The sequence below is a fragment of the Wolffia australiana genome, chromosome 2 (genome assembly GCF_029677425.1).
Source record: "Wolffia australiana isolate 7733 chromosome 2, ASM2967742v1".
Taxonomy (NCBI): Eukaryota; Viridiplantae; Streptophyta; class Magnoliopsida; order Alismatales; family Araceae; genus Wolffia; species Wolffia australiana.
Genome location: NC_135836.1, coordinates 19,876,529 through 20,020,707, shown reverse-complemented (window position 1 = coordinate 20,020,707; position 144,179 = coordinate 19,876,529). Strand labels below are relative to the sequence as shown.

The 144,179-nt window shown below is 40.9% G+C and overlaps 6 protein-coding genes and 1 non-coding gene across 9 annotated transcripts in view; 3 read left to right on the top strand and 4 right to left on the bottom strand.

Annotated features, from left to right (window-relative positions):
• Nucleotides 1-33,009: 33,009 nt before the first annotated feature.
• Nucleotides 33,010-95,716, top strand: LOC144700010 (WD-40 repeat family protein / beige-like protein). Its single transcript, XM_078571375.1, has 31 exons — nucleotides 33,010-35,021; nucleotides 46,796-47,580; nucleotides 51,015-51,680; nucleotides 51,855-51,989; nucleotides 55,417-55,521; nucleotides 55,598-55,711; nucleotides 68,016-68,092; nucleotides 74,783-74,864; nucleotides 75,760-76,083; nucleotides 76,186-76,802; nucleotides 80,673-80,757; nucleotides 80,967-81,161; nucleotides 82,153-82,686; nucleotides 82,758-82,901; nucleotides 88,237-88,725; nucleotides 89,235-89,377; nucleotides 89,538-89,607; nucleotides 89,689-89,772; nucleotides 89,850-89,906; nucleotides 90,018-90,086; nucleotides 90,159-90,245; nucleotides 90,326-90,442; nucleotides 90,629-90,778; nucleotides 91,030-91,114; nucleotides 91,191-91,311; nucleotides 91,412-91,508; nucleotides 91,604-91,717; nucleotides 92,024-92,390; nucleotides 93,283-94,001; nucleotides 95,026-95,148; nucleotides 95,479-95,716. Exons 1-31 carry the CDS (start codon nucleotides 33,284-33,286, stop codon nucleotides 95,551-95,553), a joined length of 8,568 nt encoding a protein of 2,855 aa, XP_078427501.1. The 5' UTR covers nucleotides 33,010-33,283; the 3' UTR covers nucleotides 95,554-95,716.
• A 2,259-nt stretch (nucleotides 95,717-97,975) lies between these two features.
• Nucleotides 97,976-103,392, bottom strand: LOC144700009 (proline dehydrogenase 1, mitochondrial-like). Its single transcript, XM_078571374.1, has 4 exons — nucleotides 102,775-103,392; nucleotides 100,519-101,158; nucleotides 98,692-98,932; nucleotides 97,976-98,366 (listed from the first exon to the last, which is right to left on the bottom strand). The coding sequence occupies exons 1-4, from the start codon at nucleotides 103,270-103,272 to the stop codon at nucleotides 98,321-98,323; spliced, it is 1,425 nt and encodes a 474-aa protein (XP_078427500.1). The 5' UTR covers nucleotides 103,273-103,392; the 3' UTR covers nucleotides 97,976-98,320.
• Nucleotides 103,393-104,858: 1,466 nt separating this feature from the next.
• On the top strand, nucleotides 104,859-107,279 carry LOC144700006 (Pentatricopeptide repeat (PPR-like) superfamily protein). Its single transcript, XM_078571370.1, has 2 exons — nucleotides 104,859-107,023; nucleotides 107,138-107,279. The coding sequence occupies exon 1, from the start codon at nucleotides 104,893-104,895 to the stop codon at nucleotides 106,978-106,980; it is 2,088 nt and encodes a 695-aa protein (XP_078427496.1). The 5' UTR covers nucleotides 104,859-104,892; the 3' UTR covers nucleotides 106,981-107,023; nucleotides 107,138-107,279.
• Nucleotides 107,280-107,454: 175 nt separating this feature from the next.
• Nucleotides 107,455-111,726, bottom strand: LOC144700007 (AT hook motif DNA-binding family protein). Of its 3 annotated transcripts, XM_078571372.1 has the most exons (7): nucleotides 111,472-111,726; nucleotides 111,202-111,377; nucleotides 110,591-111,088; nucleotides 110,283-110,350; nucleotides 108,494-108,625; nucleotides 107,955-108,116; nucleotides 107,455-107,831 (listed from the first exon to the last, which is right to left on the bottom strand). In XM_078571372.1, the coding sequence occupies exons 3-7, from the start codon at nucleotides 111,000-111,002 to the stop codon at nucleotides 107,592-107,594; spliced, it is 1,014 nt and encodes a 337-aa protein (XP_078427498.1). In that variant the 5' UTR covers nucleotides 111,003-111,088; nucleotides 111,202-111,377; nucleotides 111,472-111,726; the 3' UTR covers nucleotides 107,455-107,591. The 3 variants fall into 3 exon arrangements, with proteins under 3 accessions (XP_078427498.1, XP_078427497.1, XP_078427499.1); XM_078571371.1 differs by lacking the exon at nucleotides 111,202-111,377 and having other exon boundaries at nucleotides 111,472-111,725; XM_078571373.1 differs by lacking the exons at nucleotides 111,202-111,377; nucleotides 111,472-111,726 and having other exon boundaries at nucleotides 110,591-111,193.
• Nucleotides 111,727-113,777: 2,051 nt separating this feature from the next.
• LOC144715517 (uncharacterized) lies at nucleotides 113,778-114,493 on the bottom strand. Its single transcript, XM_078590454.1, has 3 exons — nucleotides 114,345-114,493; nucleotides 114,209-114,270; nucleotides 113,778-113,976 (listed from the first exon to the last, which is right to left on the bottom strand). The coding sequence occupies exons 1-3, from the start codon at nucleotides 114,400-114,402 to the stop codon at nucleotides 113,845-113,847; spliced, it is 252 nt and encodes an 83-aa protein (XP_078446580.1). The 5' UTR covers nucleotides 114,403-114,493; the 3' UTR covers nucleotides 113,778-113,844.
• An 8,915-nt stretch (nucleotides 114,494-123,408) lies between these two features.
• LOC144700379 (small nucleolar RNA R71) lies at nucleotides 123,409-123,514 on the top strand. The gene has a single exon (XR_013580744.1). It is a non-coding gene; the product is annotated as a small nucleolar RNA R71 (small nucleolar RNA).
• A 19,637-nt stretch (nucleotides 123,515-143,151) lies between these two features.
• The window catches only part of AAE3 (AMP-dependent synthetase and ligase family protein), a 2,833-nt gene continuing 1,805 nt past the window's right edge, over nucleotides 143,152-144,179 (bottom strand). Inside the window, exons 3-4 of the mRNA XM_078571369.1 lie at nucleotides 143,743-143,846; nucleotides 143,152-143,469 (exon numbers count right to left, since the gene is read on the bottom strand). Coding sequence (XP_078427495.1) covers nucleotides 143,251-143,469; nucleotides 143,743-143,846 — 323 coding nt within the window. The 3' untranslated portion in view covers nucleotides 143,152-143,250. The remainder of the gene's footprint in view (nucleotides 143,470-143,742; nucleotides 143,847-144,179) is intronic.

The following is a 144,179-nucleotide window of genomic DNA, read 5'->3' as shown; positions in this document are numbered from 1 at the left end:
AGTTTTAGCAAATCTAACGAAAAAAAACCTTGGACATGATGCGACAACAGCGATGGCGGAGAAGAGAAATTTTTTTTGTTAAATCAATGGCCATGATGGCACAGATGTGTCATCTGATTTATGGATTTTCGTATTTTTTGGAATATTTTGATGTCATATTCTTGTTGAATTTAGTGTTCTCAGTTGGAATATATTTTTATGTTTTGTTTTTAGACATGAAGCTCATAAATGTAAAAATTTATTTTTTTTGTTGACTTTATATTTAATGTTATGAATTGATGAAGGATTTGTAAGTTTTTATGAGTGTGGTGCCATGTGTCACCATTCAATTCGTCGAATGGCCACCAATTGGAGTTTTCTGCAATGGTTAGAGTCACCAAAATTGTAAAATATGGCAACTATGTCATCACAAATTGTGATTCCATAATGGCCAATCATTATTTAACGTCAGTTTATTTTTTTCACAGTGATGATGTGACATAAATATAAAAATTACAGATGTAAATCACAATAAATGTGATGTGAATATCGAGTGAATAAATAATTAAAATTCAATTTTTTAGAGCTTGAAAAGTCAAAGTCGTGGCGGTACAAATGGCATCTATGCATAATCCCATCATTGGTTAAAAACTAAGTTATGGCTGATGTGGCACACGAGAACATGTTGCTTCGTCATGCATACTCATTACTTACATGGAAAATTGTGTGATGTGCCATGTGGAAATTCATCGCCGTGTCACACAATCATTCGAATTCTTTTTGTCATTTCAAGTTGAAATTACATGGGTCAGCATGTCATGTAATAAAATGAAATAAATTTTGATGTGGTATGTGGCGACAGATTGCCACATCAAACAATAACTATTTAATAAAAAGCGTATTTTTTTACCTTCTTCTTCTATGCAGGAAACTTGACACTCTCAGAGCTACTGATCACAAAAGCCAAGAATATTGCACCAATAATTAAACAGAAATATAGATACGATGTTTTAAACGCCGACAAAAATGAGGAAGTGACAACACCAATGAGATAAAAAATGGACAACTTCCTTGACCTTCCGGCACTGGGCAGGCGTCAGCCCCCATACATGGTCTTACGACTTTGCGGAGACTTGTGTTTTTGGTAAACAGCCGCCCGGGCCTGGTCACTGAGACCTCCTTTGTGAGGAGGCACCCCTTCTCCCGAAGTTACGGGGCTATTTTGCCGAGTTCCTTAGAGAGAGTTGTCTCGCGCCCCTAGGTATTCTCTACTTACCTACCTGTGTCGGTTTCGGGTACAGGTACCCTCTTGTTTAAGGTCGTTCGAGCTTTTCCTGGGAGTATGGCATGGGAGCCGAGATTTATCCAACTTTAGAGGTTGATAACTAAAAATTTAAAAGTTTGATTGAGCTGTACTTTTACAAAGATCCATGAACTATGATATGTACATTGAGCCATAGATATTTCAAAAAAACTATCCATAAACTTGCTTCCTACTAGTGTATGATGCTTGAAAGAGAGCGAGAGTATATGAGATTCATCAATCTTGTTATTGGCAGCTTTGGTGTTTGAGAAGAGGAACCACAAAAGAGGGGGAGCTAACTTATACTCAAAAAATTCCATGAACTATGCTGAACATAAGGATCTATGGTAAGTGTCATTGCATTACAATAGTTATTTTCATCATTAACGTTAGTGTACATCCATTTTTTCATCATGTTACACATATCAATCATGTCCTACGCCATTCACATCACTATCTCTCATCATCTTAACGGCATCCCCCTAACACAAATCACCTCTACTGCTCCTCACTTTATTATATCACTATTGTCACTCCCTTCTCACACACTTTTTATTATAATGTCATTTTTATTAGTATGTAATATAATCATCTTAACTGTACACATAATTATCACACTCTCACATTACATTTTCTCATCTCTTAACCCCATATTTTATATGTATCTCCCTCAACTCACTGATAACTATTTAAAAATATTAAATCCTTAATTAACATTTCATGATGAGACCATTCGTACTCACCACTAATTAGATTAACTTGGGTGACTATATATTTTTCTATTTTGTATAGATTAAACTCAAAAGCAACAAATAAAATTTAAAACCCTGATTTGGGTTTATTAATGATCATTACTCATCACTAGATATAATTGTTTCAGTGAGTATAGAATTATTTCACTAGATAGGTTTATAAATGTATTGATTAAACTTAAAATTCACCAACGACAATACATTCAAAGCCCTCATTTGAGTTTATCATGTGGAGTTACACTTTTGTCAGAATTAGAGTGACTTACAAATGTTTTACCTTCGTCTTGGCACAAAAATCTCTTAAATTCATCAAAGTACCAGGGAGAATCATTCCCAACCCATAGGAAGTCTCCAAAAGTGAATAATCATGCAATCAATGATATTTGAACTCAATTTAAGCCCTATTTTTGGGTTTTGGGATGGAATTATGTTATGCTTGTTGCTTTCAATTTGAGGATAAGTCAACTTCTCAATCAGATTAGGAATTTATTGATATTTGAATTGAATTATTGTCATGCTTCAAAAAATTTTAATGATAAGTTCCTTCATGGATTTGTCCCTTGTTTCTCACCAGAGTTTTTACAGTGAGTACAGCCATTTATTTCTCTCTTGTTTCTCACCCAAATACTATGATTTTTGGGTAATAGATACATAATTGATTCCTCTTTATGTTTGTGTAATTTTCATACAATTCTGCAAAGTTTGGACCCCAAAATCTTTGTTGGACCACCACATCCTCATTTGATATGCATTTTTTGGGCACTTATTTTTTAGAGTCATATCTCGATACTCAACTCTAATTTGAATCAGTTTTATGTCTTTTTAATTATATCTTATTAGACTTCCATTCAAATCTAATTCATTTGATTCTGATACCAATTTTTTGGTCCTGTCTTTGAATTTGACCTGATTCATGATTTGAATCGTTTTTCAAGCAATGACTTTGAAATTGATAATAGTTTCATAACATCTCTAAAAATTTCTTTCTTTAAATGCTTATTATATTTTAAAATTATATTAAAAATCTCACCCTTGATTCACCTAAAATCGATGGGTAGATCAGAGTCCGTGCTTTGAATTGTCCATTGATTGTCCTCTTGTTAAAAAATATGAAAATGACCAACATTATGTTTTTCAATCCTTATATTATCCTATTTATGAAAACATATGAATTCTAAAATTCACCCTAAAAATTGAACAATTGACTTGGTCTATGCATTCACATGATTTGTATTGCTCACTGATTTTTCATTTGATTCTTATTCCTTTCTATTTAGAATTATTTCAAATATAATACTTACTAGATATAATTATAAAAATATTTTAAAATTATCATATTTTTCTTCAAACAATTTGACCTATTGTGTCCAAGTCGACCAATTTAAAAGTCAAGTATTGATCTTTATAGAGTTGACCCGTATTCACCAACATACATGAGGTAATACATTTGACTGAGATCGACATTGTCTTTTATTGACAAAAAGGTGTGATAAGATGACCACCTAATTTTATCCCATTACCTGGTAATTATAATATTACATTAAATATGCCTTTATGGTTTTATGAATAATTAGAAATGATAGTATGAAACATGTGTACATAAATTTAACAAGCAAATGATTGGAACACGAGAAAGAAATCCATGATGTGTCTTTAATAAAGCAATAGTATGATATCCAAATGAAATATTTCTTGGGTAATTTCAAAAATTAAAGGTGGGAGAGATCAAAAGAGAAATAGTGAGGAGGGATAGATATGCAACTTACTTGAGAGCTCTGGTGATGAGATGGGTGGAAATCAGTTGGACGATAGTATTTAGGGGAGAGCTTGTCATTATGGACATTTGGGAGAGTCTACAGCTTGTCAAATTATGGGGTGTACAGGGAACTTTATCTTCCATACAATGTAATATGAAATAATCTCACATCAATATATCTTGGGTTTAGTCCGGTCAGGCACTCAAAACCAAAAAAATACTGAAATTTTAGTCTGGCCTAAAAATACATACTAAAGACCTCAGTTAGACCCTCTGTGACCAAACGTTGGTGACACCATGGTGTTCCCTAATTGTGGCATCAACCTATAAGGGCAAGAAAATATATAAAGCAATAGATTGGTTTTCTATGTTTTAAATAGCTTATTATATTAATATGAATGACTAATGGAGAAACTTTTAGCTCCATTGGAATCCTGTCAAAGAGAAAAATAAATTAATAGAATCTCATAACTAGATTGGTCTACAATGAGAAAATTACATATAGGAAAAATCTTGAGAAAACAATTTATTTGATGGAAACCTTTGTGGCGGGAAACTCAATCACACATTCATTATCTTATTCTATGTTTATAAGCCAATGTATCCATTATAATACACATGTGATGCTTATGATGAAGTCATGAATACATGATCCAACTTATTGAATTATGATGAGATTATAATAATGCAAATACTTCGTCTTAAGCATGTGTTCTAAATATCCCTATTTAAACGATACTCTAGAAGGACATACTACTATCTAATTCCATTCGGATGTGTATCGCCAATACCATAGCCCTCGTTGTGGAGAAATAAGATAGTGGGATCTCTTTCACATAATGAGTTCAATGAATTTATCTGAATGAATCACTCAATGATTTTAGACCAAATTGTTCATTAGATTGATTCCTGTCATGCTAATGTAAGTTGTATTTAGATCTAACACGAAAGGCATCTTGTGGATGAATACTTGTACTTAGACTATGATATACTACTTCCTTTTCATCAAGTTCCAAACCATGTTAGGTTAGCTACAACAATGATTTCACAAATATGATTGATCATTGAAGATGCGATCATCCACCATTGGTTTAAGAGGAAATGGCTTAAGGAAGAAAATGTGATGAAGTCCTTGGCCAAGTTAGTGGAATATCAGTAAAAATTTATCTGTTGATTTCTTATCACATCAGTACTAGGATGACTGATTAGGGCTTGAAAGTTGACCATACCCAAAATTATTCTAAATATGTCAAGCAGATGGACTATAAGAACAAAATATTCAAGGACACAAAGGTGATACCACGTAAGTTATTTGATTATTTCTCGGATATTTATGTTCCTTTATGCATGAAATTTTTAAATTTGTTTATCAACCTTTAAATGATTTAACCTATTTTTAGAGTGATCTTCTGATTTTTATGCATTTTTTCATATTTTAGAGGATATTTCCAACATCATATTCTTAAGGATTTTAATTTTTTCATTCAGAATATATTTTGATGAATGTTTTGACCTTATATTAATGAAGATATGAATTTTTCAATGACAATATCTATTTTTATTATAGTTTTCTAACTTGTTATTTATTTTATAATGATTTATAAATATATTTTGTACTTGAGTATGCACCTGCCACATGTCACCATTTGATTCATCAAATGGTGACCAATCAAGAGTATCCGCAATAGTTAGTTGCACTCATCACTGCAAAAAAGAACAATTATGGCATCGCAAATGGCGATGCTATAGTGCGCCACTAATTATTTGATACTTTTTTTATTTTTCTGCCTAGGGGCAATGTGGACCAATAGAAAAAAGTGGTGATTTAAATTGGAATAACTTTGAGGCAATAATTGAGAGAAAAAAGAATAAAAAGGAAAAAGAAAAGTCAACAATTGTGGTGGTACACATAGCACACACATGTATTCCCGCAATTGATTAAAAGAAAGAAAGAAAAAGCTAAGACGGCATGCAAAAACGTGTGCCACTTCAGCCGATGCTATTGAAATATTCCCCCTTTTTAATGTGCATGACCTGCATCAGCATGTCAGTCACTATAAAATGGGGAAAATGGAGAAATCTTGTAATGTGGCTCATGGCAACGTAACACCACATCACATAATTAGCGAATAATAAATCCATTTTTTGTCTTTTCCTCTACATAGGTACACATGATGTTCTTGAAGCGTGCGATCATGCAAGACGAGGTGATCGTGCTAAAGATCAATAGCTGATGATTGGACGAGTTAATCAAAAGTAGAAAAAGAGGAAGCATAGCGCCGCTGACAAGGTGAGATGAAATATGGACAATTAGTATTTATCCAACTTCAAACCTCAATATCTGATGGTATAGAGGTCTAATTGAGCTAAAATTTTAGGGGTGCTTCGTCTTCGCCCCCTCTTTCCATCCATTCCTTAGGTCTATAAGTAGAGTGAGGATCACTGTCAAATTCATCCTTCAACTTTGTTCCTACAAATGTGGGCTGATTGAAATAGACTGAGTTTTTTAGATCCATAAAGTATGTTCTTTGTGTTTTGGGTGTGTGGGAAGAAGTAACAAATAAGAGGGGGAGCTTACCTATATTCACAAATCATCCTGATTGAGATGGAACGTAAGGATCTATGGTAAGTATCTTCCCCATACGTTGTTCTTTCTCAACATCATTAGCTTATATTAATTTACACTACCACGTCTCACCATGACATCACCTTAATACACTCTCTAAATCTTCTCTTACCACCTTCACATCATCGCCTTATCACAAACTTGATTGTCCTTTTTCGTATAGGTCTCATCATCTACCTAACTCCAGTCATTCTTCGTGTCATCACCATTTCATTCTCACATTTACTCAACCTTCTCAAATCCTAATTATCATTATCCACTAACTTATGGAAATATATGTAGCAAGCAAGCCAATCACACATTCTACATCTTGTTTCATGTTCATTAATAGAACATGCTCATTATAGTGTATGTGTGATGCTTATAATAAAGCGCATGAATACATGATCTAACTTAGTGAATTATGATGAAATCATAGTATGGAGATCACTCGTCTTTAAGTATTTGTTCCAAATATTCATATTCAAAGGATACTCGAGAAGGACATTAAAGTATCCAGATAGTATAACACTATCTAGCCTCACTCATATGATGAGTATGACTGTTCCCGTAGTCATAAGTGTGGAGACACAAAGGACAGATAGTGGGTGCTTTTCAACATAAAGATTTCATTGAATTAATCCGTATGAATCTATGAATGGAATTATACCAAACTATAAATCTAGTTAATTTATGTCATGGTTGTGTAATTGTTCCTTAAACCTAAGACACCAAAGACGTCTTATGGATGGAGAGTTGTACTTTGACTATGATGTATGAATTTCTCATCTTGGGATTTCAAATAGTCTTAGTTTGGGTGCATCAATAACTTCACAAAGTTGATTGAAAGATCAAGATGGGATCGTCAACCATCGGTATAAGAGATGACAGCTCAAGGTAGGGAGCGACCTCTCATATAACAGATATGAAACTGGCCGCTGGTAACTGAATACGAAATGTGTTTCCTTCAACATTCGTTCATTATCTGCATTATCGTAATCAATATCCAATATCCGTTCTCAGATATCGGAGTCAGATTACGAAAAAAATTCTCGACGTTATCCGTAATGGGTCCATTACCCATCTCTATTCAACGAAATAATGGTTTTCATTATTTCATTATCTGATATCGAGTACGGACATCGAATAATGGGAAAGATATTCATAATGGGCCAACAATGTTTTTATGTTTTGTTGGCCAAATATACATGCGTCCAATTTGTTTTGCTCAATAGGGCTCTGATTCTGACTTGAACTAGGGCTGTAATTTTGTTGGTGGAGCTAGAGGTGGTCAAGGAGCTGGTGGAAGAGTTGTTGGTGGAGGAACTACTAACGACGTAGGTGGACATGCTGGTGAAGAGTTACTTCTCGTAGAGCAGCTGAAGGTGAAGGTTTGTTGCTGAATACCACCTGTTAAAGACAACTCTTGGAGCTGTTGAAGACGCTGGTGCTAGATCCATACGATGACAAGGGTTCTCCTCGCCTCAGGTATGTCCTCCACCCGATAATGGTTTATCATGCATCGATCTGTACATATGTATATTTTTTCATTATTCATAATGTTGCATTAATTACCGCTGCACAGGCATCGATCTATATCACCAGTACTCACTAGCCTTGCCACTACTTTCGTGTGAGCTAGTAGAGACTCTCGTGATCTCTTGATCTTGAGGTCTCACACTCTTGGTACGATTTATATGCCAAGCAGGTGATTTATGGTGCATCCTATAAATTTTTTGTTCTTTTTCTAGATAATTATGTGAAATTTGTTCTACGTACCTACTGAATGAGATAGATGAACCGGTATACTTAATTTTTTTATGCTGCTTAGGCTATTCCTTAATGATATTCAAATGTATCCGGCCCGAGGTGATGATGAACCCTAAAGAATTTCATGTGAATGCCCCCCGGGACCAATGCATGGGAATGAGGGTAACAATGATATGCAAAAAAAATTCATAACCCTTTTTCATCCTCATCCTCCAAATTCTTCCATAGATTGATGATGTCTTTCTAATCATCTTTGACCCCTAGACAAAGATCAGCCAATTTTGGCCGAAGAGTGATCTCTTCTTCTTCTCAAACAACTTCAGCCTTCACATGAAGATATCACTGGAAATAGTAGACAGTCTATGATAATTTGTAATCTTATTTATGGCAATATTTTGTTTTTCAAATACTATTGAGTGTCCCTTTTTTTAACATCCATACATTACACACACACCTTACCTGTCACCCAAGCAGCTGCCATGTCAACGGCGGAGAGTGCTTCACCTCAAATAGATGAGGAGTCGGCATTTGAGGAATTACCATCAGAGCATACTGCTGATGTGTCAGAGCCTCGTGGATGAGAAAAACAGTCACCCATTCTAAAGTATTTCACAGTTGTTGGGGATTTGACATACGAGTGTGAAATTTATCACACGAAGAATGTGACAAAGGTGGTCCATCTAAAGTGCCTAGTAGACGGTAGTACAAGCGTCTTTTGGTATCATTTCAAATTCGTTCATCCGAAAGAACATGATGGGATAAAGGGCAGCACTAGTACGCAATGATGTATAGATGACTTAGCAGACGACGAACATCAGATCTCTTTGACAGAAGGCGACCATTGAGGGGTCAAACACTAAAAGAGACCAAGAACGTCATTAATCGATGCCGGCTATTTATGTCTTAAATATATTCATCCCTGATGGTCTGGGTATTCATACCATGAATGTTCGGCGCTATTCATGGCAGATGTGCACGATGACATCCATGAGCGATGACTACATCACAGAGCTCTCTACCAACAACATTTGATCAAGGAGATGACATCACATCCTCTCCAACATTTGTCGCACAGGCTTGCCATGGCGTTGGGTTGATACAGATGCTTCGAAGGCGACATGGTGATTTGCGACACAGAGTGAGGTACCTCACCGAGTACCCGAGTCATTAAGGCATGGACGATGAAGTTGTTTAAGAGGATGAAGGCAAAGATCATTTGCACATTACCAGATGTCGACTTTGTGGTGGTTGATAACATCAAAATAAAATCCCAATTTTATCATAATAATGGGCTTTTAACGCTTAAAGACATTAAATTTAGTGCATATTATCATGATTTTATGTTAAAAGAAGACTTTTCTTAATTTTCAGGAGAAACAATACTTTTGATAAAAATTTAGGTTAATTTAAACATTTTAAATGTTATAAAATTGAATGTTATAAGAAATTAAATGTTTTAATTTACCTATTTCTATAAATAAAAAGAAGTTAACAATAAATTTTAAAAGTTAATGAAGCATTTTTATTTGCATTAATATACAATTTTTTTTTATGAAACTTGCCCTTATTGGGCCAGTTTAAGTGCTAACACTATGTTAAGTTGCACAGCCCATACGTGGAGAGCGCTGGCGAATCAGAGATACGGTAGGCATTTTCAGTGCGTGACACGAACGTACACAACATCGTGTGTGTCGTGTCCTGTGCGAAGTCAGACGTGGACCAGTCCCGTGTGACATTACCCATTGTGTGCAACGCATTGAGTTAAGCCCGTGCAAAGCAAGACGTGGACCAATCAGCAGAGGCAGATTGCATGCTGACCAACATGCATTGTCCGTTCAAATCATACGTATGGGGCATTGTGCGTATGTGGAATGACGCGCATGCGGCACCATGTGGACTGATTGCGGCGCTCCGTTCAGCCTGCGTACAAATAAAAAAGTAAGGTGATAAATTAGTAAAAATGAAAACTTAGGTGGCGTTCAGGATCTAGAAGTAGAGGAGAAGTCGCCTAGCTCCCTCTTTGACTCAAGAATAGCTCAGAGAATGATATAGGCATGACTGCCGATATGTATGACAGTGAATCAGATGTGGAAGAGGGCAAAGAGGAAATCTCATTACATCAGCATAGCGGTTCGCTTGGGGACATAGTGACCAAAGTGAGAACAATAGTTTGAGCTATTCATCGATCAACGAAGCGACGGATATACTGTGCTGATCTATGCAGGACACATAAATTAAAGCCAAGGTTTCCCTCACTTGACTGCCCGACACGATGGAGTAGCACACACGAGATGCTAGAAGAAGCTATTATCAAAAGGGATGTGAGTTATGTAGGGGCTACATTCTTCATGACACGGGGTAACCATATGAAGATATCGCGTGATGAATAGGAGTTGCTTAAGGAGTTTGTCTCTACTAGGACATTTAGCATACACAACGGATCATGTTAGCAGATCGAAGGTATCTGTCATTGGGGATGTCCTTCTCCTCGTGCGGATATTAGCACGACATATGGACGACATCATGAAGCGGATTGCTAAGTGCACGCTGTTCACCAGCAAGAGACTGCCACAAGATCAACATGCATCATTGTTTCATGCAGTTGTCGCCATGCAAACGAAACTAGCCGAATATGAGAAATTGTTGTGGTACAACGATGCCGTCCCAGCTGCCTCATTACTTGACCCATTTCGCAAGGGGTCAATGTTTGACAAGGCATCCTATTTGAAGGCCGTATCCATTATTCGAGGAATTCTCCCTATTACACCGGCATCTTCCCATGATCGACGCGACACAACCATGCCCCCGTAGCAACAACCATCAAAGACTTGGGTCAATCAGACCCTTAGCAATGAACCATCTATAAGAACAACCTCACTAGCTTCCCCTTTGGAGGAAATGGAGACATTCCTATGTACAACACATCAAGGAGGGGGAGACTATGCACGTGCCTGGTGGAGAACTAATGGTGTTCTTGTCTATCCAGCACTATCGAAAATTGCACGTGAATTCTATCAGTGCCTGCTACAAGTGCTCCCTTAGAGTGGCTATTCTTCTCTGGTAGAGCAGTTGTCACTTATGAGAGATCACGTTTGGAGGGTGACGTATCACAAATCAGGCATGTAAATCAACATTCTTTAAGGAGTTGTGAAGTCATTTAATGAAAGTAAGTAACATTTTTATGTTAAATTCCATTTTCATGCAATTATTCAGTCATGATGTAAAATGTCCTATTTTTAATGGGTTTTTGCATTGATAAACATAGTATGAATTTTTTTGAATAAATAGAAAGAAAATAAACAAATAAATATTAATAGGAAAAAAATATTAATAATAATATACAAATTAAATATAAAAAATGGGCCCCTAAAGAGCCACTAAGGCGCAACCAAGGCTGGCGCACCATAGGCGCCACCCGCAGTAGCAGCCAAAGCCGTAACCACAGGCGGCACCCGCTGTGCAGGCGCAGTCCAACCTGAGCCTCAAATCAGCCAATAGGTTAGTACAGACAACGCCCAAGGTAAGAGGTTTATTTTGATTCATTAGGATTTGGTATTCGGCATTTATATATTGATTCATCTTCTTAAAACGAGCAACATGGGATTGCAAACTCATATCTTAAACAGGATCGGGCAGGGTTTTATTTTCTTTTATTTCAACTCTAATTTCTTTTCTTTTATTTCAGGTCGACAGCTCATCACGGCCACCGAAGTGGATGAATCAACAAAGAACACGTGGCAGCCGATGTTGTCTCGACAAGAGCTGATGGAGCAGGGGTCCACCAAAATAAAAGGGGTCCACGGTTACAATTTAATCATAGCCATTGAACCCCCCAATTGTGAGATCTAACGGTCGAGAAAGACTCAACCAAAATCTCTTCTCCCACCACCATTACCGTCACCGGCGACGTCAATCTGGTGACGAGAAGGCAGATTTCCACCGATTCATTGCCGTAGACTTCGTCGGAGTTGTCCCATACCACTCAAGAAGGTCTTCGGACCATTCCTGACCTATAAAATGGCTGTAAGTCTCCAGAAAACTATCTTTCGTCACCGAACTCAAACGCTTCTTTTGAAATAAAACTATGGGGGAAGATCCTCCTTCTTTTTCATTTTCTTCTGATTCTCTCGGTCAACGACAGTGACAGTGCCGCGACCTGAAGGGAGAACATGAAGAGAATGATAGAAGAAGAGAGAATTAAGAAAATTTACTTGGAAGGAATACTTTGACAGGTTACGGAGTCTGAAGCAAACGGCGACTCCAAGATCACGAAGAATTCCCGATCCTCCATCTTCTTCCTGTCTCTTTTCGGTCTCTTGTTCAACGGTGGTGACAGAGCTGTGACTTTAAGGGAGATTGATGAGGGAGAAGAGCGGAAGAAGGAAACATTCAAGAGAAGCTTACCTGAAGGATGATGCGGCCGGAGCAAGGTCATGAGACGATGACGACCTCCATCCACTGCTAAATCCAGTAAGTAGTTTGATTTCACTTAGTTTTAATTCATAATTCATTTAGTATAACGAAAGGATTGAGGAGTCATCCTCAATCCATTTCTCAAAATTGAAGTAATTTGATTTGGAGAAAAAGAACAAAAAACTCTTTCCAAGCATTCCCTCAAGCACTTTGTGTGCATGTTTTCTAAACGATCTTTAAACAACCACTTCAAACTTTTAAACTGATTTAAAATATCTATAAATATAATAAAATATAGGAAGATATAATTCCTATCATACATTCATCTTAAAGTAAAATATAGTGAAATTTGCTCTCGTTTCTTATAAAAAAATACACATAAAATACATTAGGCATTTTACCAAACACTTTGACTTCAATATTTAACCCTTAAAATTCTCCTACCAAACAACCTTTAAAAATTCTATAAAAATTTCCTAAAATCCCTAATTGACTTTCAATACCTATGTATAAAATTTGAGGTGAAAATTAAATCTGTAGGGAGAACTTCCTTTATATATTTGCATTAAATTCTTCCTTTTTCTCACTTAGAGATTACAACAAACACCTAGTGGTGTCTGTTGATCCTCCTACTCATTCTACTTCTAAGTGCCAATCCCTGTGAAGATGATCCTACTCAACACTACACATATCTGAGTAAGTTTACAAAATAAAATTTTATTTGATTGTAGTGAAAACAACGACGACAAAATTACACCCATTTTCGCCTTCGTCAGAGGGGATGACTTTTGAGGCACTTGTCTATGTAAAGTGTTGGTGTCGAGGAGAAAAAACTAAATGGTATGACATATGCCTTGACGATAACATTGATGTTGACCCAGATACATCAGGTATGATTCTAATTTATCTTTAGTTATATTATACATATTGATGGTAAATTGACATGGCTTTTATTTCAAATGTCGTAGTAGCTTTCGAGCGGTAGGGCGCATGTGATGATGTATTACATGGGATTTCTGATGAAGTCTGTGCAGTGTTGTGAAAACAAATCTAACCTTTTCCAAACACAAAGAAACACTTTTTTTTCAAAACTCTTTTCTTACTACAAGTACATTGTCTATAGCTTGTTTGACATATGATACTTTTTACTTTATATTTGAGTGTTATAGTGAATAGTACCTAAGCCATATAGAGCATGACAGGTTCCATGACGTCAGATGATGAACCACCAACACATCGAGACCTACCATGTCGGTGTATGTGTCTACTCGTCCAATTCCTGATGAAGAAACCAGAAGACTCAATTGTGCACGTCATCATCTCTGACTCTGAAGATGATGGCAATAGTAATGGACGGTTTGGCAAAAATAACGAAGACAAAACTATCAATTCCCCTCAATTCTTATCAGAGCAAATTTAGTTGATTGATGCCAGTACAATATGAATCCTTGCAAGCCTTCACTTCATTCTAACTAGCCCATACTAGAGCCGCACATCGCAGTGAGCCATGATCCATTTTTCTAAGCCATGGGCAAACCACACCTATTGGACCCGCTACAACTTCACTCCATCAATGATTAACTTTATCGACTTTCAGGTCACCCATAGCATCTATAAAAGGCAACATCCATCACTAAAAAGCAACAACGGGGGAAACATATGGCTTGTGGAATGAGAGCCTATGATGTTTGTTATGTTTGGTTGTTCATATTATGTGTCGGTTGTTGTCCGTTCTGCAATCCATACTCGGCTTCCATTCTTCAACATTTAGTATGTTTTTTTGTATACAACTTCGTATAATAAATATTATCAACATAAGTGAACCATGTTCGTAATTCGTTTTCTGTTCTGATATCGTAGACGACATTATATCCGTTATCCTCTTAACGATACCAATAGCCAACATCGTTATCCGTTCATTAAGTCATAATCGATATCTGATACCAATGTCGTCCGTGTTCGATATTTTTTTACGTATGGATAACGCGTTATGTGATTACGGACAATGCATACGGATATCGTTAGTTACACCCTAGCTCAAGGAAGATAATGCAATGAAGTTCTTGGCCAAGGCAGTGAAATATCATAGAATAGTTCTCCAATAATTGAACATACCCTAAGTTGTCCTAGCAACATGAAGTGGATAAAGGACTATACGTGCACAATAATCGATGACGAATAGGTTCCATGACTGAGTCAATACACACTCTTTTGTATCTTCTTTAGCAGGAGGTGTAGGTAGTACTCCACGTGTTTGAGACTCAACCTATTGATTGGGTAAATCGATCTGAATTAATTAATATATATGATTATATAAATACTTAATTTGGAAGGCCAATAAAGGTTATTGGGCAGCTGGAATTATTGATTAGACTGTTACATGTGCCTAGAGGGTAACACGCAAATTGTCTTTGGATGTCATAAGATATACTTAAGTTTCAAGGGGTTTCATAGGAAATACCCACTTAGTATAAATAGCGGAAAGCCCTGAATGAAATTCACCTAGGCCAGAATTGTTTAGGGGCCTTTCCCTTCTTCTCCCTTCTCACCACACCTACTCTACACTTTGATGCAATGGGGATGACGTAATGATGGCGTTGGAGGGTGAATGGATTTTGCAAGGGTGAAGAATGAGATTCGACATGCCAAGGATTGCGTGGATATGTCTAGAGGCTGCATACTTGAGCAGCTTGACTCATCTCACTCTAAGATACAAGAAATCACGGAGGTGATCCATGCAAAGGTTCTTCATTTCAATTTTTTGTTGATGTCGTTATGATTCTGCAATGTGTCTTCTATTACATGCAATCCTTATGTTCATCCAGATATAGGCCTCTAGAACCCAACACTAACTACTCTCCTCAACTTAATATTATTATCTTGCCCCAAAATTTCATATCACTATATTTCATAATTAGTATGTATCCCATCTCAGTAATCACTATATCAAGAATGTTAAATATTTAATCATTGTTCCTTATCGAGACGATCTGAACTCATCACTAGCTAAGATTACTCTGTGAGTACATTTTTATGTTTTTTAAAGAATCTCAAAATTTTCCAACAATGAGTTAAAACCCTTATTCCATGAATGAGTCCATACACTCCTTTATATCTTCTAGAGTGCAAGGTGTAGCTTAGCACCCCATGTAGTGGGTTCTCAAAACATTAGTTGGGTTAAATCAAGTTGCAACTAATTAAGTTCTCAAATGATATAAATAATTAATTTTTAAAGTATGGAAATTTTATTGGGCCACGTGAGTCATTAACTATACTGATACAAAGGTGTAGATGGTGTCATGCAAATAGTCATTGGGATTCAAAGATAAACTTCAATTAAAGGGAGTTTATGAAAATCTTTTACCTAGTATATATAGTTAAAGGTTTTTGAAAAAAAAAATCACCGTAGTTAAAACTATTAAGGGTCCATCCCTTCTCCCTTTTTCATTTGGCTACTCTCAACTCCTGAGGAATTAGAATGATGTAAGGATGGTGATAGAATGAGAACGAGGCTTGTCGAGTGGAGGATATTTGATGTTTTAGGGATCATGTAGATGAATCTGGAGGCTAAACATTTGAACATGTAAACTCATCTCTCTCGAGGAATGGAGATATCATAGATCTGATCTATGCACATGTGACTTCAACATCTATCAGGAGGTACCATTGGGGCTCCATTTTTCACCTTTTGATGTGTTAATCATTTTAGCTACATCTCAATCGAGTTCCTAGAAGCCAACAGTTATTTGATCATTGATGTGCAAACTTCATATCCATTGTGCCTTAATTTATTTTAGAAGGGGCATAAAAACCAAAATTAAGTGCAAAATTTATTTTTTCATTGAGCATCATGTTGTGTTCAGTGGAGTTTTTTAGTAGACTTATACAAGGGCCTAGAGGGCCAGATTTAAATGGTCTGTTTCACATTAGTAGTTATACTTAAATTTTAAAGGCTGTATAAAAAATCCCCTTAAGTATAAATAGGGGAGTCCCTAAAAGAATTCATACATGATAAAATTATTCAGCTGCACATCCTCCTTCTCCCTTATCCCCTTAGGTCCTCTCCAATCTTGACGGAATCAAAATAGTGGACCAATAACAATGGAGGAATGATCAGGATCACCGTAATGATGAAGGAGATTTGTCGTGTTGGAGATCAGATGGATATATTAAGAGGCTGGACGCACGAATAGCTAGAGACATCTCACTTGAGGGAATTGTTGATCCGTTACATGAATAGGGAATAGGTGTTATGACTATTTTATTCATCTTTCAAAACACAAATCATTTAATTTTTGTCTCAATCAAGGCCTAATAACCTAACACACATCATCTTGTGGGAACCAATTCCACACCTAAACTTCTCCCCAGAATAGTTCTCTTAAGTCATTTATATGACTAGCCTCTAGACATCCACTCGATCGATAAGATCATGGAACCTGTCTTCTTGTCTAACTAATCTTGATGATATAATAGATATCCTCATCATCATGTCTCACAATTGGAATGGAATGATAAAAAAAAATGAAAGGGATGCCCAAGTTTGTCTATCATGGGCACCCAAAATGATTGCCTCATATACTTACAAAATTTTCATAAAAAAATCATTGTAGCTTTGGTATAAACAATATCAGCCATAAATCTTATGGGTGTGATCCTCTGGGCCCATGTATCAGTTAAGTTAATAATTTTAATAGAACAATAACATTTCTTGAACAGTCTTACTATTTACTTCATATACATATAGATTTTTTAATTAAATATCAATTTAACGCAATCAATAAGTTCGAATTATAGGCCATGGCTGAGCTACACCAAGTGCTCTATTAGATATAGAGTAGCGATTTAAATATCTCATAGAACATTTACGTTCATTGGTTATTGTATAAATGAAATCTATCATCCATGCAAAACTCTTTAATGACTTAGGGCATAGTTATCTGTTAAACCTTAGTACATTGTTCAGCTTAGACTGATGTACAAAAAGGACCGTCTAAGAATAAGTTCTCTAGTATTCCTACTACCCTAGCGGGGGATTTATTGCATCTTCTTTCTGATGTATATTATGCGGTCGTCACACTTCCATGATTTTCTTAATTTTATTAAAATAAATATTTATCCATTATTATTCTCATATGAGGTTTATAATGAAGTCTAATCGAGGTGCTCATGAGGACTTAAAGTACTTTAGATAATATAATTTATTTATGAGGACTTTCTTGAGAGTTCCAAAAAACTATATACTAAGGGGGGCACACATTTAAGGTAATCATGCTAGTAAGATCTCAGCTCCCCCCTCTTTCACATCATTTTTACTCTCCACTCATTCCATAAGAGAGTCTTGATGGTGAGAATATTAACAAGATATTCAAGATGAGGTTGAGAAGAAGAAGAAGATATCCAATACTCTCTTGATTACATGGACGCATCTAGAGGTCGGGCATGTGAAAGGCTTGAGAGGACTCTCCAAAGGATGAACAACTTCCCCACAAGGTATAAAATGTTTACTTTATTTTAAATATAAATTGAGAATTTGTCTTCACATTATGTTGTATAGAATATTGCTTCACATTAAGATCAATTCAACGAATTCTTTCTGTAAAGATCACCCACCATCTTTTCTTAGTTTCTCTACACTAATGCATGGAGTATCAACCATAATTATTGCAACAGTAAGATCAGGAAGAGATATCAGTTCTTAATAGGTTGATGGTCGTATCGATTATCCATCTAATTGGAATATTTGGAACATATATTTTAGAGTTCAATGATCACTATATTATGATCTCGTCACAATTCACTATGTTATTGTACATATTCAGGGACTTCATTATAAACTTCACATAGTAATAATAATAGTTATTTCAAAGAACTTAAAATTACAAGGAAGAGTCACATGATAGAAATTAAAGATAACCTGACATAAATCATACTTTTAGTTTTTTATAATTGGGGCTCTAGTCATGACCCTCTAAGGATTCTTTGGAAGATCATTCTCCTTGTTGGAAAATGTTTATAAATAGCTTATAAGGATATAAAGAATTTGGGCAGTAATTTTCTTTTTGAAGCTTGAATTCATTGTACAAAATTCACTCTTGGTAGATGAGGGTAGTAAGATTTTCCCATACCAAATGTGAGACGTAGAATAAGTATTGGATCGCCATGCGACCTTGGAATTTCGTAGGTTTCCTGAGTAGGTTGCATGTCCGATTCACATCCAGATATAGTTCTTTATTCACCTTTACACACCAATAGATTATTCTCCTTTCAGAAATTCAATTTAAGATTTGCAGTGAGATTCCTTTCTTAACATGGAAGGCAAGATGAGCTGAAGGCAGCTGGAGGAGAGAGAAAATGAGGGTATTTTTATTTTTTCTTGCTATTTCCATCTACCGGAGGAATTTGTAAAATAATGTCAGGAAGGGGGGAATCACTTCTAACGTGCCCCAAACCTAGTTGGCCAAGAAGGACACATCAAGCTTTTTAAGTCAAAATTGTATGCACTTCTTGACTTAATCTGGTGAGTTTCTTCTTCCCCACTTGATCTTCTTCTTGTTTTTTGCCAAAACACCAAGCATGGGAGAAATATTCATGCTCTAGGAGGAGTTCTTAAGGGGAGAGCATCATCTTAGTTCAGGAGTACAAGCTAAAATCGAAAATAAATTTTATAGGTCATCTACCATTGCTAGGATCTCATTCTATTAGTGCCTACATCCTTTTTAGCACTTATACTCAGTTTCCCATCAGGATCTTGATTTCCCCAAGGGAAAATCAAGATAAATAAGGGGTAGGATCTCTTCCATCCATTTCATCACTTGGGTATTGATACTTTCAATAGGATAAAGGCCTAAACACCAAAATCATTATCATCATTCATTCAGATGATCTGAATCTTCAGGAGAAGCTTCAGATTGCTTGATCCCCCTTCTCTCATTTAGCATTCTCCTTATATTTATTTGGCATTACATTCCTTCATGCAATTTCAAGCTCCAAGAACCATAAAATAGATTCATATTTTAAGGACATTTTCCTCCCTGTGGATCAACCCCTTTCTTATTTTATACTTTCTATATTTTGAAAAGAGGAATTTTATAAATTTATTGCATAAGCTTAAATCCAAACGTCATGATTAAACTTACATTTAATCACGCCATTTTTAGGCTTATCAAACACATGTCACAGTTTTCATTGAATATCACAACTGATATAAATAATATCATCTAGTTAAAATTAGAATATTATCGGTAATTCAATGCAGAAAAACATTAGTCTTTATTGATGACCCAAGGAAATATTCCAATTCCATAAAATGGTTTATAAGAATATAAAAAAACTTTGCCAAGATTGTAGTCGTCATTTCCCAGTCTTTGCCAAGGACTATATTTTTCCTGATGTACTGAAAGATAAAAAGAATAACCCAAGATGAAACAAAAAGTCAAAAAATCTTCTTTCTGCTATATGTAATTTTGAGTGAGTACTCAAAGTATTTTAATTGTTATTTTTCATTGATTCAAAGACATTTTACTGTAATCAAATTTTAATTTTACCCCATTCATAAAAATAAAAAAATGAGTTCATCTGGAAATCAGTCTCAATTTTTACCCAATATGACTTGACTTGTGAGTTGACCTCAATGAATTCATCAAAAACATTATAATTGGCTTATGAGTCTGTTTCAATTAATATTTTAAAATATGTGTTGTAAAACTGCATAAATGTTAAAAAATGAAAGCAATATTATCCTTTTCTTTGACTTATAAATGTTTCAAAAAGAATGAAACATAAATTTTGTAAATTCATTAAGCGTCTTTAACTTAATTGAAAATTGTTAAATGATGTAATGGATATTATAGAAGTATTATGTTACATAATTATAACATCAAATACAAGTGTCCCTCTCTTTTGTGTTAGCTACAAGTTTCCCCAACTTACCAATGTGGAAGGCATGGTTCTTCTAAAGAGTCCTGAATGTTTATCTATTTAGGAACCACTAATGTTAGATGGTGATACGTCCATAAGAAAATGGACTGTCATTTTCTGAAAAGTGTGGTTGCAATCAATCTTCATCATTTCCTTGGTAGTACTAGGCTTGCCATGAGCTGGTAAAACATATCTATTTTTCCTTTTTGAAGATATTAAAAATTTTTAACTCCTTTGAGTATGTTAAACTCCATCAAATTTATCAAAAAAATATAAAACATGATCAATGAAACCATCCAGAAACTAAAACAAAATATCACAATAGTAAGGAATAATGGGAAAGCTAAGATTTGATGAAGTAATATATATTAAGCATGTAGACTAGGTCATTGTTTCTCAAATTGATTTAACTAACATGGACATGTGTAGTCGTTTCGAAATAACTAGATGTTAAAATTTATCCTTGTAATGAAATAATGACATGATGTCAAAATATATCGATTGTAGAAGACAAGACATCTCAAGGGAGAGGACAAATGAAGTATTTCAAAGAGCAAGTGAATGTTGGGTTCTAGAGGTCTTAACATGGATGAAGAAGAGGATTCCATGCAGCGGAAGACACATAACGGAATCACAATGGCATCATTAAAATTATGAAAGAAGTACCTTTGCATGGATCGCATCCGTGATTTCTTAGATCCTGGAGTGAGACGAGTCGAGCTGCACAAGTGTGCAGCCTCTAGACGTATCCATGCGATCCTTGGTATGTCGAATCTCCTCCTTCTCGTTGACGAGCCCCGTTCAATCTCCGTCAGCGTTGTTACGTCATCCCAATCACAGCGGGAATGGAGAGGGGATGTGGGGAGACGGGAAGAAAAGGGAAAAGGCCCCAGAACAATTCTGGCTCGGTGAATTCCGTTCAGGGCCTTCCCCTATTTATACTAAGTTGGTATTTTTTATAAAAAACCCCAAAACTTAAGTATATCTTTGGCGTTCAAAAGACCAATTGCATGTGACCCTCTAGGCCCATGTATCAGTTTAGTTAATGAATCTAGTGGCCCAATAACCTTTATGGGTCTTCGAAATTAATCAAATATATCATCATATAGATTAATTAATGTCGGATCAATTTAACCTAATCGATAGGTCGAGTCTCCAACACGTGGGGTGCCAAGCTACGCCTCATGTACTAGAAGATACAAAGGAGTGTGTATCGACTCACTCATGAAACTTGTTCGTCATTGGTTACCATGTACGTATAATCCCTCATCCACTTGACGCTCCCTGGATAACTTAGGGTATGTTCAATTGTCAAACCATAATCGGTCATCCGAGTTAATACTAATGCATTCAAAAATCATCGGAGAACTCTTCTCCGATATTCCACTGCCTTGGCAAAGGACTTCATCGCATCATCTTCCTTGAGCTGTCCTCTCTTATACCGAGGGTGGACGATCCCATCTTGACCACTAAATTATCTTCGTGAACTTCTTGATGTACCCGAACTAAGACCATTTAGAATCCCATGATTAGAGACTCGTTGGCCATAGCCAAAGTACAACCGTCCAACCACAAGACGTATTTGGTGTTTCAGGTCTTAGGACCACTTACACAACCGTGACGTGAATCAACCTGATTGATGGTTCTGTATAATACCATTAAGGGATTCGTACTGATTAATTCAGTGAAAATTTTCCACTAAAGAACACCCACTATCTATCATTTGTGTCTCCACACTAATGGATACAGGACCGGCCATACTCATCATATGAGTGAGGCTAGATAGTGTTATTCTACCCGATTACTTTGATCTCCTTCTCACGTATCATTTCGAATAGGAATGTTTAGAACACATGCTTAAAGACTAGTGGTATCCATATTACAATACCATCATAATTTACTAAGTCTGATCATGTATTCATGGACTTCATTATAAGCATCACACGTGCACTATAATGAATATGTTCCATTAATGAACATGACACAAGATGTGGAATGTGTGATTGGCTTACCGGCCACATACAATTCCATCAGTGAATATATTAGGGAAATATTTATACAATGATTTCCAAATGCATAATTCATAATTTGGATGAATATTAGGGTTTTATAGTAGACCATACCATATAAACTCATATTTAGTTTCTCCTTGACAATCGATTTAATCAATAGACTTGTACATGGCCTTGAATATAAAAAATATGATTAGCTAGTGATGAGAAAGGATTTTCCTTATTGGAAAAAATGACTAAGGAATTCATTACCTTTTCAGTGGTGATGAGGTGATACACCAATGTTTTTAAATGAATTAATTTTTTTAATAAGTTATCTTTATAAATTGATGACCGGTAGGATGATAAGAGTGTCGATCCACATGGAGGAAATTATCCAAAAACGATACGAACTAATTTTTTATTAAATAAAGCGAAGGAAAGTGTAAGGAAATGATTAAGAAATATTTTGAGTGATCATTTTTAGAAATGTTGATTTTATATGATTTTATAAACTATTTTGTTCATAAATATAAGAAATAACTAAATATATTTATGTTTTTAAATGTTGGAATGAAATTATATGAAAAATATTGTTGTCAGATTTAGTCTATGATTGCATGAGCATCACAGGGGACAGAACACTTGCAAACCAATAAAAGTTTGGTAACCAATTGGATGTCAAAGAGAGAAATCCTGGACTTGGCCAATATTTGGATAAGTTCAGGGATAGTTCTCAGAATGGAAGTATAGAATGTGAAATTAAAAAGGAAAATGAAAAAATCTGAAGAGATAGGCAATTGAATATACACAGAACAAAATTCTAGTCTAAAATAGAGAAAACAGAGAATTTTCTAAAGAGAAATAAAGTACATTGGCCTGAGAGATATTAATTTTGAATCAAAGAATATAAATTATGGATATTTATCAAAAATATTTTAGGCTAATTTTTACACAATTTAATAAATTTTTGAATTGAAAATAATTTTAGTTAATAATTAGGATCTACCAAGGTATGTACTTGCATCCCATCTCTTGGAAAGTTTGCAACGTTCAAGAAAGGAAAGAAATGAATAAGATATTTGGAAATTGTGACTGAAATTTTGCATGTATCTTAATCATTTTTTACTGAAAATTAAGATCTACTAAGGTTGTGTGCTTCCTGGCCAACTAAGTTCACGTAAGCTTTCAAGTTGTTTTTTAAAACCTTTTTTACTTCTCAAAATAGATACAATCATATAAATAGACTGTGGGTCAAAAGAAAAGCTACCCCTAAAATTTTGGCTGAATCGGACTTGTAGATCGCAAGATATCACAGTTTTAACACCAAAAATTCTAGAATGTTTAAAATAATTCATTTTCATCCATGTCCCCTAACCATTTTAGGGCAATTACATCCTTAAATTTATTTCCCGATATTATGATTTCCAGTTTTTAACACCAAGAAGCATCTGGTCGCCAACGCCCATGCACTATGCAAAAAAAGAATAATATTTCAAAGCATAGTTTTTTACCCTTTATGGCCCTGATTTCAGCATCAATAAGGTGCCACTTTCAAGTCTTTAATGATCCCAATTGTTCCATAAAACTCATTTTCTATTTTAAACCTAATGTGTACTTTGGCAAAAAAGATAATAGATTATTTTATTCAGCCAAGTGTCCCCGTTTTTATTTTAATTTTCATTTATTCCTAAAAATTTATGGATTTTTTTTTGTACCACATGTCCGTGTGAAGTTCAAATTATACTATGATTGCCTTCGTAGGTTAATCATGGCATTCGAAATCATTGGCTGAAAATGGGTGAAAGAAAGTACAAATTTTAATTCCTGATAATGTAATGTAGAATATTAAAAAATAATATTATATTCTCACTTTTTATTTTAAGCACCAAAGGTATGTGCATCAACAAATTTCTTTCAAAGGGAAACGTAGAGGAGAAGAGCGACCACATACAGGGATGTACTGCTTGATAGGATTAATAATTACATTTACTAATCATACCATAAATAGTATGGTTCCAACTTTAATGGTTTTGTAACACGATTAACAACCATTATTATCTTAAAAAATATGGTCAAAATAATATTTAATCAAACTCCATAGGTCAAACCTTTGAAATTCTCTGTTAATCGGCTGGTTCCTCAGCGTCCAAGTTCAAACCCTTATTACTTTTTCAAAACTCAACCTAAATTTGAGATTCCACATTTTATGGATTTTTTTAGTGTTAAAAACTAGTTACAAGTTAAACAGAATCTCAAGCTTGACCTAAAACTTATATTAAAAAAATCAAACTTATCACAAGGGTTGAGGAAGTGTGATATTTTGAGGTCAGTTTTTCCGTTGAATCTTCAATCACCCCGCACCAAAAACATGATTCTCAATCCTTTGGGCTCGGAATGATGTTAAAAAAAATTTACTCTTGCAGAAATGCTGAAATAATGCTTGAAGATAGCTTCAGGATTAGAGATATTTGAAAAGTATTAGAGCATAGGTTTACTTCATGCCATAGAAAATTCAAGTCTTAATCAGTGATCTGACTCATTCACCATACAGTTAAACTTAATAATCTTTAAATATACCTAAGAAGGCCATTTGGTCTTCACTTACAATGTTTCAAACAGTTGACTTAGGACCCAATGTGATTGATTACAAACATTATTAAGGCGTGCATTGCTTTGAACATTCATCAAAACATTTATTAAGGCAAGTTAGTAAAATTATCTTGAGGATTAATCTTCAAGTTGGATAGGGAATGACAAATGAAGGTTTTTGTCCCTACAGATAACCTACTCCCAGTAATTTGAAATTTATGAACAAGATAGAAAGAAGTAAGGAGGATGAAAATGGTGTATAAATTTCCTCACTTAACTCATTCGACACATTAATTTTTATTCGTGAACAAAGGCTAGGCCCATGGTGATGAGAAGAAGAAAAAATAGAATATCTCAAAAAAGAAACAATCCTCTTTTAAATATTTTTATTCTTCTATATATATATTTATTTTACTGCTATTTTTTTCTTTACTTTTTTTAAAGGGTTGAACCAGAAGTAGAAAAGATTCATTATTTATTGTAAAAAAAATAAAAAAGATTCATTTTTTATGGATGGTGAAAGAGAGCAATGAGACAATTTATTGAGGACATTAAAAAATATGGTTAATAAGATGAAGAGTCAAATTAAAAGGGTATAAATCTTTCTACCACACACAATAGTCTGGGAGAAAGATTTATATTATATCATTTAGTTATTTCTACCATACTACCTACACTAGTGTCGATCCAGTCCAATCATTCCATTCAAGACTTGATGACAGAAAGTTGATATCAGAATCATATTATGGAAATGGTGATAAATACCCTTTGTCAAATGGCTATCACTAAAGAGAATTTGGTTTACTGGTCGATTAAATAAGAAATTATGTACTTTTAGGACTTGGAGAGTGACTGCCCTATACCCCAGAATAAGATTCATATAGAGACAGAGTAAGACACCTAAGCAGAATCATCTAAAGAGAAGAAGTGGTGCAGTTGGAGGTCCACAATTCACTCATCTCACCATCTTTTGAGTCATATGACTTCAATCTTTTGATTATCCATTGCATACACACCCCACAGGGTAGCCTAGCCACCTGGATATTGACTCGCACATAATCTAAGATCATGGTTTGTGGAATTAAAAGATAATCATGATAATAACTAAGTGCCTAAATTCCCCCAAAAAGTACATCTAAGATAAATGGTCAAACGTGTTACCTAAGTAGGGGCAATAAGTTGTAATTATGTTAACATGACATGCATATCCCCCTACTTCGATTAAAACTTGAAATGTTCCCCTTCCCAGTAAAATATTTAGTGTCCTCAATGCCTTTGTAAATATATGTTTCAAATTAATTTCATTGGTTTGGAAATGGAAACTAAGGGTGGAAGGGCTATTAATTGGTGGAGTTAACTAATGCAAAGCTGCTACTTGTCTTTGAGTGCAGTCAAGTTCCCTGCTATATTTTCTTCATGTTTAGTGTTGAAAACTTTTTAAAAGCACAAGAAAATGTAAGAGTGGGGCTAGTAAAATATCTCCACTTCCATTAGGGAAAGTACAAAATGTGGTAAAGAACCCTACCTAAAGAAATAAAAGTTAAGAAACATTAAATACTAATGAAATAAATGGCACAGTGCAAAACATTCTTGCATTAGATATTTAAAAAATTACATGAAGATAAAGTTAGATCTTTCTGAGCTGCTATTTTTTCTCTCATCCATGCACGTGTCAGATCACAAATATGTTAGTGGAATCATGAGATTTTGCAAAAAATCTGCTCTTATCTTGCATTGATCATCAGAATTTAACACATATCAAACTACATCCTCGGATTTTCCAAAAAAGAATCATTATTTTACATTATTTAATAATTACATTCCACTATATATCAAAACACATTCAGAAATCAATATCCATTGTTAACATGATTTAAATAACTGAATTTTATCATGTTCACACATGCCACTCTTTCTATTTTATTTATTACACTTTTAATCCTCAGATTTTGTACTGCTGACTAATGTTTGCCTTTTGCATTGTGTTTGAAGGTGTCCAATATTAGAAAATATGATGTCTTACACCTTGGAAAAGAAATATGGTATGAAATGGCAGATTCAGATTGAGATTTGGTACAAGTTTAAGACATAAACCTAGCTTATTGATGTAGTAAACATATGTGGACAGCAGGACAATTCCACATTCCGCATTGCTTTCAGTAATTTATTGCCTGTATCTTTCAATTTTTTACCATTTAAGCTGTTTAACACCCATGAGAGTAGGGAAGGACACTGTCTGACCGAACTTCGGTCAGACCGGACCGAACCTGACCGTCGGTCAGCCTTTTTAGGGCTGACTGAACCCTTCCGGTCTGGGTCCGGTTCGGACATCGAACCGGACCAAAGACCGTTAGTCTATTACTCTCTCTCTCACCTGCTCTCTCTCCCTCTGTTCTCTCTCCCATTCTCTCTCCCTCTCTCCCGCTCGTTCTCTCTCTCCCGCTCATTCTCTCTTTGCCTGCGCGTTCTCTCTCCCTCTATCTCTCTCTCGTTCTCTTGCTGTCTCTCGCGCTTGTTCTTTCTCACTCTCTCCCGTTCGTTCTCTCTCCCTCTCTTTCTCTCTCTCTGTTCCGGTTGTCAAAGAATTGAATGTCAGAGAATCAAAAGACAAAGAATTGGGCTTCCAGACTCTTCCACCATTTCGTAATCATGACACGACTGTTAAAGCATCCACCTGCCAGGACATTCCGCCATCTCACGATCATGATGACCTGGCTACGAATATCAGAGTGGGGTACGGCTCGAGGCATAACGTATCAAGGAAGCTTCTAGAGAACCGTACGGACACCGCCATATGCCTTGATTGTTACCCTGCTGTGACGCAAGTCCAGAGCTCGAGGGCGGCTACCGCGACTTCCCAATGCGCTGGACACCTGCTGTCAGAGCCAGAGGTGGCCACCTGTGTCAGTCATCATGCTCGACAGCATGATGACGGACATCGCAATTTATATCTTTGTTTATTACATACCGCCTCTCATTCCCTATAAATACTGGACTACGGGTTATGGTTTGATCTATGGGATTTCCTCCTCCAATCCCGATTCCCTCTTCTTCTCAATCTCTTTCTTTTGCAACAACTCCTTCCTATACTACAAATACCGGTCTCACTCTCCCTCACGTTCGCTCTCCCTCCTTCCCTCCCTTTCGCCCTCTGTCCCGTTCTCACTCTCTCCCTCTCGTTTTCTTTCCCTCTATCCGTCTCCCTATCTCATTCTCACCCTCTCTTTCTCTCGCCCTCTTTCCCCGTCTCCTTCCTCCCTTCCTCACTCTTTCACCCGCTCTTTCTCTCTCTCTCTCTCCCTCCCTCTCCCTCTCTCTCCCTCGCTCTTCCAGTCTTACTCTATCTTGTTCCCTCTCCATCCCTCGATCCCTCTTTCCATTGCTCCCATTCTCATTCTCTTCCACTCATTTTGTTTCCCTCTATCTCTCTCTCTATCTCGTTCTCTCCCCTCTCTCTCACCTTCTCTCCCGATCGCCCTCTCCTCCGCTCTCTATCTCGTTCTCCCCTCTCTGTCTCACCCTCTCTCCCAATCTCCCTCTCCACCTCTCTCTATCTCGTTCTCTCCCTCTCTCCCTCTCTCCCTCTCTCTCACTCTCTCACCCCGCTCTCCCTCTCTCTCAAGGCCATCTCTCTCGCCCTCTCTTCCTCTCTCCCTCTCTGCCTCACCTTCTCTCCTGCTCTCCCTCTCCTCTCTCTCAAGGCAATCTCTCTCTCGCCCTCTCTCCCTCTCTCCCCTTCTCTCTCAAACTCTCTCCTGCTCTCCCTCTCCTCCTCTCTCCCTCTCTCTCAAGCCCTCTCATTCTCTCTCCCTCTCTCTGTCACCCTCTCTCCTGCTCTCTATCTCTCGCAATCTCTCCCTATTGAACTCCCTCCCTCTCGCCTGCTCCCCCTCACTTCCCTCTAAGGCTCTCCCCCTCTCGTTCCCCCCCCCTCCATCTCTCACTCTCTTCATCTTTCTCTCTTGTACTTTCCTTCTTACCTTCTCCCTCTCTCCCTCTCTCCCTCTCTCCCTCTCTCTCACTCTACACTATCTCAGTGTCACTCTCTCCCTCTCGCACTCCCACACTCTTTCACCATCCCCCTCTCACTCTCTCATTATTCAACACTGCTTCAGCACCAGAGGCTTTAGATGCAGCGAGAAGACCAAGTCAACTTAACATTGACTAGTCCACATGACCGACTGAAGACCGGACCGGACCGAGCCCAGACCGAGGTCAAAACTGGAACGAACTTCAGGTCTAGGTTTAGGTTTTGGTAAAACCGGACCGAGACCGGACTGTGTCCTTCCCTACATGAGAGTCACCATGAGTGCACCCTTTTTTTTCTTCCTTTTCCTAGGTGCTCCTTCTGTTGAGACTAGATGGAGAGGAAATCATATTTATGGCATCATTGTTTGATGGAAATAATTGGAGATACAGAGCTTGAAGTAATCTGAACAGATTGAAGATGCTTACTTGAGGAATCAATAAATCACATATTCAATCTGTGCAAAGGTGATGCTTTTGATTTTTCTATGTTTTTGGCTTCTAGACCGATCTTAAATTTGATCTTTTGTTGTGAAATTGAGATTGAACCATGAAGACTGAGGCTGAAATTCCTAGCAATTCAGACATAGTCCACTAGGGAATACGAAAAGACGATTATTCTCATGTATCTATCTGGAATATGGGTTATTTCTATAATTTAGACTACTTTATGATGCATGTAGGCTTACATCATGGATTATACCAGTTCAAAGCCTTATTTTGAACATTCATAAAAATTTAAAAATTACTCCCAATAATATATAAATGAAATGATCTTAATGTAAAATAAAATAAAATAATATCTTGAATTCAAGAATCATAGCCAACAAGAAAAATATGTGAAGAAAAAGAGATCTTAGATCCAATAAACAACAAGATATATAAAACAAATGAATTATACTATTGTAGTTATATGAACATAATGTATTTATGCATTTTTATTGAATGGGTTATATTTAAAATAAGTCAGATATTGTAAAAAATGATGTCTGCGATTGATATCTGATATCAACATCTTGACCCCCAAATGAAGGCATATACCGATATGAAAACAGATATTGTTGCTGTAGCAGCTGATATCAAATATCTTCATATGATATCATGATATCGCTAAACGGTTGGAATCAGATATCACCCTACAGATATTTTATTCGACATCTGTTTTGATATTAGCATCCATATGGGTGAATCCTACTATTGACACATGTTTATCGTGTGCCTCTCATTTATTGAAAATAATGTCCAGCCCTTGGTTCTTATTGCCACTTATCCTTGCACATTATAAAAGTAAATTCATGCCATGATTTTCCTGTTATGGCATCATGATTTGTGATGCCATAATGACCAATTTATATAATGATTAGTGCATTTAATCATTTAGGATAACCAATATTTTTTTGGATCTGAATAAATGACTTCACAACATGTGGCACAGCATAATTATTAGCAAAAAAATTCGTTTAGAACCAAATCAATGTATTACTAATTGCAAGAAAATGTGTTTGATCTAAAAAAATATTTTATTGATGACTGTGGTGTCAAAAAATTTCATAGCATACCAAAAAACAAAATATAATTCCAAATATATATTTCACCACTTTAAGCTTGATCATACACAAGCACACGCACAATCGTTTTAATGTAAATAAACATGTAAAATTCATGATATTAATCTAAAAAATTATCATTTTTTTAATACCCTCAGTTGTTTGAGGAGTGTCACATACATGAGGGACTTTGAGTAGACTATTACTTATGAACAAATGCTCCATGAAAGTGTGGATGAGTTCCTTGTTCCTTCTTGAACTTGTTTTGTAGCTTGGCATCTTAGGCGTTGGTGACTGGAATCATCGATTGATTAAATAGACCCATTGTTAATTAATAAAAATTAACAAGTAAAGAGGTTATTGACAAGTACATGGGTCGAGAGCCTCACCTGTATGAGGTTTATTAGACACCGTAAGATACATAATGAATACAAAGGTGCACCCCTTCCCCGCCCACATGAATAATGAGAAGATCATCCTCTTGTGATGAGTGCTCTTATTGAGTAGAAGACAGGTTACTTGATGGTCTGAAGACACATGGACACATCTAGAGGGTGAAGGCATGAGCGTCTTGTGAAAAATCAATTAGAGAAACCGAAATGGATAGCAGATTCAATTGAGTGCAACTGATTTGATCATAATTTTTTTTGATTTTTGTGTCAAGATTTGTTTTATTTCACCTAGAGAGCTCTTTTGGGATTGTCAATCACGACATCAAACGTAACATTAAGTATATTACACATATTTGTCACAAATTTATACGTTAGGAAAATTTTAAGAGTACTAACAAGTATGTCAATTAGTGAGAGGCTAGATAATATAAAAATATAATTGCGTTTTCTGATTAATGATGAAAAATCTCATATAAAAATAATTATTTCAATGTAGGAGGGGATTAAAATATGCCACACAAGATCTATGGATTTTGTGTGCCCTTGAATCATCAGATTGGATCTGCTTAATGTACCATGTAGTGACAAACCGAGGACTGAGGACCGGTCAGACTGGAGCAAATTGGGACCATATGTCCCCCGTTTTGGGGTAGATCGGTAGGTCGGCCAGATTGGATCGTGAAACCGGATGGGAATCAGAAGTTAATTATTAAATTTTTATTTAATATGTTTATGTAAATTTCTAAAAAATTTTAAACCCAACTCAACGGAGAGGTTTCCATTGAGCTCATCGTAGCCATGGCATATTTGACTGACTGTAGGCACCCACTTAATGAAGATGAGTTTTTTTTTGAAGTTCGACTGCAAGAAACCATCACAAGTTCTTCCTCTTTTGAATGTTTATTCCTTCTATCCACCTTGACAGAAAGAAATGTGATGAGGGAGAAAGACCCAAAGATGATGGAGATGGAGTGAGAGGGGGAAAGAATGGAGGTGCGATGATTTACTTCACGGACGGGGTCTATGGTTCAAATCCAGGATGGCCCAACGGCGCTAGGGAGAATAATAGAATATGCATCTGACTCCTTCATGCATGCTCCACTTGGTTCGGGGGGATATAGCTCAGTTGGTAGAGCTCTGCTCTTGGAATTGGGTCATTGCGATTACGAGTTGGATGTCTAATTGTTCAAAAGAGCTCCACTGTTTTGCGCTCTTGAATGTTTGTTCCTTCTATCCACCCTGACAGAAAGAGATGTGTCAGGGACACGTTTAATAATAACAGTTCTAAAGCTGGTTATCTTGATAGTCAATGCAAGGATCAACATAAAATTTCTACTTTGACTTTGACACTGACTAGTCAACCTGACTAGAACAGGACCATACCAGGACTAGACCGGGACGGAACAAGAACGGACCAGACTTCAGGTAAGGTTTAGATCTTTGCCAAGCACGGAACTATGAATCAAACTCTGGTACTGGTATGTTCATTGTAAGTGCGTGTGCCTCTAATAATAGGAACTATGAATCAAAAGCAATTAGGAAAACACCAACATGTTTATTAACCTTCGATCGGGATATTTCCTTAATAATAATTTCCGTTGTCCTAAATGTCGTGCAATAAATATATCATAAAATATTTTTAGGATGGTTAGCACGTTAACCACTTTCTAAATATTTAAATGAAGCATGACAATGATGCCTATTTGCTTACGAAAACTAAGCCATTACCATGGTATAATATATGCATTAAAGTCAAATTTTTAATAATGTTCTGTTTTTGGTAACACAGAAATGTGACCAACAACACACTTTGAATTCCTCGACTCAGGGGAAAATAATACATTCATAAACTAATTAAATCAATAGAACGGAATAAATTTCCGCGTTTCATAAAAACAAAGTATCCTGAAAAAATAGAAAAAGGTGGAAAAATCAGCCTATAATAGCTCCCCGACCTTCAAAAGGTTTACTGTTCGTCAATTTGTTCATCGTCTTCCTCTCTCGCTCTCGATCCAATTCCCTCTCAGGATCTGATTCCTCTGCAGAGATCTGCTTCCAGTTCTGGTTTTTTTAGCGTTTCGGTTACCGTAATCTCTACGACGAGTTCTTTCCATTCTATTTCTCCTTCAGATCTACACTGCAGATCGTTTTCGGCGATTAATCGAAGAAGAAAGATCTCTTTTGCGAGGTGAACAAAGTCATGTGAGTTGGCCTGCTGCCAGAAGGAGAAGTTCGGGATGATGGACGAAGATCGAGAACAAACTACCGGTTCTTCTCCGGCGGAGCCGCCTCCTTTTGTCGTTACAGCATCAGAACAGGGTATTTCGGAGACTGATATTTTCGAGCCTGTTTCGTTGGTCGACTTCGATCGGACTTCCGAATCAGAACCTAGATCGAGTTTGTCATCTGCTGCGCACTCTGAGATAAATCCTTATCTGGATTTAAGAGCTGATCGTGGCGGCAGCCCATCACCGTCTTCTATGAGTTTTAGCTCGTTCTCTTCCGTGATAGACTCGTTTGCAAAGCCGAGATCAAGACCTGCAATTCCAAATCTTTCAGGTGAACTGAATCATCTCGTGGAATCCGCGATCTCGGGCTCGGCGGAGAGCTTGGAGAAGTTGAAGGAAAAAATCGCGCATGAGGAGATCTCATTATCCTTGGTGGATGCCATTCTTTCAACTATGGGCGTGGAAATCTTTGAATTAGACAGCAATGAGCTATCTACACCTTCTGTGATGTTTAGCTCGCGGGCTGCAGTTGTGGGTGCAGAGCTCATTCCGTTTCTTCCCTCGGAAGGAGGTTTAAGAGCAAGAATGATCAGAGGATTGCTCTTAGTTTTGCGCGCTTGCACAAGAAACAGAGCGATGTGTTCTTCGTCTGGTTTGCTCAAAGTGCTATTGGGATGCGTTGAGGAGTTGTACCTTGATTCCTCCAGTGAAGCGTCTGAATTGTGCGAGTGCATACTTGTCTTGGCTCAGCATTCTACGAGTGTGTCTGATCTCTACCATTGGCTTCTTGTTACAAAGAAAACTCTGGGGACGAGTTTGGCAACTGGTATGATTTCAGCACTGGAGAAGGCTATCTCAGGTGAGGAAGGGCGGGGGCCAAGGTGTAGCTTTGAGTTCGATGGGGAAAGCTCTGGCCTGCTTGGCCCAGGAGACAGCCGGTGGCCGTTCTCCAATGGCTATGGTTTTGCCACTTGGATCTACATTGAATCATTTGCTGACACTCTGAATACTGCCACCGCTGCCGCCGCCATTGCGGCGGCAGCAGCAGCTAAATCAGGGAAATCTTCTCCCATGTCTGCTGCTGCGGCCGCTACTGCGCTGGCAGGAGAAGGAATTGCTCATATGCCCAGGCTCTTCAGCTTCTTATCATCTGATAATAACGGTATCGAAGCCTATTTTCATGGGCAGTTCTTAGTCGTTGAAGTAAGTGGTGGGAGGGGAAAGAAAGCTTCACTTCATTTCACCTATGCTTTTAAGCCTCAACGTTGGCACTTTGTTGGTCTAGAACATACATGCAAACAGGGTTTGATTGGGAAATCAGAGAGTGAGTTGAGGCTTTATGTGGATGGGAACTTGTATGAGAGTCGTCCGTTTGAGCTTCCCCGTATATCAAAACCCCTCGCTTTTTGCTGTATTGGAACGAACCCTCCTCCTACAATGGCTGGCTTGCAGCGTCGAAGGCGCCAGTGCCCACTGTTTGCTGAAATGGGACCCGTGTATATATTTAAAGAAGCCATTGGGGCAGAAAGAATGTCACAACTTGCTTTCCGAGGAAGGGATACATTGCCTAGTTTTAGTAGTGAGGTTAGATCAGTTCAGTTGGCCAAATATGAACAGATTAAGAATCTGGGCGAAGACAGTTCAACAACATTAGATCCAGAGATTGGAGGTAGTCTATATCTCTTATATCACCCAGTTTTGCTCAATGGGAGATTCTGTTCAGATGCTTCCCCTTCTGGTGCTGCAGGTTAGACCAATACCCTACGCCGTCTTCAGTTCCTATGACATTCAAAGAATGTTTAAAATATCGTCATGACTGCTGATAGTCGAATTTGAAAAAAACTGATGCCACTTTTTTAAACGTCCTTGAGGTTCTTAAAATCATTTATCACAACTAGCATTTTTTGGCTCCTCTATGGTATCTCTCTGACGTCAAACATGTAGGTTTTTGATGTTGAGGCACCATCTATACTTCCTGGTGGGAGGAAATTGTGCACTTTATTTTGCATTGATCACTAGAAATTCTTTAGACCCTCGCACCAAATGTAGCGGGAACGGATGAATGAAATATCCTCCCATGAACTTAACCACATTCGTGTTATTTTTCCAGTCCAGTAGACTGAATAGTTTTCTTTTATCTCTAAATGTTACCTCTGAGTTGTTCTTTATTTTCATATTTTATTTCCGCAGCATTTCATGTCTTCCTCTCTTATTCAGGCTGATGCGATTTGTTTGAACCTTATGCCTCCTCATTATCCTTGGGATTTTATTTGATGAAATTTACTGCTGCATGATTTTATTTCTCTATTGGAAATATTCACCAACTCAGCTAAGGGATACATTGTAAATATAAGTGATAGAGGAGAGAGAAAGGGAAACCAACAAAAGTGGGCTAAGGCCCATATAGGTCCTTGTATTCTAAGACACACCGAAAAGCTGGAGCGTGGATATCATATACGCTGAGTTACAGGCTGAGAGAGCCACAAAGGGCCTTTCAAAAGTCAAACCATGAGCTAGCTGGTCATATTAGGAAGCTGGCCTTTCAAAAGTCAAACCATCTCTCTGCATGCAAGATGCCTACTGGAATCGACCAGAGACTCGAAGGCTGTTAAGACTCCGTAAGAACTCAATGGGGTAACCTCTCAACTGGTAACTCTCGACTGTGGACTATGGAGAGAGAGACGTGAGACGGAAGTGACGGCGTCGTCGATCAAACCCAAACCGAATGTAGAAATAACAAAATGAAAGAGTAGCTCAACGAGTACACTGACGAACTACAATGAAAGATAGTTTCCCAAGGAAGGACCGGATCGGCGCCTCCCCTTGGTGGATCGTTGAGAGCTGGATCAGCCTCCCGAAGACGCGGGAATCTCCTTGCAACTGTTCCTGGCGAAAAGATGTCGCTTCCTTCTCCTGAGATCTCCCTTTATTCTGCTTTCTTGTTTCCCGCTTTCATTCTGTTGGGCGTCCACAGACCAGGTGGCCACGTGACTTGTCCTCCCTTCTTCTTCTCTTGCTCTGATAGGTCCTTGGTAAGTCTTTAACAAAGGCTTGATGAGACGCTTCCTCTGGAAAGGCACTGGTACTGACCAGAGTCGAAGGCACTGGTTGCATGGGATACCGTATTCAGGCCCACCAAACATGGCGAACTAGGAGTATTGCATATCCAAAGCATAAATACGGCATTATTAGCAAAGTGGGTGACAAGGATCATGCAACCAAGCGATGACCTTACCATACAGATTTTGAGAGACAAGTATGGTCGGGGATTGAACTGTGATAAGAAAATAGCCCCAATCAAGGGGACGTCAGCATTCTGGCAAGGCCTCAGAAAAATCTTCCCCAAGGTCCTGGAGTTCTACTCTGTCCGAATAGGCGATGGCTCTCTCTTTAAATTCTGGACAGACCCCTGGTCGTCGCGCGGCCCCTTGCGAGAAGCATTCCCTCGGCTATTTGCACTCGCGCAATGCCCCAAGGCTACAGTAGGTGAATGCCGGGACAGTGCCTGGAATCCGAGGTTTGAAGGTGCCTTGTCAGACCAACAACAGACTGATTTCTTGGGCCTGTAACAAGCTTTAAATCAGATCCGCCCCAACCTAAGGGAATCAGATGGTTGGGATTGGACAAGAGCTCCTGTCTCAGTGGGGAAAGCCTATGCACGGATCAGACAGGGCAACGAGGAAGACAAAAATATGATCCAGGCGTGTCGAGCCATCTGGCATCTTGAGGTTCTGTTTGGGTGGCTCTTGCTCTGAAAGAGACTGATGACCCGCGTCTTTCTCAAGAGGATGAATCCAGATGCCCAGACAGTATGTGTGTTGTGCACGAGAGACGACGAGGATTGCAATCATTTATTTTTTGGATGCCCTTTCGCACGGACAGTTTGGGCCACCCAAGCACAGTTAGCTGTGAACGCGTCATCAGAGGAGGCCTTTTGGGAGTCCATGCAGAGGACCGGTCCCAAACGTAGAGAAGTGGGGGCCCGAGCACTGACAGTGCGCTGGGGAATCTGGCTACAGAGAAATGAGGTGATCTTCCGAGGGGGGAAGGCCTCTACAGACGGGCTCACCCATGAGATAGAAGGTTTCATAGCATCATGGTTTTCCTCATGACGGGGATAGAGAGGGAAGAGGAAAATGTATACATGTAATAGAGCCTTAGGGCTCGAACCATGTACTTGTTAGGTGGTTACCGAATTGTTTGGGTGACCGCCTCATATGTTTTCAAAAAATAAAAAAACTAGGACGCTGACAGCGAAAAGAGATGAGTTATCAATTTTCTCAAGCACAAAATGACAATATACTTAATGGGCTATTGTTAAAAAAAATATACTTAATCGGCTTGTGGAGAAACAGATTAGAGACTACGTGGCAGGCTGCATTAATGTCACGATAACTCCATGAATAGGGAATGAGGAAAGCCCAACTTCTCAAGAAAGTCACGTTCACCTTTAGCATGAGGCATTCAAAGCTACTCAGCTTCAGCGCTACGGCGAGAGGCCAATAACTGTTCTTGGTTTTCCAAGAACTTTATTGTTGTCAAGAAACCCAGCAGTCAGAATGGAGTATTGATCAATATGGGGGCTTTCTTAGTCTACAGCACAATAATCAAATCCTATTAGATGTCCCAGATTTCAATTGTACAAGCTCCCATGCTATTTCTGCATGGCCGAAAGATTTTAGGAAACAGAAAGTGTATCGTAGAGCTACACCAATTTAATGGCTTTATCAAAATACTTAACAAGGCGGTGTTCCCCGTTCGTATTGCTGAAATACTGAATATTCATACCAGACATTAGGCTACGTTATCCGACTAGTCCTACACTTGCTAACACATAGCTTAATATGAATTTCTATCAGAAAAATATGGTCCTCAGGATTCCAAGAGGCACCCAACATTCCTAAATTCTTGCATTCCCATATGAGTCTTCTCTTGGTAACTTGAATACAATTAGCTGAAGTGCATCACTGCTTTTTTTATATGACCTGAAATGGGTCGGTTATCGTTCCTTTCTATATGGCCCCATTAAGGTGGGCCATTGTGTACCCCATTCCTTATTCCATTATATATGGATAATCGTGTTTTTTTTTCTTCTCTGTGTCTCCACCTCTCCATCAATCAGAAGTGTCTGTTAAAGGTGAGACTGTATCTTCTCCACCTATTGTTTTGACATATATCATCACATCCTTACTCCATTGTATGTCATTCTTATTCTTGAGATGACATTGCATGGTTATAAATAGGCTGCATGTGAGAGACTGGTTAAATGATCTCATTTGAAGATGAGGAAGGTGATATGTTCTTTTCAAGAAAGTCAAATGTGAGCCAAGAAAAAAGGCAGGTCCATGTCAGTATGTGAAGAGTAAATGAGGCATATGAGCCTATAGATAAGGACAGGATAAGAGGCAAAAAGCATTAATCCAGATGTTGACAGATCCCATTGACAAACCCTAGAGAGTTTGGAGGAGAAGAAGGGTCGATGGAGGTTGAGAAATGAGAGAATAGATTGACATAAGAAAGTAAGTGGCTTACATTAGGGTATTTATACCCTATGAGAGAGAGGAAATAAGAGCTCCTAAAGGGCTTATAGAATAGGGCCCAAGAGGAGGATAAGCACTTAACTAACACCCCCCCGCAAGCGAAGTATGGATGTCGTCCATATTGAGCTTGGATACAACACGTTGAAGCAGCGGCCGGGACAGTCCCTTGGTGAGGACATCCGCTGCCTGGTCAGCAGAGGAGACGTATTCGAGGTCGAAGAGGCCCTCGTCCATACGTTCCTTGAAGAAATAGCGGTTGCGCTCCATGTGCTTGATGCGCCCTTGCTGTCCGGGGTTCTTGGCCAAGGCGATAGTGGATTTGTTGTCACAGAAGAAGTGGATTGGTCCCACATACTTCACGTGAAGATCGGCGAGGATGTTGTGGATCCACTGTCCTCGGCTGCCCCATCAGCAAGAGCACGAAATTCGCCTCGGCACTGGAGCGGGACACCTTGTCCTGCTTGCTACTTTTCCAGCTGACGAGGCTGCCAAGAACGAACGCAGTACCCGTGGTAGACCGACAATCCACAACGGAGCCAGCAAAATCGGCATCGGTGTACACCTTCACCGTCTTGTCCGAGCTATGAGGAAGAGGAGTCCTTGCCCTGGCAGCCCTTGAGATACGAAAGTACCCGGTGGGCGGCTTGACTGTGGATCTCCCTCGGTGAGTGCATGAACTGACTGAGCAGGTTGACCGCGAATGCAATGTCGGGCCGAGTGTGAGTCAGGTAGAGGAGTTTGCCCACCAACTGCTGATAGCGGTGAGCATTCGTCAAAGGAGAGTCTCGCCTTGCCCAACTTGACGTTGTGGTCGATAGGAGTGTTCACTGGCGCACACCCGGTCATTCCTGTCAAAGTCAGCAAGTCGACGGCGTATTTCTGCTGTGAAACAAAGAGGCCCCGTGAGGAGTACGCCATCTCAAGGCCGAGGAAATATCGGAGAAGGCCAAGGGCCTTGATCTCAAATTCCTTGGCCAGGGCGGTGCTAAGACGAACGGCTTCAGCAGCATCTGATCCCGTGATGAGGATGTCGTCGACATACACAGCAAGGATGGAGATCCCGGTCGGACGGTGGCGGAAGAACAAAGTGGCATCTCCGTTGCTCTGAGTGTACCCTTCGGCTTTCAGAACAGCGGAGAACCGGCCGAACCACATGCGCGGAGACTGCTTTAGTCCATAAAGGGACTTCCGCAGTCGGCAGACGTGGCCAGGGGGGCCGAGAGAGTAACCCGGCGGCTGCTGCATGTACACCTCCTCCGTCAAGTCGCCATGCAAGAAGGCGTTCTTGACGTCGAACTGTCGGATAGCCCACCGGAAGTGAGCCGCGAGGGCCAGGAGGAGGCGAACGGTCTCCATCTTCGCCACAGGTGAGAACGCCTCAGTAGTCCACTCCGTGAAGACTGGGTGAACCCGCGAGCCACAAGTCGAGACTTGTAGCGCTCAAGGGTGCCATCCGCATGATGCTTCTTGGTGTGGACCCACTTGCAATCCACCGCCCGCTTGCTAAGAGGGAGGGGGATGATGTTCCAAGTGCGGTTTCGGAGTAGAGACTGCATCTCCTCGTCCATTGCCGCTTTCCAATGAGGAGAAGCGATAGCATCGGCTAAGCTGCGAGGGATGGGATCCGACTCGATGCGAGCAAGAAACAGCCGGTAGGGAGTACTCAGCCGGTCGAAGGAAAGAAAATGCGAAAGAGGATAACGGGGCGTCTGAGTGCACTGACGAACCCCTTTCCGGAGGGCAATGGGCCATCCCAACTGGTCGTCATCGTCGAGAGAGGTTGAGGATGGCTCGGCCAATGGAAGATGAGCGGAAGCAGTGGGGAGGGGGAGTCCTCGGGGAGGACGAGAAGCCTCCACGGAGAATCAGATGACGGAGCAGGGGAAGAAGACTCGTCATGGAAGGGAAGGAAAGGGTCATCAAGGGGAGGAGGCGCAACGGGAAGCGAGGAGGATGACTCGAGAGGGGACTGATCGGAGGAAGGAGGAAGAGGAGGAGCATGCCGGATGGCGGGAAGCAAAGATGGGGAGGACAGCACGCCCAAAGGCCCTCGGGGTCACCGACGGAGAAGAATCAAAGGGAGAGGGATCATGGAATGAGGAAGAAGATGCGGGAGCGGTGGGCTCCAAGAAAGGAACGGGCCCCAAGTGGGGAGCCGAGGGGGCCTCATCCAACGGGAGGCGGGATGAGGAAGAGTGGTCCCCAAAATAGGGTTCATGCTCGGCAAAGGTGACATTTGCCGAGATGAAGTATCGCCGAGACGGCGGATGGTAGCACCGATACCCTTCTGAAGAGAGGAGTACCCAACGAAGACGCACCGAACAGCACGAGCGTCAAGCTTTGTCCGGCCCGGAGACGTGTCGTGGACATATGCCGTGCAGCCGAATATCCGTGGCAAGAGACCCGTCCGCAGGCACGTGTCGGGGAAGGCCGCGCTCATCCGGTCCAGGGGGGTAGAGAACGCCAACAGCTGGGTGGGAATGCGATTGACGAGATGGGTGCTCGTCAGGACGGCATCGCCCCAATACGGCCACGGGGCCTTGGCGTCGATAAGGAGCGTCCGGGCCGTCGAGGTGACATAGCCGATGCGACGCTCGCTAGTCCGTTCTGCCCGGGTGGCAGGGCATGAAGATTCGTGGAGGATCCCCCGGTCGGCGAAGAAGGCGTCGAGGTCGTTGTTGAAGAAGTCGCGGGCATTATCCGAGCGAAACCGCTGGATACCTCGACCAAACTGCGTCGCCACCATCGCACAAAAATGACGGACATTCTGCTCAACTTCCGACTTCGCGGTGAGGAGGTAGACCCACGTATAGCGAGTTGCCTCGTCCACAAGTAGAAGGAAGTACCGATGACCTTTCAAGCTAGGTTTCGGGGCAGGTCCCCACACGTCGCTATGCACCCGGAACAGCGGGACAGATGTGTGAGCCGAGGACGGAGTGAAGGAAGAACGGCGATGCTTCGCCAACTGACAAGCGTCACACACCAAGGTCTTAAGGTCCAAGCCAGAACATAATTCAGGGGAAAGACGGTGAAGAGTCGCAAAAGGCGGGTGGCCCAGCCGCTGGTGCGTCATCAGGAGTCGTCCCCACCGCTGCTCGCCCCGTCCGAAGTGTCCGATGCACCGCAAGCACTGCGACCGCCCCCATCATCCAGCAACAGCAGCCCGTTCTCCCGCCTAATCCGTAGTCCGCCGACCTTGTCAGACAGAAACATGCCGCCAGGTTGGAGATGAAATGAGCACTGGACGGCATCAACAAGGCGTTGGGGTGACAGAAGTACAGCCCGCAGGTCGGGAACGTGGAGGACGTTGCGGACCACACCAAGGCCGTCCACATAGACTGCCCCGATTCCAGCCACGCGTAGTCGTCCACCCCCGGCCGTGAGAACAGTACGTGCACCACTATGCCGGACGTAGGAGACGAACCGAGTGTTGAGGGGGGTCATGTGCTCAGTGGCCCCCGAGTCAAGCACCCAAGTCGTGTCCGATACGACCGGCGAGTGAAACGCCGTATGGCCGCAATACCAAGTGTCGGCAGGGGAGGAAGACGCACCAAATGTGCCGAAGTAGGCAGTCGAAGAAGGCTGCATGGCTGCCACCTGATCACGGAGCCGGGCAAGCTCGCTTGATGCTGTCCAGAGCCGTGGTAGACGTGCTCGGGGCCGGGGAAGATTCAGATTGGGCCAACATGGCCTTGCTGTCCGCCTCTTTCTTCTTTCGCCAGTCGTTGAGACGTTTAGTGCACTTGTTCTTCCAGTGGCCCGGCTTCCCGCAATAGGTGCAGACGGGTGTTTTTGCAGGGCGGGCAGCGGCTGCCGGAGTCGGTAAGAGGGCCGAGGACTGCCCAGCGGCTGCAGCAGGTGCTGCCAGAAGCGCAGAGGACTCAGCCGGTCGGAGGTGGGAGTCCCATGGAGAAGGAGATGACTCTCTTCCTCCTGGAGCTCCTGAACCAACGTCTCGAGATCCGGAGGGCCATCTTTGTTGTGCAGGGCCCGACGACGAATGGCCTCATATTCCCGGTTTAGGCCGTTGAGAAACCCCATGATGCGCAGGATAAGCATGTTCTGATAGGTCTTGCACTTGGGGTCGTCCGTTGGCAGGTAGTGGTCCACTTCATCCCACGCCTTCTTGTGTGCGAGAGCATAATCGGAGATCGACAGAGAGCCCTGTTTCAGGTTGGAAGCTTGAGCAGCGAGGGCGTAGATGCGCCACCAATCATTCTCCCGCCGCAAAATTTCGTGGCTTGGTCCCAAAACCCTTTGACCGTTTTCTGATGGGGAAAGCGGTCGCGGAAATCGGGGGCCAATGTGAACGTGGACAGCCACCCAAGAATGAACTGCTCCTCGGCGTCCCAAGCCGCATAGTGAGGGTGATCGGCGGTCAAGGGATGCTCGGTGCAGTGCTTGTACAGTTGACGGGATTTGAGGGTGGTCTCGATGAAGCGAGACCACTGCAGAAGATTCGGGCCGCGGAGAAGAGTTGATTCGGGACCAGAGGCAACGGATGAGTGATCTTGTAGGAGAGCGGCTTCTCCGCAAAGTCGGCTCTGTGTAAGGCATGGTCTCTGTGTCGGTCTCGCGCGCTGACTGCGCGCTGGCTGTGCGGCTGGCTGCGCGCTGGCTGTGCGGCTGGCTGCGCGGCTGGCTGTGCGGCTGGCTGCACGGCTGGCTGTGCGGCTGGCTGCGCGCTGACTGCGCGCGGGCTGCGCGCTGGCTGTGCGGCTAACTGCGCTGCGGGCTGCGCGCTGGCTGCGCGGCTGAGCGGGCTGCGCGCGGTTTGCTGCTGTGCGGCTGGCTGGTCGCGCGCGCGCTTGCTCGCGCGCGGCTTGCTGCTGTGCGGCTGGCTGGTCGCGTGGCGGCTGGCTGCTGCGCTGCTGGCTGGTCGCGCGGCGGCTGGCTGTGCGCGGCGGCTGGTCGCGCGGCTGGCTGGTCGCGCGCTTGCTGCGCGGCTTGCTGCTGTGCGGCTGGCTGGTCGCGTGGCGGCTGGCTGCTGCGCTGCTGGCTGGTCGCGCGGCGGCTGGCTGTGCGCGGCGGCTGGTCGCGCGGCTGGCTGCTGCGCGGCTGTGCTGGCTGCGAGGAGGGAGGGAGGGTGAGATCAAGGGGATCTCAAACCCTAAAGGGTGATGTCAAACCCTAGAGAGGAGAGGGAAGATCAGGAGCCCTAGAGCTCTGATACCATGACAAACCCTAGAGAGTTTGGAGGAGAAGAAGGGTCGATGGAGGTTGAGAAATGAGAGAATAGATTGACATAAGAAAGTAAGTGGCTTACATTAGGGTATTTATACCCTATGAGAGAGAGGAAATAAGAGCTCCTAAAGGGCTTATAGAATAGGGCCCAAGAGGAGGATAAGCACTTAACTAACACCCATTCTGGAAAAGAATATCAAAGGCTGGAGAGCGGGAGCCTGCATCCAGAGAGAAGGATCTCTTGATCCTTTGGTCTTGGTATCTCTTGAGTTGGGAAAGGTCTTGTATTCATCTCTTCCTTTGACTCTGTCTCTCTCTCCTTCTGATTCAAGAACAGTATTGGTTTGATATTGAATTCTTTCAAGAAGGTCGTGCAAGGATGAATTGACTATTCTGATATCACGACGGTATCGGAAGATTAATATTCAATGTTAGTAATGGGCCCTTGTTTTAGTTATTCAATGTTAGTAATGGGCCATGTGTCACTTTTTATTTCTATTTCGATGAACTCACATGACCTTTCCCCATTTAGTGGACTGCAGACCAATATGATGTACATGGGTATTTAACCAGTTTTCATGTGAATAGTTGAGTAAGGATCTATCCCTTCAATTAGTCAAAACGGTAGTGGGGGAGCCGGCGGTGCACCGACTGCCGAACACAAAGGACAGAAATTTTTTTGATGTCATTAGCCATAACTTTGTGACTCCACCGAGGGGTGATACACATTCCGTGTATCAAGCCCATACGATGAATCTGGAATGAATTTTGAATTGCAATTCCTCATTGGCGTAGTCAATACTAAGATCCAGAACAACAGCGAAATGTGTGAATGTCACTCGAACAGAAGAAGAAAAAAAAAGATAGATGGAGAAAGATCTCCCTCCTGGTCTATCCTCCCTTCCTCCGGCTGTGGGCGTCTGCTGTTCCGGCCTCTGATCTCTCCGACCATCCCAATCTTGAAAACAACCCCTGTCCCAATCTTGAAAACAGTCTTGACTATTTTACTTGCAACAGATCTATGTCTTTTTTTTTTAATCTCGTCCTCCCCTATGGCTGTTTTTTTAATGATCTGATGCATGTTCTTTTACTCTTGTTTTTTTGCTTTTTTTTTTTTTGAAATAAAGTAGGGCAGACCACCCGGAAACCGGTGGTCCACCTGTGCCATTAAGAAATGCGAACAGTATGTACACAACATATACATGGCCACGTAAGGCCTTCCCTCTAACCACCCAACCCCCAAAAAGAGAGTAAAATCGCAACATCCGAGATGAGGTTGTCTACCGATGCTGTCCCTCCTTTGAACACTAAATCATTTCGGTGCATCCATATCGCCCAAAGTACTGCCAATATTCTCCCCCAGTCTGCTCTGCTCCGGTATCTACCCGTCGTGACTGAGGCCCAAAACTCGGCGTCGGAGGAAATATTCACCCCGGGAACCTGCTGTGATGCCCATACACCCCTGGCAAACGGACATGTGAAAAAAAGGTGTGAGCAGTCTTCCTCACCCCCGCCTCACAGAGGGCACGAGACGAGCTCCGTCGGCGCCCATTGCCTGCGGTATACCCGTGTGACCAGTCTTCGTCTCCTCAACAGCCACCCAAACAGTCGCACCTTTAGGGGGAGCTTTTGCTTCATAATAGTGTGGCATGTAGTACTGGTAAAGATGTCGTCCCTCCCTTCCCCCCAGATTTTCAAATACGCCTCTTTTACTGAGAAAGGCGGCCCCCGCCATACCCACCCATCCCGGGAAATTCCCGAGGGGCTGAGAAGTAGGATGATCTCATGCATCCCCAGCAACTCCACGAAACGATCCTCCGACAGAGTCCCAGGAAGGTTAGGGACCCACGCCCCGTCCCAACACTCGCTGACGGCGATATTGGGGTTCCTTGCCAGGGCAAAGAGTCTCGGAAACTGGATCTTCTGGGGGCCATGCTTCGTCCAATTGTCGGTCCAAAACCGGAACCTTCCCCCATCCCCCAACTGGGGGTCAAAGAACTCCCGGATGTGCGGAATGGTTTGCCTCAAACTACGCCAAAAAAGGGATTCCCCCCTCCTATGTGCCCACTCCCAATTCAACGGTGGATCATGTACGCCCCTTAATACCTTGAAGGCCAGCCCCTCCGTCGATGACACTAGCCGTTCCACCCATTTAGCGAGTAATGCCAGGTTCATGGATTCCAAGTGGAGAATACCCAGTCCTCCCTGTTTCACGGGTCTACAGACCACATCCCATGCGACCAGGGGTATCCCTCCTCTACCACCTTCTCCCTTCCCTCCCCAAAAAAAACGTCTCATTAACCCTTCGAGTGGATTGGTCACTCCTACTGGCGCCTTAAACATCGACAGGTAGAAGATAGGGATAGCGGAGAGCACCGATCTCAACAGTACTAGGCAACCCCCGCGTGAAAGTACCTTGCTTTGCCAGCCCTCCAACCGCCGCTCCACCTTATCGATCACTGGTTGCCGTTCTGCGGCTAAGATTCGTCTCCCCGTGAGAGGGAGCCCCAAATATCTCATCGGAAGCGAGCCTCGCGGTGTACCTAGTGCCCGGGCGCATAGATTCTCCTCATCGGAGGATAAGCCGAACCCCACGAACGCTGACTTATCCCGGTTGAGGCTTATTCCCGAAAAATCCGTGAACAGCTCCAACAGAGACGATACGGTGTGAGCTTCCTTTACCGAACCTTCCATAAAGAAAGTTGTGTGTCTCTCAAAAATCGGTTTTTTTGCTTATCTCTCATTAAATATTGACTTTCATAATCAAGCTTTATTAATTTATGATATATTTTTTCAGGTACACAGCGTAGACCTGCTGAGGTACTTGGCCAGGTCTATGTTGCTCTTAGAACACGTCCGGTTGACTCGCTATGGGCTTTGATCAACGGTGGCCCAATGGCTTTGCTTCCGCTTACAGTTAGTCACGTACAAAATGATACATTGGAACCAGTACCTGATGATTCTACATTTTCCCTTTCCCTTTTCTCTCTTGCTGCTCCCATATTCAGGATAATATCTTTAGCTATTGAACACATTGGGAATAGAGAAGAGTTTTTCCTATTTCATGGTCATAAGGTATTGTCAAGGATTCTGCATTATCATCTGGAAACTTTATCTTTATCTCACTGTAGAGGTCAAGGTGGATCAAATGAGGAGGAACTTGTTTCTGCAGTTGCGTTGCTTTGCCAATCCATCAAAAATCATTACCTCAAGGTTCAACTTTTTAGTTCGTTGTTGTTGGATTTGAAAATGTGGAGCAGCTGTAAATATGGATTGCAGAAGAAACTTTTGTCTCTGCTTGCAGACTTGGTATTTACAGAATCATCTGTTATGCGTGATGCCAATGCTGTGCAGATGCTGCTTGATGGTTGCAGGAAGTGCTTTTGGCTCATCCGTGAGAAGGACTCTATAGATACTTTCTCACTTGGCGACGCTCCCAGGCCAATGGTTGAGGTGAATGCGTTGGTTGATGAACTCTTGGTCGTCATTGAGCTTCTTATTGGTGCAGCTACTCCATCGTTGGCAGCTGAGGATGTTTATCACCTAATGTGTTTTCTTGCAGACTGTCAACAACCCAATCTGGTAGAGCACAAGGACAATATTAGCTAATTCAGCTCAAACATTTTGTATTTATTGCCAGATTATGTAATTATAGATCTCTTGGGTTTACTTTTTATACTAGAGCTTTGTGCTGATTATTTTTTACATACCTTCCTCCATTCTCTGCTGTGTTTAGTGTTATCAGTTTTTGTGGTGGCAGCTTTATTGTGTAAGAATTTCTGAAGCATTCAGACTGTGAGACTTTTTGGAGCATGAGAACTTGAGAATGTCTAAAGGACTTTTTAGAATAATTTGTTATGGTGTATTTGACTTTATTTTTTATTCATGTCCTTTCTTTAAGAATGTTTGTCATCTTGTAGTCAATGATCCAATTACCTTCATATCATATGAAATAGCTGGATTACTTTGGTGTCCTTCGCCTCATGATTTGTTTATCTTTCTTGTTTGATGATGAATCCTGACAGCATTCAAATCCTATAAAATCTAGTTGCCCAGTGAGTTTTTTGTTTGGCTGTTTCCTGTCTAACAATATTGTTTTCCTATAGTAGGCAGTCTCTTGATATTCTGGTGGGTAGTTAGAGTCTACTTTGAGATTTTGGCTAAGAATTTATTGTTCAGATTTTGCAAGATTTGTATCATATTTTATTTTTGGGGAGGGAGGGAGAATGTGGACACCAAGCTCACTTACGTGCCAGTACATTTAGTTGTTCTTGGGGCAATAACACAACATAATTCTTTAAAATCAAGTCCTAGAAAACTTAAATCATGCTATGTTTGTTGGAAATGAATGCGACATGTATTCTTGTAACAATGAATCAATGCTATCAAATTATTTCCTAGAAAAGTTCATATCCGCTACTAGTTCAGATCTAGAGATCCACAGACAAGACAAATCCCCAAGAATCAGATTCAAGAACAAGACACAACAACTAACAATCGAAACCCGGATGGATTCTCCCTCGTGGACAGCAAGTGCTCTCCCGTTATTCCAGCTCTCAATTGTTCTGCAACCGCCATTTTTAGGAAATTCTTGAAGAAATGTCGAATGAAGTCCATGCTTCGCGCTTTTGGTTTATTTCTATCTTCTACATGTGCCACTTTGGTGCATGTATCTGTAACTTCCTTGCGCTTTTGCCTTCTTCCGTAAGATTTTGTAGATAATGTATAAAAATGTATGCAAGGTAGCCCAACTAACATGTGGACATAAACCCAGTCTGATACAGTTCCTGATAATGATACAGTTTGTTCCTTTCCTCTTGAATGTGATTCTTGAGGACAATATGGTGCCTCTGTAGTCCTTCAATTTTCTGAGCCAACAATTGCATAGCCAATCCCTGCTCAGATTGTGCAGCCACCATCTCACTACTTCCTCTCTGAAACCACCCTCCTGCACCCAAGATTTGTACACGGGTCTACCAGATCCCTCCTGTATCTGCCATATAATGAGAGAGTGGTCTGACAAAGGTCTATGGAGCAAATGCACGTCTACCATTGTGAAGGCTCGAAAGTTCCACTGAACATAAGAATCTATCCAGCCAAAAAAGGGCAGTGGGACCCACAAACTCCTCCAGGTACATATGCCATTCATGAGCCCCATTCCTTGCAACTCCACCTCGATATGAAAGACGAAAATGTCTCTGAGCCTGGATCCTGCCCGCCTACTCTTTCGGGGCTATATCCTATCTTCCCTGACACCACCCCTACCGACTCCCCCAAGATGGCATCCCAGCATTCAAGAGGCAGTAAACCGAAACTCCTACCCACTCAAAGGCATCACTGCTCCTCAACTTCACTGCTGCTGCAAACTGTGCCGTCCATGAGTCCTCCTTGGAGAATAGCATCCCGTTCAGGCAAACAACAAACCCCTAGAGAGACTGACAGCATTCACTGCCAGAAAACCTTCCAGGAAGCCTTGCCCCACCACATTCCAGTCTGGTGCCTCACAACTCTGTAAAGTAGTCTCCTGCAAGTGCACCACCATTGTGCCCGCATTCACTCAGGTATCCTCCTAAGACTCCTCTCCTCTGCTTATCCCGAAGCGCGTGAAAGTTCTACAAAACATACTTCATGGCTTACCTGAGCCTATCCATCCCTCTGCAACTCCATTGCCTCTGCCTGACGGTTTGTGAGAGGATCCTCCTCCACCCCATGATCCTCCCCGCTACTCTCAACCCCCTTCTCAGTCACCTCCTCCTCGTTGTCCACCACTGGGTTGGCCTCCTTTTTACGGCCGTGGCACATCCCAGCATCCCAGTCAGTACCTCCATCCTCCCAGATTTGCAATCTTCTGGCCTTCCATGCAACCACCCAGGTCTTTACCTCTGTGGTGTTCCTCAAACCCAACTTTCCCCTTTTGAACATGAAGCCTGTGCAGCACAGATCCTTCTTTTCAATCAGCCTACCCACCTGAGGCCTTTGCAGTCTCCCCTGAATGTGGCCCCCCTCTGATCAACTTTTCGCCTCTTCTGTCACCATCGTGGATAGTGGTTCTCCCTGGGGGTCCATCACCGTCCTTCTGTGGCTGGCCTAGCCACAACCACCAGCAATTGAAACTAATGTTCTGACCTTGCCTGCAGATGTCCATGCTTCCCTGAGTCTGCTGTCAATTGGAGTGACACAGGAAGCATCCCTATGTCGGTGAAACCCCAAGTATCATATCCTGCTGCCCTGCCAAGATTGTCTCTTTCCCAGGGTGGCCCTTCAGCTCCCTCAATCTCATGGGAAATGATGGCACTAGCAAGGGCAGCCACAAAGATACAAAAATCTTGAAGATATCCTCTGGTACTTTAAGACTGACCACTGATGGCAGCGGGAGGTCTCCGAGTGTGAATTGTTCATTTTAGTAAATTAATACAGTAAATTATGCACACAATTATAGTAGATCACGCATTTTAGTGGATTTTGATACCATAAAGATTTAATGGTACAATGCCATAAAGGCCATGTAATGACATATCATAGATATAATAAGCATCGATAGAATTTTCCTGACTGCACAGTTGTGCTTGTGTGGTTCATACTACGAAATGAGAAGAGAAGCCATAAAATGATAGTATTGATGACGTTAAATCCAGTAATATGCAAAATCTGCCCTAAAATGTGTTTATGCTTTCATTTACTCTCCTGAATTGAAAACTATTCTTTGGTTTCTCCGTTGTAAAATGGCTCTTTAGCCAGCTACCTTTTTGCTTTCATAGTTCACTAATATATTGTGAAATTCCCTTGATCTGAAAATATTACTGATGCATATCTCTCTGTCATTTAGTCTTCTAAGGGAATCCTTGCAATTTATTGACTGTAGAAGTATAAGATTTCTTTTATAATTTTTTCTTCTTAAAGAAGGAAAAGTTCAGTTCCTTTTTTTCCTGATTTTGAATAGTTTCTTCTTTTTAAGTTGAGCTTTAAAAATGTCTTTCTTACAGGTGCTTTTTCTGATCAGTGATTTGGTTTTGCAGATTTCTAGGATATTGCACTTAGTGTACAGACTTGTTGTACAACCAAATGCTTTCAGAGCTAATGCATTTGCCGAAATGTTCATTTCCGGAGGAGGCATTGAAATACTTCTTCTTATTTTACAGCAAGAGGCAAAATCTGGTGAGCAAGATACAATTGATGTATCGAAAGCAGATATGGTTGGAACATCGTACCCAAATATTGAAAAGGTGGTGGGATGCCCCACAAGTATCTGTCCTGAACTCACCGCATCCATCAAGGAGTCGGGCATTATTGCTGAGGATGGTTCGGGATCGGAATCCTTCAGTTGTCATGGATTTAGGACTTCTACTGATGGACAACGGTTGAACTTAAGTAGTATAGGTTTCTCAATAAATGCTGGGAGTGCCAGAAATTATTTATACAATGTGGATAATGGTGACAGCATCCTAGTCAGGGTGATCAGTTTGCTAGGTGCTCTTATGACATCTGGACATATGCCGTTGGGTTCATCAATTTCTTCTCCTAAAGAATCGAACAATGAAGCAAATGTCGTGCTAACTGAAGATGGTCATACAATGTTGAATGATAAAGTCTCCTTATTGCTTTTTGCCCTTCAAAAGGCCTTTCAATCTGCCCCGCGAAGGCTGATGACTTCAAACGTCTACTCATCTCTATTGGGTGCAACTGTATTTCTCTGATTTCTTTTAAATACCTATGGATTTTTCTTCAGAGTTTTACTCCCAACATGTACCTGATAAATAGGTTTATTTTTATTGGGTTCGGAAAATTTTGGAGGCACTTATTCAGCCCTCTTGATCTTTTTTGGCTGTCATCTAATTCACATAAAGTTTTGATTTCAGATTAATGTTTTGTCAACGGATGATGGACTGAGCCTCTACGATTCCGGTCACCGTTTTGAGCATTTGGAACTTCTTCTTGTTCTCCTGCGTTCACTTCCGTATGCTTCAAGAGGATTTCAACTTAGAGCAATTCAGGTAAATTTTTCTGGATGTTTGTTAAATTATTTTTTTGTGATTCCTATCTGTTTGCAATAAGGTTTATATGTAATGTGTACTATGAATTCCCTCACCATTAAAAGGATAGGGAAACCGCCTAAAATAATTGAGTTAGGTTTTCTGTTGTCCAACTTTGCCTGACTCCCTGTGCTCTGCTCCCGCACCCTCTTTCACTCTCTCCTCATCTGCCTCTCTTTCTCTCTCACTTTTGCTTTCTACCCACCTTTGAGTGGAATCTGATACACTGCTGCTCGTTTTAAAACTTCTGACTTTGACATTTTGAGTCATAGTCCATGTTGAGTGTTGCTTCCATTTTAAACTTTTTTCGGGACGGATGATGTTTCCTCATTTCATAACTCATGGTCGTATAATAGACTTGAAAATATCTGGCGGAAGGGCAATATGGTTACTCTTTCGAGCGTTGTGTTCTCTACTTCTGATGTGTAAAAGAAAGATTACCTTCCAGCCTTGCAAGGCTAGATATTAAATAACAAAAGCTCAGATTTGGCAAACCCTCCTAAATGAAGGAATCCCTCCTAAACTGGGAAATCAATACGTTCTGAGATGTGATCATATCGTGAAAGGGGTTTGTCAGCTTCTAGCTGATCTTGTAGTTGTGGAGCTTCTCCACTTGTTCAAGCCCTAGCCGCCAGAGAGAGATAGAGGAAGGGAGAGACAGATTCAACAAACATTCCAGACCCTTAATCGTTCAAAGAGATAGCCCAGTATTTAAACTGGGTTTACAGTTATTGGGTCTTGCAGACCCAATACGATGGATCTGCCATCATAAGGGCATTTATACAATATTTAGAGTTATCAGGTTTAGTAAAGGAAAAAAGAAGAAAACAAGAAGATGAAATGAGGAAAGTGGCTACCTGCTGACAGGGTTGACCCTGGCGTAATGGACAACGCCGAGGGGATGAGGGCGGCGGAGGAGCAACAGAGTGGGCGTCACTGGAGGGAAAGGGTTTCAACGGAATGGACATCATCGAGCGAGAGTAGGGTTCGCCCATCCCGATACCGGTACCGGATGCCGGTATCGGGACGGATGCTGTATCTGGATACCGGATATCGGTATCGGATATCGGTTACTACAGTGCCGATATCCGATACCGATATCCGTCTCGATGTCGGCATCCATCTCCGTCTCAACGGAGCAGATGACGATATCGGATATCGGATGCGGATATTGAAAACCGATATCCGCATCGAATTATAATAAAAATAATTTTATTTATTAGATATCCCGCATTTCGCATAGATAACGTGGGCACGGGTGAACCGGAAGAGCTTTCTATTTGGTCATACATCTCAACTATTATATACAGTTGCGGATTTTTAATTTTTTCTATATGGGATAGAAGGATTTGGGTTTTGTGTTAAACTCGGAATCCCTCTATCCCATATGGAAAGATATAGAAATTTTTGTTTCTATCATTAATTAAATAATTTACATATATAACGCTCTTAAAATATAGCGATAATAGATATAAATATTATTTTAATATTAAATAATTTATCGGCCTCATTTAATTTATACAGAGAAAATTTTCTAATATCTTCCATGTGGGATAACGGCATTCAGAGTTTACATTAACTTTGAATCCTGTTAGCCCATATGGAAGAAAAAAAAAATTGCACACTATATATTAATGGGCATTCATCATAAATCAAAAACCATACAATGCGTTTAAAACTAACAGGTAGAATGTGAAATATAGTTTATTTTTATCGGTCGATACCGGTTCCGATATCCGGATTTCGAAAACTGATATCCAGCATCCGGTATCCGTCTCCGAAATCCGGATATCGGAAAACCAATATCCGGTATCCGATACCCTATTTGTCCTCACCCCCCGATATCCGATACCGATATCCGTCTTACCCCTTCTAGACGGATATCGACCAATATCCGATATCCGACACCGTCCCATTTTTTCCCGGATATCGGATATCGGTTGTCCGATACCGGATGACCGACTGATATCGGTTGGGCGAACCCTAAGCGAGAGAGAGGACCTACCAAGGGGAAACACTAACTTGTAACTCCTGCCCTCCAACGAGGAGGGTTACATATTTAAAGGGAATAGCAAGACAAAAAGGAAAGACAATAATGCCCCTGGTGGGCAGGGAGTAGATCGTAACAGAAATATTTCTCGTCTGCAAAATCCCCTATATCTACTGTTTTAATTTAAGCCGGTATTGGCTCCTTGTGCTTGTACTTTTTAAACTACTGTTTTAAACTGTATTTAACAATAATATATTTTTCTCATCAGGAGGGTCACCAACTTTGTGTGATCTCCCCTATCTTTCTTTCAAAAAAAAAAACCTGAAGAAACTGTGAGAAGAGGATGGAGATCAAAATAAACTGTATTTAACGATAATATATTTTTCTCATCTGGATGGTCACCAACTTTGTGTGATCTCCCCTATCTATCTTTCAAAAAAAGAAAAACTTGAAGAAACTGTGAGAAGAGGATGGAGATCAAAAAGTGTCACAAAGAGCCAATACCGGCTTACTTTAAAAGAGTAGATGTTGGGCATTTTGCAGACGAGACATATTTCCCACTTTAGGAGGAATTCCCTCATTATATTATCTCAGCTTTTGTTAGTTTGTCAAATATTTCTTTTGTATTTAAATCTGAGCTTTTGTTGTTAAATATCTACTTGTCTGAAACGAGTCCTTGATTGCAATAGCATAAATCAACGTGAAACACTGGTATTTTGCTTCTTTATTTGACCCAGGTCTACTTTCCTTAAATATAAATGATTAGTCTGCTGCAATTGATGTAGCGCAAATTTGAGTTCACTGGTTTCGTAAACAACAGCAATTGAAACTAGTGACAGTATTTATGCTATTAGATTAATGTATTCAGTGGTTTATGGAATTTGTGAACTCTCTCAAGTTTATCCATGCCAACTTCATTTTCTAGAGTATTTTTATATTATTTCATACTTTCTGTTATATTTTTTTTGAAGAAATATTCTTTCCATTATATTGATATGTTCCCTTATGGATTATCCTGTTGGAGTCTAGCATTATCATACAAAAGACACATGATCAATCAAGATGTATTGTCATTGGAATAATAAATGTTTGTCTCGTATGAAGAAACTATTTTCGTTTTCTTTGTGCTTTTTGGTCATGAAAAAAAGTACTTGCATTGTTGTTTAAACTTAGCTCGATGTTGTATCACGTTGACTGAGCTCATATTGAAGAGGAAACATATTTATGCATTTCATTGATTTGAAAAAGCCTTTCATTTTTTCTTACTGATTTGTTGTGCTTTCCGATTGAGGTATACACTGTTCTTTCAGTTCTTTATGACTTATATCAATCTATTCGTTGAGAAACTTGCAAGATTTCATTATATTTTGAAATGACAGTGCCTTTTCATTATTCAAGGATATTTTGTTTTTGGCTTGCTCTCGCCCTGAAAACAGAATCATTCTAACCTCCATGGAAGAATGGCCAGAGTGGATTTTAGAGGTTCTTATTTCGAACCATGAGGTAGGTCTGGTAAATTTGTCGTTAATTTTTTTTTTAACGCACTGTTAACCATTTCCTGTAATGGCTAATTATGTAGCTTGGTATTGCAAATGATTCGTCTGGTGCAACAATTAGGGAAGTGGAAGATCTCATACATAACTTTTTAATTATTGTGTTGGAGCATTCAATGCGGCGGAAGGATGGTTGGAAGGTTTGTTTAATTTGAAATTTTTTTTCTGTTCTTCTGGTTCTTATGATTTTCTTTACAACTTTCTAATCTCTCTTATTTTACTTATTTTCCTATTCTTCATGATTATCCATGTTATGTGTTTTCTAAACATGATAAATATGCATAGACCTTCTGTTCTATACTTCAAACATCAGTCATCGTTCATGAATATTCTTCTTGTCTCTTGAGGAATTTTTTTTTAAAGAGTCTGTACTATTTTTTTAGATTCTCTTGAGGAATTTTAGAGTCTGTATTATGTTTTTGAGTCTTAATTTCGAGAGAGAGGAAGATGGTAATGAGATTGGATGGAGCCCATCTAGCTTCAGGGTAAACAGGTTCAAGAGTCTCTCTTTCTTCGTCTGTTGGACATTGATTTCACCTAAAGCTGTTTCTATTTTCTGAACGTGTGGAAACTCTCAATTCTAGGACATCCCTCTCAGGATGGAATATATATGCAATCTATTGTCAGATTAAAAACATTATTACAGTTAAAAATTCGGGGTTGGTAAGTTGCAGGTGAAATGACTATGTATGATCATGAGGTATGAGATTTCAGTTCAAGAATGGGATGGATAAATTTTCCTGCTAAATCTTTGCTACATTCTCCAATCCGCTTAAGTTGATCCTGCATGACTGAACTTGTGATTAGCTTCAATAGGTCAATAAGCTGATGTAGATTTGAGGGATACCGATGAGTGTGCGATGTACTATCAGGGTGATATTGAACGATGCAATGGAAATGAGGATGTAATGTAACGATGTCCTCAAATTCAGGACAATGAGCCGTCCCTACAGTCTCTCACAAAGGCTTGTGGACTCCTAGCCAATGCGAATAGTCGGGGGAAAGCCTCTCGCATCAGACCTCTTGTTGACCAGTCGTCGAGCCAGTATTGAAAACACGCTCCATCCCCTAACTTGGGTACAAATAACCCTTGGCTTTGCTGGAAAATTGGGCCCAATCCCTGCCAAAAGCCGGAGGCCTCTCTGATTGGGATCGATTGCTGCTCCGAGATCAACTGTGTGCCGTATATATCTCTTAGCACTTTCATGACCATCTCCTCCGGTTTCATAATCTTGGACACCCATTTAGTTAGCAATGCCGTGTTCATGGATTGCAGATGTGGTACTCCCAGCCCGCCATTTTCAACTGGTTGACACACTACCTCCCATGATACCCTTGCTGATACATGACCACTTGTCGATCCAGGCCCGTTCCAGAAGAATCGCCTCATCAGAGTTTCCAAACCATGTTTGATCCCCTTGGGCAACTTGAAGACTGAGAGGTAAAATATTGGTATTGCTGATAGAACCAATCTCAACAATATCAGACGCCCCGCTAGTGATAACACCAGGCTCTGCCATCCCTCGAGTCGCTTCTCCACCTTCTTGACCACCGGGTTCCAATGCGTGGATGTAAGTCACCCCCTTTTCTGGGGTAACCCTAGATACCGCATTGGAAGTGTTCCAATGGGAGTTCCCAGAGCTTTTGAGCATTAGACCCCCTCTGGAGTAAGGCCCAGTCCTATAAACGCAGATTTATATCGGTTGATATGTAGGCCGGAGAAGTCCGCGAAGAGGTCTAAAAGCGTCGACAGATTTCGAGCTTCATCCACAGAGCCTTCCATGAAGAATGTAGTGTCATCTGCATACTGAAGTATCGGTATACCCGTCGGGAAGCTTGCGGTTTGGAAGCCCTTCAGCTTGCCCCGTGCGCATATCTTTACTGTACAGATGGCCAGGGCATCCACTGCTAGGACGAATAGAAGGAGGGCCAGTGGGCAACCCTGTCTAACTCCTCTTTGAGGTTGGATCCACCCTCCCTCTGGTTTACCATTCACGAGGACCGAGAACGAGTGTGATGTCACATACCTTCTCATCCATTGTATCCATTCCCTTAGGAAGTTCCTTTTTCTCATCGAAGCTGTTAGTGAGATATTACGCCTTATGGACTAATGGGCCCTATTCTATAAGCCCATTAGCCCTCTTATCATTCTCTCTCTCCTAGGGTATATATATACCCACACATGTACTCCATTGGAGTTATGTCATTATCTTCTCTCTTCCTCTCTTAACATGGTATCAGAGCTCCAGAGCTCTTCCATCTAGGGTTTGACATCACCCTCTTGCTGTTTAGCCACAGCGCGAGTTGTAGCCAGCCCGCGGAGCTTCCGGAGAACCAGCCCTAGCCGCAGCCGCAGCCGAGCGCCAGCCGCAGCCGTGCACAGCCAGCAGCCGCAACCGCAGCCCTAGCTGCAGCCGCAGCCGCGCACAGCCGCAGCCGCAGCCGCAGCCGCGTGCCAGCTGCAGCTGCAGCCGCGCGCCAGCCGCCGTGCGCCAGCCGCAGCCGCGTACAGCCGCAGCTGCAGCCGCGCGCCAGCTGCAGCCGCGCACAGCCGCAGCCGCCGCAGCCGCCGCCACAGCCGCAGCCTGCAGCCGCCGCCGCAGCCGCAGCCGCAACTTGCAGCCACAGCACGAGCTGCAGCCCCAGTTACAACAGCAGTCTCAGTTACTGCCACGGTTCCGATGTCGGAGGAACTTTACTCCACGGGTCAGACTCGTCAACCGGCCATCACAGCCGACGGCTTCACCGATGCAGATTTTCAACGAGAACCCTTGTCACACAAGGTTACTCATTCCCTGCCGGCGGTTCCCGACTCGACGTGTCTCCAGGGCCCGAATTTGCTACAGTGGCGTCACTTTGTCGAGACCACTCTCAAGGCTCGCCAATTGTTCAAGCATTGTACGCAAGCCCCTTTTCCACCGACCCATCGGCACTATGCGGCGTGGGAAGCCGAGGAACACTTCGTCCTTGGTTGGCTCTACACGACCTCCTTGGGACCCTCGTTCCGTGACCGGTTTCCTCGCTGCTCCACCGTGAAGGGCTTTTGGGACCAGGCCAACACCTTTTGCGGCCGCGAAGGGGACAACTGGCGCCTCTTTATGCTAGTGGCCAAAGCCAGAAACCTTCGCCAGGGCGCACTGTCCATCTCGGACTATGCGCTGGAACACAAGAAGCTGTGGGACGAGGTGGATTACTACTTGCCGACGGATGATCCGACGTGCAAGTCATTCCAGAACACTCTTCGCCTCCGCTTCTTGGGGTTTCTTTATGGTCTCAACAAGGAGTATGATGACACTCGGCGCCGTGCCCTACATCGCAAGGACGACCTTCCGTCCATTGACGACTTGGTGAAGGAACTCCAGGAAGAGGAGAGCCATTTCCATGTTCTTGGCACTCTCTCCCCGGAGGCAGCTCGTGACTCGACTGCCCTCCTCGCCCGGCCTCCCTCGCCCGCTCCTGCTCCCACCGCGGAGGTGGCCCCCTCCATGCTGATTTGCTCCTACTGCAGCAAGCCTGGACATCTTCGCAAGTGGTGCAAGAAGCGTCAGTACGACAACCGGAAAAAGAAGGAGACTACCGACGGGAAAGCTATGGTCGCCTCCTCCTCTTCCCCCTCTACCAGCCCGGCGACTATCGAGCAGCTCCAAGCTGACTTGGCCCGTCTCCGTGACCAAGTGGCTACCGTGCAGACTCTGACTCAGTCCACGGCACACTTTGGTGGATTTGGTGCGTTCTCTCTCTCTCAGTCTGAACAGTGGTATTGTGGTCACACGGCTCCCCACTCGCCTCTCGTATCGGATACGAGCTGGGTTCTTGATTCGGGGGCAACCGAACACATGACCCCGTTCAATGACCGGTTTGTATCCTACGAAAGGCATAGTGGGGACCGTACAGTTCTTACAGCCGGTGGTGGACGGTTGCGTGTTGCTGGAATTGGGGCAGTTTTTGTAGACGGCCTCGGAGTGGTCAGCAATGTTCTTCATGTCCCCGCCCTGCGAGCTATCCTTATGTCCTGTTTGACAGTCTGTCCTGTTCCTTTCACCTCCAGCCTGACGGGATGTTTCTGTCTGACAAGGTGGGTCGGACTACACCTATTAGGCGGGAGAACGGGTTGCTGTTGTTGGACGATGGGGGACGCTCTCGGTGCTTCCTACTTCACCGCCAAATCCGACCGGCGGATGTGCAGCGTATGGGACGTCTCCAGTTCGCTCACCAACGGCTGGGTCACCCGCCATTTTCAGTTTTACAGCTTCTTTTTCCTTCGATGTGTACTGGATTGGAACTTCAGACTATTGTGTGTGAAGCCTGTCAGTTGGCAAAGCACCGTCGTTCATCTTTTTCTCCGTCCACCTCGCACTCATCCACTCCATTATTTCGCATCCATAGTGATGTTTGGGGACCCGCCCCGCAGGCCAGCCTCAAGGGCCACCGATACTTTCAGATCTTTGTTGACGAGGCCAGCCGCTACACATGGGTTTACTTGTTGACCGCCAAATCTGAGGTTGCTCCGACGGTCCGTCACTTCTGTACCATGGTTCGTACTCAGTTTGGCCGGGGAATTCAGCGGTTCTGCTCCGATAACGCGCGGGACTTCGTCAACACCGAGCTGGCCACGTACTTTGCTGACCATGGGATTCTCCACGAGTTCTCCTGTGTGGCCACCCCTGAACAGAACGGTATGGCGGAACGTCGGATCGGGTATGTCACGTCGACCGCCCGTACCCTTCTGCTGAACTATTCTGTTCCGTGGGCGTATTGGGGTGAGGCGGTCTTAACGAGTACCCATCTCGTAAACCGTCTCCCCTCCCAGCCCCTCGGGTTTGTCACCCCACTGGCTCGTCTCATCACGGCTTTCCCCCATCTCTCGCTGCGGACTGGACTACTCCCTCGCATCTTCGGGTGCACGGCGTACGTCCACGACACGGCTCCCGCTCGCACGAAGCTTGATGCTAGAGCTCTTCGGTGCGTCTTCGTCGGGTACGCTTCTCTCCACCCTCCGTCTCGGCGCTTTTTCATCTCGGCAAATGTCACCTTTGCCGAGCATGAGTCTTATTTCGGTGACTCTACCTCGTCACGCCTTCCGCTGGATGAGGCTTCTTCGACTCCTTCCTTGGAACCCTTTCCATTTGTGGGACCCATTCCTCCACTGTCGCTGTCTCCTGCCACGTCCACTTCTCCCTTGCCCCCTACCGCCTCATCTCCCCGTGCACCGTATTCTCCTCCTAGTGCACCCCCTTCCCCCGGGGAGCTACCTTCTACTCTCGGTGCACCGTATCCTTCTCCTAGTGCACCTCCTTCCCCCGGGGAGCCTCTCTCTACCCCCGGGGAGCTAGCCTCTTCTCCCCCCTTTGCTTCCGCTCCTCCGTCGGACGATGCGTCTCCCTCGCCTACTGATAATGACGCTCAGTTGGGATGGCCCATCGCCCTTCGAAAAGGGGTTCGTCAGTGCACTCGCACACTTCTCTACCCCTTATCTCACTATCTCTCTTTTGACCGGCTAAGCCCTTCCTACCGGTCCTTTCTTTCTCACATCGAGTCGCATCCACTTCCTCGTCGCCTATCCGATGCTCTTGCTTCTCCTCATTGGAAAGCGGCGATGGATGAGGAGATGCAGTCCTTGCTCAAGAACCACACTTGGGAAGTCGCTCCTCTTCCTCCTGGCAAGAGGGCGGTGGATTGCAAGTGGATTCATGCCAAGAAGCATCATGCCGATGGTACTCTCGAGCGCCTCAAGTCTCGACTTGTGGCTCGGGGGTTTACTCAGTCGTATGGCGTGGACTACTTCAAGACATTCTCTCCTGTGGCGAAGATGGAAACAGTCCGTCTCCTCTTGGCGCTTGCGGCTCACTCCTACTGGCCGATACGACAGTTTGATGTGAAGAATGCATTTCTCCACGGTGACTTGACGGAGGAGGTGTACATGCAGCCACCTCCCGGGTATACCCTTGGTCCTCCGGGCACCGTCTGCCGGCTGCGGAAGTCTCTCTATGGACTGAAACAGTCGCCGCGGATGTGGTTCGGTCGGTTCTCTTCGGTCATGAAGACCGAGGGTTACACTCAAAGCAATGGGGATGCCTCCCTATTCTTCCGTCACAGTCCCGTGGGTGTCTCCATCTTGGCCGTGTACGTCGACGACATCCTCATCACGGGGTCTGATTCTGCAGAGGCCGGCCGCCTCAGCTCTGCGTTGGCCAAGGAGTTCGAGATCAAGGCCCTCGGGCCTCTTCGCTACTTCCTCGGCCTTGAGGTGGCCTACTCCCCCCGGGGGATCTTTGTGTCACAGCAGAAGTATGCCGTCGACCTACTGGCCTTGACAGGCATGATCGACTGTGCGCCGGTTAGTACTCCCATCGACCCTAACGTCAAGTTGGGTAAGGGGGAGAACTCAGCACCGGTGAACGCATATCAGTACCAGCAGGTGGTGGGGAAACTCCTGTACTTGACCCACACCCGCCCCGACATCAGTTTCGCCGTCAACCTCCTCAGTCAGTTCATGCACTCTCCGCGGGAGATCCATCGTCAGGCGGCCAACCGGGTACTAGCGTACCTAAAGGGCTGCCCCGGGAAGGGCTTGTTCCTCGGAGTATTGAGCGGACCGTGAAGGTGTACACTTATGCGGACTTTGCCGGCTCAGTTGTGGACTGTCGTTCCACCACGGGGTACTGCACTTTTGTCTTCGGCAGTCTTGTCAGTTGGAAGAGCAGCAAGCAGGACAAAGTGTCCCGCTCCAGTGCTGAAGCCGAATACCGGGCACTTGCCGATGGGGCCTCTGAAGGCCAGTGGATATACGGGATCCTCCATGACCTTCGTGTGGAGTATTCAGGCCCGATCCACTTCTACTGCGACAACAAGTCGGCAATCGCTTTGGCAAAGAACCCTGGCCAACAGGGACGAATCAAGCATATGGAACTCCACCGCTACTTCTTCAAGGAGCGCGTGGACGAGGGCATCTTTGACTTGGAGTTTGTTCCATCCGCTGATCAAGCTGCTGATGTCCTCACCAAAGGACTATCTCGCCCTCTCCTACAACGTGCAGTGTCCAAGCTCGGCATGGATGACATCCACACTTCGCTTGCGGGGGGTGTTAGTGAGATATTACGCCTTATGGACTAATGGGCCCTATTCTATAAGCCCATTAGCCCTCTTATCATTCTCTCTCTCCTAGGGTATATATATACCCACACATGTACTCCATTGGAGTTATGTCATTATCTTCTCTCTTCCTCTCTTAACAGAAGCCCATAGAAATTCCCAGTCAAGTGTATCGTATGCCTTAGTGAAATCAACTTTGCACATAAAACCTTTCCTGCCTTCTCTCTGCCAAGCTGCTATGATTTCCCCTGCAACTACTGCGGTGTCGATCAAATGTCGGCCCAGTATGAAGGCGGATTGAAAAGGCCCGACCAAATAACCAATCACGTGTCGAAGTCGATTAGCCAATACCTTGGCCAATATGAGGTAGATGGAGTTTGAGAGTGCTATAGGCTGGAAATCACTTATTTGAGAAGCCCCTTGGCATTTGGCTAATAGGAAAATATGTGAACGATTTAATCTCTCCATGCCATAATTGCCATGAAGAAATTCTGTCAACGTGCCCATAAACATCTGCTTCGGGCATATCCCAAAATTTGCTAAAAAAGAAGATCGAGAATCCATCCGGGCCTGGTGCGCCTTCTCCATTTTACCCCTTGATAGCAGCTTTCACTTTCTCCACGGTGGAAGGTCTTGTCAGTTCAGCTTGTTGGTTCACAGTCACCTTGGTGACCCCATTACCCTCCCCCACCCCCCCCATTTCCATTTGCTAGGAGGTCCCCGTTGGGAAAAAACTCGAAAGTGTTCTGCTAGTGCAGTCCGTTTGCTGTGAGTATTCACATCCCCCTCCTTCAGCCACAGCTGTCGAGATCTTTGTCTCTAGTCCATCTCTACTTTTATAACCTCTGTTGCGATAGTTTCTCTAAAATATGATCTCTGTTGTATCCTCTCCGGTTAAGGGTCTTGTGTCCTCCTGGCTATCTAGTTGTTTGATCCCCTCCAGCGCCTCCGAGCGACGTTTGTTTCTCTCTATCCGAATCCTCTTCCATGTCACTATCAGATGTGCTCGAAGTCCCTCCAATTTTGCTGGCAGTCTAAGTGTGGCTGACCCCGGTATGATCTGAGACGGCCACCATTCTTTCACTTTATCTTTGAATCCCCCTTCCTGCAGCCATAAGCGATCCATCTTGAAGTATGTAGATCGTCCTCGACCTTCCTGGCTCTGGCACCTAATTGGTGTGTGATCAGACAAAGGACGTGAAAGAGCCATAACATCTGCAATGGGAAATCGTTCCAACAGTTCCACGGAACAGAGGAATCTGTCTAACCGCGAGCGCACATTAGGGGATTTTGTGCTGCACCTCGTGTAGACGCAATTTTGATGCCCCATTTCCTGAAGACCCGTTTCCGATGTGAACGTCCGGAGCTCCTCTGAGCCCTGGTCTAGACCACCAGGACCGCAAGGACGGTCCCCTGTCAACAGCGTCACGTTGAAATCTCCTCCTACCAATAACGGGAGTCCTGTGAATGTGGTTACCACTTCGTATAGTTCCCTCCATAGAGAAGCTCTTTGAGCTGGATGCAGGGCTGCAGACTGAGACGACTGCCCATTCATAGCCATCCCCGTGTTGACGTAGCTTCACTCCTGCCAGAAATCGACCCAACCATTCAGCCTCTATTGATAGAAATGTCTCGTTCCATGCAATAACCTGGCCCCCCGATCGTCCGACTGCATTCACAGCTGTGAACCCTTCAAGATATCCCCCCCACAGAGTACGCCATTCCCATGTCTCCCACTCCTCTTTCATGGTTTCTTGCAGACATACTACTGTGGCGCTCCATTCTCGAAGATATCTCCCCACTATGCTACGCCTTCTGGCATCTCGGAGCTCGCGTACATTCCATGAAATGCAATTCATTCTTGGTCTCCTTGATCCCCCCTCTGTGTCAGCCGCTTCCACAACTCTGTATCTATGGCCAACCTGCATGCCCTCTTGGTCGTTACTGGGTCGCTCTCCTTCCTCTCCGCATGACGCACTTCCTGTATCGTGTCTTTACCCTTTGTTTCGTCTTCCATGTTCCACTCTCCAGTCATGTGATGGTGTGTGCTCTACGTCCCCTCCTCCCCGTCTGTTACTCTCGTGGTGGTAGCGTCTACCCTCTCCATTTTCACTCCCACGAGTGAGAGTTTGCCACTCTTTCCCACCTTAATCCAAGCCCGTCCCCTTGCATCATCCTGTAGGAGAAGCTTTCCCCTTTTGTAGACCAAACCTTTGTAACGTCTTATATCTCCTAGCGTGAGTCTGTGCAACCTCTGTGGTGCCCCTAGTCACCTTCTAATGTGGATGTGGTCCCCCTTGGGATCTGCAAGGGACACTAATGGAGGTTAATCGTCCCAAAATTAATAATAATAGATGTATCCGTAGAAAGTACAAACCCGGCCAGCCTGGCTTCTTTTCCCTCCACTTTCTACTGAACCAGTGGGATATACAATTATCCACATCATGTAGCACCGAGTCCAGCAACACAGTCTTTCCCTTAAATACCACCGCACTACGGTGCAGCCATAGCACTCAGAGCACCATGAGGACCCTTCCCCATTTGGAATGTCCTTTGCACGCAACCCCTTAAGTGATCTTCAGCATGTAGCATTTGATGTCACGTCCACCTTGCTTAGCTTTTGTGATCCCCAAGTGACATGCACAAAAGGACACTCGAAAAACAGGTGAGAACAGTCTCCCTCTCCTTGGCCGCACATGAGACACAATGGAGACGTGTCCGGGATTATCCGCTTTTGGAGAGCACGTGTCATAATTCACCTCCTATTAAGCAACCATCCAAAAATATGGACTTTTATCAGGACTTTCTGCTTCCACAGGCATCTACATGATGTATGGATAAATGTTTGCATCTTCTGTGATACTCCCCCTGATCTTCTTGTAAACCTCGTGGACTGAAAGCAGTACGCCCCTCCACTCTCAACTGTCCCGCATCCCAATGATGGGCCATAGATGCACTATGGTCTGTTGTGTGTTCAGGAAGTTTTCCAATCTTTGATCAGACAGTGCACCCTGCATATTCAGATTCCATGCACCATCCCAACATTCTCGCACCAATACCTGAGGACTCCTTGCCAAGACGAAGAGGCAGGGGAAAGCTACCCGCATTTGCCCTCGGGCTGACCAGTCATCTATCCAATATCTAAAACAGGCTCCGTCCCCTAGTTTGGGTTCAAAGAACCCTTGAGTTTGCTGGGAAATCTCGCCCATGCCCTGCCAAAAACCGGATTCCCCTCTTATTGGGATCAATCTCAGTTCCCAACTCAACCCTGTGCCGTACATGTCTCTCAAGACTTTCATAACCAATGTCCTCCTCCGTTCCCATAATCTTGGACGCTCGTTTAGTCAACAGTGCCATGTTCATGGCTTGCAGGTGTGGTACCCCCAGCCCGCCATGTTCAACTGGTCTGCACACCACCTCCCATGATACCATAGCTGCTACACAACCGTTTGTCGACTTGGGCCCTTTCCAGAAGAAGCGCCTCATCAAAGATTCAAAACAGTACCCTACTTCCTTGGGCATCTTGAAAAGTGAGAGGTCAAATATTGGTATTAAGAACAGATCTCAATAATACCAGTCAACTAGCTCGAGACAGCACCAAGCTCTGCCTGCCCTCAAGTCTCCTCTCCACCTTCTCGATCAGTGGTGCCCAATCCGTGGTTGCCAGTTACCCCCTCTTCAGGGATAATCGTAGGTATTGCATTGGGAGGGTCCCAATGGGTCTGTGTAGTGAGACAGGCACATGAGCTTGGATAACATTCAGATTGATACGAATTCCGGGTGGTCTTCCCTCTTTTAATTCAAAAAAAAAACATTCAGACTGATGCACTTGAAGCAGAAGACCCAACTGCAATTCTAAGAATCATCCTTTGCGAAGCATAATCTTCTTCTTATTTGGATAACATTATAATGATGGCATTGGGAGTCTGTAAACCGGCAGTTGAAAAGTTTGAAATTTGCTAGGAGAAAAGGTTGTGCTTCCATTGTAGCAAAAAAAAAATAATTGTGCATCCTTATCTTAGAAAATTTGGGACAGGCCAATATCATCAAGGTGGTAGTTGGAGGTAATTTAAGCGGTTGTCTTCTCTCAATCTCTCTCTTTCTCTCTTGCTTGGAATTTACAGACCTGTATTTCTTCTACTCTCTGGTTTCCTTTTCATCCACTCTCTCTGAATTGGACTCATATATCTTGCATTTTTCATCCATCCGCAGAATCCCATTATTCTTATTGAAGGAAGAAAGAGAAGTGAGCTGCATGGCTGAACCAGGAGAAGAACCACCATTTGATGCAGCAGGGTGTGGATGCAGCACGCTAGGTCACCATTTAGAGATAGGCTGATCACATCGTGTGATCAGAAGAAATCCTTCATTTATTTCTTAGAGTATAGCTATTTATACAATCACAAGTCCTAGGGTCAAGTGCCAAGAGGGTATAAATGTAATATACAAGTTTGAAGGATATAAAAAATAATAAAAAAGGTTTTTCCTCCACCAACACTTATCTGGTTGGAGTTGTAGATCATGCGAGGTGCATGCTTTCCCGTGGCATATGAAATCCCAATCATACAGCAACAAAAAGAATGGCATTCTTACCAAGATCAAAAGGCCCGGAGGCTTCTCTAGTCAAGCTGTACCATCCTTATGTGTGCGCTCAAGGTTGGCTAACCCAAATATCCAGTGTTTGATGAGTAGCAGAGGTGCACCCCAAGAAAAAAGGCCCTCGCTGAAATTTTTCAATGAATGTGAGGCTCCCATTAAATTAAAATGCTTCAAGTACTTCACCTTTTAATTCTTCTTCATTGGAACGCATATTTTGGTCAGGCAGCAACAGGTTGTCCAAAACCCATTTATAAATTGGTCAGAGTTATCAGTGCATAAAGTTCTTTTCAGTGTGCCACAATTTTAGTGTACTTTTCGCATGCATAATATCCATGTCCTTTTTAATGGTGCCAGTGCTTCAGATCCATAACCTATCAGAGGATGATTGCTTCAAGGGGACACTTTGTTGCTAATAATTACTGTTAAGTTGGATCTTATTATCTCATTAGTCATTATTTCCTTGACTCCATCCTGAAATTCTTTCATAGCGTTCAATGTTACAAACAATGAAGATGCAAAATAATGGTACAGCATAACATTTTTTGCGGAGACCATTCAATTACATAAAAGCTCATTATGATGACCTTTCAAAATATTACAAAATTTTGATCTTTTGATGTTGTTCAATGTTAGGCAGTAGTATATTGAGGTGAGGTATTTGTTTCTCTTCCAAATTTACGAAAAAAACTGCAATTCTTTCTATCTACAGGTTCTCTGCCCACTGTAATCTTACGATCTTTTACTTTTATGCAGTATGTTGAAGCAACCATTCACTGTGCAGAATGGTTATCTATGGTTGGTGGATCGAGCACTGGCAACTTGAGAATAAGGTACACCAGTTTTCAAGATATCTGATGGCCCTTTATCATACAATATTAGTCGTACACTTCTATTGATTCTTGATCAGTACGGTTTGTCTGCACTGTTATTATCTCCCCAAATGTGCTCATTTAAGATTCATATCTTCAAAGGAGATCTCCACTTTCTTTCTTCAAAAATAAAATCTTCAAAAGAGATGAAAAAATTCTCAACAAAGTCTGCATTGTGTGCTGTCAGTACAATTCAGAATATTATTTATGATAAGTTTTCTCTGAAAAATATGGCAATCAATTTTCTGAGTGTTCCATTCACCTTTGTTCAAAATGGTGTACTTAGGATGTGTAAGATCATCACAGACAAATCTCAAAGATTGATCTTCAAGTAGACTACTTTTCTTACAAGTATATTATCAAGTTCACTCAAAATAACCAAGGGACATTAATAAATTTTGCCAAATGGAACAGACCTACATGGCCCATATTGTTTTAAACAATACTATGCAAGTGGGCGCCAACATCTTTAGATGGGAGTGATCTGGCAGATGCTTTCCATGAGAATTATCAGACTTGCCTGACATGTATGACAAGCTGTTTCAAACCTCCCAAAAATGTACAAGAAAAGACCAAAAAAAGAATAACAGACAGGCAGCTGTCTGGGCGGGAAAGAGACTATATAAATAAATCCCTGCCCAAAAGCATTAGAGGGACTTCGAAGTATTCTCTAGAGGTGGGCTGGTCGAGAGATTCTCCGACCAGAGCGGGAAAGGAGGGCTGATGCAGCTGAAGATCCTTCCCAAGAACCTATTACTTCTTTCTTTCTTTCTTTTCTTTTTCCATTTCCCCTGAGTGCCTACATTCTTCTTGTATCTTTGAGGGGAGACATCTTGGATTGGGTTTTTCTTATACATTCTTGGATTTTGGTTGAGAATTTGCCGGGAATCTATATCACAAGCTATCTTCCAGAGTTTGCTATATATATATATATTTGAACAATAAAGATCACCCAGCTTGGTGATCCTCTGTACACGTGGATGTGGAGGGGTGTAGGCCAAAAAACATATGGCCCATCATGCCCCCCATACCCTCCACCTCAGCCAGGAAAAACCAACAGAATACAAGTCTCTCCACATCATTAGTAGCCCTTTCCACCGACATTGCCGCTCCCTTGAATAAAACCTCGTTGCGGTGGGACCATATCGCCCAAAGCACCGCGAATCTCCGCCCCCGCTCCTTGTCAAACCCATGTTAGCGCCGCGCCAGTGTGGCCCATAAGACCGAGCTCGACGTAATCTCTGCTAGCCCCTGGCTAGCCCATAGCGCCCGAGCAAGCCGACATTGGAAAAGAAATTGCTCACACTCCTCTTCCTCCTCTGTACACAAAAGGCATAATGATGGTTCAGCCGAAAAAAACCTTCGACGTCTCACGCGGGTCATTGTCCGCTTCCTGGCGAGCATCCAGGCAAACACCCTAACCTTTAAAGGTATCCTTTGCCTCCAAATTGAGCGACATGCCCCTAAGATGATTGGGTCCTCATTGTGGTGTGTTCTCAACCTTTGGTATACTCCTCGACTGGAGAACGGGCCCGATGCCCACACCCACCCATCTGTCATCCCCTCCATTGGCCTCCAGTTGCTCAGTGTTTGTTGAAGGCTTAGGAAATCCTCCACCCGCTGATTAGATAAGATGGCCGCAAAAGTTGGACACCACACACCATCCCAACACTCCTCCACCAACGCTTGCCGATGACGGGCTAGGGCGTACAGGCGAGGGAACAGGTCATGGAATCGTCCATGTGACGTCCAATTATCCATCCAAAACCTAAAGCCGGCGCCATTCCCCAATTGGGCCCAGAAAAACTCCCTGACCACGGGAAACACCTTCCTCATCCCTCTCCAAAAAGCTGACTCCCCCTCACCTTGTCCATCAAATTCTCCCAACCCAAATTGGAGCCGTATCTGTCCCTCACTACATCTTTAATCAAGTCATCCTCCGATCCCACGATCCGTTTAACCCATTTCGTCAGTAGAGCCACATTCAATGTATCTATGTCAGGTACTCCAAGTCCACCCTGTTTAGTTGACGTGCATATGTCATTCCATTAAACCAGCGCCATGCCACACCCTCCCCCTGCATTTGCCCCCTTCCAAAAGAATCTCCGCATGATTCCGCACAAGCATTTCTTAACACCCACTGGAATTTTAAACACGGATAGATAAAAGGTTGGTATCGCTGATAATACAGATCGCAATAACACAAGTCTCCCCCCTCGCGACAACACTCTCTGTTTCCATCCCTCCCAGCGTCTCTCCACCTTCTCCACCACTGGTTGCCAATCTGTTTTTTGTAGGTTAACGACAGATAGGGGTAGCCCTAGGTATCTCATAGACAATGATCCCACTGGCGTTTCAAGCGCACTGGCACACTGGGTCTCCTCCTCCAACGATAGACCAAAACCCACAAATTCTGATTTTCCTCTATTGATGTGCAGTCCCGAACAATCCGCGAACACCCGCAGGAGTGCCGCCAAATTTTTTGCCTCCTTTACAGATCCCTCGATGAAGAACAGTGTATCCTCGGCATACTGTAACAAAAGGATGCCCAATGGCTGGCTCGGCGTTTGGAACCCTCTAATACAACCCCTTCCACATACCAAGGATGTACTTATGGCTAGTACATCAGCTGCCAAAACAAAAAGCATCGGTGCTAGTGGGCACCCTTGTCTGATCCCTCTCTGCGGTCTAATCCACCCCCCTTACCAACACCGCAAACGACTGAGACGTCACGCATCGCTTCGCCCATTTGATCCAGTCCTCCGGGAAACCCATCCTTCGTAGCGCTGCCCATAGGAATCGCCAATCCAAAGAGTCATATGCCTTCGCAAAATCTACCTTCCACATGAACCCCTTGGTCCCATTCTTCTTCCACGAAGCAATAATCTCCCCTGCCAAGACTGCACAGTCAACCAGCTGTCTCCCCGGGACAAAAGCAGACTGAAACGGACCAACCAAGTCCCCAAACACCCCTTGTAATCGATTAGCCAGTACCTTTGCAACTATAAGATATATGGAGTTGGATAACGATATGGGCCGGTTGTCGCCTACATTTTCTGCCCCTTGCTGCTTCGGTAGTAAAAATAGGAAGGATTTATTTATCCTTTCCATATTTGCTTGAGGGTTTCTGAGCTCCCCCAATGTGGCCATCACATCCTCTTTGACCTCATTCCATAACTCCTTATCGAAAAACACCGGTATGCCGTTTGGTCCCGGGGCACCTTCGCCATTCAATCTTACCATAGCTGCCCGAACCTCCGCCATATCAAAAGGCCGCTCCAAATCTTCTCTCTGACCTTGAGTTAAATGAGACGCCCCTTGGTCTGTCCACCTCCATCTGTTCTGACTCCCCCGCCGTGACATCGAACGAAAGTGCTCTGCCATTGCTCGACCCACTGCCTGTGTCCCAGTAAAACTCTGTGATCCGACCTTCACTGATAGAATCTGATTCACCCTCCGTCGTCCATTTGTTACAAGGTGGAAAAACCTCGTGTTGGCATCATCCTCCTTTAACCAGAGCTGCCGGGACCTTTGTCTCCAATCCATTTCCTCCTTTCTATCTTCCTCTGCCACCACACATCTCCACCTCTTTCGTACCTGAATCTCCTCAACCATTAATGTCCGATTGTCCTCCACCTCGTCCAGTTCTCTAATCCTTGTGAGGGCCTCGATTCTCACTCTACATCTCGCCTCCCTTATCCTCCTTCTATAGCTTTTCAAGTGATCTCTCAGCCCATCTATGCGAATTGCCACTCTACTCGCCCCCGGCTCCTGCTTCGAATGTGTCCGCCATATATCCTTTATCTCCTCTCTGAACCCCCCTTCTCGTAGCCATGACTTGTCAATTTTAAAATATGTGGTCCGCCCATGGCCCTCATGAGACTGCCACATGATCGGTGTGTGGTCCGATATAGGTCTAGACAAGGCTCGTACATCTGCCCCTGTGAACCTCTCCATCATCTCCACTGAGCATAGGAACCTATCCAGCTGAGACTTATATGCCGCTCTCTCCGAACTCCTCCATCTGTAGCAACAATCAACTGGGCCCATCTCCTGCAAACCTGCTGCCGCCAAGAAAGCCCAGAACTCCTCCGACCCTTGGTCACGCCTCCCCCCCTCCATTGGGCCTATCATTGGTCTCCAGCGTACATTGAAATCCCCCCCAAACAAGAATGGCATCCCTCGAAACTTATCCACAAGTTGCGCCATCTCCAACCATAGCCCCTCCCTCAGGCTGGCGTTCCCTCCCTCGAAACTGAAGCTATGACCACCCCCAGACCATCACTTCTTGTCAACCTTGCTGCCGCCGTAAATTGACCACGCCACGCCTCCTCCTTCTAAAAGATCACCTCATTCCAAGCAATCACCACCCCCCCTGATCGCCCACTTGCATTCACCAAAATGAAACCCTCCAGCAAACTCCCTCCAACACCACGCCATTCCCCTACTCCACAATCCTCCAACATCGTCTCCTGCAAGCACACCACCGTGGCACCCCACTCCCTTAAGTATTTGCCCACAATCCCCCTCCTCTTGGCATCCCGGAGTCCCCGCAGATTCCATGATATGCATCTCATGGAACCTGGCACAAGCCCCTCCCATCCCTTTGAGTCTCCGCGAAGTCACCGAGCACACCCACAATTCTGTCTCATGTCGCATTGTCAACCTCGTCCGCCACCGCCTCCCTCTCCGGCTCGAGTGTCTCCTCGGTCACAATCTCCTCCATTGCCCTGCTTCTCGATTTGTTTGCTTTCCTCTCCGTCTTGTCGCGCCTTGTCTTTCTCACTCTTACTGCCATCCAGTCTCGGGGGAAATGCATCTTCCCACCTTTCCCAACCTCCAGCCATATATCTTCGCTCCGTCGACGTTCTTGATATAAAGTTGCTGCCTCTCATAACCAATGCAACGACCCAATAAGTCTCCCTTCAATAATCGCCTCCCTCTTGGCAATCGCAGTGTGCCCTTTCTCCTGGCCCCTTTCTACTCGGTCGCTCCAAAGGATGTCCCGACGTAACGACGCCTCGCAGCCTCCCAAAGGATCGGACTAATGCTTCCATATTCCGGGTGGATCGATAAGCGGCTGGTACCCCCCTGACATCAATAACAGCCGGCCTCGCCGCTCTATCCCTGACCTTTCCGGTCCAGATGATGCGCTGCCTTTTGATTCTTGTTTCACCAATCACCTGCCTCCACCCACACACTGCGATGCATTCAGTCGCCGGAACTTGTCGGACCAATATCTCTCCCGTCTCCATTCTCTTTACCTCCGACCCCTTCATCTCCGGGAATTTCCTCACCAATGCGTCTCGTACTTCCTCCTTTCTCACTTCACCGGCTTCAATCTTCCCAACAATGCACGCGGCCTGGGTAAGACTCACCCGCCTCGCATTCAGTACCTCCTTTGTCTTTCTATGGTCGGAGGCCGCGTCTGGGCATTGCGCTTGTCGATGTCCCACCCCCCGACATCACCTACAAACGAGCGAATTTCGACATTCACGTGCATGATGCCCCCACCCCAGACACCTGAAGCATTTTTTCTACGTCTCTCGACCCCTCTCCTCCACTGCCTCATTCCTCCTTCGCCATGGCTGTCCACGACCATTTCCATGCTCCTCCCATCCTGACCACCTTCCCCCCGCTTTCTCACTTCCGTCCACCCCTTCTCTTGCCCCTGCATGTCTATCTTGCCCTTCTTTGAACCTCCTTGCGCAGAGTTTGGGGACCCTGCGAGCTCTGCACCACCCTCTTCTGTGTGGACCTCCTCCGACGTCCCGAGAGCCTCTCCGACGATTCTCCTCTTCAAACGTCCTGGTCCTCTCCTCCTCCAAACGATCTTCCTCCAGTGATCCTCCTCCGACGCCCCTTCTCCCTTCCAGAGTTGGCTAATGTCAAATCCTTCAACTATGTTCAATGATCTTGTCTTTTGATTGTTGTGTAAATGGACCTCTATGTTTTCCAGTACCACTTTTTTGCTCTCTCCTTTGTAACAGAAACCTCCTCTAGTAACAATAACACTTTAGGATACTTTCTTGAGAGCACTTGGTTGCCTTCTTCGGTTGCCTTCTGCTTCTAATTCCGCATGTGTCATCTTCTATACACGAGCGTGTAGCTGCCTAGCCTTGTGCTTACGCCTTCTATGGTATGATCTTGAAAAAAATGTATCAGTAACCTGCACAGAGCATGTATTGTAATACTGCCAAACAATATACTTCAACACATTCCATTCTTCTCAGAGAATTCCACTCTTTGAGTGTTCTCTAGCGAGAGTGTGCTTCTGGATGCTGGCAAAGCCCTTGTGGACTCGAGGGTTGAAGCAGTTGGTTCTGTTGACTCAGAACCCAGCTCTTTCAAACATAATAAGGCTTGGATCTTTGATATTGTTCCTTAAAGTAGAGATTTTCTATGTCTGCCTCTTCTTTCTTAATGTTGTCCATTTGTTTCACTTCTTGATTGGCTTAACTGATCGAACTGTCTGGCAATCATTTATAATTCCATTTATTTATTTTATGTTAATATAATCATCCTTTCATTGTGATGTTTTTTCATGTGGTTATGTACTTCTTCATCCATAATATCATAAAGCAACCTGGTCCACGTTGCATATCATTTCACGATTATCGTTTTGAATTGGCTAAAGTTAATAATTTGCAGACGTGAAGAATCGTTCCCAATTTTCAAGAGAAGGCTCTTGGGTAGTTTGCTCGACTTTGCCTCCAGGGAATTGCAAGTTCAGGTAAATAATTTTTGCCCTAAAACTATGAGGTTAACTTATTTCAAGTCATCTGTTCAGATTTAAGTATCATGTCTTATACATCTCTTGATTATCACATTCCTGTTGTTTCAGTATTATTTCCTGTACATAGACCTAAAATGGAAATCACAATCAATTTCATGGACTTATAATTATAAGATTCCAAAGATGCAGTGAAATTACTAGACTCGACTTTGATTATATTCATCGTATCACCTTGAATAGCCACCTGCTACAGAGCTGGATCCATGTTTTGGAGACTAGTGATAGTCCGCCAGATTTTTTTGTCGACCTGTTTATCCATAATTTTGTCTGTTATTTGCTTTGAAGAGAACTGTCTCCAGTGGAAATAAACATTTGTGTAAAACTGTATTATTGGATTTAACAATAGTTGGAAATATTTTCATGCTAAAGTCCAGGGCATATACGTGATTTCTGCTTTCCTATCGTTTTCTTATAATGTGTGCCTTCCCGCCATTTTCTTTTGCGCTACAAATGGAAATTTCATATTTCAATGTCTCCAGATGGAGATGTATCAGAATAACAGAGGATTCAAGAAGAGAGAAAGAGAGAGAGATGTGGAGAGGAAGAAAAATAATCCATTGAGGGCCTATTCACTACGGTTTATGGTACATTTATCTTTATTCAACCAAGAAACTGATGGCATCGCTTCTTGCCATTAATTGGGTTTTCTCAAATTTCTACTCTGATGGATGTGGTTATTTAGGTTTTATGCTAACGTTTAGCTCGTCTTATAAATGTACTAGTTATGCACACCTGCATTGATGTTTCCATTTTATGATATTGTCACTTTTTGACTTCTTTAATTATATTATTTTTATCCAAATTATTAGATCCAATATTTTCAATGGTGCAGACTCAATTTATTGCTGCAGCAGCAGCAGGTGTTGCAGCAGAGGGTTTGTCACCACAATTATCTAAAGCAGAAGCTGAAAACGCTGCTGCTCTTTCTGTGGCTTTGGCAGAAAATGCTATTGTAGTTCTGATGCTTGTGGAAGATCATTTACGTCTCCAGAGTCAACTTTTTTCCTCCTCATATTTGTTGAACAATTCTTCGTCTTCTGCTGTTTCCTCTTACAGTAACACAGAGTCCTTTGATAAAGCTGTAGCCCAAACTTCAGATCCTCCAGTCTCGAAGCAACTGCAATGGTCCACTAACACTGGATGCCTTCCATTGGATGTATGTGTGTAATTTTTTATAATTTTCTTTCATTCATGTTCTCTTTCACTGCTGTGTAGTTGATGCCTTTGCATGCATAAATATTGTCATTTTCAAAACTAGATCCTTGCCTCAATGGCCGATGCCAAGGGTCAGATCTCTGCGGCGACAATGGAGCGTCTCACAGCTGCCGCTGCAGCAGAACCTTTCGAATCTGTTCGATGTGCTTTTGTATCATATGGGAGTTGTGGAATAGATTTAGCTGAAGGTTGGACATATAGAAGTCGGCTGTGGTATGGTGTTGGTCTTCCGTCCAAAAATTCTCCGCTTGGTGGAGGAGGAAGTGGCTGGGAAAGATGGAATTCTGTTTTGGAAAAAGATTCCAGTGGAAATTGGATTGAACTTCCCCTGGTGAAGAAATCAGTTATCATGCTTCAGGCTTTGCTGTTGGATGAGAGTGGCATTGGTGGTGGGCTTGGTATAGGAGGGGGCTCTGGCACAGGAATGGGTGGGATGTCACAGCTATACCAATTGTTGGACAGTGACCAACCATTTCTATGCATGCTTCGTATGGTGCTTGTGTCAATGAGGGAAGATGACAATGGTGCACATGATATTTTTGTGGGAAATATCAATGCTAGTGATGGAAGCTCAGAAGAAATATATTGGTATGGCGGAAAAACATCTGATAGTTCTTGCCGTTTGTCGATGAGAAAACCTCGGTCGGCACTTTTGTGGAGGTATCTATCTCTATCATACATTTTTATTTTGGTTTATTGAAAAAAAATGTCCAGAGCACTACCATTTGCTATTTTCTGCCAGATATTGTTTTTTTTTAATTTTTTCCACTTTAAGATTGACGGTTTGGCCTATCTACCTTGTGACGAGGGCGAGAGAGAGAGAGAGAGATGATTAGGTAGACAGAGGAAGAAGCAGGATTGAAAGGAGAAAAGGTAATTTTTTATTACACAAAGTAGGTATTTATACAAGTAGAATAACGGCTAGTTTAACCGTCTCTAACGGCTAGTTTTTCTAGCCGTTATAAGCCCGATTTAAATCTGGTAGTGGGCCCCACGCTTGTTAGCCCGTAGAAAAATACATCTTATATCTAACACTCCCCCTCAAGTACAGGAATGTATACTAGTCATTCCAAGCTTGGACACCAGATATTGCATATTCTTTATTGGTAACCCTTTGGTGAAGATGTCGGCACACTGCTCCTCAGAGCTGACGTGTTCTGTCTTGAGAATTCCTTGCTCCAGATGATCTTGGACGTAAAATCTATCAATGTTCACATGCTTCATTTGATCATGATAAACTGGATCATGAGCAATGCTGATGGTGGACTTGTTGTCGCAGCGGATAATGATTGGTCTTGAATACGTAACCTTCCAGTCATCAAGTAGGCTTTTGATCCAAATTGCTTCATCGATTCCCTTTGACATTGCTCTGAACTCAGCTTCAGTACTTGACTTTGAAACTACACTCTGTTTTTTACTTCTCCATGTTACTATGTTTCCTCCAAGGAATGTGCAATATCCAGTTGTAGACCTGTAATCAAGACGAGACCCAGCAAAGTCAGAATCGGTGTATAAAATAAAGTCCAACTTACCTGTCCTTCTGTATGTGATGCCCAATCCTGGGGTTCCCTTCAAGTACCTGAGAATTCTGTTAACTGCCTGAAAATGAGAATTTCTAGGTGAATGCATAATCTGACTAAGTACATTTACCGCATAACATATGTCCGGTCGCGTATGTGAGAGATATAATAATTTTCCCTCAATATTTTGGTAAGAACTAATTTCTACCTTAGGGTCGTTCTCACTAATGGTTAATTTGTGGTTGACTTCAATTGGAGTTTCACTTACATGACAATTCATATGTTTAGTTTCATTTAGGATATCTAGAATATATTTCTGTTGTGTCATTAGTACCCCTTTACTTGATCTTGCAAATTCTATGCCTAAGAAATATTTTAGAGGTCCTAATTGTTTAACTCTAAAGTCTTTGTCTAAATGATATTCAAGATTCTTGATTTCTCTAAGATCGTTTCCAGTAATGATAATGTCATCCACATACACTAATAAAATTGTAATCATTCTTTCAGTTTGGAGTTTAAAAAACATAGTATGTTCACCATTACTTTGATTGTAGCCAAGACTTTTCATAGCTTGGGCAAGTTTTCCAAACCATGCTCTGGGTGACTGTTTCAAACCATACAGGGCCTTGCAAAGTCGGCATACCTTACACTGACTTAGTTGGTCTTCATATCCAGGGGGAATATCCATGTAGATTTCTTCCTTCAAATTCCCATTAAGAAAAGCATTTTTAATATCATACTGATTTAGTGGCCAATCCAAGTTCACTGCCAAGGAAATAAGAATTCTAATAGTATTAATCTTTGCGACTGGAGCAAAGGTTTCTTGATAGTCAATTCCATATGTTTGAGTATACCCTCTGGCTACCAGGCGTGCCTTATACCTGTCTAGACTACCATCAGACTTACACTTTATCGTGTACACCCATCTACAGCCTACTGATTTTTTGTCTTTTGGTCGATCAACTATCTCCCATGTATTATTCTGTAGTAGAGCCCTCATTTCCTCATCCATAGCTTACTTCCATCTTATGTTCTTCATAGCCTCAATTGGAGATTTGGTATTTGAATGTCTTGTATTGTGATGAGAAATACTTTATATTCAGGTGAGACGTGTTTAAAATTCAAGTAATTTACCAATGAATATGGTACACGTTTCACACAGGCTCATTTTCCCTTTCTTAGGGCAATTGACCAGTCTGTCCCAGCATTATCCTGTTCCATTTCAGTAAACTTGTCTTCTCTTCCCCATTCATTCAAATCCACAAATTCTGTTGATTTTTCCTTTTTCTTCCTCTCATAATATTTCGGATATGAGGTCAATTGATGTATCCCTTCGAATTGTCCTGTCGTGACTCCTATTTCAGTTTGTTGACTCAGATCTGTAGATTCTGTTTCATGTGTAGTTTCTGGTTCATGTGCAGCTTCTTCATCTGGTCCAGTAAGAGAAGTATCAAATCCATTTTTCGGTAATCTAAATTCGACACATGACTCTTGGTTGGTATCCGTACTTGGTGTTACTTCACTTGCACCACTCTTGGTTGGTGTTACTTCACTGGTGAGTAACTGAATTACGTCTTTATGGGCCTCGGTACCGTGCGGCTTATAGTAAAATGATTTCTCATCAAATTTTACATCCTTGGATACAATGTACTTTCGGGTAATTGGATGATATAACTTGTATCCCTTTTGAGTAACAGAATATCGAATAAAAACGCACTTCAAACCTTTTGTAGATAACTCGTTCTGTTTGTGTATGATTGCATACGTAGCCAACACATCCAAATATTCTAACAGGTAATCCAGTCTTCAACCGCACGTTGGGATAGTACATTTCCACTAGTTCAAGGGGACTTTTGAAATCTAGGACCCTAGAAGGAAGTCGATTTATCAAGTGAGTAGCTGTCATGATTGCAAATCCCCATAGGTTTGCTGGGACATTTCCCTGGATCAGTAGGGTTCTTCCCTTGTCTACTATATCTCCAAGTTTTCTTTCAGCTACTCCATTTTGTTGTGGGGTATAAGGACATGAAGTTTCATGTTTTATGCCTTCAGTAGTAACAAATTCTAGAAGTCCATTGTTCAGGAAATCTTTGGCATTGTCTGTGATAGGATCCTAGGGGTAGTTTAGTCATGTTGCCTTTGAAAATGTTGCACTTTGCAAGTACCGGGAGGTGTGTCAGCCATCAATCAGGGACTATCAACTGGTGCCCGGATGATGCAGTCCACACAACAGAAGCCTGGAGCTTCATTGACTCATCAGCCATAGCGCCTCGTGATCGAGATCCTCCCGTGGGATGATCCTGGCTTCTGCAAGTCGAGATCCTCCCGTAGGATGATCTAAATGTAGCAAATAAACTCGAAACAAAGTAACAACCAGGCCTGCTCTGATTCCATGACGATTTGGCCTATCTACCTTGTGGCGAGGGCGAGAGAGAGAGAGAGATGATTAGGTAGACAGAGGAAGAAGCAGGATTGAAAGGAGAAAATGTAATTTTTAATTACACAAAGTAGGTATTTATACAAGTAGAATAACGGCTAGTTTAACCGTCTCTAACGGCTAGTTTTACTAGCCGTTATAAGCCCGATTTAAATCGGGTAGTGGGCCCCACACTAATTAGCCCGTAGAAAATACATCCTATATCTAACAAAGATTATGAGTCTTTTGTTGTAAAAAAAGATGAGTCTCAGTTCGTCATTAGTTTTGAATACCAGTCATATGGTGATTTGTTTATTTTTTGAAAAATTATAGCAAAGATTTCTTAAATTTTTCTTTTTCTTAAATTATAGCATGAGCGGTGATAAATCTGATGTGGTACTCATAAAGTTATTTTCGTGTGAATTTTGAGTAGATTGTTTCCTGATCTCATGTGCTTATGATGGGAATTATTGGAATCATATTGTTCCCTTTGTTAGGTTGATTATATATATTTTTTTGTGTGCACAATTTCTAGTATTTTGCTCCATGGTCAATTATGAAGTATTGAAGACTGCATTTACTCAATTATTGCAGCGTTCTTGCTCCCATTTTGAACATGCCCACATCAGAAAGCAGGCGGCAGAGGGTTTTGGTTGCATGCTCCATTCTATATTCCGAGGTGTGCTACTTTTACCTTGATGAACCTGTTTTTCCCCCTCTGGCTTTCCTACTGGATGAAAAATGTCTGATAAAGAATTTCCTAGACTTCATTTATTTTGATTCTGTGATGCCTCATTGTGATTTATGTTTCCTCCATTCGGTAGCATTTGAATTTATGTTTTTTGTCTTTCAGATTTATCTAGCTCATTGTTCCATTACCACTCACAGGTATGGCATGCTGTAGGCAGGGACCGTAAGCCGATACGCAAACATTATTTGGAGGCAATTTTGCCACCTTTAGTTGCTATTTTAAGGCGTTGGCGACCACTGCTTGCTGGTCTTCATGAACTCACTTCTCTGGATGATCAGAATCCCTTCCTCGTTGATGAACAAGCATTAGCAGCAGATGCCCTCCCTCTGGAGGTAAGCATTATTTGGCCTGACTTCGACCTCCATTTGATATTTTGGTTTCTCATTCAAAATTTTGATCGTATAAAACACAATTTGTTGTTCAGTAGTGACTTATAAGAAACTTAAAACTTTGACTGATATGATCGACTCTCTCATGATTCCTGTTCTCAACTTCATGCAACATGTTAACTATAATTTTAGTTAGCTATAGATGGTTTGGAGTTTTGTTTGTTGCATTGGAGTTCAAGGTAACCTCCAATACGTCTGTACACAGACTTTTTAGTTAGGGAAAGATATATATAAATTCAACTAAACTCAAATTTCGAGTTATTTCGTATTTTCATCACTTTTGAACTCATCTTTCCAATGATTTGGGGTTTTGGTTTTTTGTTGGAATGACAGAGTTAGGCATCCATGATCTATTTAACATTTCTTTCTTGGTCCCTTACTTAAAATGTGTTTGAAAATTTTGAACCATCTTTTTTGACTCTTGTTGGGTATTCTGAGTTTGCTTATTCACAATTGCGAAATCTGTTCTGCCAAAATTTCTGTGTCTATGTATTCCAGACTGCCATAACTGCGTTGTTAAGATCGTGTGAGAATATGTACGAGCCAACCTTGTGCTTTATACCAATATTTCCCCTTTTTTAATTTTGTATCGGTGGTCACTACCTTTTTAAAGTCAATTGGATAGGGTCAGTAATCAACAGAAAATGTTACGTTCGGTTTATCTTGATGAATTGAATTATATTTTTCTGACAAATAATAAGTTTTTACTGGTATTCATAATGATAACAAGTATGGCTCCATCATTGTTGGGAGTGCTTGGTGGAAGTATCTGGTGTCTTTTGTAATGATATTACAATAGTCGCAATAAAGTATGAAGGGAGATCTTTATTTATAAAGTCACTGTGATGGATGATAATTCTTTCTGTTTTAACACATTTTCTGCTTTATACTTTGAGAATGCGTTGTTATCAGTATTTTCTTCTTTTGATTTTAGGCTGCCATTTCAATGATTACTGCTGGATGGGCTGCTGTCTTTGCATCGCCTCCAGCTGCAATGGCATTGGCAATGGTTGCTGCTGGTGCTGCTGGAGGAGAAACAGCAACCCCTACAAAAAAGGAAATGCTTAGACGTGATTTTTCTCTAATTGATCAGAAGGAAGTCAGGTTTCAGACAGTGGCCAGCTTCCAGAAATCTGTCGTTCAATCTAACAAATTAGCTTATGCTCCAAAAGATAGAGCAGCCTCAAATGCCGCTGCACGTAATCTTGAGAGAAACACCAGAGTTGCTGCTGGGAGGGGTCTAAGTGCTGTTGCTATGGCCACATCAGCACAAAGGAGAAATCTGAGTGATAATGAACGTACTAAGAGGTGGACTGTCACTGAGGCAATGGTAGAAGCATGGATGGAGTGCCTACAGTTGACCAATTCGGCATCTGTTGTTATGAAGGATTTCTCCGCTTTGGCAGATAAATATGTTGCCGTGCTAGTTGCTTGCTTTGCTAAGGCAAGGAATATCCAACGATCTGAGGTAAGACAACTTTTCCACTAGTGTTCTTCTAAACTTAATTTTTTATTCATCTCGTGTCTGTTTCCTTGCAGATGGATAGACGTGTCCAACTTGATATCCTTGATCATCATCGAGCATGCCTTGGAATTTGCGCGTGGAGAAAACTAATTCATTTATTTGTTGAGTCGGAAAGATTTTTTGGTCCCTTTGATGACCAGTTAGCTGATCCAGAAAGAGTATGTAAAATTTTGCTTCAATCTTTTGAGGGCTTTCAATATCATTTACTTAATTTTATTTTAAGGTCATAATAAGGTTGTAAAAAAATATCAATGCTCTTTTAGTAAGCTTCAAGAGTTTTACTGACCCTATGTTCCCAGGCTGTCGCTCCAAGAATGTGAAGAAGCACCATAAATAAGAAAACTCATAAGGTTCTAGAGTTGATTCAGATCCCCCTATAAAATATACAAATTGGATTAGTGTAAGATCTTCAAGGATGACTAGATCTAGAAGAATCTACAAGTAAATTAGTGACACAGAGAAGTGCATTCTTGATACTCTTCGGCTGGTGCGTGGATATTTTTCTATGTTCCCTTGTTAGTCAAATACTTGAATGTGTGAATCGCAATCATGTGGTGAAGATACCTGCCACCTGTTGTGAGGAATGAATATGATCTAGATGACCCTATGTTCACCTTTTCTTACACGAAGTGCCTTTCCACTTTGAAATGCTTCATTTGGTCTTGTTGCACAGGATTGTGCCCCATATGAATAGCCAACCAATTGTCGCATTCTAAAACAATTGAGTCCTAATATTGGATGCACTGTGCTTCAAAAATTCTCAATCCTATTTATCTGCACTCTGCATCAACTCTTGATCTTAGCCTGACTCCAAAAAATCTCTCCTCTCTCTCTCGTGGCACTGCCTGAAGCTAGGGTTTCAGAAACAGATTGGCGGGAAAAAGCACTTTCACTATCCCAGCTGCTGGTTTAAATACCAGCTTACAGATTAGGGGGCCAAGGCCCATTAGCCTTAAGTCACTTATTCGCTCGTGGGAACAAGTGTCTCAGGATTCTGAGTGGGCCACTCATAGAAGGTGGCCCACTATTCAAAATAACATAAAGAACTTAAAACAGGGAAAAGGTGTGGGCCACTTATATTCGTGGCCCATTTTCATGAGATTAAATTTATAGAAATAAAGGTTTCAGATTAACACTTGACCTTGCTGCCAAATGTTACATTCTTCTTCTCTTGGTTACAAGATTCCCTCCAATCAATGTAGCATTTCCTGATGCAACCCTCCAGAATATTCTAATGTATCCTGATCTTCTCTTGGTTACATGATTCCCTCCAACCAATGTAGCATATCCTGATGCAAACCTCCTCCAGAATATTCTAATGTATCCTGATCTCTCAGTTACAATGCCGACCACAGTCTGTGATTTGTATTTAAAAAGCTAATGTTGTGTAAAGAGCTGCTCTTTACACAGCATGCATGCATGTTGTGTAAAGATGATCCAAGAGGTAAACATGCATGCATGTTAGGGTTTGGTCAAGTCCACGGTCTGGACTTGACCAAACCCTAAGCAGCGGCCATTATAACAAGATGATTCAAGAGGTATGCCCAATGATCTTGCTGGAGGTGCGAGATATCTGGAACAAGACATTGTATGCATGATCATAGAAGCATGACAATATATCCTGCTGGACTGGGAGAGTCATGCAGTTGCAGTTTGGTCAAGTCCAGGAATTCTCAAAGCTAAGCTAGGGACGGCACAACATTCCTTTTTTGGCTAGACGCATGGTTGGCTCTGGGCACAGTAAAAACAGAACTCCCATGCACGTTCGGCCTTATAAAAAACCCTGATGCCACGGTTTGGGATGGCGCAAGGAATCGATGCTTCGTCAACGCACTGCCTGACCAAAGAGTGGAGGACAATATGAGGATGCAGCAGACCCTAATCCACCAACGTCCACTGAGAGGGACATGGGAGGGATGGGCTTGGATAGGCATATCTTCTATGTCCAGGATGCTTAAGCATGACTTGGCTGCAGACGCATAGGGGAAGAACCACGGATCAACTGCGCGTGTCGCACCTATGGAGACAAAAGATCCCCTTTAAAATGAGGTTCTTTTGTTGGCTGCTCCAATGAAAATTGCTCGTGATGAAAGTTGTCAGGAAGAGGTGGCTTCTAAAAGCCTTGGCTGAGTGTGCTATGTAAGCAAATGGTAGAGAAAGCTGGGCCATCTCTTCTTTGAATGTTCATTTGCTGGATCCGTATGGATCTACCAGCCAACCGCAGGGTTGGTGTCATCAGAGGAGTCTTTCTGGGACTCTATACAACTTAGGGGGGAGAGGGGCACGATTGACCCTTCATTGTGCTCTGGGCAATATGGCTGCATAGGAACAAAGTCATCTTCAACGGATGGGAAGCATCAATGGACACTGTTGTACAAGCAGTGATGAGCCTTGCATCTGGATGGTTTAAAAGACCACGAACAGGACAGGGCCAGCCCATTAGGCTTAATGTGTACTTAACTGTCATATTTATTTATCATATTAGGATTGTCACTGATTTTGCGTGATCTCCTTTACCTTTCTTCAAAAAAAATAATAGAGCATGATGAGTACCATACTATGTTCCATCTGTTGAAGGACAAAGACCTTCCCTTCAAGAGAAGTGCCAAGTTATCTGTCAGGATTTATACTAAAAAGATCTGCAGGTAGATTCCCAGATGGAATAACAATTGGAGATGTTAGCTGTCTATGAATTCTCTCATGAGTGAAGAAAGTAATGATCAACCTGGATGTGTTTCATTTTCTTGTTAAAGAAAATATGTTTCATTGTAGGCTATGCAAACAGCTACCTGATTATCTGAATAAAGAGATGTTGAGTAGGCTTCTTTCTCTATGTAATAGTGGGCCAACTTTGTATTCTATCTCTTTCCCATTATAAATATGCAGTAGAACCCTAAAACAGATAATGTGGGTAGAGAATCTTTTGTTCTTGATTTCTTCTTGGTATCAGAGTCAAATCTTGGAGGTGCCCTCCAGATTTGATCTCCAAACATCTTCACGGCGTAGGATCATCTGTCCCAGCTTTAGCTACAGTGTTTATTGCTTCTCATGCTGTCTTTCACTTCCATCTTTCTGCCTCCGCTCTCGTTGGCTCCACCATTTCTCATGTTGGCTGCACTGGTGTTGACCATGCTGCAATGCCCTCCAGATATGTGCAACTGATCATTCTTGATCTTCTGTTAGGTTATTTCATGACCACTGATGGCTTAGCTACATCGGCTGCCAATCTTCTCTTGGGCCATGTTCTCTATTGACACCAACATTGAGTCACTGGCGCTATACTCTTTCTCAGAAACCCCTGAATTTGATTTTATAGGATTGCATCTTCTTCAATGGTGTAAGGACGTTAAAATCACCTTTAAAAAAAGCATATGAAGCACCTGTTGGAAGATCCGCCACTTCTCGCTGCTTCCCATTATGATCATTGTCTAGAAGTTGAGGGTGTTGTTCACCACAAGCTCGTTAACAGAATCACTCCATCCTTTGCTGGTGAATTATTATTTCTCAACTCAACCAAGGAGATAGGAACACTGCTCAAAAATTCCATTTGTAAAATAAGTTGGCCAATTATATATAATCTTTTGACTTGCTCCACAAATTTGTTCCAAGGTCAGCAATTTTTTTTGGAACAAAGCACTGGATTAACTTCTTTATGGCCTGAGTTGCATTACTACATGCCTCTGATCCCAACTCGGTTGATCATGGGTATGTTCTTCAACTCCAATTGTCCAAATTCCTCATGCGATTGAATCTGGAGTATGAATTTTTGCCCAACCAACTTATCCATCAGGAAAAAGTTTTGACCTATCAGTAGGCCTTTCATATTGTTTGGATTGAAGAGGCACACCTTTGCATATTTTACTCTAAACCAGCGATGGCTCTCCAACGATTGAGAAATCTTGGCCTATACCTATCTGAGGGTCATCTCATATGCCATCCCATGGAGTGATGTAGCCACACATGGCTCCCTCAGTCTTGAAGTCAGCATTGCCTGGTAAAGGAACCAATGGAGTTCCTTCTCTTTGAAATGTAGCCATGCCATGGAGAATTGCTTCAAGATGCAGCCTAAGAATACCCACCAAAGCCACTCAGTGACCAACCCGGCTTCTCCAGTCTCTTTACTTACAACATCAGTACCAGTTATGGCCATTCCTCCTTGCTCACTTCATCTTCTTGTTGGGATAGCCCAGCCATCCGCAGTTGATCCATCATCTTGTGTGGGAGATCAGCTCAGTTGCGAGGAAATCAATCAACTCCATCACTTCAGTCCAACGCTGTTGGCTCTACTTTAATGGTCTATGGAGCTATCTTCTTGGATGCAATAGATAGTTGACTAAGGTGCCACTGTACGTATGATCCCCGAATCTCGATGTTTCATCACCTACACCCCCTCTCCTAGTTCTCATAAAGAATCATTTTTCTCAGAACAAATTCATGTGGATCTGATCCCACATCTGCTTCATAGTACCAATGTCAAGAAAGTTATCATACGCTTTGGAGGCTAGGGTGCCAAAGATCCATGTTTGGATAAAGGCTTCCTCAGTGTCTCATGCTTCAAACATGGGGCTATCTTCTGCCACTGGGTCATTCACCAGATGCTTACTAAGCACCTCTCCTTCATTGTCAGCATTCTGCCACTGATAGAAGTTCATACCAGAGAATTTAACTTTCTCAGGTACCTTAGACAATTGATGTAGAATCTTCATGGAGAGTGGCTTCTCTCCATAGTCCTGCCCATCTGAAGTTACTCCAAGGCCAGTTGAACTATTTTGCTCCATCATGGTATTTGAAGGAATTTGACTGCCGTTCTAGATAGTATCCCACTTAAAAACTTCCTTTTCCCTCTGGTGGAGGCTTATGATGATCAGCAACATATCAGGAACCTTTAAGCCATGGCCCTGATACACTGTCAGTTCTGCTGGAGCAGAACAGAAAACTGCCAGCATCCATGCGTTAGGTTTCGAAGCAGAAAAACATTTTTTTACTAATATTACAAGAAAAGCATATTTTTTACTTAGAGTCAGGGGCTTAAATACACTTAAGAGACAATTTGAAGTGACATTATACAGACTTTCATGAATAAGTCACTTAAACGTAGGTGCAACAATAAGAGGAAGAAATAAAACATCAAATTAGAAGTAATGTCCTCCGCTTAACAGTTCCTCTGGTTAAGATTCTTAAAATATTCTGATAAAAGTATCCAGAGTAGTACTAACAAAGGGAAAATATGAATAATAAAAGTAAATACATTTTTACGGGGAGCATTTATATTTGGGAAGTTCCGTGGTACTTAGTAGTTTCTTAAGAAGTTTAGGCAAACTAAGCCAGTTGCATGGGTCTGACTTTCTGATTTTAACCACCCACGTAATTATCTTTTCTGGCTTCTTCTTATGCCCAAAACAAATATGGAAAAGTTTGGAATCAACTTGAAGTCTGTTTTTGTTGATTTTACTAACATCATTTGACCTTCTTTACTTAATAAATAATATGCAGGTGTTCTGGAAATTAGACTTCACAGAGAATACATCGAGGATGAGAAGATTTCTGCGGAGAAACTATAAAGGTTCTGACCATTTTGGTGCTGCAGCTAATGATGAAGACAGAGGGCCACTGTCACCTCCTGATGATCCATCAGATTCATGTCAAACCATCATTGAATCTTCAATTCCAACTGAATTTTCTTCTTCCACATCTGCAATTGTTGCCAATGCAGAGTCTGTGGCAGAAGGATATGAATATGATGAGCATAATGAATCAGAGCTTGTCAGCTCAAGCCCGAATTATGGGAAGCAAGAACAATCTTATGAACAGAATCAAAGAGGCGATTTGCATATTTCCCTGGAATCTGCAAATGAGAATCTCTCTGCCAAAGAATCAGTAGTCGCCTTTGGCAATGTACCTAGTGAATCAGAGGAAATAATGGTACTTGAACTTTTATCTTTCATGGTGAGGCCATTAAGGGTCATACGTGGTATGTTCCAGGTAAGTTGAACATCTATGCTTTAAATTAATTCATTCATCTTTGTTTGGCACTCAGTATGGGACTTTCATGATAGTTTCGACTCAGAACTGTATTTTTTGTAAGAATAAATTGTTTCAATGTAAAACGTCATGCTCATCATGTGTAACGCCAGTTATTGTGTGCATTGTCTGTTAGTTTCTTATGTACAATCTTCCCCATTTGACCTAGAGAACATTTGTGAATACATGTAGGAAAGGTTGTGAGAGAGAGAGAGAGATAGTGGAATTAGGCCATGATGAATAAAGATTTGGGTGCCTATTCAGATGTGAGATTGTTTGTTCAACTGTGTATTTGGTTGTCATAAATCTACTCAAGGTTGACGCGGATTTTTTGTTTTAGGCAGAGGAAGAGGAAAACTTCAATGTTGAGTTTTTTTAAAAACATTCAATTTTTGTTTGAGTTAATTCCTAAAAAATATTCTTGCATGATTGATTTTTCAATTTTAACATATGAAACGGATCCTATGCAGATCACTACTTCGAGAATTAATTTTATAGTTTCTCGTCAAGACAATAATGTAGATGATCGAGGATCTTCCACTGAACAAAGCGACCAACAAGACAAGGACAGGAGTTGGCCATTATCGTCCCTTTACCAAGTTTTCAGTAGAAGGTAGTCAATATTTTTCCGTATTTCATGTCCATTCCCAAGAGTAATATCCCACAGCTGTTGGTTTTCTTTTCTCTCTTTAGGCAGGCTCAACCTGTATTTCCAGTGTTCTTTTTTTGTGTCAGTTATCATTATTCCTTTATACAACCTATCATTTTTGCAGGTATCTTCTGAGGAGGAGTGCCTTGGAACTATTTATGGTTGATCAAACAAACGTTTTCTTTGACTTTGGGGTATAAGTTGAATTGTGGCTTTTTTAAATTATTTTCCTTGTCCACATCCAAATTTCTAAGATATCTTCTGCTTATCTGTAGAGCACGGAAGGACGTCGGAATGCATATCGGGCAATTCTTAGGGTGCAGCCACCTCATTTGAATAATATATTTCTTGCAACTCAGGTTTGTTTAAAGTGGTTTCATTCCCCTGTTGTCTTATTATAGGAAGGTTTACTGTCCCCTTATTATGATGACTGTAGAGGCCTGAGCATCTTCTCCATAGAACGCAGCTTATGGAACGCTGGTCCCGATGGGAGGTAGTGAGAGTACTTGAGAAGCTCCTCTGTGAAATTGTTTTGCAAACCTTTTATTTTGTGTACTTGTGGTAATCATTAAGTGAGCTAGACTGGATCATATTTTTCTGACAGTTGAGCAATTTTGAATATCTTATGGAGCTGAACACTTTGGCCGGGCGTAGTTACAATGATATCACGCAGGTTGACTTTCTGGACTTGTTTTCAAACACTAGTAGTAATAAATTATATGTATTTCTTGTGGATTATTTGCAGTATCCAGTTTTTCCGTGGATTCTGTCAGACTACACCTCAAAATGTTTGGATCTTACAAATCCTTCTTCATACAGAGATCTCTCAAAGGTACACTGAAACACATAAATGCAAGTGTAATCATAGTTTTCATTATGTTGTAGCTCTATACATGGTCTGCATGCTTGCAGCCGGTCGGTGCATTGAATCCAGAGAGACTAGAGAAGTTCATAGAGAGATATTCCAGCTTTGATGACCCAGTCATTCCCAAGTTTCACTATGGCTCACATTACTCCAGTGCAGGAATTGTAAGTTTGATCTTGAAACACTTTTTTGAAATATTACTCATTAAGCCAGATTTTTTTCATGAAAACCATGTGGGTCTCCTTTCTGTAGATGGGAAGTAAATTCTTCTTCAAAAAATCTCAAATTGTGGCAAAATCTCAGCCTTATATATTAACATTCATTCTTATGTCGACATCTGGCATTTACAGGTGTTGCATTATCTTGTTAGAGTGGAACCGTTCACTACTCTTGCCATCCAACTCCAAGGTGGAAATTTTGATCACGCCGACCGGATGTTCTCTGACATTGGTGAGACCTGGAATGGTGTTCTCGAGGACATGAGTGATGTGAAGGAGCTGGTATTACTTCTTTATGATTCATTCAAAAAAAACTTTTTGATGAATGATTTTTTTCCCTTGGAATAGTATTTTTTCTTGCATGTGTTTTTGCTTCCTCGTCAGCCATTATTATTTATCTTGTATTTTTTCTTCATTTGTTATATTTTTTAGTTATACTTTTTTCCATTCTATAATCTATCCTTACATCCTACATTATTTTTCTTATGTCTTATGAGTTATATAGTTATTTGGCACTAATGCCTTCATCCTAGGTTCCGGAGCTGTTTTATTTGCCTGAAGTTTTGATGAACATTAACTCCATTGACTTTGGGAAAACACAACTTGGAGAAAAAATAGGTGCTTCTTCATCTTAGATATACACAAGAGTGCTGTTATGATGTCGTCCTTACTTTCCCCATTTCTTCACATATAGACTCTGTTCATCTTCCTCCTTGGGCGGAAAGTCCAGTTGATTTTATTCAGAAGCACCGGATGGCTCTTGAGAGCGAACACGTTTCTGAGCATTTGCATGAATGGATTGATTTGATTTTCGGGTAGGGTTATTTAATATTCCCAATCATTTCCTGGGAAGCGTTCTTATTGTTATCACCTTTTCTTTAACCAATATTTGTCACAATCTGAAACACGGCACAGTTTCAAACAAAGAGGGAAAGAAGCTATTGTTGCAAACAATGTGTTCTTTTACATAACATATGAAGGAACGATTGATGTCGACAAGATTTCTGACCCAGTGAGTATTCTTTTTAGAGGTTAAATGTGAACCTTCAAATTCATTTTAATGACCAGAATTATTTGGGTTTTTGTTTGGCTAAACTCTCTGCGTAGATCCAACGGCATGCTACACAGGATCAAATTGCGTATTTCGGACAGACACCCTCGCAGCTTCTGACAGTTCCACATTTGAAGAAACGACCACTAGTGGAAGTTCTTCGTTTACAGGTATATTGATCATTTTTTGAAAAAATTATGCTCGTGTTAGGTTGGTCATGTGATGTTATCCAAGGCTAGAAACTGCTCTGTGATGGATTTTTCTATGAAGTTGCTCTTTTTAAGCATTAAAAGTCGGTCAACATTATTCATCCTTCATATGATCATATGATCATGTGCATACCTTATATGAATGAAATATTGAACTCTGTCCAAATACTTCCAAAAAAATTTGGGATAATTTTTACTTTTAGGAATGGTATACTTCATTCTTCACCCATCCTGAACTACTGATTTTTAGACTCTAATGTTGTCCAGACAATCTTTCGAAACCCAAGGGAGATCAAACCCTACACCGTTCCAAATTCAGAGCGTTGCAACTTGCCTGCGACTGCCATTTTGGCATCTCAGGACTCCCTTGTGGTCGTAGATGTCAATGCTCCTGCAGCCCATGTGGCTGTCCACAAGTGGCAACCAAACATGCCAGATGGCCACGGGCTGCCTTTCCTCTTTCAACACGGCAAACCCATCGGTGGATCCTCCAATGGAGCCTTCATGCGCATGTTTAAGGGGACCAGCTCAAACCCAGAAGAGTGGCAGTTCCCTCGAGCATTTGCGTTTCCAGCGTCAGGAATCACAAGCTCGGCTATTGTTGCCATAACATGGGACAAAGAGATAATCACAGGTACCATTCTTTTATTTTCATCACCTTATATTGTTGTAAGAATTTTATTTTCATTCTTTTTAAAAAAACTAGCGCATTTTCTTCAAAAAAAAACTAGCATAAAGTCACGGGAAAATTTGAAACTGACGTATCTAAGTGTAAGAACTTGAAAGACAGCTGGTTATTTCAACATTTGCGAGCATGACTTATGGAATAGTCTAAGTGCAGTTGAAGGCAGACTACTAATGACAAACCACAAATAAATGTAATCAAGTAATTTTGAAATGAAGTGAATATATCGTTGACGGTGGGATGACAATTGTGATGATGATGATGATGATTTTGTCATCATCATTGTCATTGCCCACTTGTCATTATCTTTGTTGAAGATATAAAACCTACGCAGAAAAGCTCTGCAGATGGATGGCAGATTCGATTCACCTTCGTCATTATCACCCACAGATTTTGTCATCATCACGATCTATGTTTTTCTTGAACGAATGACAGCTGTGATGACAAACTCATCTGTAACAGATAGATGAAGATGATGATAACCAATTCATCATCTTCCTCGTTGACACTAAACCCTTATTCTAGCCCAAATCTGGTCAGAGATTGCTGCAACCTTGATTTTCCCTCTTTATTTTCTGTCTATCTACGCAACCTTCTAGTCACTAAATTTGACAGAGTCTTTGAAAGGTAGTGTGATGGAGGATATTCTTGGTTCTCCAAGAAACTACTCATTCGTTGCTTTTCTACAGTTTGTCTTTTATCTTCATTTCTCTTGTCTTACTATAGAAGGTGAATAATTACTGGAACATATAATTCATGAAACAGATCTATCTCTATCATCTAGAGATAATAGATCAAGCTGAGGCGGTTTACTTACTGGAACATATAATTCATGAAACAGGTGGGCATGCAGACAATACTGTAAAACTATTATCAGCAGCCGGAGCAAGGACCGTTGAATCAGCCTCCGCCCATTGCGCACCCATTACATGTCTATCTCTATCATCTGATTGCAGCTATCTTGTAACCGGATCACGGGATTCAACTGTCATACTCTGGAGAATACTTTCAAAATCCACTTCTCATATGCCCAAGCCTTCAAACCCGCAGTCTCCTCTTGCAGCCCAACTGTCAAGCCCTCGACTGCCATCAGAGAACAGTGGTCTGCATTGTCTCGAAGGCCCGATGCACGTCCTCAGAGGCCATCTCGGAGAAGTTAAGTCCTGCTGTGTGAGCTCTGAGTGTGGCCTGGTGGCTTCATATTCTGAATCTTCTGGGGTCCTCCTCCATTGCCTAAGAAGAGGGAGACTGATGAAGAAGCTGGACATCTTCCACGTGCACAGTCTCTCTCTCTCCTCAAAGGGCATCTTGCTGGTTTGGAATAGCATTGACCAGACAGTCAGCACCTTCACAGTCAATGGCCTCCCCGTGGCAACTGCTCTGCTGGCACCTTTAAAAGGCAATATCAGCTGCATCTCTATCTCCGCGGATGGAGAGAATGCTATTCTGGGGACCAGCTCTCTTCTTTCTAGAATACCTGCAAGCCAGGCTGCAAAAGTTGGGGAAGTCCAGCCCATTCCTGTTCCTTCTGTCGTCTTCATCAATCTGCATACTCTCAAGGTATGCTTCATACATAAATTGATAGAAGATTTTCTAATTTTATTTTTAAAATAAAAGAATTTACCAATGTTTGCAAGTTGACGTAGGAAATTACCATCAAAATTAGTTCAAGTCAAAATGATACGAACACTATTCCATCCTAGGGTATTTCTGTCATTTTTAGTTGTTGATATGATTATTACGTTTCTTTATTTTTCTCTCTCTTGTTAGCCCATTAAGGGCCCTATCTCTAGTCAGCCCATTAGGGCTCCCTATAAAACCCTGTAATCTCTTTCATTTCATTATGTAGAAGTATTGTTTTCTTGTTCACATTAGTGTTCTCATAAAGAGAGGGATAGAGTAATTTATAGGTAATGGGCAAACTCCCATAGTGATAAAAGACACAAAAATCCTTTTTTTGAGCCAAAATGACGGGAATGACCATGGAGGGGATAGGATTTGTATCACAAAACTTATTGATTCATCAATTATTGTGAGCAGTACTAAAAAGGTAGGATGACAATGATTGACGAGACGTGTATTATCGTTCAACCTCATGGACGGGACAGTTTTTTCGTCCCAGGACGAAAAAATGGTCCCATCCATGAGGTTGGACGTAAACCGGGACGGAAATTCATCCCGAGACCAACGGACAGGATGGTTTTTGTCCACTCAGATGAAAAAACTGTCCCGTCCGCGTCCCTGCACTGATACCGGATGTCGGACAGGACAATATTCGTCCTGTCCCGTCCATCGTCCACGTCCCGGACGATCGGGAACTATAGATACTGATGATATTTGTGATAAAGATCTTGTTTGGCTCTCTTTAGCCCTATCTCTGCTGACTCTCCAGGATTTCAACTGCTGTGTCATTGATTCCTTATTGTTTTATTGAAATAATAACTTGAATCATTCAATTATTTAAATATTTAATTAAATAATTATTTAATAATTTCACAATTGAATAATGAAGTGTGAAACATCTAATTATTCAATTTTAATTGGATGAGCTTTCTGCCTCTGTTTGATCTTACTCCTGCTGCAGGTATTTCACACTGTGGAGCTCGAGCGGGGTCAGGACGTCACTGCTTTAGCCCTGGATGCAGATAACACGAATCTCCTGGTTTCAACTGCTAACAAACATCTTCTGGTCTTCACTGATCCAACCGTAAGTCTCCAGAGCACCATTCATAATCAATTAAATATTTAAATAATTGAATGATTCAAGTTATTATTTCAATAAAACAGTAACTTGAATCATTCAAAGACTCGTTTATGGGCTTGACAACGCCGATGACAGAAAATATTAGCCTAAACCATAGGCGTGAATCCCTCAATAGTAATCCTTAGCCCTAAACCATAAATCCCTAAACTGCAGACCCTAAATCTTAAGCCCTAAAACCTTAAACCCCCGAACCCTATACAAAGAAGTTCTTCTAATTTTTTTCAGTCAAAGCTTAATCCCTATGGATTAATCTTATTTCCTCTGTCTGAGCAGTTGAGCCTGAAGGTAGCTGATCAGATGCTGAGGCTTGGTTGGGAGGGAGATGGTCTGTCCCCGCTTATGAAGTGAATAAGCATGAAACCAGAGAGAGAGAGGAGAGAGAGATGGTGTACTTGTGCAGCTATTCTCATTTCATGTATTTCTTTTTCTTTTTTGTTGTATAAAATTAAATATTGGCCAATGTGAGTCACACACTGGTTGAAGTTATTTCATGTGATGTTCATTGAAAGTATACGCTTTGTTTCTAGGAGAAGGCATGAAAGTTAACCGTCGATTTTGGTGCAGACAATTGATTTTTTTTTTAACGATAGTAGACAATTGATGATGTAGAATATATTTACTTAGCTGGTTTTCTCTTTGTGGTTCCCACATGAATTATGGTCTATTAGTTATTCAATATTATTTTTTTAATGTAGGACGTGGTTCTTATTTTAGTCTATTGAGCTATCTTTGTTAACATCAAATAATCTCACTAATCAAATGAAGGATTTCAATTTTCCATCTTAGTAACAATTAGCTTATCATGTCTCATTATTTTCAAAGTTCAAATGAAAAAATATGTAAAAAGTGATAATTTTGCCAATTCATTTGGTATGACATCCATGAAACCTTAATAGCTGTAAAGGAAAATAAATATTGATTTATCCTTGGTGGGGAAGTTCATTAATCATTTCAAATTCTAGCTTTATCTGGTCATTTACATCGGTTGCTGATGAGATACACCAAAACTTCTTTCCCCATTAAGTATTTCTCCCAACTCAGGACCAACTTAATCAAGACAATTAAATAATTGAAACTGGGAAATTATATGAAAAATAGTACTTTTTCTTCCAAGCTATGACCAAATAAAAACAAAAGCATTCCTGATATACACTTTGGAGAATTCACGAGGTCATTGCATTATCAAAAAAAATTCAATTTTCTTGATCCCCCAGACTATACAAACTTGAATTATCTTAATAATTTTGTAGGATGCATAAATATTTAAAAAATGACATTCCCAATATCAGAGAAATGTGAATCTCAAAAAAGAGTTTTTTGTATCCTCATATAATCAACAAAAGTTTGCCCCTAGTGGGCAAGTGATCCTTTATCATTTTTTCTATTATTTTGATTTCAATGATCCGTGACTTCTTATAAACTACGTGGATGGGGATGGCTCAGTGGTTATTTCACATTTCCTAAATTATTTCATAAATTATGTCAAAAGAAGATGACTAACACATGACTCTTGACCCTCTCCTTCATTATTTATTAAATTTTGGTTTGTAGTCTTATCTCGTCGCATCTTGAAATAAATTATATGAATAAAACAAGTAGAAACATTCCTTAATATTGGAGGAAATATACATGTTGTAGTTATGCAATGCCACTGAGTACATCATAGAGTGGTGAATAAGTATGCATGGCCACAAATGATTAATTTTAATGAGTAGGTGGTTAATTTCACAGTGTATATTATTTAAGAGAAATTATATCATGTTAACTATGAGGTTCCAGGAGTTGTTCACGAAACTACTACAAAAGTCCAAATATAAATACATATATAAATTTAAGTTAATGTTCACTTGTTCAGTATTTTCTTCCTGTGGATTCGATCCCTACCCGACATATGCTCCTAAGGGAAATAAATATTTTGTGCATAAATCAGAAGCCTTAAACAATATTTCTAACCCTAATTTCTAGTTCATCAGAACCTGCAACTCGTTCTTGTGGAATAGCAATCAACATTTTATCTGTTAATATTAGATGCAAGCGAGATGAAAATTAAAGTCCAAAAAAGCCACATTTTACCTCAAAATAGGATAGCTCCACTATGTTGCGTTGAATAGATCAGCACATTAAGATGGAGGTATGATGTTGAATGAATCCCCCATTATGGCAAGCCCTACTTATGTTCCAGCAGGGTTTTAAGAGGCAGCCGTTTAGAATTTTCCATTTTATGGAAAATGAAGAGAATCCAAGATATAGGTCATGAAAAGGATGTTCTTTCTCATCCAAGTGCTAGACCCTTGACTATTCTATCTTCCAAACCCTGTTCTCATGATCCAATAAATAGGCCCCCCTTCTCCATTGATCATCTACCACATCGTTGTTCTCTCTCCTCTTTAAATGGATAAAGCACATCTCGTTTATTACCTGTTGATATGTTCGTCCACTTTTAAAGCGCTATACTAACCCCATTACAGAGACAATATTGCAACAAATATTTTGTATCAGAACAAAACACCGAGATTTTCTCACCCATTTCCCATTATTATAACCATAAAATACGAAGAGTTGTGCCCACCATTTCCGAACGCCGGATAAGTAATTATTTAGGCAACTTTTATCACTGTCTATGAAAGGAAACGATTTCTTACCATTTGCAGACTTTGAATGAGGAGAAAATCAAGTCTTCTGACGGAAGTTATTGCCATAAAAGACCTTATCATTATTTTTTATCATGCACTGAGGAATTTATCATCGTTTACTGGCTACTAGTTCATGGTACCCGTCATCCTTTACCTTCATTTTTTCAAAATTTGTCATCTAAGAGACACATCTGCTTTGGGTACATATCGATGTCAGGTTACAGAGATGTCTTTGAAATATACAAAGATGAACTGGAATCAAGAACGTAGAGCTTCCGGGGGGACCTTTTGCTAACTGGAAAATCGAAATATCATTCCGGTGGCAATAGCTGTCTAATTATCTTAATGATAGTCAAATCCTCGTAGCTCCTCACAACTGGTCATTAAGTTACGTTTAAATAGCACCGAGATTCATATTTCTATTTCTTTGAACGATGTGCCGAGCCCAATATGCACAACACAATGAAGAATATGAGAGAAAGTCATCTTCCGAGGACTGCGCTCGCCAACCTCCTCTTGAGCTCCTTCCTGCAGCAAAAAGAGAAAGAAGACAAGTAGAGAGAAATATCAAGTTTAAGTCTTCCAAACTGGAAACGAGTACAAGTTACTGTCGATTATAAGCTAACCATCTAACCACAATAAAAATAAATCAAAACTGTAGAGGATAAGTCTATCCTTATCATAATGATGGGATTATCTAAGATCAGACTAAAGAAGATTGCGAACTTATCCGAGAGACGCAAGCAGAGACATACCGAGTTGAACCAAAAGAAAACTTCGGCGATGGATTCAGGTACGTATAAAGTTTTGTTTATTAATTTTGTCCGTGAAAATTTAAGCGCAAGCGACTTACGAGATGAGATGTCTATCCACGGAGGAGGAGGAGAGGAAGCCTCGGTTTTCCTGGGCTCGGCGGAGGAGATAAGGGATGACCTTGTGGACGGGGCCAAAGGGGAGGTATTTGCTGACTTGAAAGCCGGCGTTGCGAAGGCCGAGGGAGAGCCCCTCGGCCATTCCCTTGAGCTGCGCGAACTGCACTCTGGCGTTTCCCCTCCCGATCCCCAGTTCATCCGCCTTTGCTGCCGCCACCTTGCCTGATGATGATGATTTTCAGGATTAATGAAGAAGTTGATGATGGTGGTGAGGATTTGTGCAGAAGAAGATGGTGATGATGGTGAGGATTAGTGCAGAAGAAGATGGTGATGATGGTAAGGATTAGTGCAGAAGAAGATGGTGATTGTGGCGAGGATTAGTGCAGAAGGACATGGTGATGGTGGTAAGGATTGGTGCAGAATAAGATGGTGATGATGCTGTGGATAGGTGAAGAAGAAGATGGTGATGGTGGTAAGGATTGGTGCAGAAGAATATGGTGATGATGATGATGATGATAGTGAGGATTAGTGCAGAAGAAGATGATGATGGTGGTGAGGATCAGTGCAGAAGATGGTGATAATGGTGAGGATCAGTGCAGAAGAAGATGGTGATGAAGATGATGATAGTGAGGATTAGTGCAGAAGAAGATGGTGATGGCCAGGATTAATGGAGAAGAAGATGGTGATGATGATGATAATGGTGAGGATTGGTGCAGAAGAAGATGGTGATGGCGATAATTATAGTCAGGATTGGTGGAGAAGATGGTGATGAAGATGATGATGATGATCTGGATTAGGTAAGAAGATTATGGTGATAATGATGACGATGATGATGATCTGGGTTAAGGATGAAGGTAACGGCGATGCGCAGTATTACGGAAAAAGAATAAGATTATAATGATGCCCGTGGTCAGGATCGACATTATATCATTATGACCAGAATACCTGTGACGATTGTGAAAACAGCAAACGACTAGAAAATGATGATGACGCTGAAGACAAAGACGATCCTGCACCTCGAAAAGAACTAGAAGAAGCAGACTAAGACGCAGCATGGGAGCAATATGATGATGATGATGATGGTCTGAATTAAGGAGGAAGACAAAGACGACGTTGATGATCTGATTGGTCGGTATTAAGTATGACGATGATGATGATGAGTTCCATAAACGGAGGATTACAACGATGTCAACGAATTAAGGATGAAGGTAACGGCGATGGGCAGTATTACGGAAAAAGAATAAGATTATAATGATGCCCATGGTCAGGATCGAGATGATATGATAATTATGACCAGAATAACTGTGACGATGGTGAAAACAGCAAACGACTAGAAAATGATGATGACGCTGAAGACAAAGACGATCCTGCACCTCGAAAAGAACTAGAAGAAGCAGACTAAGACGCAGCATGGGAGCAATATGATGATGATGATGATGGTCTGAATTAAGGAGGAAGACAAAGACGACGTTGATGATCTGATTGGTCGGTATTAAGTATGACGATGATGATGATGAGTTCCATAAACGGAGGATTACAACGATGTCAACGAATTAAGGATGAAGGTAACGGCGATGGGCAGTATTACGGAAAAAGAATAAGATTATAATGATGCCCATGGTCAGGATCGAGATGATATGATAATTATGACCAGAATAACTGTGACGATGGTGAAAACAGCTAACGACTAGAAAACGATGAAAAGAAGCAGACCAAAACGCGGCTCGGGAGCTATATGATGACGACGATGATGATGATGATGGGTTGCATAGACGGAGGACTGCATCATGGATGAGAAGTTAGCTTACCAGACTCCACGTTGTGGGTGGCGAGAACGACGGCGGCGCCGCCGCGCGCCGCCTTCTGAAGTGCGAACATCGCACATCGATCATAACAGCGGTGCGTCTCTTCGATGCTCTCATGGACCGGCGACGGCGCGCCGCGCGCCGCCGCCGCCGCCGCCTCTCTCGCCATGTAAGCGCCTCTCACCAGCTTAATTCCCACCGACACTCCTTCCTTCTCCGCCGCCTCCGCCGCCAAACGCAGCCGCTCTTCCGAGTCCTTGAGATACGCCTGCACCGTCGTGTACACGAGCGGCGCGCCGCCGCGGTTGTACGTGGCGGCCGCGGAGAAGGCCACGTAGTCGATCGCGGGTTGCACCGCCGTGTACTCCGCATCCACGAGCAAGGGCAGGTCGCGCTCGGCGCACTTCTCGCAGAGGTCGCTGAGCCGGTCGTGAGCCCGGTTCAGACCCTGTTCCTCGGCCTGGGTCAGCGGCGGCACCGCCGTGTGGTGGACCGGGCTGGCGGCGGAGAGCACCGGGAAGTGGTGGCGCCGCCAGGGATAAGTCGCGGAGGAGTTCTTCGTCTCCCATCTTAGCAGGTCACTGACCCGCTCTAGCAGCGAAACCGGACAGATAGCCGTGATCTTCACGCACGCGAAGCTCACCTGTAGTAAAAAAAAGGAAAATTATCGTCGCCCGGAAACGAAAATCAACTGGGTTTTGTCCTCTTCTCGATAGTCTCCATCAGTCCTATCGTTTTACCATGATTATCGGAATGTTCATCATGGTGATCTTCATGCGCAATCATCATCCTTAAAAATTATCGTAACGTGATCTCTAAAGATGGTATCGAGAAGATTCCGAAGATCATATCCCCATCATAGTCGAGATAGTCGCCAAGAACGACGACGATCAATCCTATCGTTTACCAAAAATCAACTGGGTTTTGTCCTCTTCTCGATAGTCTCCATCAGTCCTATCGTTTTACCATGATTATCGGAATGTTCATCATGGTGATCTTCATGCGCAATCATCATCCTTAAAAATTATCGTAACGTGATCTCTAAAGATGGTATCGAGAAGATTCCGAAGATCATATCCCCATCATAGTCGAGATAGTCGCCAAGAACGACGACGATCAATCCTATCGTTTACCAAAAATCAACTGGGTTTTGTCCTCTTCTCGATAGTCTCCATCAGTCCTATCGTTTTACCATGATTATCGGAATGTTCATCATGGTGATCTTCATGCGCAATCATCATCCTTAAAAATTATCGTAACGTGATCTCTAAAGATGGTATCGAGAAGATTCCGAAGATCATATCCCCATCATAGTCGAGATAGTCGCCAAGAACGACGACGATCAATCCTATCGTTTACCAAAAATCAACTGGGTTTTGTCCTCTTCTCGATAGTCTCCATCAGTCCTATCGTTTTACCATGATTATCGGAATGTTCATCATGGTGATCTTCATGCGCAATCATCATCCTTAAAAATTATCGTAACGTGATCTCTAAAGATGGTATCGAGAAGATTCCGAAGATCATATCCCCATCATAGTCGAGATAGTCGCCAAGAACGACGACGATCAATCCTATCGTTTACCAAAAATCAACTGGGTTTTGTCCTCTTCTCGATAGTCTCCATCAGTCCTATCGTTTTACCATGATCATCCGAATGTGCAGCATGGTCATCTTCGTGGGCAATCATCATCCTTAGAAATTATCATAACGTGATCTCTAAAGACGGTATCGAGAAGATTCCGAAGATCATATCCCCAACATAGTCGAGATAGTCGCCAAGAACGACGACGATCAATCCTATCGTTTACCAAAAATCAACTGGGTTTTGTCCTCTTCTCGATAGTCTCCATCAGTCCTATCGTTTTACCATGATCATCCGAATGTGCAGCATGGTCATCTTCGTGGGCAATCATCATCCTTAGAAATTATCATAACGTGATCTCTAAAGACGGTATCGAGAAGATTCCGAAGATCATATCCCCATCATAGTCGAGATAGTCGCCAAGAACGACGACGATCAATCCTATCGTTTACCAAAAATCAACTGGGTTTTGTCCTCTTCTCGATAGTCTCCATCAGTCCTATCGTTTTACCATGATCATCCGAATGTGCAGCATGGTCATCTTCAGGGGCAATCATCATCCTTAGAAATTATCATAACGTGATCTTTGATGATGGTTTCAAGAAGATTCCGAAGATTATCCCCATCCTAATCAAAATAGTCACCAAGAAAGACAACGATAATGATGGGATTACCGAGGAAGGGGGGAGCAGCGAGGTCATGGCGATGGTGTTGAGAAACTCGGCGAGATTAGCGTCGCATGAAACGTCATCCTCGGCGTCTTCAAGCCCGTAATCAAGAATCCCGCGGAGCCCATCTGCCCAAAGCTTCTGCAAAGTCTTCGTCGCCTCGGCTAAGTCCTCGCCGGCGCAAAACTGACGATAGGCCGTCGCCTTGATCGCCGCCATTACCAGAGCTCTCGCCATTGGGCTTTGCTGAGAAATTCTCGAATGAATAGCGGCCATGGAGAGGTCCACAGCCGGCTCCACGGCCAAGCATTGAAGGGCGGTGAGAGTTTTTAACAGGGTCCAGCTGTGGGCGGAGGCGAAGAGTTTTTCGGTGTTTTCCAAGTCCAGGGAAGAAGACGCAGAAGGAGATGAGAAGGAGGAGGGAGAAGAAGAGGATAGCGTGGAGGAAGCTCTGAGGAAGACGGGGGGGATTTTTGAAGGGAGGAGCTTTCTCGCGACGGCCATGGCGATGGTGTTTGTTTTCTGGTTGGGGATGATGAGATTATTATGCGGGGGGGCTTGGTTTTCTTGAATATGGTACGTGGCGATCGAATCCCCGGAGGAGTTTACGAGTTTTGGTCTTTGACGTCTTTGGATTGCTGAGCTGAGGCCCTCGTGTCGTTCTCTCTTGCGGATATGGTCTCTACCTACCTATTTAACTATCTCTCTATCTATCAATATATATCTCTATTTATCCATCTCTCTGTCTACTATTTCTCTATCTATCCATCTACCTGTCTGCTGTTTCTCTATCTATCCATCTCTCTGTCTACTGTTTCTCTATCTATCGATCTCTCTGTCTACTATTTCTCTATCTATCTGTCTATCGATCCATCTCTCTGTCTACTATTTCTCTATCTATCGCTCTATATATCCATCTCTCTGTTAACTATTTTTCTATTTTTATCTCTCTATATCCATCTCTCTGTCAACTAATTCTCTATCTATCTCTCTATATATCCATCTCTCTGTCAACTATTTCTCTGTCCATCTCTATATATTTACCTCTCTCTCTCTCTGTATCTATCTATCCATCTCTCTATCTACTATTTCTATATCTCTCAATCTCTATATATTTATGTCTCTCTATCTACCCATCTATCCATCTCTCTATCACTACTTCTCTATATATCTCTGTATTTCTATCTATTTATCTCTCTCTATCTATCCATCTCTCTATCTACTATTTCTCTATCTATTCAACTATCTGCCATCTCTATTTATTTATCTCTATCTGTCTCCATCTCACTCTATTTTCCTATATCTCTGTCTCTCCATCTCTCTCTATCTCTCCATCTCTCTCTATCTCTCTCCCCCACTCTCTCTCTATCTCTCCATACATATCTATTTATCTCTCTCTGTGCATATCTATCTATCTCTCTATGCATATCTATCGATCTCTCTCTATGCATCTTTATCTATCTCTCTCCATCTATCTGTATCTATCTATCTCGCTCTCCACGTGGCGTTAGAATATTCTTCGTCTAATGCCTCCAAGGAAATAGGGAAGCGTGGCCAAAGTGTCTCTGATTTCCAAGAAAACGACGTTTTATTGACAACGGGAATCTTAAAAAATAAATATATCAGTAAGACATGACCTTTTTCCTCTGTCGAATAGAAGTAGAAGCAAAGAATAATGAAGACCCATTTTCTGGAAAACAAAATTAAATTGAGAAATGTAAATATATTTATACAGTTTTAATTAGAAACCGATAAACGTGTTTCTGCCATTTACAAAATTCGAAGTAAAGCAAGACCAAATCTTTCCATTTTTTCTGGAAATGAAATTTTAATTGCAAACTTTAAATAAACAATCCATACATATGAAAGCTTCTTGCTCGAGAGCTATTCATAAGTAATAAAAAGTTTGTAATGCATTCGTAAACATTAGAAGCAAATCACGACTATATCCCCTTCTTTCCAAGAAATGATAATTATTTTGGAATTTTGAATATTTATTTTAAGAAATTTAGTTGAAGACATACTAGAACTTTATAAATTCAGAACCAGTATAAATAGCATTTTTTTTCCCCATGGAGAGAGTACTTCTTTTGAATTCAAACCAGAGTGTTGAAGGTGGCGACCATGGCGGGGAGGGTTTTGTCTCATGTCTCCTCATTCTCTGCTCGTCGGAGTCGTCATCCGCGCTTGAATCGCATCCCAGACGAACAAATCCGACAGCTTTCAACGAAATCTATCAAGATTTCAGAGCACAAGTCGCCGAGTAGCTCGGTGCTCGATTTTCTTCTTAGATGCATCGAATCTGGGGACTTCTCTTCCGGGCAGAGATTCGTAGACCAATTGATGGGAAATCCGAAGATCGGGCACTCAACGGAGTCACTCTGCTCTATGATCCGCGTATGCTTTCACAATGGGAGGTTTTCAGAAGCTCAGGCTTTGATATTACGAATGATTCGGCGCAAGGGCGCATCAAGATCAGAGATCGTCGATTCATTGGCCAACAGCTTCCATCATTGCGATTCTTCGCCGTTCGATCTCTTGATTCGTACTTACGTTCAGGCAAGAAAGCTTCGAGAAGCTAGCGAGGCATTTAGGGCTGTTATGCAGAGAGGGTTGCCCGTCTCGATCAATGTCTGCAATGGGCTTCTCTCCGGGCTGGTTAGAGCAGGCTGGGTGGATTTGGCGTGTGAATTATACTCGGAAATTGTTGAAGAAGCAGTTGAATTGAATGCATATACTCTCAATATCATGGTTAACGCTTTGTGCAAGGGCAGGAAGCTCGATCAAGTTGAAGAATTCATCGTTTCCATGGAGAAAAGAGGAATATTTTCTGACATGGTAACCTACAATACGCTGATCGACGCGCATTGCCGCGAGAATCATCTCGATGTCGGGTTCGAGATTCTCAATGCGATGGTGTTGAAGGGATTAAAGCCCAATATTCTCACTTACAATTCGATCATGAATTGTCTGTGCAAGAACCAGATATTTGTTCGAGCCAAGGAGTTGCTTAATGACATGGAAAAGGCAGGAATCCCGCCTAACACTTCATCTTATAATATCCTGATCGGTGGCTTCTCTAAGATTGGGGATGAGGGAGAGGCAGCTGAGACTTATAATCTGATGATTAGCCAAGGTGTGACTCCTGATTTACTTAGTTTTAGTCATCTCATTAACGTTTTTTTAAAGAAGGGTGATCTCACCCGGGCGGTGAGCTATTTCAGAGAGATGAAATCGTTTTCTATTGTTCCTGATGCGTTTATTTATACCATGCTGATTGGAGGATTCTTTAAGGTTAATCTGATCACTGAGGCGCTTAGGCTCAAGGAAGAGATGGTGGGCTTAGGCTGCGCTCCAGATACAGTCACTTACAACACTATTTTGAACGGATTGTGCAAGGAGAGGAGATTAGCAGAGGCTGAAAATCTTCTCAATGAAATGATTCAAAGAGAAATAACTCCTGATTACTACACATTTACTACTTTAATTCACGGGTATTTCAAAGATGGTCTGGTGGATGAAGCACTAAGAGTATCTAGAATGATGAGGGAGAGGAATCTGAAGCTGGATGTTGTTTCTTACAATGCATTGATCGGTGGGTTGTGTAAACAGGGGGAGACTGATAAAGTCATTCAATTATGGAACGCCATGATCGAGCAGAAGGTATATCCTAATCTCATCACTTACAGTATTCTGATCGACGATCACTGCAGCAAAGGGAACATGGGGGAAGCTTTCACTTTGTGGGATGAGATGATCGCCAAGAACATCTCACCTAGTGTTGTCACCTGTAACTCCATAATCAAAGGATTTTGCCGTTCAGGAAGGGCATCCAAAGCAGCTGATTTCTTGAAAAAGATTATTGGAGATGGGATTTCTCCGGACACAGTCACTTATAACACCCTTATTCATGGGCTAGCCAAAGAAGAAAAATTAGATGAAGCGTTTATTCTGATTAAGAAGATGGAAAAGCAAGGAGTCTCGGCTGATGTTGTCACGTATAATATGCTTATCCATGCTCTTTTTGGAGAAAATAGAGTGAAGGAAGCTGTCTGGGTATTTAAAAAAATGAACGCAAAGGGAATAAAACCAGACAGATCAACATACATGACTCTCATGGATGGATACGTTGCTGGGGATAATCTGAGAGAGGCCATGAGGGTGCACGACGAAATGGTAGCATGTGGGTTTCCACCTGATGATAGATTTTAATGTCGTGTGGTTTTCCAAGCTTGGAAAGCATTTGGCCAAAGTTGTAAGTAAATTATTTATCATTAAGTGCGATCATTATAGTGCTCGTCCCAAATTTCTTCATTTACAGGACAAAATTAGACCATAATTCAATTTTTTTTCATTGACCTGTCATCAGCTCAAATAGTTCTATTTTATGGGAGAGAAATTAATTGTGCAGTTGACTGGCAGATCGATTGATTAATGGGCCTTAATTGACGAATGATTGAACTACCCATTCACCCTGGATCGATCATCATCTTAATAGATCGTAGTTATGATATGAACAATGATCGATGAGCCCAACAGGAAGAGGGAGAGGACTGGGGTTCAGAGATCAAGATCAGATTGACAGAGTCTATCAATAAAACAGTTTGATCAGTGATCAATCAATGCGATAGATCGGTTGGGACTGGACTGAAGCATACATAACAAAGCCTCATTTGCGCATAAGTCTCTCAGTAAACAGCCCCTTCATTAAATAAAGTGCGCCATCTTATGTGCAAGACGATTCTCGGGTTAGAAGGGCTAACAGAGTCTGCGGGGTTGTCGTTGACGAAGTTGACGAAGCAAGCAGAGTTTTTCATGACGAGTCAACCTCGCGTCAGGTCAATGTCGGTGGGGCCGGCAGTGCTGTTCCTCATGTCGATGGGCCTGGGGCCGGCCCACCCAGCGAGAAGTGGGCTCAGCCCAAGACTGGGCCCAAGAGCCGGTGGGCCCGGTTGCCTCTCCCCGCCCCCGTGCTCAGCATCGCCTTGGCTGTCTGATTCCTGCGGCTTCGGCTTGCCGATCTTAGCCTTTGTGCTTCCATAAATAAAACTCCCCACTATCACCTGCCAAACCACCATCAAAATTTTGCCAATTTTGAGTTTTGCCATTGGCTATGAAAAGAAAATCTTTTTTTTATGGAATTAATTTCAGTTTATGTTGAGAAAGGAAAGGGAGGTGAGAGATACTTGAGCAGGGGTAGCAGCGATGAGTGCCCCGGCAACACCGCCACCAACGACACGGCCGTCTGGGCTGGAAAGAGACACACTGAGAGCGCCGCTGCGGCCTAGGGACCCGCCCTCGTTGATCAACAGAAACGAGCCAGACAGGCTCAAAATCTCAAAGCGCCCCTTCAAAACAAAGCATTGAGGGGAGAAAGAAAAGAGAAGAGAGTCAGCCTCACTTTTTTTTGTCCAGGAAAATGTTTTGCTTGTTTTCCAATCCAGTTTCTTCACAACTGACAAGGATACGTCTTTTTTTTCAAAATATATCAATTTAGGGATCCTTTGTTTTGGTTGGATTAAAAGTGTAACTTTGAGACAAAGACCTTCATATCAAGAATATCATTGGACATGCACTTGGATGGTTTAGAAGATTCTAGAAAAGCTTTGATCAATGATTTCGGTCTTATGGGTATCAAAATTGGATCTTGGGTTGTCTCAAGGCGTTTGAAAATTCAAAATAAATATTTTATAAAAAGAAAGAGAATATGGTGAAGAGATCAAACCTCGTAAGTGACGGAGCCACCGGAAGACGCGGGCTGACGGAGGGTGACTCTGGATACCACCCCGCAAGCAGAAAGAATGCAAACAGCTCTGGGCCCTTGTTGGGAAAATGACATGATCTTTGATGCAATGTCCTAGAAAACAGGGAAACCCCAAATTGAAGAAAAACAATCAGCTGATGTAGGAACAATAAAAGTATCATGAAAATGAACAAATAAGATTAATTAGTTAAGTCATTAAGTCGGGGCTCCAACAAATAAATAAGTTAATAAGTTGTCATACAAAATGAACCATATTTTTATCGCTCTAAAGCATTTTCAAAGTCAGTATTACAGGATTCGTCATCGGAATTGTCGAGAAAAACCACACTAACATTCAGCAGAAAATCCACGAAAATGTGGGATCTATGAGAATACAATCCTCAGCGACAATTAAAAATACATATAATATAATTGGCTTCTTTCAAAAAATATATATATAATTGGCCTTTTACACTGAGGAGCCGAAATACTTTTATAGGTAGGATGTGAAGACGCCTGAATTAAAATTTTCAAGACAAATATATTGATTTAATTCGTTTATAACTCGCCATACCAAATCAAAAGGCGATAAGCCCAAACGACATTAAAGTGCACAGAAAACAAAGTAAACCGAGTTGTCAGAACGGTTGGATAAAACCTTCGTAAATTTATTTAACGAATATAACAACTTAGAAAATAAATAACAACTTTCTTTAAAAAACCTTCGTTAAATAATAAATGAGAGTATTCTATCTGAGTAGTCAATAAAAGTATCAATTTAAATAAAAAATAAGAGTTTACTTCAAAAAAAACCCTCGTTAAATAATAAATAAGAGTATTCAATCAGAGTATTTGATAAGAATATCGTGTTAAATAATAAATAAGAGTTTTCTTGAAAAAAAACATTCGTTAAATAATAAATAAGAGTTTTCTTCAAAAAAAAACCTTCGTTAAATAATAAATAAGAGTATTCGATAAGAATCTCATGCTAAATAATAAATAAGAGTTTTCTTCAAAACAAACCTTCGTTAAGTAATAACTAAGAGTATTCAGTCTGAGTATTAGATAAGAATATCATGCTAAATAGTAAATAAGAGTTTTCTTCAAAAAAAACTTTCGTTAAATAATAAAGAAGAGTATTCAATCTGAGCAGTCAATAAAACTATCGATTTAAATAAAAAATAAGAGTTTTCTTCAAAAAGAACTTTCGTTATATAATAAATAAGAGTATGCAATCTGAGTAGTCAATAAAACTATCGATTTAAATAAAAAATAAGAGTTTTCTTCAAAAAGAACTTTCTTTATATAATAAATAAGAGTATGCAATCTGAGTAGTCAATAAAACTATCGATTTAAATAAAAAATAAGAGTTTTCTTCAAAAAAAATTCGTTAAATAATAAATAAGAATATTCAATCTGAGTAGTCAATAAAAAATTATCGACTTGAATAAAAAATAAGAGTTTTCTTCAAAAAAATTTCGTTAAATAATAAATAAGAATATTCAATCTGAGTAGTCAATAAAATTATCGATTTGAATAAAAAATAAGAGTTTTCTTCAAAAAAAACCTTCGTTAAATAATAAATAAGAGCATTCAATCTGAGTATTCAATAAAAGTATCGATTCAAATAGAAATAAGAGCTTTCTTCAAAAAAAACCTTCGTTAAATAATAAATAAGACTATTCAATAAAAGTATCAATTCAAATAATAAATAAGAGTTTTCTTCAAAAAAAAACCTTCGTTAAATAATAAACAGGAGTCCACAACACACCTCTCCAGCGGATATTGTTATTACATGCGGAGTGAAACCCGTTCCAGCCGAAGAAGATATCCACTCCCCTGTAGACCAGTTTCATCACGATTCTTATTTCATAATTAACAGAACCCAAAATCCGATTAACCAAATTTTAAAATTAACCCCCACCATAACTATTCCATAAACCGTCACAGTGCGGGCCCAAGAACCATCATAAAACAAAGTCAAAACACAGCATTCAATCTGAGAGAAGCATCCAATCTTCTACAAATTATTTCCACAAAGCAGCAAAAATGAGAAAACAAAGAATGCCATGAACTCACCGCAAGAAGCTAACTGCTGCTTCCTCCCCGTTCCAGGAGGGCGTCCTCTGCCCCGCTTCAGAGTAGAAGGAGCAGACCCAGATCCAGCCATAGACACTAGCCCAGAACTACCAGGCCCAGACCCACCACCAGCAGAAGACAAAGGAGAAAGACCCAGGGACATAGTTCCCTCAGGGCCATACTTTCGAGGCCTCCCTCTCTTTCTCTTCATCGGTTCTGCCGGATTCCCAATGTTAGAAGGCTCTATCTGGAAAGTTGGCCGAGTGGGCAAGCTTGTTGAAGGGCCAGGCAACGGTCTCATGACTTGTGGGGAGTGTATAGCTGTAGGCGATCCAGGCCCTGAGGCCATCACACCTCTCTGAGAGTAGTAAGAAGAGGGCCCAGACATGGACATTCCATTCCTTCCTTCCATGCACAGACCAGCGAGTTCAACTTCGTCAGAAAGCAGCGAGTTTCACTCTGTAAGATGATGATGCGAGACGGCGGACTTGGAACCTCCTGCGAGAACGATTTGAGGAAGAACAATGTGAAAAAAGAGATTATTACGGAAGAAAATACGACGAAATTGAACGAGAGTCTGTCTTTCGTCATCGGCGGAGGAATGGACGAACAGAGCTCGGAAATTGTCTGATTTTTGGGCGGAAATGCTAGGTCGATGAAAGAAAAGTCTCGCATTCTTAAATGTCCCCTGGAAATCACGCGGATTGGTGCAATCACACACTAGAAGTCGGTTCAAACAATAACACCTAAATCGCCACGCCGTGAAATTCCATTTTTCTCTGCGGATCTGACAAGGATGCCGTGGAATGGCGAAAAAGCAGCGATCTGAATTAAAAAAAAACAACAGAAAGAGAAAGAGAGGGAGATAAAAGAGTAGTTACCGCGGATACGAGCGGTCCTCGGGAGCGCCATCAATGAGAGGAAGGTCGCAAACTGGCCATGCGAAAACACCAAATTCCAAAGAAATTGCACCGATTTGCACAAAAAATCTCACGATCAGAACTACAAACTGGTTCAAATCTCCGCAATCACCGCGAAAGATGAGACTTCTGCGACTGCGAGCAGATCAGAATTCGCAACCGCCCCTGGCCTCACACCCAGATAGAGCGCAAAGGCGAGAGAACAAGAGAGAGAAAGAACGAACTGAGTAAGTAACGAGAAATTAATATTTATTTCACTGCCCTTCTATTCGAATCGGATAACCTTCCTTAGCGGTTAGCCAACGGCCTCGGAGCACCGTATCGCGCTTCAAAAAACCATATTATTTGTCTAAAAATTAATATTTTATGGTTAGTTACGCAGTCGAAGCAGCCCCACGTGACATGATGGATCGTAGCCGTCCCTTTTTAGATAAAGTGGTGGGCCCGCTTAATGTACGGTGCGGATTTCAGCTCTTTGGATTAAGGTACCCCTCCGGCGCTGACGTGGAAAATCTAATATTTTTTTCTTTTTTCAAAGAAGGGCTTGAGGAGGCTACAGAGGAGATCACCATTTTAAACACGGAAAAATTCACAATTGGGAGGATAGATTAAAGGTCTGCATGAGTTAAACATGCGGTCTCGTTCTTCATTTGCTTGTTGTGAATAGCACAGACCCATGTGTGGTTCTATTGTACGTTTTGTGCGAAATTTGTTCTAATTTTGTTTGAATGTACAAATTTTGTTTGTTTTTGCACAAAAAAAAACATAACAGAGAACAAGGCCCTGTGCTGTTCTTTTGTGCGAATTTTTTGTTCGTTTAAAACTAACAGAACAGAACAACCATGTCTAGTTCTCCATGTATATGTAATCGTGACATGTTTGAAATTACCAACTGATCTTTTTGTGGAAACCTTTGCAAACATCATCATTTTGTGAAGTTTTGTATGCTTCTCACTGCTGATCTTTCCAAACCTCCAGAATTCCAGATATATGGTGAAAAATTATCAAGTCTCCTTATTTATTTGTTAATAGAATCAGATGTCTATACTAAATCTATCGTGCAAGTGTATGAAGAAGGTTGGTTGGGTAGAATGAGGTAGTTATCCTAATAAGTATATTTAGGGAAGGACGCGGTCTGACCAAAATTTGGTCGGACCGGACCAAACCGTACCCTCAGTCAGCCGTTTTAGGGCTGATCTAACTGTACCGAAGGCCGGCCCTCTCTCTAACTGTACCGTGTCCTTCCCTAAGCATATTGTCAGTTAGCAGTAGGTATCCTCCTTAATGCTGTCCTATTTAGTGATTATTCATTGACTACTTTAGTCCCTTTCAGCTCTGTCTAATTTAAACCTACCTTGCTCATTAGGCCTTCTAACTACTTTGTCTTTTTTTCTTTCTTATGTTCTCACATTTTAAAAATTCAAGACCAACCTACGGCACAGAACTACTTTCAGCAAGTGATCTCAGTGTCATTGGCGATCAAACATCCTCCCACTTAATTACAGGACCAACCTGCGGTAAGAACTCCATAAAAACCTAGTAAAGATTTGGCAAACAAATAAAGCATCCCTATCTTTTGATCTGACAACACCCAAGCGACAGATATAACAAAAATGTATCCACTGGAGTCATTGGAAGGGAGAATTTGAAACTTCTAGGTAAAATAGGTTCTTTCAGAATCAATTTCAAACCATCTCCCGGAGGTTGTTTAACAATGTGATTGATCCAATGCATCAGCAAAAATATGAGTCTGGTTCAGAATCAATTTCAACTCTTTGACGTTGCACAGAAGTCATGACTCAGTTTTCAACTAGCACTAAAATAGCTAAAACTAATATAAATGGTAGAGCTATTCCGTGTATATCAGCTGGAAGGACAATGAACAATTTTTTTATTTTCTATTCACTCATGATCAAACCTGGTCGACCCAAACCCAGATTTAAAATATGTATTTCGGGATGCAAAGGGTTGATGAGATTGAGCGGGGAGGGTAGTTCAAAGGTCTGGTTTTAAGATTGAACCAGCAGGGCAGAAAAACAACGTTGACCCTTTGTAACCAGAAGATGTCCAAAAGGAATTTGCAAAAGAATGATGTGATTCAGGTGTAAACATTTGGGAACGAGTTTTGATGATTTTTTTAATGAGAAAGAAGAAGGACAAGAGTTTTCCCATTGCAGAATTTAATCAGGAAGAAAAAATCAAAATCGAGTGGGATCCCTAGTAGTTTGGAAAGGTTCTTTACTGGCTGGAAAGAGGAAGAAGAAGAAGAAGAAGAACAAGCACTTTGCATTGAGAAATATTTCTTTGATCAAAACTAACACAAACCATAAACAATTAATGCTCGATCTCCATAGCCTGAGCCGCCTTAGCCTTAGACGTCGCTGAAAGCTTGGTCTTCACCTTTCTCTTACCAACCTGGAATCCACCAGAGTTTTTCCTCTTATTTTTCTTTGCCGAGCCATCAACCTGGCAAAGAAACCAATTCCGAAACAGTATTAGGAGAGGGATGAGCAAAATCAACGTGATAATCGACATGTACAATACAAATTTCGAGTCTTTCGCCCCGACACAGATAAAAAACAATGATTAAATTAGGAAATGTCGAAGTGATGGAATCGAACAGCAAAATTTCCCAATCAGAAAGCTGTATGCAGCATCGAAACGACCCACCCATTACGACGAGAATTGCGGATCTTACCTTCATCTTAGTTTTCTTGGCCTCCAGCTTCTTCGATCTCGTCTCCTTCTCTAGTTTCTCTTCTGGTGAGGCAGTAGAAACATGGAAAGTAAGCATCGACGATAAACAACGAAAAAGACGACAGAAGGTAGCTTACTCTGAAGTTCGAATTCGTGTTGCTTCTTCCTCTTCGCCAAATTGTTCTTCTTCGACATCTTCCCGGCGATTTCGCTTTGCCCTTGAATGGAAATCCCAAAACCCTAACTCAAATTGCTTCCCTCGCCCGCAACGCCTGAACTATAAATCCTATTGATAAATTATTTCCGAACTTTTAGTATTATATTGCATTTATTTTCATGATAAACTATTTCATCTTTGCTAAATACTCCTTTGTAGTTTTTTTAGTATGTTTCTACGTAGTTTTTTTCTACATTTAATATACCTAAATGAACCGGTATGGATGCCTAACAGCTATAACTTTTTGTATTCCATATAGGTATAAACTTTCAATCTGATAAATGTGAAAATGTATTTGATGGGTGGACTTAGTTGTTCGATGTGTTAAAGGATAGTTGTTCGATGTTTTGGTATCAGCTTTTCATTATAAAGGATCATATACAAATTTAAGCAAAGGATGGTAGAAGTCTAGACGTACCATTCAAAAAATAAACATGTCAATAATGGCATGATCTAATCATATTGTCTAATCATTTATAAGATCTTCTATATCTATGATGATTTTTTTGAATGCATGTCACTCAAGGAATAGAATAGCCTAAATAGAAACTTTAATTCCACTAACTTGAGTATCATATCACTTGTTGGGGCAATGGAGGTATCTCCAAAGTGGATTACAACTTGGATTACTTTCAAAGTAATAAATTAAGGGACTTATGAAGAATTGGAAATAAAATAACTCTAGATCTAAAGTTAAATATCTCAGGTTCGATTAGTTGCCATTGTGCATGTGACTCAGTAATTAATAATACATATATTGATTAAAATATATTCCGCTGGCATGCGAATAAGACATTCCAAATCTCATTCAATATTCATATAATGCATGTGTGATGCTTATAATGAAATCAATTCATACATGCTATGACTGAGTGAATTATGACGAGATAATATATACATATCACTGTGGTTTAAGCATGTACTTTAGTAAATTCATATTCAAAGGATAATCAGGATACATCAAATCTTATTAATGGCATCTTCATCTTTGTCACTAGTAATTCATTTATTGCGTGTACAATATGAGATAACTCTTCATTTCAAATGCATTAATAAATTTAAAATGGAATCACCTCAATTCGAACAAAAATCATTATGAATAGAATGAATGCAACTTACAATTTAAACAATGTCTCACTATCTGGTTATAAAGACATTTTCACATCCCTTTATCTATAAAAGTTGCCATTTATTGAGGGAGTGGTTAAATCCATGTTGACTCACCACTTCACAAAGAGATTGGTCACATAAAAATAGCAACGTCAAAATAACACTTTTTTTATTTTGTAGAAGGGAAAAGGGCTTTAGCATAGATCATAGCATTTAATTGGACATCACTAACATTATTTGCACAAAATGTAGTGGGCGGGGCATGAAAAATTGTTACATTTGCAACAAATGAGTTGCATGTTTGGTTATGCCGCTGCTGCACAAAAGCCCTTGAGAAATGAATGTTGACCATTTAAAAGGCATCATAATACAGAAATTAAATACCCAATGATTTTTATTTTTTGTTGGCAGAAATGTTTTGAGGCATAATAAGTATGAAGACCCCAAAAATAGCATGCAAAACTCCAGATTGCGTAGAAAAATGACAGGTAACAAAATCCAAAGGGCATCTTCAGATATAGAAACATGTGAATAAGAAGATCATCAACAAGCTAAGATATTCATCCAATTTTCAACCTCTACATCTATGATATAGAAGAATATTTAAGCCAGAGATTAGGATGGTCCATCTCCCTCTCCTCTAATTGGCCATATCCTCATCTATACTTTAACCACCAGAGTTCAGTAAAGATATTAGGATTCTGCCTACACTTGTACAACAATTAAAACAAGTTTTTATTGATACACCACGTTTTGTTGATACATCATGTGCTATTTTATTATGTTGAATGAAAACTGAAGTGGATCTATAAATGGAGAATACTATGTTGCCTTGGTTCGTCCATGGAAAACATGTTTCCATGGATGCGGAAGTGTGTCAATGAATTCAAAATCGATCCTTAAAATAAACATCAAATGTACCTTTTTGGGAAATTTATTCCGCCCTTGACATGCTCACTTTGAGATTGTTCCAAAGCCATTCACGCGTCCGGCCTCTAGAAGTATCTATGTGATCACTCGGCCCTTGGATCTCCACCTCTTCTTCTTCAACTCTCCTTGGAGACTCTCTCTTTGGTTGAATAGTGATCTAGAGAATAAAGAAAAGGAGGGGCTCTTTAATCAGGCTTGCATGGGTGCTTAAAATGAGAGTCCTTACCCTCTTTATATTTCAATTAAGGTTTTTTTCAAAAACCCTACAAAGTAAATTATATCCACCAATGCCTTTATGACCTTGTGCGTGTGACCCTCTAGGCCCATGTATCATTCTAGTTAATAACTTTAATGGCCTAATAATAATTATTGACCAAACTAATTAATTAACTATCAACAAATAGATTAACTAAATAAGGATCAATTTAACCAAATCGATAGGTTAAGTTTCTAGCCCGTGGGGTGCCAAGCTACACCATGTGCTCTAGAAGATACCAAGTAGTGTTTTAACTCTCTCATCGAACCTTTACCATCATCAGTTACCATATATGTATAATACATCATCCGCGTGAGACTCTAGAATGAGTTAGGGTATGATTTATCTTCAAACCCTAAACCATCATTTGATTAGTACTGATGCGAAACATGGATCATTGGAGAACTCCTCCTCCAATATCCTCACTACCCTGGCCAGGGATTTTATACATCATCTTCCTTGAGTCAATATACTCTTATATCGAGGGCGGATGATCCCATCTTGACCACTCAATCATCTCCGTGAGCTTCTTACTACATCCGAGGTATGAATTGTTTGAATCTCATGATTAGAGGCTCGTAAGTCGTAGTCAAAATGTAGTGGTACATTCATGTGATGTCCTTGGTGTCTCAGGTTAGTGTATCACTTATACAATCGTGACATGAATCAACGTGATAGACATTTAGGTATAATACTATTCAAGGATTCGTACGGATCAATTCAGTGAACTCTTTCTCCAAGGAGCACTCACTATTTGTCCTTAGTGTCGCCGCACTAATAGCCACAGGATCAGATATACTTATCGTATTACTAGGATCAGCTAGTGTTATTCTATCCAAATAATTCTATGTCTGTCTCAACTAACCACCGAATAGGAATATTTAGAATACATGTTTAAAGACTAGTGATCACTATATTATGATCTCATCATAATTCACTAACCCATTGCACATATTGACTTCATTCTAAACATTACACATAATAATAATAAATGTAAATATTTTATTCAATGAACTTAAATACACATGGTAGTGTCATTGGCTTGACGACCACATAATATTCATCACATCAGGAGTCCAAGGTAAGTTCTTTACAGTTAGGCTTACAACAACCTTAACACTTATCTAATTTTATTAATTTTTACTATTCTTATATCTTTAAAAGTATTCTAAGACTAACTATACATCTATCCACCCTCTCATATCTTCACCCAGTATATATTCACAACTTTATAGTACCCCTTTATTACATATACTGATCTTCATTCACATTCTTTATCACTTTTACTTTCATATAGAAATACATACTATAGATACCCACCCTTAACCATATTTTCCTCTCAACAAATATTTGATCTAGAAAAATATAAATTACCCATCCATTCTTTAATATCTATCAGCATTTATTATAAAATGAAAAAAATGCAAACCGAAATGGAGTTGGTGCTGATCATCCCATTGTAGTTGGCTGCCATCGGACTAGTTGACTGCTCCTAAATTATCATCCTGCTTAATTAAAAAACTAAAAAGGAAAATAACAAAACAAGAAGAGAAACAGATGGCCCACCATGTCCTTAATTGTTCTAGAAAAATGAGCAATGTTAAAAATGCATGGTTGAAATTAAGCGAAGGAGAGGAGAGCTATGAAAAGTTCAACACTAAACGATCGAGTATATGCACTGCCCCGTGTCCACAATTGACCTACTAGTTACCATTTCCCCAATCCCACAGTAAATGAATGGAGCTCCCTGGTCCCATTTCTTCCTAAGAATCTGCTTTAATAGAACAGAACTTATACTTCAGATAATTAATCCTCTTTTGCTTTCTAGATGGAGTGCAAAGATTTTTCAAAGACTTTGAGTATGAAGGAATATTCTGAATTAAGCCAGTGACTATCACTAAGGGATTCTATGGAAGCTTTTAAAACCTGGGGAAATGGAATGGGTGATACATAATTGATGCAGGACGACGACAATGTCGTCATCCGTGCGGGTATCAAGATGATGCTCTGATACTAAGGGTGATTATACGCGGATGTCGTCGAAGACGTCATCCGTAGGTCCAAGGCGTATATGTAATGTGATGCAAGCCTAGGTGACGGTACGTGCAGGCCTCGACTCGTGGGGTACGCAAGACTCCATGCTCCGCGGCGGGTGATAGACGGCGGTGACAGTGACCTCCTGATCCTCGTTGGAGAGACGAAGGCATCTACGGTGCCGAACGGACTGAGTTTATTGGTGCTCTTACGTATCGAACGGTCTCGTCCCGTACCTAGGATAGATGCTCGATAGGCAATCTCTCGTGTCTGTTTATACCCACACCTACTCCATCCCGAGCACTGTGGAGTGCAATCAAAAGGGCATACGACGAAAGATAATTGACAGGCGGCCCAGAGGAGCGAGGTACCTCTTAGCAATGTCGTCCCGGATTCGTACGCCTGTCGATGTAGAGTTACCGGCGGGCGGCGTCGGTGAAGCTGTGCCGGTGGCGGCACGGCATCGCTTGATTGGCAACGTGGCGCGGCTCAAGAGCGGTGACGATGGAGCAGAGTCGGAAGGAGGAATGAGACAACGCTGCGTGGACTGTGGTGCCGGCCTGTCATGGTGAACAGCAATGGCGCTTGGCACACGATGCAGCATGCAAGGCGTGGTGCAGACCATGGGCGTCGTGGAGCGTGAGCAGCGACGGCGTGACAGCACGACGATGGTGCATCATTGGCGCGGGTGACGCCAGTGACTACGACGGCATGATGCGGCGACTCGAACGGTGGCACAGGAGATGGTGGCGTGTGCCATGACGTACAGTTCAGGCGCAAGGCATGATGGATGGGCCTGCAGAGGTCCGGCGACAGCGGGGATCCAGCGGCGGTAGCGAATTTGTGACGGTTACAACTTGTTGGCAGCGGCCGCGTCCTCATGGCGGTGGCGGCGCGTCGGCCACGGTGGCGGCAGATCTGGCAGCCTCGAGAAGTAGTGGCGGCCTTGGGCTCTGGCGGTGGGAATCTGGCAGGCCCTCAAGAAGCAGTGGCGCCCTCAAGGCTCCAGAGGCGGGATCCGGCGGCCTCGGGCTCTAGCAGTGGGGATTCGGCAGCCCTTAGGGGGCAGCGGCAGCCTCAAGGCTCCGGAGGGGGGATCCGGCAGCCTTGATTTGGCGCAGGCGACGTCCTAGGGCTTCGACGATGGAGTGGCAGTTGGATCGGTGGCCTAGGGTTTTGGCGGCGGGGATCCGGCAACGATGGCAGACTCAAAGGAGCGTGACGGCGCCTTCGAGCGGTGCTGGGCTGTGACCTCAACGCGGCAAGGGTGGTAGCCTCTGATTCAGCACGGGGCGACGACCTCGGCGACGGGGCGGCGGCCTCAAGGTTTGCGCGACGACTGCGACCTAGGACTCAGGCGGCAGAAATCCAGCGACGTCCTAGGGTTATTGAAGCCTCGATTCGGCGCGGGCGATGTCCTAGGGCGCCGGCGGTGGAGCGATGGCCGGATCGGCGGCCTAGGGTTCCGATGGAGGGGATCCAACTAAACAGGAGCAGGCGACGGCTGTCGGCCCCATTCCCATTCCATTCCTCCTCTCTCACTCTCTTTTTTTCTTGTCCTTTTTTCCTATTTTTCCCTATTCGGGAATTTCCAAAAAATAACTTGACTTTCTCTTTAATCTAGACTTGAGAACTTAGGGCACCCCTGCATCCCTTAAATAGGGATGGTGGTGGGCCCCTAAAAGAGGTCCAAAAGAGGGGGCCCATTACGGGAAGGGGCCCCCTCTTAAAACACAATTAACATTAATTAAAAAAAGGGGTTGAGGGGGAAGAGACGAAACAAAAAGAACTGTTGCGACGAAACAAAAAGTCAAAGCTATCTAGATACCTTTTGCCCTCGCCTTGGCATGCTTGATGGAGCGGGGTCTCGTGCTCCATCACTTTTGGATTAGTTTTTAGTTTTGCCATTTTCTCTGGGGGTTCCTCAGGATCTTCTCTCAAATCATCAACACATCTATCTTCTTCCGCTACATCAGGTTCATCACAAGGTTTTCTCTCAAATGGATCAGCTAATTCCTTCCCAAATGGAGTATATTATTGATAAACCTAAAAATGATATGTAAATACGTCGTTGATTGGGCGTTTAGACTTATATAATAAAATTTATAAATACCCTTAATCACTAAATACCGTGTATAGAGCAAGCAAGGGGTCGAACCACAGGGAGGCTGCAAGCTAGAATTTTTATCCAATTTTTAATAAATTAATTCAAGAATGAATTAATTTTGCAGTTAATAAACCTTAATTACACTTAATGATGTTTTTAATTAATCAAAATTAAGTAAAAACTTAATTTTGATTTTAAATATTTTCGGTCAAAACACTCAAGATGTGATAGTTTTAATTATAAGATCAGATTAATTCGAATTATTAATTTCCCAATTATTATAAAATTTTAAGACAATTTTTATGAATTAAAATTGGGAATTAATAATCAAGAAGAGGGTTTTGAAATTGGACTTCAAGATGGACGAATTTTTTGATGAAATTTTATATTTAAGTTTTCTATATATTGAATTAAATTTACAAACAATCAATTTCAAAATCTCGAGAGATAAAATAGAACAATTAACCTAGAGAGAGAAAGTGAAGAATTTGGGAGAAAAGTGAAATCTGACCCGATTTAAAATTGCAGAAATGTTCAAAGTCTATTTGAAACTAAAGATTAAAAATTAGATCTTGAATCAGAATCAAATTGTAATGCTAATTTCATTCAAAACAACTTCTAGGCCATGTACATTTCGCCCATGCCAAGGCGTTTTAGAATCTCTCAAGAAGCAGTTCAAAATAAAAATCAGAAACTTACAACATTGAATGCAAAATCAATATTTGTTGACTTCCAAAACAACTCCTGTGTCCTTCTTGGCCAGATCCTTGGGGAGAGCTTCAAAAAGTGAAATTTTCCTTTTTCCAGACCTCTATTTAAATATCCAACAGTAGGGATTGTAGAGGGGGAAAAGACAAACATGCCCTCAAAATTTTAGCTCATTCGGACGTCTAGATCTCAAGATATCGCCATTTTACTAGCGTTTAATGTCAATCGTTGGATCTTTTATCTCTCTTCAAAATATCTCAAAAACAGCATTTTCTGATTGGTTGGCATTTTTTTCTCATTTTCCGCCTTCTCTGATCGCGTTCTGACACGCCGTTGTGTGTGTTCGCAATGCGCAATCATTGGAAAATGATGCGGCATTTGAGTGGCTCACGAAGGGCCATGCCATTTTAAATGCACGCGACGAATCGATGTCGCGTGCCTTTTCTCATTCTCCCTCGCCGCGCCACAGGTACATGATTCACTCACTATGGCATCACGATGCGCGATGCCATAACGAGCTTATCATTGATAATTTCGGCGCTTCCAATCATTGGCCCGAATTTTCGGACGAATGACGTGGACACCATATATTTAATAAAAAAATATTTTAAATACTAGATAAATAATAAAATATATTCTTTAAATTCGTAAAATCATTTCTGGGCTATAGAATGGTCAGAAAATTATATACAAATATGGGGAAAATAGGAAAACCGTTACCAACCTCTGGCCAAGTATTTAATGCCCTGTAATAATTATTTCTTCAATGAAATGAGGTTAAATACCATGTAAAAAATACTATAAATTTAGAAATAACGATAAAATCAAAATCTATATCATTTATCTCCATTTATATATGATAACATGCAAATATGGTCATTAAAACACATAAATATAATGTAAGATTCATCAATTAAACATGTTAATTTGAAAGTGATCAATTATGAATCATGAAAATCATGATCAATGCAAGAAATATTTCTAATATTAAGATTGAGTTAGGTTGGAAGTTGACCCGAGTTTTTGCTAGTGGTGCCAAAGTCATTCATTTTACCATTGTTCTTGTCGCCTCTGAAGTTCCCTTGAGAATTTTGACCACCTTGTCCAACATTCTCCCTCTCAAGATTCTCCGTTATAGCCTCCATTCTTTCCTGATTCTCCATTAATTCTTCTTGCTTCAGCATCTTCTGCTTCAACATATGCATCATGGAGTTAGAAGATGAATATTGAGAATTTGAAATAAAATTAGGACGAGGGTTAGAAAAAAATTCTGATAATTTTGGTTGTTCTGCTAATCATATGGACATGGCTGAAAGATACTTATCCCTTCTCTGCTCCATCCTTGATTCACATAATTGCCCCTCTGATTCCAAGCTCCTTGCATGAGGTTATTTTCCTCATAAGCATTCACCTATTCAAGAGTAAGACAAATGTCTTTAGTATTATCAGAACTCTCACAAATAGAACAAAGAGGAGAAGGATATTTAGGGTTAGTAGAAGGGGAAGTAAATGTCAGAGAGGATCTCATCATCGTCTTCATGTTATGAGCAAGCTCCTCTACAGCCTTACCCACTTTGCCTAAGTCCCTCTCTACCTTATGTTTCCACAAATCAGGTTCAATTGCACTAACATCAATCAGCCTTCCACATTTTGGCACTTAAATTCTCCCACTCTAACTCAAGCCTTGATAATATGCACAACTATCTGCCAATTTTTCAACAACACTAGTGCCATCATCAATTGTTTTATCTATAAAAGTACCACCACTAGCACTATCCACTGTACCTCTCTCATGGTCATTCAACCCATCATAAAAAATGCACTATTTGCCAATCAGGAAGACCATGATGAAGGCATTTTCTAGTCAGATCTTTCAATCTTTCCCATACCTCACTAAAAGAATCAGTTCCCTGGATAAAATCTCTAATTTCTTTTCTATAGGCATTAGTCCTTCCAACAGAATAATTCTTTTGCAAAAAACATCTCTCCATCTCACTCCAATTCTGAAATTTTTTACACACAGTTCTAAACCAATCTTTTGCCTTATCCTTAAGAGTATGAGGGAACATTTTCATTTTCAAAGTATCTGAAGTCACTCCTGCAATGCTATAAGAATCACATTTCTCCACAAATTCATATAAATATTCATAAGCATCTTCATTCAATTTTCCATAAAATTATCGCAAATTTTGTTGAAGATGGAGGTATATTTTAAAATTCAAATTCACATCTATGGTGCCATGGACCCTAGGGGGAATGTTACTCTCTGCTGGCTCATAAAATTCGCTCATTCTCCTCACTATACCCACAACATCAGGAATGTTAGCCATTTTTTAATCTCTTCCACAAATGTGTCCACAAATTCTGCACAAGATTTTTCCAAATTCCTAGTCTTTCCCCCCCACAGATTCTAGAGATTTTAAATGTGGGTTTTGATATCTTCTACCTTGCGTAAACCAACTAATATGAAGAAAAATAAAAATAATTGCCAAAAATATCCAAAGATAAAAGTTTAGAGATCACCTAGTGCTTCTCTCTCTTTCCACTATCTAAAAGATTCCTACACTTTAAACTTCAGTAAAGCATATATAATGAGCAGAAATTCTAAACTAAAAACATTTCAGAAATCAAAATTTCTTTGCCTCCCTAGCAACGATGCTAGTAGACAAGTCCAAATTTAGAGGTTTTATGTCATTTTTTGATTCAGGCTTAACCAGCAATTTTCATGAAAATTTTTCACTTAAATACTCTATAATTAATATAGGGCAAGTGAGGGTTTGATCCACAGAGAGGCAGGAATTTAATTTCAGATTTTTTTCTCAGCTTGGAATGAAGGAAGTGAGTATAAAGGTGAGAAATTTATATTAATTTAATTTGTGAGATTTTTTATGGGATTTTAGTAAATTTATATAAATTCCGGTGATCTAAATTGAATTATAAATACAAATAAAAACACTAAAAATATTTATATTAATTTTTATAATTTTAATTAACAATAGAAAAAGGAAATAAATATTTTTTGAATTTTATTGAATTTAATTAACACCAAAAAAACACTAGAAATATTAAAAACGAGAGTTAAATATTTTTCAGAATTTTTGTAGATGTTAAAAATACTGAATATTTATTATATTAATTTAAGGGATTTTTATGTTTTTATTTTATTTTTAAATACAGAAAATAAGGAAAATATTTTTTTCCAGCTATCGCTGACGGCGGCGGCGGGGGAGCAATGGCGAAGGGGTGGCGGCAGTGGCGACGGACCAGATGAGCCGGTGGTCCTTGTGTGTCCCATATTGGGCTGGTCTTATTGGGTCAGCCCACTAAGGTTCAGCCCAATTCGGCTAAGTCAATACTTAGCCAAATGGGCTAAGCCCTATTGGTTTTACCCAATATGGTGTGGACTTCGTCAATTTGGCTAAGTCCTGCACACTCCACTTTTTTTGCCCTAAATGATGGAATTCAAACACGATTTTTTAAAAATTTTTGAAAGGAAGAATGAAGGATTACCTAGATAGAGACTGGAATAGATCTTAGAGAGAGAAATAAATGGTTTTAGAGAGAGAAAAATGACTGAAGTGAAGAGATAGAGAGAGAAAAAGAAGAGAGGGTGTAGAAGAAGTTTGAGATAGAATTTGAAAGATAATTTTTATGAAATTTTGATAGGATGAACTAGGGATATGTATGAATATCTAGAGAGAGAATGAAATTATTCCAGATAGATAAATCAGGGACATTTGAATGTTTAGTGTGAGAAAATGATGGATTTTTAGGCTAAATGGATGGATGATGATGTGAAAATGGAAACCTTGGTTCCTAAAATCTCAATTCAAGTCTGGTGAACCCTCAATGCTTCCTCTCAAGTTGGGATCCTTATATTTTTCCAGGATCAGGCATTTTTTATTGCAAACAAGAGATGAGATTGAATGAAAACTTCAACAAACTTACATTAAGCAGGTTAAACAACCTGGATTCTGAAATATGCCTTGTCTTTCTTGCCAGATGCTTGCTAGAGCGCATCCAAAATGAGAGGAAATGAGGGAGGAAAACAGTATCTATACATTTTCAGAATTACTAAAATGCCCTTTTGGGCATTTTCTATTATCTTTTCTTGCCATTTCGCCTCTTTTTCTCCAAAGGTTCAGAGCATTGTAATTTCCAGCTTGTTTTTTTTTGTAAGGTGTTTGAAGGCACAATAGATAGGTCAGGTCATGGTACAAGCCCCTCTGATTTCTCTTTTAAAACCCCACAACACCGTTTCATCATTTCAGCCATTTCGATAATCGCTAAGTTCCCAAAAATTCTCCAATTTCCCAAGAATTGTATCATCTAACTCCTATACATTTATGCCCATTTGGAACTATAAAATACTCATCAGTAATGAAACTGATTGAATTCATAGAAGTAAATGAAGTTAGTGGAAAATAATCATAATGTGATAAAGTTGGAATTTCTAGTTAATGCATAAATATTTGGTTAAAAAATAATAACATTATAAATTATAATGTAATAATACCAAAAAATCTAAAAGATATGGAAATATATGTGCATTTATCATGTTATCAATGATCTCATCCGTACAACCTTCTTTATGAAGATCGTACGATTTGATCTATTCTAATACATTTAATATATATTTATTTCTTTTTCCAGGCTGACATGGAAGCGAGGCCTCGCAGCGGACAAATCCAAAAAAAGGCAGGTAACGGGTGGGGTTGTGCCCCTAGTTATCCGGGTCCACGGCTGCAATTTAATCGTAGCTGTCAGACCCAGATGAAGGGGATCGAACGACTAGGGGCATTTCTCTCCAATCTTGCCCTTGGCCGTCGACGTCAACGGACAGAGGCCATTTTCGGCCGGCGAGGGAGGACCATTGGGCAATCCAACGGCTCGGGAGGACCCCAAGGGCCGTTCCCCTCCATCGAACGGCCTAGGAGGTCCATCCCAAGAACGTTAAAGCAGTTGCGAACATCAAGGAAGGAGCCGAAGAAGTTCTGAAGCAGCTTGGATTCGCACCCAGACAGCGGAGAAGAGCTAGGGAACCCCAAAACCGAAACTTTGTAGTGGCGATTGGCGCCACCACTCTAGTTCTTTGAATCAGGACAATTCAGGTCATTTTATGAGTTTCTTCGAAAAAATTTCATGTCTTCACTTACTCTAGACGCTTTAATTCTAATTCAATCTATTTAGTGATTGAGTTTTGATTGAATTTCATCAAACACCTTATGACATTTCATCAAACACCTTATGTGTTTGATGAACATTCTTCAATTTTCCTAAGTTTTATTTTATCAATATTATAAAATTTAAAAACATATTCATCCCTCTCACCTAATCGACTCCTATCGAGCATTCTGTCGGACACCCGAGGGGCGTTCGACTGAACTCCCTCTTCTACCCTGATTTTTCTCTATAAAACTTATAAGCTGCATTATATTGAGCATAATAAAACTATATATAATTGATTTCTCCCTAGTCCTGACCCTCTATTGGGAATTTGGTCGAACACCTTCGAGGTGTTCGACTAAATCACCCTTTTACTCCCTTAAATCAATCCTTAAAAATCTATAAAATAAATATAAAAATACAAAACATATAAAATCATCTTAAAATACATATAGTAATGATATCATAAATATTTCACCAATATAAGTATTATTCTATAATTATAGGTGATCCTATATTAATATAATTACCTCGTAATTACTATTACTCCCTCTTTACTCCTTAATATGTCTCCATACCTTTATAATCACTTAGTATATTATAATTAAATAATTACTTACTCTCTCTGCCTAGCTATCAAATTTACTCGTATTCTTCCCGGATACAAATAATTACTCTTATTAAGTACTCTATACCTCTTCACTAATTTCATTACTATCATTCTTAAATATAACATCTAATATCTTAATCATTTATTATTATTAGTACCCATAATATATATATACATATAATATCAGATATTCATTCTTATCTAGTTACCTTATTAAACTAATATTCCCTCTATTTACTAATTACTTAATTCTTCTTATATTCATTATCTTTAGTATTATTACTATATCTTATTAAATAACAACTCAATTATTGAATACATTCCTAAAGGCCAGTCCTTCTGGAGACGACCTTACACTATACATTTGAGTAAGTTTAAATATTTCATCAAATTTATTTGATTTTAGGTAAATTAAATTTACAAAGATGATTTAAAAAATAAATATGCAATTTGCATGTGTCATGTACCATGCAATCAATGTGATCAGCCTATCACATTGGATCTCCTCTTAAACTTTTTCAATTATCTTTGAAGATCTAATGGATATTCTCACCATCAAGTTTCGCTCAATAGATTTTGTATTTGAGAAGCAGTAAAGAAAGGGGGAAACCAGATCTATCTAACATTGACGTCGAAAAATGGTTGCCCCTTATTTATACTTATTTAGGGAATTCTCATTGAAGTCATTATAACTTAAGTATATATCCACTAATGTACAAAGATATTATGTGTCAGACCCTCTAGTCCATTGATCCATGTATCAATTTAGTTAATAAATTAAATGAAACAAAATATACAATGGATAACCTAATTAATTAATTAACTATCTCAATATATATTAATTAATCAAGGACCTATTTAACCCAATCGGTAGGTTCAATTTTTAGTCCGATGGGTGCCATGCTACACCTCATGCTCTAGCAGATACCAAGTAGCATTCTAACTCTCTAATGTAACCTTTCCTGTCATCAGTTACCATATATTATAATCTTTCATCTGCGTGGGACTCCTGAATGACATAGAGTACAATTAGACGTCAAACACTAATCCATCATTCTGTTCATACTCAAGTGTAAAGAGGATTATTGAAGAAGACCATATCCACTATCCCTAATATTTGATGCATCTTGTTCCTTGAGTAAATATTCTCTTATGCCAAGGAAAAATTATCCCATCTTGACCACTCAATCACCTTCATGTATTACTTGTTATGTCTAAGCTAAGACACATTTTAATCCCATGGTTAGGCACCCATATGTCTCAGTCAAAACATAGCCATCCATACATAATATTTTGTTGGAGTCTTAGGTGAATAGTGATGGAAATATATGTGGTCGGCAAGCCAATCACACATTCCATCTCTCGTTCCATGTTCATTAATGGAACATATTCATTATAGTGTGTGTGTGACGCTTATCATGCAGTCCATGGATACATGATGTGACTTAGTGAATTATGATGAGATCGTAATACAAAGATAACTAGTCTTTAAGCATGTGTTCTAAATATTCCTATTTGAAGGATAGTCGACAAGGACATCAAAGTTTTCAGATAGAATAGGACTATCTAGCCTCACTCATATGATGAGTATGGCCGTTACCGTAGCCATTAGTGTGGAGACACCAAGGATAGATAGTGGATGCTCTTTAGTGGAAAGAGTTCACTGAATTGATCCGTACAAATCCCTGAATGGTATTATACTGAACTGTCAATTAGGTCGATTCACGTCATGGTTGTGCAGGTGGTCCTTAGACCTAAAACACCAAAGACGTTTTGTGGACGGACAGTTGTATTTTGACTCTGGCCAACAAGTCTCTAATTATGGGATTCTAAACGATTGGGTACATCAAGAAGCTCACAAAAACGATTGAGTGGTGATAAGCACAAAATAGGGGTAAATTTTACTAAATTTTAATCCCTTGTCGTTGTCAATTTCAGCTTATATAATAAAATTTATAAAAAACCCTTCTTAAGATGTGTAGTGATAAGTAAAGGGTATCGTCCAAGGGAAGCTAGTAAGTTAATTCAATTGATGATCTAATTGAATAATTTGACACTAATTAAATTTAATTTGATCTTCAAGATCAAATCACCCTAATTAAATGAGAAATTTAGAAAGGGAGGTAGGAGAGATGAGAGGAATAGAAGAATATGGGACTCTAAATTGGTTTCTTTGATCCAAAGAAAAGGGTCAAAGGGGCCAATTAGAAAGGTTGAGAGTAGAAATTTTTGATTTGTTTTGGTTGGTTTTGTAGGCTTGATAATTCAAAAATAACTACTCTATTGGATAATAAGGGAAATTTAATATCCTATAAATTAAAGTTTTTTATAGTTTTGTTTTAATGTGCACTTGGAATAGCAAGGTAAATCTCTCAATTTCTCCCCTCAATCCTAATAAGGGCTTGTACATGTCGCTCAAGCCAAGAGATTTAGAAGTTCAGACCAGAATCAAGAAGAACAATCAAGAAATTAAACTAACATCATCCAAAATACACCAACAATTCAAATACAAAGAAGGAAAAAGTACCAAATAGGTTGATCTAAGTTGGAGCTCCTCTCTGTCTTGCAGCTGTGATAGAGCTAGACATGGTTCAAACCGTGCGAGCGAATACCGCTCGTGCAGTTGGGCGCATGTGCGGTGCGTTTGTGCGATAATTCGCACTAGATTTTTGCACACCGCACCGCCCACCGCACAGGGGTCGGTGCGGTGCGAAAATTCAACGTTGTATGAAATTTTTAGCCTCGCTCTGCCCCCCCCCCTCCCTTTCATGAGTGAATGGGTGAGACAATACCATAGATATGAGAGTTCAAAGGGTAAAATATTCAGATAGCATACTTGTAAAGATGCATCAACAAGGACATGTGATGCAGGACAACGTGGGTGACGTCGTCCCGAGGGTATCAAGATGAGGCTCGGATACCACTTTGATGTCGGACCTCATCTGGTCGGGGCTTATGACGATGCTCAAATACCAGGGTGACAAAGGATGTTGTTGGAGACGTCGTCCGTTAGGTATGGATCTACGGAGATGCAACTACGTGATGCTAAGACTCCTAGGCGGATGTACGTGCAGGCCCTGACTTGTGGGGTTCGCCAAGCTTCAGGCTCTGGGGCGGGCGACCAGTGATGGTAACAGTGACCACGTGACCCTCGTCAGAGCGACGACGATGCCTACAGTGCCAAAAGGACCGAGTATGTGGATGCTCTCATGTAACGGATGGGCTCGGCCCGTAGGAAAACACTCGGTAGATTCTCTCGTGTCTGTTTATCCTCTCACCTATTGTAATCCGAGCGCTATGGAGTGCAATCGAGAGATATACGACAAAAGATAATTTAACTAGCAGGCGAGGGGAGTGAGGTACCTCTGTGGTGTCGTCGTCCCAGAGTCGTGGTACTTGTTGATGCAAGAACCGATGGGTGGAGTTGGTCGAGGTGTGCCGGAGACGGGCACAGCGTCGCTCGACTGGCAGTCTTGACGCAGCTCAGGAAACATGACACAAGAGCAGAGGAGGGAGGAGCGAAGTGGTGCGGTGCAGATGCGCGGGCGACACTGCAGATGGCGTAGGCGCAGATGGCATAGGGTGGTGCGGGGCATGAGTACCACTGGAGCGGCACAGGGCGCGGGCTAATGCGGCGTGCGGCAGCATAGGGCACGGTGCAACGTGAGCAACGCGAACGCAGGCAGTGCTGGGCACATCGTGGGGCGCAGCGATAGGTGCTGGTGAAGCAGCACGCGCAAGCAGCGCGAGGCGTGATAATTGGCGATCAGGCGGCGGCATGGTGCAGATTGACAACATAGATAGTGCGTGTAGCGCTCGGTGATAGCACGTGCATCACGGGCAACGGAGGCAGCGGCGCGAGCAGTGGTGACGCTGGCGTGAGCAGCGGTACGGGCACGGCGAGCGACGATGATGATGGTGGCGGCGCAGGTGGGCGACGGCGCAGCGGCAGCGCAGGCAATGCGGGCGGCGCAGCGGCAGCGCAGTCGACGGCAAACTGGCAGCAGTGATGGCGTCTGGCGGTGGCGGCGGCGGTGCTCACTCTCTCTCCTACTTTTTTTTCTTCTCCTCCTCCACCTTCTCCTTCTTCTTTCTCTTCTTTCTCTCACAAGATCGTGAACGATCTCTTTCCAAAAATTCAACTTGACTTAAGCCCTAGGGCAACATCTCCATCCCTTATATAGGGATGGTGATGGACCCTAAGAAAAAGGGTCCCTAAGGGGCCCATTGGGCATAGGGGCCTGCTCTAAAACAAGAAAAAGCACACAATAAAAGACATCGGTTCGGTGGGGAAAGAAAGGGTCGTGTCCGGGATATGGCCCGAAACTTACAAGTGATGAAGTGCCTACGCCTTCCTCTTGGCGCGCCGACCTGCCGGGGCTCGAGAGGACGGTTGTCACTGAAGACCACATGGGCTTCGGCATCTTCCTTGATGGAGGGGGACCTCCCGCTCCATAAACATGCAACATGAGATTATAGTTCTGTGAGAGGCAATCCCTTGTTCCTTCTGTAGTTTCATTCTATTATCTTATTTCACTATTATTCAGATAAACCTTATTGTGGTATGATATATGCAATTTTCACTTATACTGAATTAAGATTTAGAGGAGTATGTGTAGCAATAAGCCAATTTTGACAGATCTCTCACCTCGATTACATTTTTGGTAAATCATCTTATCTCTTGTATATAATATTTTACGTATTTCTCCTCATCTCTGGTACACCATATCTTCCTAATTATGATATTTTCATTTTTTCAACATATATACATCTTTCTCATCCAATCATTATAGTATATTATCTCAATTTATTTCTCTAAGAAGTATATGCTCACTCAAAATCTATTCTCTGTTAGTTCTCACCAAAATGTATATCTTTTTATCATGATACTTTCCCATTATTCTATGATAAATATTATCATCCTTTCATTTTACACTTTGATTATTATTTATATCTCTGTTACCTTCTTTTATTCTGATCTTTGCCTTATCCTTCTAACTCTCATTCTCATAGATTAATTAATGTATTTTAATCTCCCGCATATCAAAATGGCTCCAGGGCTCCCCACTTATTCTTGGTGCTTAGTATTCAATAAAGTATGTCATAACATTAAAAATTAAAATAATATGATAAATTAATGACTTGATTTCTAGGAAGCCAAGTGGGTTTAGTACAGTTAAGCTCAATAGTTCTTTTAATTTCATAACTATCAAGACTTAGATCACCACATGTGATGATGCATGACAAGTAATAAAGTTTGTAATGGCATTTGTATTTTTATATTAAAATCATGTAAAATTCTATTTATGTAGCATCCATATCATCATCTAAATGCATGGTAGTCGGAGTTCTCTAGTTTCTTGCGCAACAATGAGAGTGACGAGTCTAAAATGTTCAAGGATTTTTAGCATTTATGCAATGTCTTAGTGAATTAAGATAAGTTCATTACACAGTTATCGCTAGTCTTCAAGCAATTATTCCAAAAATTCGTTTTCGCTAGGTAGTCACGACGGATATCAAGTTATCAGGATAGAATGACACTATATGATCCTACTTGTACGATAAATATGATTGATCTGATAATTATTAATGTTGAACCACTAAGGATAGACAATGGGGGCTCTTTAGAAAAAAGAGTTCATTGAAGTTATCCATATGAATCTCTAGGTGGTATTATACCTAAGTGTCAATGAGATTGATGCATGTCACACATGTGTAAGTGGTCCATTCACCTCTGACAACAATAACATATTTTCTACGGACGACCATATTTTGATTGAGACGTACAAGTCCCTAACCATAGGATTAAAATGTTTCTTGCTCAGACATAACCAGAAATATACGAAGGTGATTGAGTGGTCAATACGAAACTGTCCAACCTTGGTACAGGAGGAGATTAAGTTGAGGAAAAAGATGGATCGAATCTCTGACAAGAATAGAAGGGATAATGGAGAAGGCATTTCTCAAATGATCCCCTTTACACATTAGTATTTGATAAATGACAAATTGCGGTTTGAAGTCTAATCATACTAAGTCATTTGTGAGTTTTAAGTAGACAAAGAATTATACATAGACATTAGTTGATGATGGTAAAGGTTCCATGAGACAGTTTGAACACTTCTCTATATCTTCTAGAACACAAGGTGTAGCTTAGCATCGCATGAGTTGAAAACTTAATCTATCGATTTGTTTGAAGTGATCATAAATTAATTAATATATATGGCGATATTATTAGTTAATAAGGTTGGACAACAATTTTTATTAGTCCATCAAAGTTATTAAATAGATTTATACATGGGCCTAAAGGTTCACACACATTGGGGGGAGCTTGTCAAGATGCATATATTTTATGCATAAAAGTATATAAAATGATATTAAAGGATAAAGGTTTTATGAAAAGTCCTTCAATAAGTATAAAATAAGGGGGGTAACCATTTAAGGTGCCTATGATAGTCAGATATGTCCCCCATCTTCTTTCTTCCAATCTCCACTCACTTAATTGTAAGTTCTTGATGGTGAGAAGATCAACCATATCTTTAAGAGGAATTGTAAAGGATGGACAGGAGATACATGAATCCTTTGATCATGTGGATATGTCTAGAGGCCAGTCACGTGCATGGCTTGAAAGCACTCTCCCAATGAGGTAGTCAAGGGTAGAACAAGTTCCATGTAAAGTAATATGATTGATCTTGCTTCTTAGATCAATTGTAAGTCAATCATCACTTCCAATACATTGAAAATGTGTTCTTTAGGCTCTAAATCATAGCATGTTAGCTCAAAAAACCATCCTTCCAATCCCACTCTTTTTTTTCCTGGGAATATTAAGATACTATTTACTGCCCTTTAATACCACATTGATAATAGATGTTTGTGAGTTCCCAAAGTTCAATTCACCTCCATGATCACATCTTTATCCACTTCCACAAGAAAATTGAAAATTTTAAATAATGTAAATATTTGTGACTTTTGTTGCAATATGGATATCCAAATTAGTGAAGAGTAATAATCAAATACCATCAGATAATAGGAATTTTTATTCTCAAGGTTTGATCATTTCACCTACATCCCCATGGACGAACTCGTTATGTTCTCTAGTTCTAAAATCTGTCGTAGTTGGAAATGACATTTGGCATTGTCTCCTAGGCATCTTTAATTGGAACATGTACTGTAAAGGAAATTAAATACGTATGATATCCACTGCACCTGAATGACAGCTCGGTCCCATCTGCCACAAAATACTTACTTCTTGAGCTCATCTTCATCAAGTATAATTAGCCTTGCATCCTTTTAACCTTAGCGACAAAACACACAGTAAGATTATGAATGATAAGATCCACATATTTGATGAAACTCCTAAAGCCCTACTGGTCAAGTTTTATGAGGCTATGAATATTAAAAAACAATTTAGAGATGTATAACTGATACATCCAAATTTAGGGGTTTAATGTCGTTGTTTTAATTCAGACTTAACCAACAATATTTATGAAATTTTTCACTTAAATACTCTATAATAAATATAGGGAAATTAAGGGGTCCATTGGGCTGACCACTTAAATACTTTTTCAAGCTTTGAAAGAAGAAAATGAGTTTAAAAGTGAAAAAATACAAGTTTTGGGGGTTTTTATAGATTTTTTGTTAATTTAAATAATTTCCTACGGTTTAAATTGAAGCATAAATACTAAGAAAAACACTGAAATATTTTATTTTAATTAACATCAGTAATAAAAAATAAATATTTTAGAATTTTCTGGAATTTAATTTACACTAAAAACCACTCTAAATATTAAAAATGAGAGTTAGAGATTTTTGAAGAATTTTTTCAACATTAATATTACTAGAAATTGATTATATTAATTTTAGGGATGTTTCCTATTTTTTGGAATTTTAAATGCAGAAAATAAATGTTCCTAATTTTTCCTATTTTCCCTAATTTTCATGATTTTATTATAAATTTTTAAATGCTAAAAAATAGATAAATTACCTACTTCGGTGATTACTGGCGGCGGCAACAGTAGCGATGGAGCTGCGGTGGAGCAGTGACAGATTGGCAATGGAATGACGGTTGGGCAATGGCGGTGGCAGCATAGCAACAACAGTGGCAACAGTGGGGGTGCGACGGTGGTGGCAGCGTAACGGAGCAGCAGTGGCGGCGGCGGCGGCGCAACGGAGAGGCGGCGGCATCGGCGACAGACTGGATAGGCCGTCAGGCCTGGTCTGGCCAGTTTTGGTGACCTATTCAGTCAGCCCAATGGGGTCAGCCCAATTGGGTCAGCCAGATTGGGTCAGCCCAATTGGGTCAGCCAGATTGGGTCAGCCCAATTGGGCTTGCCCCAATGTCAGGACTTAGCTGATTTGGCTAAGTCTTGCACATGGTACTCATGTGCCCTGCGGTCGTCATGCTGCCTGTGTGTGGACTGGTAGCCAGAGGGTTGTCCCTGCTGCACAAGTGTCGTATGACACTGCACAGCAGGGCACGGCAGCGTACGTTGGCGATGGCGACAAAAGTGGGGAAATTGAGTTTTCTAAAGGATAAAACTGATTTTTAATGGTTTTTTTAGATTTGAAATGGAAATGATAGAGGATATAGGGAGATATAGGGAATGGATTTTATAGAGAGAAATAAATGGCTTTAGACAGAGAAAAGGTTAAATGAGGAGATAGAGAGAGAAAACGGAGAAGAGGGAGTTTCAGACGGAATTTGAAAGTGCAACTAAATGAAATTTTTATGAATTTTTGAGGAGATGAACTAGGGATATTGATGAATTTATAGATAGAGAAAGGTAAATATTTTAGAGAGAGAGATTAATGGTTCTAGAGAGAGAAAAGATTGAAATGGGGAGATTGAGAGAGAAAATGAAGAAGATGGAATTTAAAGGTGCAAATGAAGGAGATTGTTTTGAAATTTTGATGGTATGAACTCGGGATATGGATAAAGGTGTATGGAGATAAAGGGCTGATTCTAGAGAGAGAAATTTGGGAAATGTGTGTATAGAGCGAGAAAGTGATGGATTTTAAGGGTAAATAGATAGATAATGATGGGAAAATGGAGTTCTTGGTTCCTAAAACCTCAATGCAAGTCTTTTGAGCCCTCAATGCTTCCTCTCAAGTCTAGATCCTTATATTTTGCCAGGATCAGGTGTTTTTCAATGCAAACAAGAGATGGAATTAAGAGAAAACTTCAATAAACTTATATTAAGCAAGTTAAAGAACTTGGATTCCGAAATATGCCTTGTCCTACAGGCGAGACACTTGTTGGAGAATGTCCAGAATGAGGGGAAATGAGGGAGAAAAATATTATTAATACATTTTAAGAATTACTAAATTATCCCTTTGGGCATTTTTGAATCTCTTTTCTTGCAATTTTGCCTCTTTTTCTCCATTGGTTGATAGTCTTGCCTTGTAATTTCCAGCTTCTTTCTTCTGTAAGGTGTTTGAACACCTAATAGGTAGGTCAGGTCATGGCCCAACCCCCTCTGATTTCTATTTTAGAAGCCCAAAATGCCATTTCATCATTTCAGCCCATTTTGATAATCACTAAGCCCCCAAAAAATCTCCAACTCCTTAATAATTGTATCCTCTCATTCCTGTAAATTTAGTTTTAAAAATAACCATAATGTAAAAATTTGGAATTTATAGCTAGTGCATATATTTTTAGTGAATTAAAATGATAACATGATAAATTCTAAATTAATAATACCAAAGAAATCTAAAATATATGTAAATACACATGCATTTATCATGTTATAAATAATACACTCCTCACCATCAAATATTCCCTTATATTGGACTGAAACATCTCCAATTCTTTAAATGTGTGATAACGCACGAATTATCGGGCTAATTATATGCAACCATACATATTTTATGCATTGAAATAATTATATATTTGTGTTATCAAGATTTGGTGATATTTTAGAGTGATATTTTGATTTTGATGGATTTTGGGTATTTTTATGCTATTTTTTGACATCATACTCCGAAAAGATTTTCTGAGTCAGAATATATTTTTCCTTGGATTCTTTAAATATTTTATTCACGAAGATATGATTTTTATGTGTCAAATTTAGGGTTTTACTACCATTGTGTCATGTGTTGCCACTCTATTCTTTGAATTGCAACCAATAAGTTATTTACACAATAATTTTCTGACTTAGACATTGGGAAAGGGTGCCACAATGGAATTGGAAACCACGACGCCATAATGACAATCATTGGTTGATGCATTTTTTAATATGTAGGGATGACACAGACCAATAGAAAAAATAAGCAATTAAAATCACAATAAATGTGTGCAGAGACCCAGAAAAATAAATCATCAATTTGGATATTTTTTCAAAAATTGAAAACTGAAAAGAGTTGGGATGGTGACGTGCGATAAACTCAAAATTAGGGAAAAAAAATTTCGTTGACAATTTGAGTTTAATCGATAGATTTATAAATCTATACTCGTAAATAATTTAATTAGCTAGTGACAAGTAAGGGTCGTCTCCACAGGGAAAAGATGTTAGGACAGAAAATTCTCTTGATTGGGTGAAGTCGAGGAGATTAGGAGATCACGCAATGTAAAAGTTAGTGAATGGGGGAAGATAGTGGTGACGATAGAGTTAGGAGTTTAATTAGGTTTTTAGAAATTAGGATTTATGATGGATGATATTGGAGAGATGAGATGGGATTGTGACAGCGGAAGTGATACCAACATGGTTGGTCGTGGGTACGTCGATGGAGGTATTGAGAAAAAACTAGAATGCTTAAGATGGGAGAGACTGATGTAGTTGAAAGGGATAGGTAACGAGATCTTGATGGTGTAAGACGGGACGTCAAGTGGATCAGAGTGGATGATATTGGATGGTGACAGAGGTGTATGGATGATGGTATGGAGGTAGGTGATGGATGGTGAAGATGGTCACAATATCTTAATGTGTTGGAGACGATTCAATGTAAGGCGAAAGGCTAACCTTAGATCCCTATGTTCTGCCAGGGTAAAGGCATCTTCCTGCTACAGATAAACCTTCCCACTTCTCTGTTGAACCTCACCAAGCACTAGAGACACCAAGGAACACTTGATGGACCTTCAAAACTTTACTTTCTTTCAATCTGCCTCTCTAGGAAGAAGTGAGCTTAAAGTTATTTTGTACAAATATTGGGGAATCAATTTATAGATCCAACTCTATGGATGGATAGAGCATGGAAGGAAAAAGCTGCCCTTAAAATTTCAGCTCAATCCAAGTTCTGGATTGTCGGATATCAAGCCTGGAAGTTGGACGATTCCTAAATGTTGATTTAATTGAAATATTTCTCTCTCCTCATCCTCGTCAGCACCGTCACATCATATGGTTAGGATTTTGTCTTATCCAAGCATTTAATGCGATCATTTGCTGAGATTCTTCCTCGTCCAAGCACGTAACAATGTTTTTGTTAGTTTTACAAGCAATTATGGCATTGCTAATTGTGATGCCATAACAGCTTAGTTAAATGATTGGTTGACACCAATCATTAACTCAGCTTAATGATTGGTTGTCCACAATTCATTAAACTTAATCCTGACTTGTCACCGTTCAATGAATCGAACTGCGACATATGGCGTCGTGAAATAAAGGGCTTAAAAGATATTCTGAAATTCATATTTAATAAAAAAGGCCCAAAATACAAATAAATACACATTTAAACTTAGAAAAATCATATCCTTTTGAATTGAATGTTGAAAATTTCCAGAAGAATCATATTCTGAATAAGAAAATTATATTGTTTCAAAATTTGATGTCAGAAAAATCTCCAAAATGCATAAAATGCCAAAAATTCATAATATCCTTCTAAAAATAAATTTAATCACTTTAAGCTTTAGAACATGTATAAATAGCTAAATTAATGCAAGTAAACATGTAAATATGGTCAGATTAAGGTACTACAATGCATGTAATCAACGTGGCATCATATGATTGGTGAAAAAAAGGGAAAAAGGCCTTTTACATGGTGTCAAAGTTCCCGTTGCCACATCACCAATCATTACATTTTTTTATTAATGCGTATGGCATGCGTTTAAGTATCATTTAATAAAATAAAAAAGGTGTTTATGTGGTATGCGACAACATGTGGCCATAACACACAATCAATAATAAATAAATAAAATGTGTTTTTCTCTTTGTCTTATTCTTCCATGCAGGATACATTGCACTCTTGGAGTTTCTGTTTACGAAAGACGAGGAGAACATGCCAATAATTAAAATGTAACTTATCAATATTATAGAAGAAAATGGAAAAGGATGAAGCAATTGTGCCACTAACAAGGAGAGAGAAATATGGTCAGCTAAAATGTATCCATCTTCAAAACTTAATATCTGATGAAATTGAAGGTCGATTGTGCTGAAATTTTGAGGTTAGCTTCTCCTTAACCTCATCTTTCTATCTATGGCCTGATAGATAAATTCAAGTTAATATTTTTTTCAAGTATTGCTATAATTTCTTCATACATGTAGGCTGATTGAAAGACAATGAGTTTTTGAGATCCATCAAGCGTGTTCTTGGTGTCATGGGTGTGTGATAAGACGCAACATAGAAGAGGAGGAGCTTACTTTCACTCAAAAATTGTTGTAATCCTGTAAGATCGTAAGGATATATGGTAATCGTCTTTGGCTTACATTGGTTATTTTCATCATCAACATTATACTTCAACCATCCCATCATCCCATTTTACATCAATCATGTCATTACACATTTCGATCATGTCTTCCATGTCATCATATATTTTTTATCTTATTGATATTCACAAATTGGCAATTCATTATTTTATCACATCTCAGTTGTTCTACTTACTTTCCTATCTCATCATCATCATTCACTCATTTTTCAAACATACTTTTTATCACTATCTTCTATCTATTATAATCATATTAATCTTATTAATAATTATCACCTTGTTGCCTTTCATTTTCCCCCTCTCATGACCCCATGTTTTATAAATACCTCCCCTCGTATTATTAATAACTATTTAAATAATATTAAATCCGTAATTACCATTCCATGTGGAGGCGATCTGTGGCCATCACTAGCTAGATTTAATTAAGTATAAGTTTATATTTTAGTGATTAAGCTCAAAAGCACCAAAGAAAAATTAAATTCCTAAGTTTGAGTTTATCAATATGCAGTCACAAATTTGCTCGAAACCTGGCTCTTCCAATATGAGATTCTTTAGCATTTTGTATAGAAGTGCTTCCCTTAATTATATGACTACTGGATTGTGTCCAGATGCCACAAATCTTCATTGAATATATCTTCACCATTTCCATGCATTGTTAATGTGTAGTTCTTTTCAACAAGAGCCATGAGAAATGGATATTGAGGCCTTTCTTCTACATCAATTAGATTTGAATATCCCTCCTTATTCTCTTTGTGATATTCCAAGTTATATTCCCAAACTTCTAACAGTTGAAAAATTCAATATTAGATTTATTCCTTAGTTTGTGCTTTCTTTGCTTCTTCCACTACTACCACGACTGTGACAACTGTCTCTGCCACATAAGGTCTCTCCATCTTCCTAGAACTTGTCCACAGCCCTGGGAAGAAAGATCTTCTCCTCCCTATTCCTCATGGATATTCAAATAACCCATTGCCTCCTCAAATTTCATGTCTTAAAGATGTAAATAGTACTCAATGGAGGATGTAATATTAAAAAAAATTCCAAGAAGGTCACAAATACTTACCAACAACTTGCTCTCTGAGAGATGCTCTGAATGACCATGTATCCTTTATAAAAACATGAAGGGTTTTCCAGAAAGTTTGAGAGAAATTCTTCATCAGTCATCAGAATGATATTTTCTTCATGCTTGAGAGATTTTAGTCTCATTTTGTTGATGAAATTGATCGAAGGAACCAAGATTTTGCCAGAACATCATCAAGGAAATCCACAAGAATCTCTCAATAATGGAATGTGTCAAACCTGCTAGACCACAAGGATTGAGGGGTTGACCCAGCCCTTGAAACAATTATGTGTCTGATCATTGGGTCATGTTTCTTTCTAGGATTGTGGCTATTTCTTTAGGATCTTGAGTACCACTGAGGCCTGAGTCGTGCGCCAATTTAGGAGCCATGTTTTCTCTTTTTTGCGCCCATTTAGGATTTTCCCTCCTACACCATTGGTGCAAAGGGTATTCCCTTGTCAGTGATAATGTAAGGATGTGATAAGGCCGTCAATGATGTATCAGGTATTTTTTTTTCTCATTATCTTCTGGAGTTTTTAAAGTCCAAATGTGCATTTGCGAGTGTTTAGGCCAAATGCTGGATGATCTTCCCTCCTGTCCATGGCTGACAAAACCTGACTCCCACAATCCACTTACCTCAAAGTAAACTTCCATAAGGAATAGGAATCCCAACATATATCAATAACTAGCCCTCCACCCTTGGGAAGTGAAAAATAACATCAGGAAGTTGTATTGAATCATGACTTTCATACTTGTGATTTACTTACTTAGGCATGAGTAATGGAAAAACACTTGAAAATAACTGTTCAACATCTTTCAGGGTTAAGCCGATCACTTGCTCCCCCTTCTTTCACTATCTTTCACTATCTTTCTCTTTCTCACTCCTCTCTCTCTCTCTCTCTCTCTCTCTCTCTCTCTCTCTCTCTCTCTCTCTCTCTCTCTCTCTCTCTCTCTCTCTCTCTCCCTCTCTCTCTCTCTCTCTCTCTGTCCCCCTCTCTCTCCCCTTTCTCTAGATCCTTTTTTATCTCCCTCCCTCTCTAACATCCACACTCTCTCCTATCCCACCCCCCTCTCTATAATATTCCCTATTTCATTATTGTGTTAATTTTGTGTTTTTTAAAGACACTTTTCAAGTAAGTCATCCAAGTTGTCAAAGTCTTTGACATCTTCCGCAGTACCTGGTGACCAGAGATGATAACTAATAAAATAGTCAGTGTCAATTTCAATGCCAATATGGAATATCTTATTTTGGAGTAAAAATCAAACTCAAATGGCAGTGGGATCCTTTGAAAGAGAAGGGGCCTTTTTGTTTTCAAAATAACGAAGATACTATTTTATAATGAACTATTTCCTACTTGAGAATATAAAAAAATAAGCTGAATTTTTTTCTTACATATAGGAAATAGTACATGACCAAAATGGTCGGTTTATCTTTTTAATATTGACTATATATTGATGGTCTATATTGACGTTGACTATGACTTTGATTTTTATGATTTGACTATGATCTTGACCACTAGACTAGACTGAACTTTTATACTGAGCCAAACAGTAGGAATAAGTTTAGGGTTTTTGCTAAAACTAATGCCTAGATTAGGGAACGCCATGGCTGGGACGTGACGCCCCGGATGTAACGGAACGGGTGACGAATCGTGATGGATGGTGACATGATGAAACTTTCGTCACATCATCGTCCCGTCATGCGTCATGTATCCCTTCACATTCCTGTCACCGTCCCTCCATAGGGCGTCCCATCACGTCCCCGTCACCGTGACAGCATCACCGTCACTGTGACGGCATCACCGTCACCGGTGACGTGAGTAAAACCCTACTTGAATGGAGGGGTATATCTCCAATTCTTTATAGTCGGCGTCGGTTTACGTGCACAAAAAATAACAGGGACTTCCGTGAAAAATGCCAGGAATCTTATTGGCCATTTTGGTCAATCTCAGCTATCAGAAATATTAAAAATAATGATTTGTATATGTATTTTTTGTCCATTTTAAGTTTTTAAAAATTCCGTCATGGCTGTCATCCGGCCGTTCCGTCAAGTCCCGCATCCTGGGCACCCCATCACCGTCACGTCTCTAGCAGAGATAGTGATCGTCTGTCTTCTATTCTTGAAAGATCTATTCCTTCATTATTCAACTTATTATGCTTATTCAGAAAGTGACAGAATAACGGATCCATCGCCGCGGGATCTGCACACGCTCAGGCCTCAACTTTCGAAACTTGGGCGGCCGAGATCTTGGACAGGAAGTGCTCGGCCACCACCCGCCGTTGGATCTTCCCGGTGGCGGTTCTCGGCAGACTATCCGTGACAAAAACCTTCTTGGGCACCTTGAACATCGCCAAGTTCTTCTTACAGTAGGCGACCACGTCGCTCTCTTCCAGCTTCACTCCTTGCTCCGGCACCACCGCGCAATTCACCTGACCAAAAAAATCCAAAAAAAAAACCCACCTTCAGTACACGTCAAATAAGTATAATAAGAACAACAAAAGTCCTCACCTCGTAGAATAAAAACGATAATAATAATAATAATAATAACAAAAGTTCTCACCTCCTAGAATAACAACGATAATGATAATAAAAACAAAAGCCACCTCGTAGAATAACAACGAATAATAATAATAATAACAACAACAAGAGTTCTTACCTCCTAGAACAACAAAAATAATGATAGTAAAAACAAAAGTCCTCACCTCCTCCCCGTACTTATCGTCGGGGACACCAAAAGCCACGGCCTGCGTTACTCCCGGCACGGCCAGTAGCACCGCATCTACCTCAACGGGCGATATCTTCTCCCCTGCCAAATATTTATAAAAAAATGATTATGAAGAACGAGAAGATGAAGACGAATGATAAATAATAGTACTAACAAGTAGCAACAACAACAAAACAACAACAATAATAATACCGATAAAAAAAAACAGTAAGATGAAGGATAGAGACGACGATGGAGGAGGAGAAGATGATGAAGAAGATGAAGATGATGTTGATGATGATGATGAAGAAGAAGAAGAAGATGAAGAAGATGAAGAAGATGAAGATGAAGATGAAGATGAAGATGATGATGATGATGATGATGATAATGATGATGATGATGATGATGATGATGATGATGATGATGATGATAATG

Bases quoted from the DNA above. Each gene is read 5' to 3' on its own strand.
- LOC144700010 (XM_078571375.1), top strand. From the start codon at position 33,284: ATGATGGACGAAGATCGAGAACAAACTACCGGTTCTTCTCCGGCGGAG. The intron at 82,902-88,236 runs GTATGTAAAATT...AATAATATGCAG, and splicing joins AGTTAGCTGATCCAGAAAGA to GTGTTCTGGAAATTAGACTT. The intron at 92,391-93,282 runs GTACCATTCTTT...TTCATGAAACAG, and splicing joins GGACAAAGAGATAATCACAG to GTGGGCATGCAGACAATACT.
- LOC144700009 (XM_078571374.1), bottom strand. From the start codon at position 103,272: ATGGCCGTCGCGAGAAAGCTCCTCCCTTCAAAAATCCCCCCCGTCTTC. The intron at 101,159-102,774 runs GTAATCCCATCA...TTTTTACTACAG, and splicing joins CGCTGCTCCCCCCTTCCTCG to GTGAGCTTCGCGTGCGTGAA. The intron at 98,367-98,691 runs GTAAGTCGCTTG...TTTTTGCTGCAG, and splicing joins GTGGATAGACATCTCATCTC to GAAGGAGCTCAAGAGGAGGT.
- LOC144700006 (XM_078571370.1), top strand. From the start codon at position 104,893: ATGGCGGGGAGGGTTTTGTCTCATGTCTCCTCATTCTCTGCTCGTCGG.
- LOC144700007 (XM_078571372.1), bottom strand. From the start codon at position 111,002: ATGGAAGGAAGGAATGGAATGTCCATGTCTGGGCCCTCTTCTTACTAC. The intron at 108,626-110,282 runs GTGTGTTGTGGA...CCTGTTTTCTAG, and splicing joins TAACAATATCCGCTGGAGAG to GACATTGCATCAAAGATCAT. The intron at 107,832-107,954 runs GTATCTCTCACC...GTGGTTTGGCAG, and splicing joins TCGCTGCTACCCCTGCTCAA to GTGATAGTGGGGAGTTTTAT.
- LOC144715517 (XM_078590454.1), bottom strand. From the start codon at position 114,402: ATGTCGAAGAAGAACAATTTGGCGAAGAGGAAGAAGCAACACGAATTC. The intron at 114,271-114,344 runs GTAAGCTACCTT...CTGCCTCACCAG, and splicing joins ACACGAATTCGAACTTCAGA to AAGAGAAACTAGAGAAGGAG. The intron at 113,977-114,208 runs GTAAGATCCGCA...TTTCTTTGCCAG, and splicing joins CCAAGAAAACTAAGATGAAG to GTTGATGGCTCGGCAAAGAA.